The following is a 144,179-nucleotide window of genomic DNA, read 5'->3' on the forward strand; positions in this document are numbered from 1 at the left end:
AATCCCGCTTGATAGGTGCTTCAGCCCGTCTTATGTGCTAGCAGCCTCCACCTCATCTAAGCCCTACAAGAAACCTGCAAAGGAAGGAATTTAGTGGCCCTATTTTACAGGGGAGGGAGGTGAGGCTCAGAAAGGTCAAGTAGCTTGTCCAGGCCATGGGGCTACCCAGTGCTGGAGCTCTGTGTGCAAAGCCTCGTGCCCCTCCCTACAGCATGCTGCCCTGGCTACGGTCTTGTCGAAGCAAGGACTGACCAGAGAGAAAGTGTGTTTGGGTGCAAAGCTGGAAGCCAACTCAACTGGTAATGAAGAAAACTGTAAAGCTAAGATTTGAGTTTTTTGCTGCAGAGTTTCACGATATGATTCATGCTCATTTTGTGTGGCCAGGGTTAGCTCTGAATGATTAGGTCAGCTATAAAGTGTGGGTGCTTTCCTGAGTTCCTGCCGAAATAAATTAATAATAAAATGACCTATAAATATTTAACAGCCGATTAGAGGTTTTTCTCTTTTTTTTGGATGAGTATCAACATCCTTGGATAATTGCACTTGAAAGTTGCAAATAATCTCTGACCCTTGTATTTTTCAATATAACCTATGTAAATTACCTCTCCAGAAAAATCTGTTTGGAGTCTAACAGACCTTGCAGGAAACATGAATAGCAAAACCATTCAAACCTGGAGGTCACTTCACTCTGGGAGGTGAGGACAGAGTGCTGGACCAAGAAGAGGTGGCAGTGGGTGCTGATATTCCCTTAAATGACAGTTGATTCTGTGAAAGATACAGCTCCCCAGTGGCCCCAGCCCTCTTCCTTTACACCCAGAAGACCATCAGCCAAATTCGCCACTGACCTCAGATGACTCAGAACTTTCGCAGCCAGGCATGGTGGCTCATGCCTATAGTCCCAGAACTTTGGGAGGCCGAGGCAGGTGAATTGCTTGAGGCCAGGAGTTCAACACCAGTCTGGACAACATGGTGAAACCCTGTCTCCACCAAAAATACAAAGATTAGCTAGTCTCATAACCCACTCTCAAGAAAATAAATAAATAAAAATTAAAAATATTAAAATATTAACAAAGAAGAACCGACCTACCTTGTAGCTATGCTGGAGTCAAGACCACAAGGATTCCCTTCTAAGGCAGCTGCTCTCTCTTAGTGGTTGGATGAATGGTCCTGGAGCTTGCTAAAAATGCAGGTCAGTGGGGCTGGTCAAGACAGGGCTCAGGAATCTGTCGTATTAGTTAGTAGCCCAGACCCCTTGGGGTTGTGAATATAGACTTCGCATCACAGCCTCAGGACACCTCCGTGGTCATCTAGTCCAACCTCTTCCCTTTTGTCTGATCCCCAATCCCATCTCCGCCGTTGGAGTTCCTCTGGACTCTCAGGATCAACACTAGAGAAGGAGGTGGGATTGGGAGGGTGAGAAGTTGGGCTGTGATGCCCAGCGAAGGCCTCAGCCAACCCCGCAGGAAGCTCTGGAGCCGCGATGGTCCTTCAGAGGTGTCCACGCCAGCTCTGCCCCGAGAGCGGCTCACAAGTGTTAGACACATTCACTTTGAGAGCTGGGTCTTGGGTCCCACTTGTGAAAGGTAAACCAGGTGTAGTGAACTAAGGTCTTCTTTAGGAATGGGTGTTAGAAAAGCCCACTCCCCATGGCCAGGGCATCAGACAGCCCCGCTGGGATGCAGAACCCTTACTGCAGTCGTATATCAACTTTAGCACAAGGTCTTGACCAGTATCTCTCTAACATCCTTATATTCCAGGCTTTCCTAGGTAGAATAGTGTCCTCAAGGAATCCTCCAGTCATTATATCAGTAAGCCCAAATATCCCTGTAGAGTTCATCAGTTGATGAAGAAATTGAGGTCAGGGAAAAGAAGTTGCATGGTCAAGGTCATTTGACATGCTTGTTCTTGTTCAGGTCTTGGAAATATGACTCTTTTAAGGTGTATGTTTCAAAGCATCCCCAGATGTCTCAATAAAAATACGATGACATACCTCCCTGTATATATACACATCCTATTGACTCCCTTTGTTTCCCAGAAAGGCTTTTCTCTAACTGGAGTGTTTTAATAGAAGCAGGCAAGAAGCCCCAAGATCATAGAAAAACCAATTAGCAAGGGTGGAGGTGATCCTTCAATCCCATCTGGTGTCCTCAGTGCCGGAGTCCTAACCAGGGTGGGGCACCCCAGGTTTTGTGTCAGGGCTACAAGATACAGGAGGTGCAGATGCCAAATCTCATTGCTAATGCAACTGATTGAACAACATGCAGTTCCTGCCTCACAGCACCCCCAACTCAATGCACACCTCATCAGACTCAAGGCGGACCTGCTCCTGGTCCCCTCGCTAGTCAGAGGACAAGGACAGAGGGGTGACCAAGGCCTCCTGTGATCCGGGAGTACAGTTCATGTTTGCTCATGGGGGTTGAAGGTTCCTTTTCTATCAAAGTGCCCTGCCTTGGAGACCTCATGCTTGTCCTGCTTTACCTTCCAAGGTCTCTGATTCTCAGAGAGAAGATCTGAGGCTGGCATGCTCTTCCTTCCTCTCTTTTCCCATTCAACTCCACTGCATCCCACCTCCTGCATCAAAAACAGCCCCTTGCTCAGCAACCACAACCCTGTGTAACAGAAAGACGTACAATTCTGATTCTTTCAGCTTCAATATCAACTGAGCCCTTTGGTATGCAATGACCTACATAGTGTTTAATATGGAAATATAAGAATGTTTATCTTAAAAAAAAATCTCTGACCCACTTTCAGGCCACCAGCACAGGTACTCTTGGGTAAGGCAGATTCCTGTTGACTCTGAGCAGCACAAATGCTAATATCATTAGCATGTCTCCTAGGATTTAGAGTAATTCAATCAAACCCCTCCTCCCTCCAGCAAGGGCCAGTTCTGAAACTCTCCTTAATTCATTTGTCAGAACCCGACTGCTGCATCAAGGGCCTGAATTAAAACAGCAAATTCTCAAACGCAGGCTCATGGCATAGCAATTTACACATCCTCTATAGGGTGCAGTCTTTTGGGGCAAGAGATTAACTTAAGCTTTCCAATGATGACTGTATAAAAGGAGTGCTTCTCACTCTTCTTCTCCTAGTTTTCAGTTGATCTAAGGAACTCCTTGAAAATTATTTTTTAAAGAATTGTTGTCTCATATTAAAGGGTACCAGCTGTGATTTAAAACCTCTGTCTGGGGAAAAGTAGACAAACTCCTTCCACATCAGTGTAGTTGAAAGATTTGGAATTTAGAGACCTGGGCTTAGGTCCCAGCTCTACTGTTCAATAGCAGGGTGACCTTGGGTGATCATTATCTTTATATTCTACTTTCTTTCCCTGAAAATGGGAATCACATTCATGTTTACTTCACTGAGCTACTTACAAAGACCAAATGAGATCATGCACAGGCATTATCAATGGAAAAGCTTTATCCAAGGATAAGGGATCTTCCTTTATTTTTGATTGCCTATTAGAGGGGTCAAAGCCAACACTGAAAATCAAAAACGGTTCCTTTTCATCACCCTTTGCTTCCTAGATGATCTTTAGGTCCTCAGAGGTACCCAACCTCTCTCCATTTTTATCCATGTATAGCATGAAATGTGTGTAACTTTATTCATTACCAAAGTGTAAATGTCTCTCTTGGGGACATTTTCTTAGTTACGGGAAACAAAAACTGTGATCCGATCTGCTAAAGTTCTTTGAATGAGGGATTAGGGGACTCATTTGAGGTCAGGGAGGCATGTTGGTTTCCCAAAATTCAATTGATAGGTAGCTGTTTGCTTGTGGATATTTAAGGACAACCCTGTGGCGAAGGGATGTGGTCTGAAAGGAGCAGTTCTTCACAAGAACCCAGGGTAACTTGCATGGATCTGTGAACTTGCTGGGAGTAATCACATCGCTACCTTTAATGGGGCCACTTGTAGTTGTAATCTTGACCAGAGGCTCCTCCCCTTAAAGCGGATGGCCCTCCCCACTGTGCAGGGCCTCATCCAATCTGCTGAAGGCCTGGATAGAACAGAAGGCTAAGTAAAAGAGAATTCTCTTCTTCCTCTTCCTCTTCCTCTTCTTCTTCTTCGACAGAGTCTTGCTCTGTTGCACAGGCTGGAGTGGTGCAATCTCAGCTCACCGCAACCTCCACCTCCTGGGTTCAAGCAATTCTCGTGCCTCAGCCTCTTGAGTAGCTGACAGGCATGCACCACCATGCCCAGCTAATATTTGTATTTTCAGTAGAGACAGGGCTTCACCATGTTGGCCAAGCTGGTCTTGAACTCCTGGCCTCAAGTGACCCACCTGCCTCAGCCTCCCAAAGTGCTGGGATTACAGGTGTGAGGCACCACACCCAGCAGAGAATTCTCTCTTCTGCCTCACCGTCTTTGAGCTGAGACATCTGGACTAAGACTCAAATTGGATCTATCCCATTAGCTCTCCTGGGTCTGGGCTTCTCAGCCTCCAGAGCCATATGAGTCAATTCCCTATAATAAATGTCTTTTTACATATACATATAAATGTATATATATACATCCTATTGACTCTGTTTCTCTGGAGAACACTAATACAACACTACTTGATCATGGTTTGTAATCCTTTTCACATGTTGCTGGATTCAGTTTGCTAGTATTTTGCAGAAAATTTTTGCATCAATATTCATAAGAGATATTGGTCTGTGGCTTTTTTTTCTTGTGATGTCTTGGTCTGCCTTTAGTATTAGGGTTATACTAGCCTCATAGTATGAGTTGGGAAGTGGTCCCTCCTTTCCTGTCTTTTGGAAAAGCTGTTAAAGAATTGGCATTCATTTTTCTTCAAATGTTCAGTAGAATTCACCAGTAAGACTTTAGGACTTGGGTATTTCTTAGTGGGTAGCTTTTTGATTAATAACTCAATTTCTCTTCTTGTTAGTAGTCTATTTAGATTATTCTATTTCTTCTTGATTGGATGTTTGTGAAAAACTGCTCCTTTCAGACCACATCCCTTCGCCACAGAGTTGTCCTTAAATATCCACAAGATAGGCTCTTAAGAGAATCAAGTCACCTTTAAGAGTGAACACTATTGGAGGTAAAAGTCAAAAATTCTACTGAGTTGACACTTGCGGCTGAGTCTTTTCCTTCTTCTAAGCAACTAGATTGTGGTTGGGTCATCTAGAAACTTGTCTGGAGTGAACTGAACTCCCTGAAGCATTTGATCCAAAATATGAGCTTGTGAATGAGCAAAAGTGTGATGAAATTAAATTACCATCATTTTGCAGTCCAGCACAAAATGCAACAGGTGTTAATTCAGATGCCGGTGGCACTTCTCTGAAGATGGAGATGGCTAGGTGATATTATGTGGCTTCTTGGAGAGAGTCAGCTTCCAGGAAAAGCATTAAACAATGTCCTTGTTTTCTACCACTTTCGGATAGCTCAGAGGCCTCTAGAAAGTTGTCATCAACAATAAGCACCTCTCCCACCCCATTGCGCCAGAGCCTTCTAGAGTTGTCACCATGGTCCCAGTTCCCTGTGAGTTATTTTCCATTCCAGCCTGGCTGCAAAGAAAGTTTCCATCTGCTTGACTTCCCAATCTCTTCCTATCTCTGTGAGGCATTTCATTGTTATGGCTAATCACCACAAATGCACTAAGGGTGCCAAGCTAATAAATACGGGGAAGTTGCAAGAACCAAGAAATCCAACCAAGTTCTCCCATTCTTGGACTATGGTTATTGACTTCCTTCCTGCCTGGAACCCAGAAACTCTTTGTTGTTGTTGTTTTCTTGTTCTCCAAGTTAGTTCTCAGTGGAGACCTTGTCAAACTTCCTCAATTATTTAGACTTTCCTTGTCTCAAAGTCCTATAGGTCTCTTCTCTGAGGAGGTCTGCAAAGGTAGAATGAGAACTGAGAGTGAAGGGCCATGATGGCATCCCCCACTGGCCACGCCCCCATAGCCTCTCACTTGGGTGACTGCAGGGATCACCTTGCAGCTCTCTCTGCTCCTTCCCTCTCCTCCAACTTTATCCTTATCACACAGACCAGAGGAGAGCTCCACCTCTCCATTTGCTCCAGTTTCAGTGGTCTCCTTAAACACACCAGGGACACTCCTTCCTTTGCATTTGCTGTTCCTTCTGCCTGAAACACTCTTCCCTAGATATTCACAGGCTCGCCCCTTTAGTTCCTTCAGGTATTTATATAAGTGTCACTTTCAAAATTAGATTGTCTATGACTACTCTATTTACCGTGTAATCCCCAACCCCAACCCCTAAAACACTCTATCCTCTTAATTGCCTTGTATCTTACTTCTCAATTCTGTTATTGCCTCCTTCCCCACTAGACTGTAAGCTACATGAGGGCAGGAGCTTTGCTATTTGTTCACTGAACGGATTGGAGGTTGAGTAAGAATGTCATTTACACTGCCTGAGAGCTCATCACTCAAGCAGCTGCCAGTGGTACCTAAAAACCTTGTTAACTGCATAATAGAATTTCTCCTGGATCCAGTTAATGGGCTGAGTGAGGCCCAGGCCACCATGTTAGTTAGGCATCTTGAAGAGAAAATGTACCTTCTTCTTTCCCCAAGCCAGAGTTTTACTACCCTTCTTTTTAAATGCATTATCCCTAGAAGATGCCTTAGCAAAGTTCAGACTTTCCTGAATCAAGTTAGTAAGAAGTTAACTAGGAGCTAATTAGTAAGGCAGTTAACTTTTCAACTTATCTCTCTTAAGCTTTGAGCACTGTACATTTGTGCTTCTATAGGTATTGCTGTGACTCTTGTGTCTAAAGATGGGAATATGAAAGAAGCTATGTTCATGAAGAACATCGTAGTAGATCCTTTAACTTTTAGCCTCCTTTTTGTCCAGGATTAGATTCCAGTGGGATCATTCCTGTGCTTATCCCTTAGAATTTCTGGCCCTCTTGCCCTGTACTACACTTGCCGGCAAATTCCCAATCATGATGAAACCCAACCCTCTTCACACCTGCAACTGAGCAGTTGAATGGGGCTGACAATAACCACACAGCCAGCCAGCAGGTCTGAATGAAAAATCCCTCCCACTTGCTTCAAGTGGTGCCTGAGCACTCCTGAACTCCCCTCATCCACTCACGTGCCCACTCTGCTCTCTTTGACAGCTATTTTCGCCCTTCTTGCCTCCAACCATCCTCTCAGCCAATGAACTTGCTGCTTATTCCAATGAAAAGAGAGAAACAATCAGAAAAGAACTTCTGCAAGCTTCCCCCAACAAACCTAGGAACTCACCCGAATCTAGACCTAGGTACTCTGCCTGTTCCTGCTTACCATGGAGGAATTGATCATATGCCCACTGCAGCCCACACTTCCACTTGGACATTGCTCCTGTCCCCTCTTGCCTATTCAAGGGCTTCACACCAGCAATTGCCCCTCTTTTTCTCAAATCATAATTTCTCCCCTCTCTACATGAGCATACAGGCATGGTGAAATATCTCCCAGTTTACAAAAAAGGAAGATAAATCCTCTTGTTACTCATCCCCTGTGAACTACAGCCCCCATTTGTCAGCTCTTCTTTATGGTAAAACGCCTCGAAATGGTGGTCTGTTAGTCTCCATCTCCACTTTCTCTTCCAATCTCTTTTCAGTGTGCTCCAATCTGACCTTCATTTGCATCTACATCAGCTTCTCTCAAGGTCCCCATGCTTAGCCACATGCTTGGTTTCCAGCCCTCCTCCAATGCACCATCTCTTCCTTGAAACAGTTTTGTTCACCTGGCATCCTGGGCACCACGTCTCTTGGCTCTCCTTCTATCTCAGTGCTGCTTCCTAGACTGCTTCCTCTTCATCAGTCCTACCTGGAGATCGATGGAGTACCCAGGGCCTAATTCTCAGTTCTCAGCTCTTCCTCCCCTCCGAACCCGCTCCCTAGGAGGTACTATGACTTCCAGTTGCTCATGACCACTGGGTTTGGATTTGCAACCCAGGCCTCTTACAGGAGTGGCAGGCTCCCACCAGCTGCCCACTTCACATCTATCCTTGGCTCAAGGATCGTCTCAAACTTCCTATATCCAAAAATAGAGTTCTGGAGCCAATGTGCCATTTTCTACTTCCACATGAGTAGTACTTTAAGCCAAAAAAAATTTGAGTTGTCCTTGACTTCTCTTTTTCTCTCACATGTCACAATCAACCCACATCGGCCAATTCTTCAAACTACGTCTAGAGTCCAACCATTTTTCACCACCTCCAGCATAACTCACCAGGAATACTGCAGTGGCCTCAATGGGCTCTGCTTCCCCTGCACCCCTCTATCATCTTTCCCTACACAACAGCCAGAGGAGGCTTTTACAAAAAGCCACGTCACTGGTCATTGGCATCGACCACTTCCATGCCTCAAGCCCTGAGATGGCTTTCCATCTGTTTACAGTCAAATCAGTTCCTGGCCATGTCTCTCACCTCATCCTAACTCGCTGCTTACCAGCCTGTGGGCCTCCTGTCCTTTCTCTAATATCTGCCCCAGGGCCTTTGCATTGTCTGTATCCTCGGACTGGAGTACTTTCTCCCCAGATATCTGCTGGCTTGCTCCCCTATCTCTTTCTAGTCTCCTATAAATGAGAGCCTCTCTAAATACTCCCCATAAAATAGCTTGGACTCTGCCTCCCCACCACCCTTGATTCCCCTTAGCCTGTTTATTTTTCTTCACAGCAGTGCTAGGAGCTTCACAGCTCCTGCTGACATATCATGTGCTTCTCCGTTTAGGATCTGTTTCTTCTGCCTACAGGGGAGTGTGAACTCCTTGAGGGCAGTCCCTCTGTCTGATCAGTTTACTGCTATAGGAACAGTGACTGACACACAAAAGCCATCCTTTTAACATCCACTGTATGAATACAAGAGTCAATTGATAATAGTGGAATTCATAAACAACCCGTATCCAACAGCAGAAAAAGGATGAAGTAAATTACATTTTGGCTCCTCAATGGAATTTTAGAGTCAATAAAATAGATGAAATCATTCATAGGTATTACTTAAAGGACACGAACAATTTTCAAAAACGACTTTAAATTGTTAACAGATGCACAGGGCAAAAGTTTTACCCACCTAGCAAACAAGAAAAAGCAAATTAAAAGAACTGTGGGATATCACATTCCTGTTACTAAATTAGCACATGTTTCTCTTTAAGCATACACCACTACATTCTGGAAAGGCTTTCCTGGGGTAAACCCTCTCCTAAGGGATGTAAATTTACACAACACCTTTGGGAAAAAAATCTAGACAAAAATACATCATATTACATCAAGATGTTCATTCTTTCTCATCTGGTATTTCTCCTGGGACTATCACATAAGAACATAATAAACACCATGGATATAAAAAACAAAATAAGAAAGCCTACATGTTCTAATGGTTAAGAAGATAACGATGCATTTACTCCATTGAGCATTATAAAGGCACCAAATTATGTGTATTAAGAGTTTTGTTGACTTGGAGAAATGTTTATACCATAATCTGATACTAAGTTTTTTTTTGTTTTTTTTTTAAATCAGTCCTGGGAGGATGCCAGGTTATCTATATAGGAAGCAAAAGACATTCCCAGATTTCCTCTAGGAGCCTGGAGAATTTGGACTCCTGCTCATAATTACTGACTTGACGCTTTCTGTTATGTTTCCAATGGTCTAATTAAGTTTCTCTTCAGATAATGCTTTGGCCAAGCTCTTTTTTGTTACAAATACACAATATAAAGATTTCAGTCTGCATTCCCCGTTACCATCCATCTGCATCAGTACCACAAACAATTAAGTTGATCATGTTAGAGGTTTTGTGCTTAATTTTTACATGCTAAAGAATTATTCGCATTTTAGTAAGTCACAGCACTTAACATCTATTAACGAGTATTGAAACTTTATAAACTATTTAATTTTCTACCACAGCGGTAGAAAATTTCCCCATTTTTTCCCCACCATTTTCCCACCATTTTTCCCATTAAAAAGCAAACAAAGAACAACAGAAAAGTGTTAGTGACAAGGACAGCCTCACCTAGACCAATGTCTCTGTGTTTAGGATTGATGCAGACACCTGTGTGAAATGGTGGACTCAGTAGTATGTGGAAGGGCAGAAGTGACAAAGAGGAGCTCCTCTAACTGTCCTCATTCTCCAGAATCCAGGAAGGCTTGAGGCTGACAACTGAGTTGCCAGTTAACCCCATGGGACCCCAAAATCACAAATACTAAACCTGAGACTCTGTTCTGTATTGCATACATGCGCACCTGCACACACACACCCCAGCTTCAGTTCGCCCAAAGAAGTAAATTATCCACTGATTGTTTTTAAAGCAATTTAAAACGTTTGAAATAGTTACAGATTCAAGTTCAGAATAACACAGAGACACCTTTATCCAGTTTTCTCCTATGGTAATGTTTTGCAGTACTACAGCACAAAACCATATCCAGGATATTCACACTGATAAAAATCCACTGATTTTAGATTGCTCCAGTTTTACTGGTACTTGTGTGTGTGTGTGTGTGTGTGTGTATTCTATGCAATTTTATCACATATGTAAGGGTGTGTGTATGTATGCTCACCACCACACTTAAAATACAGAACAGTTCCCTCACCACTGGGATCCCTCTGTTGATGTTTTATAGCCACACACACTTCCTTCCCCAGACTCCTGTCTGTCCCTAGTCCCTGGCAACCACAAATCTGTTTTCTACTTCTATAATTTTTACTTCAATTAAATTACATACATGGAATTATGTAATATGTACCCTTGTGGAACATCTTTTCAAATGCTTATTTGCCATCTGAGTATTTCCTTTGGTTAGGTGTCTGTTCAGGCCTTTCCCCCATTTTTAAATTGGTTTGTGTGATTTTTTTGCTGTTGAGTTTTAGGAGTCCTTTGCATGTTTTTGATAACAGTCCTTTATCAGATGTGTCTCTTGCAAATGTTTTTCCCATTCTGTGGCTTGTCTTCTCATTCTCTTGATCCTACTGAGTTTTAAGATACTACCCCCTTCACTGGATATGTGGCTTGGAAATATTTCCTCCCTGTCTGTAGCTTACCTTTATATCTTCTTCATAGAATTTTTCATAGAGGAGTTTTTAATTTTGATGAGGACCAAATTATCCATTGAATTGTGCTTTTGGTGTCAAGCCTAAGAATTGTTTGCCTGGCCCTAAGTCCCAAGGAATTTCTCTTTATTGTAAGAGGTAACCAAAGGGGTGCTCTGAAAGGTGAAAAGAGGAAGGTGAACTGATTGGAAACTAAGAAGTGGAGGAACACCATGGCAGCATGGCTATGCTGTGTGTACAACCTTCCACCTACTCGAAGAAAGAGACTCACATCTGTGATTCCCAACATCAAATTTGCAATAGGAAGTGGCCCAGGAAGGCTCATGCCTCTGCTGGATGAAACAAGAGTTCCCCAGACAATGCCAAGAGGGATGGATCAGGAGATCCACTGACAAAAAGCCACAAGGGAAGTACTCTCCTTTCCTGCAGGCTTGAGACCTTCCTCCTCCACTGAGAAGCACCAGAAGCTGGGCAGTATTGGCAAGTGGGGTTTTGCCATAGGAAGCCCCGTCTTCTCTGTCTTTTAGTCTCCATGGATCTGAGATTCCTCTCTCCCACCCAGAGACACGGGTGGCAGGGTGGCCCCAGCAAGAGGGATCCTGCCCAGGAAGCGCTGTTTATTTCCAAGGCATAGAAGGGTCCCTTTCCACCTTTAGAGGAACCAGTCTAAGGAAATTCTTCATATCCCCTCAGGTAGCACCAGCAGGATCCAGTGGGAGCCTCAGCAGCTCCAGAAAAACCAGGAAGACCAAAGTAGCACCACAAAGGCTGTGAAAATGAAATTAGCATTGCACCCACAGCCCACAAAACCAGCACACACACAAAACCTAAAAAGATAATCTCCAAACATAACAGCCAGGCTGTTCAGGATATAATGTAAAAAGTTACCCATTGTACCAAGAACCAGGAAAATCACAACTTGAAAGAAAAGAGACAATCAACGGATGCCAATACTGACACAAATCAGATGTTGAAAGTATTTCACAAGTATTTAAAAGTAGTCGTTGTAAAACTGCTTTAACAATGAATTACAAATTCTGTTGACACAAATGGAAAAATTAAAATTTCAGAAAATAAATAGAAGTTATAAAAAAAGAAACAATCGGAAATTATAGAACTGAAAAACCCAGTAACTGAAAAATTTTCAAGGCATTACATGTTCTCAATAGTACAGTGGAGCTGAGTGAGGATAGAATTGATAAGCTTGAGGAAGGACCCAAAGACTTCACCCAGTCTGAACAACAGAGAGAAAATAAACGGAAAAACAAAAGAACAGAGCTTCAGGGACCTGTGTCAAAATAGCAACAAAAAAAATCCAGCATTTGTAACATCAGAGTCCCAGAGGATTCTGTGGCTGAAAGAGAATTCAAAGAAAGAATGGCTGAAAACATCTCAGATTTGGCAAAAAGACATAAACCTACACATTCAAGAAGTGAGCGAATCCCAAACAGGACACATCCAAAATAATCCATGCCAAGACATATCATACTTCAACTTCTGAAAACATTAAGACCAAAAAGAATTCTTAAACGCAGCCAGAGGATAATGACACATTACCTGTGGGGAAATACCAGTTTGCGTGACAGTAGATTTCTCTTCCTCTGAAACTCTGGAGACCAGAAGAAAGTGACACGTTTTTCAAAGCTCTGAAAGGAAAAAAAAAACCTGCCAACCACAAATTCTATATCTGGCAAAGCTGTCCTTCAGGAATAAATGGTAAGTAAACCTATTGTCAGATGACAAGACACCAAAAGATTGTGCAGATAACAGACCTAATTTTAGAGAATGGCTAGACAAGTTTTCAAGCAGAAGGGTAATGATGAAAGAAAGAATCTTGAGCATCAGGAAGCAAATACAATGGAAAGAGAACATATATGGGTACATACAATAGGCTATCCTATTCCTTAGGAGTGTCATCAATCACATTTGATTGAGGGAATGAAAAATTATAAGACCAGTTCTCACTTGAGTCAATGAGGGGAAGGTAAAGGGGCCTCAATAGCAGTAAGGTTTTCACATGCCACTTGCAGTGGTAAAATGTTGACAGCAGTAGACCGCGATAAGTCACGTATGTTCACTATAATACCCAGAGCAACCACTGAACAGGCTATTCAACGAGATACACTCAAACACATTATAAACACATCAAGATGGAATTCTAAACCTTGTGCAAGTAATCTATAGGAAATTACAAAAAAGAAACAGAAATGAGAATCATAGGAAAGTTACAAAAAACAGAAAATAAAATGGCAGGCTTAAGCTCTAACATATCAATAATTACCTTACATGTAAGTAGTCTAAATATACTAACTAAAAGACGGAGATTGGTTTAGAGATTTAAAAAGTGTCTCAACTATATGTTGCTTATAAGAAATTATTTCAAATTCAATGATAGGTACATTGAAAGCAAAAGTATAGAAAAAGATAGATGCAAGCAATAATACAAAAACAGAGGTAGCTGTATTAATATATGATTAAGTGGATCTCAAAGAAAATTACTTGGGACAAACAGGGATATTATATAATAATAAAAGAATCAATCCACTAGGAAAAATAACAATCCTAAATGTGTGCACACCAAGTAATGGAGCCTCAAAATCCATGAAGCAAAACTAATAAAACTGAAAGGAAAAATAAACAATTCCACAGTTGTAGTTGGATATTTCATCAGCTTCTTCTCAGCAACTGATAGAATTTCTAGAAAGAAAATTAGCTAGAAGAGAGAAGATCTAAACAATGCAATTAGCTAATAGGATCTAATAGGTACATATAGAACATTCCACCCCACAACAACAGAATATCAAATTTTTTCAAGGGGTTTTTGAAAACATACACTATCCTGGACCATAAAACAGACCTTAAAAAATTTAAAGAGATTTCAGCTGGGTGTGGTGGCTCACACCTGTAATCCCAGCACTTTGGGAGGCCAAGGTGGGTGGATCATGAGGTCAAGAGATCGAGACCATCCTGGCCAACATGGTGAAACTGTGTCTCTACTAAAAATACAAAAAATCAGCTGGGTGTGGTGGTAGTCCTGGCTACTCGGGAGGCTGAGGCAGGAGGATCACTTCAGCATGGGAGGCAGAGGTTGCAGTGAGCCAAGATTGTGCTACTGCACTCCAGCCTGGTGACAGAGCTAGACTCCATCTCAAAAAAAAAAAAAAAAAGAAAGAAAAAGTAAAATGATTCAAATCATACAGATTATGTTCTCTGACCATAATAAAATCAAACCAGAACTCAGTAAGGTAAGGAAGTCAGGAAAATCTCTAAACACATGTAAATTAAACAATGCATTTCTAAATAATCCATTGGTCAAGAAGTAAGTTCCAAAGGAAACTTTAAAATATACACAGAACTGTGTAAAAATGCCACCAAATTTTAAAAGCAGCCCTTGAAAATAGAAGTTTTTATAATATGGGCTTATAAAATAATTTAAACATATTTTATTATGTGATTTATTGGATGGTCAATACACAGCTTGTCATCTTTTAAATCAAAATTGTAGAATGCTGCTTTGAATTCCACAGTTTTAAGAGGTTATAGGATACTGCATATTCCTGCATAAAAATGGTCTAATTTATTGAGAAGAGCCTATCTCTTATTTCATATATCCCAGGGACCGTGATGGGGGGCAGGGAGCATGTGGTTGGGGTATAGGCCATGTTGCCCCTTTCCGTCTGCTCAGCTTTTAAAAGTCAGGGCCTTCCTCTTCTCCATTCACACTCTCTCCACAAGGTCTCCTCCAGTTTCACAGTTTTATATGCTGCCATGTGTCAACAAGTCTCCATTAGATGACTTTGGCTCTGGACTCCAGAGGCACTCATCCAACCACAAGCTTGACGTGTCCTCCTGGATGTCTAATGGGCATCTCGCCCACCCACAACAGGGCTCTCCATTTCACCTCAAACCTGTGTCTCCCTCATTCAGCCAGTCATTCAAGCTAGAATCCTGGCAGCCATCCTGGATTCCTCCTCTTTCCTCACATCCGTTTAATATTCATAACACGCATCAGCAAGCTCTGTGGACCCCACTGCTGTCCCTTCCTCTCCTTTCCACCTCCCTCCATCCCTTCCAGCAAAACTGCCTGATAGGGCTTGGCTCTGTGTCCCCACTCAAATCTCATCTTGAATTGTACTCCCATAATTTCCGTGTGTTGTGGGAGGGACCCGGTGGGAGACAATTGAATCATGGGGGTGGTTTTCCCCAAACTGTGCTTGTGGTAATAAGTCTCACACGATCTGATGCTTGGATAAGGGGAAACCCGTTTCTCCTGGCCCTCATTCTCTCTTTGCCTGCCCCCATCTGTGTAGGATGTGGCTTGCTCCTCCTTGCCTTCCGCCATAATTGTGAGGCCTCCCCAGCCACGTGGGACTGCGAGTCCAGTTAAACCTCTTTCTTTTGTAAATTGCCCAGTCTCGGGTATGTCTTTACCAGCAGCATGAAAACTAATACACCGCCATCTTTCTGGTCTCCAGGAACGCAGCCACCTCCCACCTGCCCTCTTTGCTGCTGCTCTCCTCTGCCTGCAATCCACCCTCCACAAGGAAGGAAACCTTTTAAAACAGATAAAGTAGATGACGCTACTCTCTGCCTACAAATTTCCAGTAGCTTCCTATCACACTTAACTCTTGTTTACTCATTTATCTCCTTCATCTAGAATGTGTATTCCATTAGAGCTGGTTCCTTTCTGTCTGATTCGCTCCAGTCTTCTCAGGACCTGGCCCTTAATGAGGGATTCCATAAGTATTTGTTGACTAAACAAATAAACAGGGCTTGAGGAGGGTAGCAGCAGCCAGGATCATGAAACAAACTGTCTTGGGAATCCGTATCAATGTACAATGACATGACTGTTATTCACATATATAATCTGATCACAACAATAAAATATGTTAGCAACATTTTCTTTAGGTGGTGAGCTTATAAGTGATTTTCCTTTGTCTTTCTTCTAAAATTGTATTCTCTAGGATTAGCATGAATATGTGGCCAGGTGTGGTGGCTCACATCTGTAAACCCAGGACTCTGGGAGGCTGAGAAAGGAGGATTGAGGCCAGGAGTTTGAGACCAGCCCATCCCTGTCTCTACAAAGAAAAAAAAAAAAAAGTAGCGTAACTAATTTTATGATGGAGAGAACTTAATGAGCTTTTTTTCCCCCCTAAGTTGCTTATTGGAGTTTTTCCCCAGGTTGAATTATTCCAGTGTCTTTTAACTATTCCATTTCCTTACTCCTTAATCATCTTCTGGGCCCTTTGCAACAGAATCTCTCCCACTCATCACAACCCTCAACAAGTTTTCATTCATACTTTAGTCCACAATATTCTGCAGGTTTGAATATCCAAGGAAAATAATTTTTCTTTTCAAAGACGGTATCATGGAGCAAATGTGCTCAAAAGTGGAAATAAAGTCCTGATTCTAGGAATGTCTCCTAAAGAGAGCTGGGACGGTTCTGATGGGATGTAAAAACATGGATAATTAATTTCTAAATGAATACCTAGGAAACCCTAATGAGTCTTGCATGTTTCCTCTTTTTATAAGTGGGGTTGAATGAGTTATGTTATTCACACTCTTCAAGTGTGAATCTTAAAGCAGGCTTAATTGTGTTTAGGCCCAGTACTATGAAAGCAACATGGTACTCAAAAACTAATCTAGAGAAATTAAAGAAACATATGTAGTGCTACAAATGTGAACATTTTTCTTAAAAAAAAAAAAAATCAGATATCGTTGCCAGGTACATGAGCATACATAGCCTTGCCCTGCATCAGGCAGTGACCCCAGTGAGGGTGGTGACATATTAATTTCAGAAATATGTGTCTGAGAGGAGAAACACAGAACATGTTTATGAGCAGTTCCACTCAGGGGCAGAGGTCCAAGCTGGCTTTGGGGGTGGTCTTGTGGCCACCTGGACAAGTCAGGTTTCTTGCCAGTTCTGGAACTGGCTCATTTCCAGGCATCATTAGATGAGGTTAAAATAGAGCAGGTGGGAGGAAGGGCAGGTCAAGTTGTCTGGGGAATCCAAACAGAGTGGACCCCCATGAACACCAGAGCCAATCAGATCTAGGGTAGAGTCAGAACCTATCAACCTAGCAACTTCCTTCTCATGGCCATCAGCACCCGCCATACATGAGGTCTATTGGGGACCAGCCAGCATATGCCCCATGCTGTGAGGGGAAATAGCTCAACAGGCCAGAGTGGAAGAGGATTAAAGACTGAGGTGGTGCAGGCAAGCAGGGCGAAGGTTCATTTCTCACTATTGGTCCTGCAAGTTTTACCTGATGTGAGGCATCACCCTCGGATTGTAGAGGTGGCTGCCTGATTGGTTGGAGAAGACACCTGCCTGTAAAACAGAATTGTTCTTCAGTGCTCTCATCCAGTTAGTGTCATCCCTGTTGTGTCAAGGCAGCTAGAAAATTTATTGGTTATGAGTTTTGAATATAGTTACAGACACGTAGCCGGGCTAATGGAGGCACGTGATGGTACTTGTCTGACAGTGACTTACTCTCCACTCTGAACTTTAGGGTGTGAATTTGCCATTTATTTGCCTTCTGGCTATGTTTTGCTAACTAAAACATCGACTAAAAATGTGTGGATACTTCCCATGTATATATGCATTAAGGGGTGAGAAGAGCCAAGAAACAGCGACTGGCCAGGAAGAGGAAACCAGGGCTAATCAAGATGTGCTCACTAAACTGCAATGACATATTGTTCCATTTATCAAATTGACCAGTGTAAAAATGAGCTGATGAAGTTCAGCACTGGTGAGGGTATAGGAAGTAAATGGGCACCCAGGTACATTGTTGGTGCAAGTGTAAATCAGTACACCTTCTTGGCTTGCAACCTAGCAATATCTACGGAAATGTTTAAAGTTCTAATCTTTTAACTCTGTATTTCTACTTCTAACATTTAAGCCTCTAAAGCCTCAAGAATGTTCCTTGGGGCTTTGTTTAAAGACTTTAAAGTATTAAAAACGTAAAAGTAACCCAAATGCACTCTGAAGAAGAAGATTAAATAAATGTTGGTACAGCCGAACGATGAAATATCGCACACGTCTTAAGAATGGGTTAGACCTTCAGGTCCCTACTGACATGTAAAGTGAAACACACAAGCTCCGAACAGCATTGGCAGTATGAGTCCACATCCAAAGTAATCAACAGCATCAGTAAGAGAGTTAGTAGCCGTGTAAAAAAAGAAGACAGAGAATTATGCACCAATTTTTGGCAGCATGCCCCTAGAAATGAGATTACGTACATTCTTGTAAGGTTTGGAATTTTATATAACTTTGCACCATGTCATCAGAATGAAAAGGCAAGGCCCATCTTAGTGTGGTGCTGAAACACACTTCCATTCAATGGCTATCTGGAGAGGTTATTCATGACATTTGTAAACGTGTGGGCATTCAAAGTGATATTTCACAGAGGCTCTAAGAGACAAATTTCCCATGTGAATAAACAAAGGAAGGTATGGGCAAGTCTATGTGGCATATTTGTTTAGATCCTTGAATCAAGAGTTGCAATTGGTTATGTGTCTTTGAACAACTAATTGGGAAGCTTCCCAGAGTCCTGGTTTTCTCATCTGCAATGTGTGGTTGGGCAAGGCAACCTTCTTAAGGACTTCTCCAGTTGAAATGGGCTCAGCCTGCAGGTAAGTGGAATTCAGGTAAATGATTACTTCTAGCAATGGAAGGTGCTGCTCGTGTCTGCTAGGACGAGTGACCGAGAGCTAGCAGACCTCAAAGTCAGCTAAACAGACTTTCCCAGCTTAATGTAGCTAGGTGGCCTTTTCCCCTTCAGCACTTTCTCTCCTTCATCCCAGGTGGTCTCCTTCCCCATCTCTAGCTGACTGAAGAAAATTAAAGAGAAAGAGAGAGAGAGAACAAGACTAAGACAGAGAGCATAAAGAAAAACAAATGTATTAGGAGGAAGAACAGATGAATGGTGAACGAACTGGGTCAGATAGGAGGCAGGGCAGTTAAAGATGAGTTACTGGAGGTGCAAGTTACACTAACAAAAGTTTGAAAAACAAACGAAGGCCTGGCGAGGCGATGACTAACACAGCTATAGATCCGGGCATTGCAGGCCGTCCCAGAGGGCCGGCTCTACAACGTGGCCATTGATCCAGCCCAGGTGTGCACAGCCTCGGCCACTCTCATTTCCCCTTCCTGCCCACAGCCTCCCCGCTGCTCAGGAAGCTGTGCAGCCCTGGCTGTGCATGCAGAACTCAACCACAGGTCAGGAGCCTGGGGAGCTGGGGGCTCCGGGCCCTGTTCTCACTGTAAGAGCAGCTTTTGTGGCAAAGGCAAGTTCACAGCCGCTGAGTCTTCTGAGGCATTGCAGAGCTTACACCTTTACTGCCAGCCGGGGCTGGGCCCAAGGAGAATGATGACGTCATCGAGGATATTAGAACCACCATAATGTATTTCCTGGGTATTTTATGCCATCCTTACCTGCAGGCAGGTATGATGAGAAGCACATCAAGCAGATGGGGAGGTCAGATGACTTGTCCAAGTCACCCAGCCAGAAGTAACAGAGTCAAGATTCAAACCCAGGTCCATTTGGTTCCTCTTGCTCTGATATCACTGCCTTTGATTTTTGCCTTTGGATCTTTCCAGACCTATTTCCCACTGCTTCCTCCATCCCACTGAGTGTGCCCCATGGGTTTCTTGTATGTCGCGAGCCTTCCAGTCAGAAAGCCGGACCTGACAGTGAAGGTGTGGGCAGACCTTAACTCGTGGAGGTTAAGAGCCACGACGGTCGGGAGCTTACCGGAAATGGCTTATCACTGCCTCTCCTGGGCATGACTGTGATCTGGGTGAGATTCCAGGAGACCAAGCCAACTTCAAGATGCCAAGGGGCAAGTCTCTAAGGGTTTTCAGACATCGGTGGGTGAAGGGTAGGGAAAGAGCTCGGAGGGGGAGGAGGAGAGGAGAGAGGGGAGAACGAGAGGCCTTCCTCAGTCTCTCAAATAATGTATCAGAGTCAGCTGTCGCCACAGCTGTTATGAGTTGAAGTGCGGCCTCCAAAATTCACAGGTTGAAGTCCTAACCCCTGTACCTCAGAATGTGACCACATTTGGAAATAGGCCTATTGAGATCACACTGGATTAGGATGGGCCCCTAATCCGTATGAGTTCATACAAAGGGGAAATTTGGACACAGACCCACACACAGAGGGAACGCCGTGTGAACATGAAGACGGCTACCTACAAGCCAAAGAGAAGGGCCTGGAGCAGATTCTCCATCACAGCCCTCAGAAGGACACCTGCTGATACCTTGGTCTCAGGCTTCCAGCCTGCAGAGCTGCAAGAGAACACCTCTCTGTAGTTTACGTTGCTCAGTTTGTGGTACTTTGTAAAGGCAGCCTTAGCAAACGAATGCAATCGCTCATTTCAAAGTCCTTCTAAGAGAAACCTATGCCGTGGACAACAGTTCTCAGGTGTAAGAGAACTGCTAGGGCAAGATTCTAGACAGCTTCAACATTTCTAGAATTACTTCTAATTATTACACCTTATAGTACAGCAAAGGCAGAGTTAGCGATTTCAGCTCAAAATCACCATGGGTTTTCCGTGACACTTCCCTCACTTCTCAGGAAACCTTCCAAGAACCATCCATGGAGAGGGGCGTTGTGTGTCCTGTACGAAATAGTTGTCTTTACTGACAGATTTCAAATAAGCACACGAACAAACACCTTAGGGAGATGAACCTCAAAGCACAACGTTCCAAACTATTAGATGATAATTAGACTGAATGCTTATTGATTACACTTAACCATGTTTTAGTCTTCTATATAATTGCCAATTGGAAAATCTACGCATCTGACAAAATGATCTAATTTTTCCACTTAGCATTCTTACATTTTTGTATCATACTGGGAAAGAATGTATCTGTAGAATGTGGGCTTCAAAACAAATGGAATCAAACAAAGATGTTCTTTGTTTAAGGAACATATTCTAAATTAGGGCCATGAGAACATGCACAATTTTGTGGCAATTTTGCAAAACATGGTTTACTTTGATGACTTGATAAAACCCCGCACTCTTTCTGTAATCAGATATGCATTTTGCTGGGTGGAAGTATAAACACGAATTCCTTTCTGTATGTTTTCTCATGTCACCCAGCAGCCAGCAGGCGGTGAGAAGGACGTGAGCTTACCAAAGGTGAGGCTTGTGTTTAATTTGCTTCGTGCAGCACTAACATGGTACAGTGCGTCACACACACAGACTCTGAATATTTCATTCATTCATTCAACAAACGCACACTGCCCTCCCGTTACTGTGTTCGGCACTCGATGGTGAGGAATCCCACCGGGTAGACAAGCAACTCCTAGGAGGAAAGGAACGCAGAGCTGTCTTCGCCCTCTAGGCAGACGTAGTCTAGATATGGGAACCTTCACAGCTTCACTTAAGATTATGGGAGGCAAAACTCATCAGGTCCGTTTTCTATTTGTTCTCTGGGGACCTGGAAGGTCTGGGTTGATGACAACAGTAAACATTCAGGTCTTGTTGGGCCTCTCCTAAAAACCTTAGCCCTGGGACAGAGAGGAAAGCTGTCATACAGACTGTCTTTTCTAGTTTACTGCTTTTGACTAAAATAACAACATTCATTCTGACATAATGACTGCACCAATTAGACTTAATTAGACTTAGGCCAACACCCCCCCCCCACCCCTTCCACACACACACACAAAACAAAAAACAAAAAACAAAAACTCTGATGGAATAAGAGTTCTTTAATGTAGCGGTGGGAAGGGAAACCTCCCCAGGAGTCCCTGCAGTCATTATCTACCGTCTCCCAGGGGCCGGGTGACAGGCGCAGCACAGGGCAGATGTCCACGGGGGCGTGAGTGTCACCGAGCCATGGGCCTCCCCTCCACCAACCTCTTCCCTAGATGTGTCACCTCCTTTCTTATGATGCACCCCAGCACTATCTGCTGGGGAAGGGGGTGGGTGTCCAACAGGGAGAGCTGACCAGCAAGGCCCCAGGCAGCAGGACAGGCTGAAGCCATCTAGAATCTCACTCTGAGTGGAAGCCCCTGAGGGCAGGGCCTCTTCCAGCCAGCTGTGCCCGTAGCACATATACATTCAATGAAAGAAGGGCTGCATCCAATTCCAAGGACATTAAAACCCTTCTTGTAACAGTCCTGGTCCTTTCTTGGGGTGTCCATATGGAAAAGGGGTTCCTCCAATGTGACCCCCGAGAGTGCGTATGGGAGACCTAGAGTGAGGTGTAGGGCTGTTGTCACAGTTTCTTGGGGCCCTGAGTTACACATCGATAGACCAGGGCAACTTTAAAGACCAACTAAAATGGAGGTTGCATAGAAAGTAATTTTGAGTAATCGTTGAAAAAATACAAATGTCACTGCAGTATGGCCAACAGACACAAGTATTTATTCTGTTTTGTTTTTTAATTGAAACTGTCAGAAAAGTTAAAAAATCCCTTTTTCTCCCTGGCCACTGCCTAAAGACTGAACGAGGCCCGCCCTGCATCCACTGCAGATGCTGGCAGAGCGGCAGCGGCTCCCTGGGGATGTGATTAGTGTTCCGGGTTCCTTAAAGAGAGGGAGATGTGAGGAGCTGATTAGGACTCAGATCAGCGGCCAGGCCCAGGCTGTCTGGAGCTGACTTCGCCAGGTAAATAAAAGGGCAGTCACTACAGCCCAGGCACATTCTCAGGTCCTGCGGTGGAAAAGTGCAGAGCTGCACCCACGGGATGCCTGGCCTCCTGTGGCGAATGTCTGCAGTCCCCAGACACACGGGATGCTTTGTGCACAAGATATTTCATTATTTCACGTCACTTAGCATCCCCTCCTAATTCTCACATCCTTAGCCCTCAGGCATTGGCCAGTGTGGACCTAGCGTTGGGTGGGGACGGATCACAGCCAGGGCCTGCTTCTCTGTTCCCCCATCATTTCCTGGGCGACACCCCTCTGTATGGGGACACTGTCCACTGGTCACTAGTGACCTGTATCAAACAACAGCAAAGCCATTGGCTCTGTGGCTTTAAATGAATAACCTAAATGACCTCTCAATAATGGCTAACAGTTATTGACTTCTTTCTCTGTGCCAGGGCTGTGCTTAATATTCATTACTTCACAGCAACCCTACGAGTTTGTTATCCTCCTTGTTATACAGGTAGGAAAACTGAGACATAGGATGTTAGTGCCAAAGGTCACACAAGGAGTATACAAGGTAGCCGGGCCTCAGATCTGTTTTTATCTTATCTCCGGAGCCTAAGCCTTGACTCCTTCACACTGTCACAGCTGACAAAGCCCCTCGTTTTCCTGCCTGCCCAGGGTCAGCACAGTCCATCGGGTTGTACAAAGTGTTCCTCAACCTCGTACAAATTCTCTTTTCCTTGGGTATCAACCCAACTGTATCTAAAAGCCCATCTTCCAGTTAGCTTGCAGGGACTGAGGGGCCGTGGTACAGGGGAGTTCGGGGCCTCTCCTGGGAATGTCTATCTGCGGTAAAGACTAAACCCTGCCACATAAATCTTGTCCGGGAAAAGAAAAGAACCTGGGTTGTGCAGGGGTCGAGTTACCCCAGCTGCCGGGACCTCCTGCTCACAGACTCCTGGAGATCAGAGGGGAGCCAGGCCAATCTGATTCTTGGCCCGGGGTGGTGGGGGGGGGGGGCCTGTTTGAAGTGCATCTTCTCAGGTTTCCAAGGAGGGCAGGTTGGCTGGGGAGCTGGGAGGACTGAGACCCAGGGATGAATTCTGCACTGTGTGACTCCTTAGAGAAGCTTCAGGCTCTGCAGGCTGGATAGCCAACCAGGCTCCTCTCTCCCACAGGTAAGAGAGAGGTCCTCTTTCTCCCCACGTGTTATTCATACTCTGCTCACACTGCCGCCTGCCTGCTCAGGTAGGAAGAGGGGCAAGCACAGTTCTTTTCCTGCAGAGTGAGAGCCAGAAAAGGCAAGGGATGCCCCCCATCCCAGGTTATCTGAGGGAGGCATTGACAGAGCTGAGAGCCCACAATGCAACGTCTGGGTCCTCATCCTGGTGTCAGGTAGGGGCGGGGGACTCAGCCCCAGCTCAGCCTGGAGGCTGCTGTCACTACTCTCTCTTTCCTGCAATGTAATCAGATTTAATAAAACATGAATATTGTATAATAAATACTGCCTTTTCATAAATCTGCCTGTGACATCAAGTGGCATGCTAGAAAATATTATGAAATATGTCTCAAAATCTATTACAGCCTCCTCTGAGCATTTTATATAAATCTTTACCTGCAAGAATAGTTCAGGGATAGAATCTGGACTCCACGGAAGACCAGAGCCTTTTCTCCGTTGCACTGACATATTATTAGCATAACATTTTAAAAAATGCAAACTAGCCACTAGAGTTCCCAAGCCCTGCACCACTTCCCTAAGAAACAACACGTTTTCCATTCACACGAACAATAACCGCCCTGGTCCTCGGCCCTGCACCATGCTAGCCCCATCATCGGCAGCAACCCAGCTCCTGGGGTCAACAGTGTCCCCTCCTACCAACTCCTAAGGGCTGGCTCCCTCCTCCCTCCGCCCATCCTTCTGAGAGGACCCAGTCTGTGCCATGCACTTCCCACCCTCTGCCATGGCCCTCTTGTCTTTAGAGACCAGTGAGTGATGTGCAGAGCTAGTTCATCGCATTGTGGGTATCCTCCTTCACACGTACCCATCTTTATTCTCTCATCTCTTCCTCCTTCTCATTCTCTTGCAACTCAAAGGAGTTTCTCCAGGAAAATCTCTATCCGTTTTCAATCCCTCTCTTCCTTCTGTTTGGGAGCTAAATGCTAACCAAAATTAGGAGCGAACAATGTGGATGTGGTGTTGGTGATCCAAGTGTATTGAGGAAAAGCACACGCCCGTGTTTGGCTGGGGAGGTCACTGCAATGATGCTCCTGGGCCTTCCATTTCTAAAGCTCTGAAAGAGACCCAGAAGCACCTTTCAGACTCACCGCTGTCTCTAATGACCTCATTCCATTTCTCCAAGGAAGCCTGCTTTCCTCAAGCACCAGCATCCACGATGAACATTAAACATACTCTTCTACTCTAGATGATTCCTTTTCTGTTGACTTTCAACGCAAGATCCTTGATGTTTTCCTCAGGGAAGTTTATTCAGAAGGGGGTTCAAGTTGTTTGTGGACTTGACCACAAGCTCTGCCAGTCATTGTTTATTCATAACACTTTTTTTTTTTTTTTTTTTTTTTGAGAGGGAGTCTCCCTCTGTCGCCCAGGCTGGAGTGCAGTGGCTGGATCTCAGCTCACTGCAAGCTCCGCCTCCCGGGTTCACGCCATTCTCCTGCCTCAGCCTCCCGAATAGCTGGGACTACAAGCAGCGCCACCTCGCCCGGCTAGTGTTTTTGTATTTTTTAGTAGAGACGGGGTTTCACTGTGTTAGCCAGGATGGTCTCGATCTCCTGACCTCGTGATCCACCCGTCTCAGCCTCCCAAAGTGCTGTGATTACAGGCTTGAGCCACCGCGCCCGGCCCATAACACTCTTTCTATGGAGAATTGTGGTCTAAACACTGACCTGTTCCCCATGGTGGTCCACATTTGTGTGGATAACATCTCTTGTAACTCAACCCAGCTCCTGCGGCCTCACCACTGCTGCAGGAACCAGGTCCCATCTGGTGACAACCAGCTTCACCCCGGAGTGAAGAACTGACAGGACCCTGCCTCAGGACCTCCCTGTGATGCCCACGTGTGGGGCACCTGAAACCATTTCACATCCCCGTCACCTGGGAGTGCAGCAGAGTTCATACCCTGGGAGGAGCCGCTTGACCTGTGAGGCATGAGCGGGGAGTCCATGTGCTCCCTGGCTTCTCATTTGGGTTCAGAAGATTCTTGAAGCATCTATGACCCATTGTGGTGCCCAATTCCGTAATGCCTCTCCTCCCTGCCGTCTCTCCTGCCCCTCACTCCTACTGTTGGGGATTGCATCCCTGAATAAACCTCAATCCCATCACCCTTGTCTTGGGATGTACTTTAGGGGAAATCAGGCTGAGACTGGCTGTTTCTATGTGTTTTCTGCTATATGCTCGTAGCCCATGGAGAACCAGGCAGGAACGTGGCTCCTCAGAGCAGCTCTCCGTAAGTGCGGCAGTCGCTTCATTTGGCTCCTCTGGGCGCCCAGACTAGAACTCTACTCATGACGAAGCCCAAAAGAGTTTTAATTAACGTGAGTGTCCCTAAAGACAATGAAAGGAATAGCTAGTCTTTGCTCTAGAGTGAAGACAAAAGACAGTTTGTCATCCAGTTGACTTACATAACATAAAGCCAGCTGTAGGTAATGCAGAATGATTCTGATATTAATGTTCAATTCCTCACACCAGCAAACATGAGAACATCATTCACTGCACCTGGAACAGGTGCTGTGTCTGTTCTGAGCTGGTCCAGACCACCTGTATTTCTCATTGCCTGGGTCTGCCTTTTCTCCTCTCTAGATTTTACTTATCCTGCAAAGCTTGGGCTGGGATGTCATTTCTAGGATCGTGTTTAGGCTGAGCCCCAGGGGTCTTATTGGCGGGACTGTGGAGAAGGCTTGATCCCCTGCAGTACTCTCTGGAAAGTGCCTTCGTCCGTCCGGAATCCCTGAGCTGGTGCCCCCTGCAGCCTGCACAGCTCTGGCCTCTCGCCGTGGGTCTCACGGCCTCTGCTGCCAAAACTAGAGAGGAAGTTCATCCCCTGCCTCTGTGTAGAGAAGAGTCACTTGCTGACTGGGTGTGAGCCAAAAAGGGACTCCCCACAGAGCAGGAACAGCTGTCCCCTTGCTTCTTGCACTCAAATTCCCTCCATCGGCCGCACTGGGGATGCGCTGTCGGCCACCTCCTGCCTGATGTGGCGTGGGCTGCCCAGGAGATGAGGCAGCTGTCCGAGGTGGGTGTTGTGTGCTCAGACCTCCAGGAACCGGCGAATGAGGCCTGATGGAAAGAACGTGAGGTGGCAGTGGAAGGGAACAAGAGTGGGGAAATCTGTCCAGGCAGCCTCCTGCACCCCCGGGCTCTGGAGACAGCCTTCATCAGATGCTGGAATGTCAGGTGGGGTGAAGAGAGAAAACGCAGTGCTGGCCTGGCCCTCTCACAAACACTCCAGTTTCGCAGGCTGAAGAGGGTAGCTTGTGAATTGTTTCTTCAGGAATAGAGAAACCCAGACACCAAGACCCGGAGGAGGCAGGAGGCTATGCTGCTGTCTCCCCCACTTCTGGAAAACACTGTGTGGGGTTCCCTCACCCCATAGACCAGGCCTGGCTTGGGCTCTCTGAGAGACACTGACTGAAGGCCGGAGCGGGTGGCCTGGCTCTTTCAAAGCAGGAGAAACAGGATGTGGCCTCAGAGTGCCACCTGGAGGCAGAGGCGGTCTAAACACGCAGAGATGCAGGCACGGGTGCCCCAGGGACAGAACTATCTGGACAGGGTCTACCCTGCCCTCTGTCCCCACCTTCATTCCAACCTCACACCTTCAGTCCTGAACAGGCTCCAGCGGGGCCAGGGCCCTTCAACCACGAGGGCCCAGGGACCATCTGGACGCAAGGAGAGCCCAGCAGGCCCTGCGCTCTGTCAGCTCTTTCAGGACTTTTGTTTTTGGTTATTCACATTCTTAACAAATGTTTCCCAGTCCCACACATTATTAGATCTTAAGGAGGAAATGCTTATTTTTATGAACTAAATCAGCATAGAATAAGTAGGAAATCTCTATTTCTTAACTCAAATCTTATGACCTCCCTTGGTTCTTCTTTTGAGGAATCTACACTGTATCCAGCTAGGTGCATGTGTTGCTACTTCCCCAGCATAATCACGGCCAACTCGGAAAACACGATTATGAATCCCTGGTTCCTAAAGTGTTCTCAGGTGCTTTCTAAATCTGATAGGTCCTCTCCCCAGGAGAAATTTAATGCACCCGTCTCCAAACTAACTTAAATACAGTTTCAAAACATTGATGAATCATTCCTCTCCCCGGTTCATCTGTGGATGGATTAAAAGTCTATCTCTGGGCTGGGCATGGTGGTTCATGCCTGTAATCCCACCATACTGGGAGGCCGAGGCAGCCAGATCATTTGAAGTTAGGAGTTCGAAACCAGCCTGGCCGACATCTGACTGTAACTGTGTAAGAAGCCCTGAGTGGGAACCACCTATGTAAGCCCAGTCAGCCAACAGAATTATGGGAAATAATAATAAGTTATTGCTTTAAACCACTGAGTTTTAGAATGATTTGTTACACCACTATAGAAAACTGGATAACGGTGGTTCCCACTTCAGGGCTTCTCACACAGTTACAGTCAGAGGGTGTCTGGGGCTGGAACCATCAAAAGCTCTTTACTCACTTACCTGGGCTCTGCTGGGGTGGCAGGAACAGCAGGGGACTGGCTGGGTATCCCACTCTGCACGCTGCCTTTCCATGAGGCTAGCTTGAACTGAATTGCTATTGGGTTTTCAGTTAACCGAGGGAAGGAACCAAGAAGAATTTGCAGGGGGGTCAAAACTAATTTAGGTTGTATCCCGGGGTGGCTCCCTCGTCACAGCCTTGGTGGTCATTTCTCTGGTCATATCCTTCCTTGAGCTCTCTAAAAGAAAGGACTTCATGTTTTAGGAAGGGTGAAATCCTGTCTCTACTAAAAATACAAAAAAAAAAAAAAAAAAAAAATTAGCAGGGCATGATGGCATGCACCTGTAGTCCCAGCGACTTGGGAGGCTGAAGCAGGAGAATTGCTTGAACCTGGGAGGCAGAGGTTGCAGTGGGCCAAGATTGCATCACTGTACTCCAGCTTGGGTGACAGAGTGAGACTCCATCTCAAAAAAAAAAAAAAAAAAAAAAAACTGTCTGTCCTATGCCTGAGGGTGAGGTATTGCAGCTGATCCCGAGGAGCTGGTTCTAAGATGGTTTAAAAGCTGTATTCTCTGAAGGAGGTCTGAGGGTGCAGTCTAGGCCTTTGCACATGCTGTTCCTCCACTTGGAATTCTTTTCCACTCCTTTATGCAGTTATCTATAGTGGTAGAACAAATTATTCTAAAACTCAGTGGTGTAAAGCGTAACTTACTATTATTTCTCACAATTCTGTTGGTTGACTGGGCTTGTATAGGTGGTTCCCACTGGGGGTTTCTCCCGCAGTTATAGTCAGAGGGTGGCTGGGGTTGGGACCATCAAAGGCTTCCTTACTCACTTGCCTGGGCTCTGCTGGGGTGGCAGGAACAGCAGGGGACTGGTTGGGTATCCCTCTCTGCGCACTGCCTTTCCATGAGGCTAACTTGGGCTTCCTCACAGCATGGTGGTCTCGGATAGCTGTACTCCTTACACAGCCTCTGGCTTCCCCTGGGCATGTTTTCTGAAAGGTATGGGCAGAAGCTCAAGGCTTCTCATGACTCAGCCTCAGAAGACCCGGAAAGTCACTTTTACCACATTCTACAGGCAAGGCTAGAGCCAGCCCAGAGTCCAGGGGACTAGGAATTCAACTCTTTCAGAGAAAGGAGGAGCAAAGAATGTGTGACCTTTAATGTGTGTCTTTAATCTTGTGACCATCTTTAAGTCCTTTGATCTTGTGACCATCTTTAAGCCACACACCCTGTTTCTCTGGCCAAGCACTGTTACGTACTTTGAGTTCCATATTAAATGCCATTTTCCTAGGAGGCTCTTTCCTGAGCCACTAGACTAGGATAATTTCTCCATTTTGTATGTGCTTCTGTAGAGCTCTAATACACTCACCCACATACACATAGGTTTTTCATACTTTCACACTTGTTTAATATCCATCCCACAGGGGAAAGGCCATGTTTTTTAGTCTGTCACTCACTGCTGGTCCCAGGCATTTACACAGTGCCTGGCTCAGTGTTTGGCTTCTGAATTGGACTGAACTGCTATTGGGTTTTCAGTTAACTGAGGGAAGGAACAAGGAACAAGGAAGGATTTGCAGGGCGGTCAAACCTAATTTAGGCTGTATCCCAGTGTGGCTCCCTCATCTCAGCCTTGCTGCTCATTTCTCTGGTCATATCCTTCACTGAGCTCTCTAAATGAAAGGCCTTCATGTTTTAGGAGCCTGCTGGTCATGTGGGCTGACCCCTGTAGACTGGGAGGACTCCATCTTTGGGGTGGGACAGATCCTAGGGGTAGCGCCCTCTGCCAGGGCTAGAAGGAACTCCAGTCCCCCAGGCAGAACATGGCAGTAGAGGTGCTGGCACAGTCAAGAGGTGGCCAGTCATCCAGCCCCGCTGTCAAGCCAAGAGGTTCCACAGAGGCTACGGGTGTTCCAACAGCTGGGAAGAGCATGGAGACAGGGAGTTCCTAGCAGACCCTCTTCAGAAATTGAGTCTCAAGGGGTCTTGGGGAACTTGGTCAGCAGATGGCATGGCTTCATCTGTCAGCTGGTGGTCAGCTCAGCAGGATTCCTGTCTTTGGAAGGGAGGCTCAAGTCTTTACTCTGTACCAACACAGAGACGGGGGCCAGGAAACAAGACTTGCAACCATTTTCCATCATCAAGGGATGAGGTGGTGCTTGGCATGAGGCAGAACTGGGCTCTGTCAATGCCACGCATCAGGAGACACCCCTTTTCTGTTTCGATCCCTCCTGTTCATGTGTGGTGCCCATTAGAGCTGGCGTATACTTTTGTTCTCCAGCATCTGAGGACATGGAGGACCTACTTCCTCATTTTCCCTCTTGTGGTTGGATGGGATCATGCACCCAGTTCTCGTTGAGACCAAGATGCTGAGGTTACCGTTTTCTTTGTGGGACCAAGAAAAGAGCTCTAATTTGGCTTGAAGTGTGTGTGTTTGTGCGTGTGTGTGAGAGAGGGCAGGTGTGTAATGGAGTGTGTGTTGGTGTGTCCATGTGTGAGAGTGTGTATGTGAGTGATTTGTGTGTGTGTGAAGAGATGTGTGTGATAGTGGTGTGTGAATGTGGGAGTGTGTCTGTGGTGCATAACCGTGTGTATGTGGATGTGCAGATGTGAGTGTGTATGTGTGTTAATGTGTGTATGCGTGACTAAGCTGTGTGAGTGTGGTGTGTGAGCTTGGGCATGCAAGTGTGTATGCAAGTGTGGAAATGTGTGTGAGTGTGTACAAGTGTGTAAGCACGACAGTGTGTGTGAGTTTGGGGTGGGCAGAGGCCACAGCCAGTCCCTCTTGGTGCATTAGATCTCTGCAGCCCAAGCACCCCAAGTCGCTCTCCTTCCTCACTCCATCCTGAGCTTCCCAGCTGACTGCCTCTGCTCCAAACTCCCATGGGGAAAGCAGCGTCTCGAGGACCAGGGGCTCCGAGCGTGGCACGGCGCCAAGTCTCGTCTCTCGCCGCCTCCTGAGAACCTGGGTACGGCACAAAACAGTCAAATATTTTCCTCTTCTGTCATTACTAACTAGAGCTCCACAAGTTCCCAGTTCACCATGTTAGCTCTTCGCCATAATTAGCAATTTTCTGATATCGTACTAACACGCCTTAATTATTCCCTCAGAGACAAAGCAAATCCGTGGGATGCTGAGGGCACGCAGGTAACTTCTGCTCAGGAGAGAAGCCCAAACTCCGCATCCCAGAGACCTGGAGTGTGGCCGCCAGCTGAGGGACAAGCAGGTGGGCCTGAGTGGTGGCTGCGGGGTCCCCAGACACTGCCCACCACTGGCCTCCAGAAGCACCAGAAGCTTTGGGGATCTTCTGGTCCTCCGGCCCTAAATGCGGCCCTGGCGTGATGAGGGCGAGTTTGCCATCTCCATCCTCCTCAAGCTGCCTGTGCACCCCGGTAGCACCCACCCTCTCTGTGCTCCTGTCTGCACCCCATGTCCTGGGGTCTGCTTTGTGCTGCACCAGATGACAGGAACCGGTGCCCTGACTGTGACTTGCTTCTCCCCTCAGGGACACAAAAGCACTTTCACAGCAAGGCTACTTTTCAGCCCTTCTGCAGACAGGGCCTCCTGCAGGGATCCTGGATGCAGAGGCAGGACGAGGACACAGGGCCTGGGTCCAGGTATAGCTCCTCTCACACCTGGTGCAGGTGGCCACTTTCCCCGCAGGGCACCTCAGCTCCCTGGGGAGAATGAGAAAGGGGAACTGAGAGTTCATTGTTACGTGGGACATGCCACAAACCCCCAAAGACTCATTGGGTGAAAAGAAGAAAAACAACCGCAAAGCTATTTTCGCCCGAGGTAGTCTCACGGCTGAAGCGGACGCCTGGATTACTCAATCCAGGCAGGGTCTCCTGCCTGGATTACTCAGATAATGACCCGGTGTGTCCTCCTTCCGCCAGTGAGAAAGTCCCTTCTCAGTGAAACGTTATGGGTCGAGGTATTTTACCTGGGGCCTCTTCTTTTTGTTTAAGACGGTAGTTTAAAAAAAAAATAGTCTTTTTTTTTTTTAGAGAAGTGTTAGTTTCCAGTGAAATTGAGAGGAAAGTACAGAGGTTTCCCACGTCCCCCCTGCCCAAGCACACGCACAGCCTCCCCCATCGATTGTCCATTTGTGACGACGGATGAACCCCCCTGGGTACATCATCACCACCAAAGCCCAGTGTTAGCATTAGGGTTCATTCTTGGTGTTGTACATTCTATGGGTGTGGACAGCATGTAATAACATGTGTCCACCATTTTAACAGAGTAGTTTCACTGCCCTAAAATCCCCCATGCTCCTGTTCTTTCCTCCAATCCCAGGCAACCACTGATCTTTTTACTGTCTGCGTTGTTCTGCCCTTCCCATAATGCCACATAATCAGAAGCATTTATGTTTCCTCCACTTCACTTCGAAGCTTGGTACCTCAGTTGTTTTTAGTGCTGAATAATATTGCATTGTCTGGATGTATCTGTATTTACTTATTTAGAGATGCAGTCTCAGTCTGTTGCCCAGGCTGGAGTGCAGTGGAAGGATCTCGGTTCACTGCAACCACCACCTCCCAGGCTCAAGCTATTCTCCTGCCTCAGCCTCCTGAGTAGCTGGGACTATAGGCGCCTGCCAACACGCCTGGCTAATTTTTGTATTTTTAGTAGAGATGGGATTTCACCATGTTGGCCAGGCTGGTCTCGAACTCCTGACCTCAAGTGATTCGCCTACCTCGGCCTCCCAAAGGGCTGGGATTACAGGCATGAACCACCGTGCCCGGCCGGGATGTATCCGTTTATTTATCCCTTCACCTACTGAAGGACATCTTGGCTACTTCCAAGTTTTGGCAATGATAAACACAGCTGCTATAAACATCTGTGCCCAGGTTTCTGTGTGGACCTTAGTTTTTGGTTCATCGGCACAAATACCAAGGAGCGTGATTGCTGGATTGTGCGGTAAGGGGATGTTTAGTTTTGAAGGAAACCACCGTTTTTCACAGAGTTTACACATTTTGCTTCCCACCAGCAATGAATGAGAGTTCCTGTTGCTCCACGTCCTCACTGTAGTTGGTGCTATCAGTCACCAAGGTCCTGAAGCCTTCCTGAATTTCTTCCTGTATTTCTCCAACCAGAGCAATTATCTTTCTTTGAGCCCTCAAGTCTACACTGAGCTTCTTTCTCCTCCCTTAGCACCTTCCTTCTCCAAAGAGACAGCCTAGAGGCTCAGGGATATGTCCACCTCAGCTCAAACCCCAGCTCTAACATGCAGCAGCTCTGTGAGCTTGGGCCTCAGTTTCCCCATCTGCAAAATGAGGATGCTCATAGTGCCTGTCTCATAGAGTCATGTAGAGGATAAAGTGAATGAATACATGTAATGTGGTGGGAACAGCTTCGGACACATGGAAATGTTGGCTATTATTTTAAACACTGAATCTTATCTTCCCTCCAGATTGTAAGCATCTTTCCTTTAAAAGAACAAAGTTCAAAGTTATTTCTTGAGTAATGACCACATGCCAGGTGCTTTCCCACCCAAGTCAGTGCTCCTGACTCCAAAAGCTGGGAGTCATTGGCTCCAGTTCACAGGGTGGAGAAGAGGAGGTTCAGAGAGGTGAAGAAACGGGCCCAGGTCACACAGCAGAACAGTGAAAAGATCATGGAGGGCTTAAAATAATGGCCCTTTCTTCAGCTCTTCAGCCTGTCTCTCTCTCTCTCTCACGCACACACACGCACACACACACACACTCCCTTCATAAAAGTCTCACAATGGCAAGTGTCTTATACAAGACACCCAGAGGAGAAGGTCCTGTGAAGAGGGAGGCAGAGGTCGGAGCATCACAGACACAAGCCAAGGAAGGCCGACAGCCACCAGAAGCTGGAAAGCGTAAAAGCAGCTTCCCCGCACTGCTTCTAGAGGGCACGCAGCCCTGCCAGTCACTTGATTTTGGACTTCTGGCTTCCACAGTTGTGAGAGAATACACTTTTGTTGTTCTATGTCACCGTTTTGTGTAATTTGTCATGGCTGTCACAGAAAGTGAATAGAAATAGTTTTCCATCAGCACAATCTGGCGATGCACACGTTGTGTGAACACACACGTGAAAACACGTGTCATTTTCAACTGCAAAGGTTTTAGGTTCCTAGAAGGGACTGTGCAGAGGGATCGCTGCAGCTGAAGTCAACACTGGCCCCATTCTGTTAGAACACCTGCAAGAGATGGCTCAGGTGCCGACTGACCAAATCCTCTGGCTCTTGGGGTGATCCATTCCTTTACTGAATGCCTCCTTGTTGGGGTCATTCTGCTGGGAAGACATTCCCATTGGAAGATACTGGACCTTTCCTTTACCATGTCAGGCATGGCACTCCTATGTTAAAAAACTGTCCATACCAAGGGCATGACAGACAATTCGTAGAAGAAGAAAGCAGGATGATCAATGGCTTATGAAAGGATCCTCAGCTGTGGCTGGGCACAGTGGCTCACCTCAGTAATGCTAGCACTTTGGGAGGCTGAGGCAGGAGGATCACTTGAGCCCAGGAGTTTAAGACTGGCATGGGAAACATGGCAAAACCCCATCTCTGTAAAAACTTAGCCAGGTGTGGTGGCATGTGCCTGGAGTGCCAGCTACTCAGGAGGCAGAGGTGGGAAGATCATCTAAGCCCAGAAGGTTGAGGCTGCAGTGAACCACCATTGCACCACTGCACTCCAGCCTGGGTGACAGAGTGAGACCCTGTCAAAAAAAAAAAAAAATCCTCAGCTGTGCTAGAATCAGAAGAATGCAAATAAAAACCACAGCTAGACACCTTTCAGTCACATCACATCACCTGAAATCAAAAGTGTTTCCCACCAGCACTGGTAAACAATGTTTTCTGTTTGTTTTTTGAAGTCTTGCTCTGTTGCCCAGGCTGGAGTACAGTGGCACCATCTTGGCTCACTGCAACCTCTGCCTCCTGGGTTCAAGCAATTCTCCTGCCGCAGCCTCCAGAGTAGCTGGGATTACAGGTGCACACCACCACACCTGGCTAATTTTTGTGTTTTCAATAGAGACAGGGTCATATCTACATGTTGGTCAAGCTGGTCTTGAATTCCTGATCTCAAGTGATCCACCTGCCTCGGCCTCCCAAAGTGTTGGGATTACAGGCATGAGCCAGGGCACTTGGCCATAAACAATGTTAATAATTGTAGCTTTGTTTCATTCAGGGAAAGGAAAAAAATGTTCACTGGAAAGGGGATAGAGCTGTAAATTGAGGCACAGTTATACAGTGTTAATTACCAATAAAGCTGGGTCTAACCACAAGTTGCAGGAGATATGTGTATATATATAGCACTGCGGAAGGTTGGTTGGTGTTTGAGGACTGGAGGAGTAAGAACACACACTTGGTTAAGGTGATTTTCACTTTTTTATTGAGGAACAGCAGACAAACAGCACAAAGTATGTAGCCAAGTTTAGGGATAAAGTGAACGGCTTAGATTCCTTTTTTTTTTTTTTTCCTGAGACTGAGTCTCTGTTACCCAGGCTGGAGTGCCGTGGTGCTATCTCGGCTCACTGCAACCTCTGCCTCCCGGGTTCAAGTGATTCTCCTGTCTCAGCCTCCTGAGTAGCTGGGATTACAGGGGTGCACCACCATGCCCAGCTAATTTTTTGTATTTTAGTAGAGACAGGGTTTCACCATGTTGCCCAGGCTGATCTCGAACTTCTGAGCTCAGGCAATCCACCCACTTTGGTCTCCCAAACTGCTGGGATTACAGACATGAGCCACCGCACCCTGCTGGCTTATATTCCTTTTAACGTCTTTAGTTCCTCAAACAAGCTCCATGGTTGGTGGTCTCTAAGCCTGTACAGAATGAGGAGTTTCCCAGGCTAGAGGCCGGATCTGAGGGCTCACTCACTGTGCGTGTGTGTGGGTGTTTGTGTGTGTGTTTGTGTGTGTGTGTGTGTGCATGAATGCATGTGGCTGTGTGTGCGTGTGTGCACACACACAGACATTAGGGGAAGGATACACCAGTACTAACAAGCCTATTATTTTTATTATACTTTATTATATCATACTACCTATAATTGTTCACATCTTAAAAAATAAATACGAATCAAATCCATAAACATGTTAGGATTTGATAGAGTCAACGATGGGGCCAAAGGTGGGATTATATTCACTGGTCTTTTCTGTAGTACACAACATTTCATTTCAAAAATCCGTCCCTGGATCCTGTCAAGTTGCCATCTGCCATCCCAGGTAGAAGTCAAGAACCAGAAGAACTTGCCAAGATTTGGGAACCTTTGCAAATGGACCACTTTTGAGCTTTCTGTAACCCGGTCTCTCCTTGCAGGGATTATCAAAGCAGTTCTAAAAGCAGTAGAATCCTGTGTATATATGTTTTGGGGGTCAGAAGAAAGAACCGAGTGGCCAGGAGGCAGTGTGGCGTTTTCATGGATGACCCCCCGGCTCGTCTCCTCCTGAGCCAGAGCGGGCTGCCAGATGGGTGCTCCAGCCCAGGGGAGTACTGTGCTCAGCAGAGCCCCAGCTCTGAAGAATGTGAGTCCCTGGGCCAGGGTGCAGGGGCCCGTGTGGTGAGACCTTGCTTCTGGCCCTAAAGAAGGCTTGGCAGGCTTTCCCACCCAGTGGCTTAGGTGGCTTCTGAGGCATCTTAGGAAAAAGCTGCTCAGTTCTTTAGAACCTGAGATCTGGAGGATCTACTAACATGCTTTTCCCTGGACTCACCTTAGGACCAGATCCTTTACCGACATGATGCAGCACGGCTTTAAAAATGAACAGTGGAGCCAAAGAGAACAGGAAAGCAGAGAGACCCGTGTCCACACTGAACGGTGGGCGCAGAGGTCCCAGCTGATCACTCCCGGTCTTGACCACTTCCCTCTCCTCCCTTCAGCTGCAGTCTCTCGTGCCTTTTGATGATGGTGCTGGTGAAAGCGGAGGAAGCAGCTCTTCTCTCAGCATCAGCTACTCCACCTTTGCAAGGTCTGCGTTTGGGTTGTGCTTTTCAAGTAAGGAGATGTTGCTACCGTCGGAATCACGTCAATGTGTTCTTAATATTTAGGGCTCAATGGCACATGCCTGCTGACTCGGTGAAGGTCCTACTGGATGACAAAAACAAGCAGACCAAAAACTCAAAGTGACTGACGTGGTCTGAGTGGCCACAGCTTGATCTGGGCTCATTTTAGAGGCGCCGGGCTGTGCTGTCCTGTCCCAGGCCACTTGCTGCACACAGCTGTTGGGCGCTGGAAGGGTGGAGAGTCGAGAGCGGAAATGGGTGCCGAGTTGAAACACCAGATTTCACAGACAAAACAAAGGAAAATAGCTTGTGAATAGTTTTTCTATGGATTACATGTTGAAATGCTAGTTTTTAGATATTTAATACATTAAGTGAAATAAAGTAATATGAAAATGGTTTCCTCTGTTTCTCTTCACTTTAAAAAAATATGGCTACTAGATTACCCACGTGGCTTGCATGTGTGGCTGACATTGTATTTGAGTTGTCTTAAGGGAATGTTACCCTATAAATACTGAGGAATCCAGGATTAAATGAACAAAAAACGAACACCCCCCAAAAAATACAAAACAGTGACCAAACCACTCTGCCCGGATGACCTGGCTGTTCCAAAGGTTATTCTTCTTCTTTTATCTTTTAACCAATGGTGGTGGCAGTGGCTGGCCTGAGCACAGGAAGCAGGAGGTGCATCGTCTATGGAGAATTTAAAATGAGAAGAAAACTGATTCAAGGGTAGCCCTCTTTTCATCACCACCGCAAGCCCTGTTGTGAACAATGTCACTCCTGAATGGCAGCTCCCTGCCCAGATGAGCGGCTCCTGCAGCCCCCGCCCGGCCAGGTGTGCCATGTCAGGTGGCTGTGCGTTACCTTGGTGTGGCTCTTGGCCTTTTCTACCCTCTGTAGAGGGGCCCTCTGCATGCAAGTGGCCATTGCTAGCTTCCTACAACCCAGCCTTCCTGACTTCTCCCAACTTCCCCTCGGCCTCCTGGCCTTGGGCTCGCTCACCAACGTGAAGTTCTTGCCTCTGCCTTGATTCAGGACTCTGTGGCCACCACCACCTGCTGGCAAGCTCCTGCCCTTGCCTCAGGACGCTGCCTGGCCTCTCCCCTTCAGCGAAGCGCTTAGTGTCTTGGTCAGCTGGGGCTGCAGGAACAAATTACCATGGACTAAGAGGCCTCAACACAAACACGCTTGCAGTTCTGGAGGCCGGAAGTCTCAGGTCAGGGGCCACATGGTCAGGCTCTGGCGAGGACCGTCTGTCAGCTTCTTCTGTGTCCTCACCTGGTGGAAAGAGGGCTAGAGAGCTCTCGGGGGTCACTTTTACAACTCCAATGTCATTTATGGGGGCTCCGTCCTCACGCCTCAATTACCTCCCAAAGACCCACCTCCCAACACAAAGCCATTACACTGCGGGGTTAGGACTTCAACATGGGACTCCAGGGGGCACAAACGTTCGGTCCATAACCGCTCATCCCTGCGGAACGCCCCATCTGTTCATCCACTGAGCCTGCTGGACACCTTAGGGTTGCACTTTAGTATTGCATTATAATGTTTTATCATTAAGTAGAACCAGACTACTTGGGTTCACACCTTGGCTCTGGCCCTTGAGAGCTGTGTGACCTTAGGCCAATCACTTAACCTCTCTGTGCCTCAGTTTCCTCCTATATAAAATGGGGTAATAGTACCTCCTCCACGGGGCTGCTGGGAAGATGAAATGAATTAATATGATACGGTAGCCTCCCTTGTCCATGGCTTCACTTTCCACAGTGTCGGTTAGCAGTCATGAGTGGTGGCTCGAAAATATGAAACGGAAATTTTCAGAAACAAGCAATTCCTAAGTTTTTCATTGCTGCCGTTCCGAGCAGCATGTTAGACTCTTGTTCTGTCCCACTCCCTCCATTTGTCTCATCCTGCCTGCGTTTCACCATCTCGCTTCATCACAAGAAGGGGGAGTGCAGTGTAATCAGATATTCTGAGAGAGAAAGAGGCTGTGTTCACATAACTGTATTACAGTGTATCGTTAGAATTGTTCTATTAGTATTCGTTGTTGTTAATATCTTACTCTGCCTAATTTACAAATTGAACTCTCTCCTAGGTATGTACGTTTAGGAAAAAGCAGTATTACAGAGCCTGGTACTACCTCAGTTTCAGACATCCAGTGGGGGTCTTGGAACTTTTCTCCCATGGATAAGGGGGAGACCGTACGTGCAGCTAGAACAATACCAGGAACAGTGCGTGGCATGCTGACCACCATGGAAGGTGCTAATATTAATATTGGGGGCAACGCTGTGTCTGTCTTCCCTTGAGGGCAGGCCTGGGCTTTGCTCACTTTCCTGTACCCGGGGCCCAGCACAGAGCCTGGGCAAGGGAGGTGCTTCATTGTTATTTTCTGAGTTAATATGTTGTTTTCTGACTAGGTGATAAGATACGGATGTCGCAGCAGTCTGCTATGCCCTGGGCCCCTCTTGGGACACTAGGGTTGGCTGCGACCCCTGGCCCCCCAACTGATCTCTGCTGGCGGCCCCAGTGTCAGGGGTGGCGTTTGATGGGGAGGCTGCATTCTGACTGCTGCTTGGGGACCACAGGCTGACATCCCCTCTGCTCCCACCAGTCCGTCACCAGCCACCCGTTGCTGCTGACCTCCATTCCTGACGCCCCTCACCCACCACCCTACCCACCTCCTGGGCCTGCGCTTCCTCCCACAGCCCTTCCTGGAGGGCAGGGAGGAGGAAATGCTCTTCTCAGGATGAGGGTCCGCTGGGCAGGGGTCCTCTGGGTTCAAAAGGCCTTTGTTGTCCCCACCATGGCTTTGGTGCTTCACTAAGTGTCCTGGGGCTGCAAAAAGCATAGCATTGAAAAGCTCCTAGATGAGGGTTCCCTGGAAAAACAGAACCAATAAAGTGTATATCTATAGTCACAGAAAGAGAGTTATTCTAGGGAATTGGCTCTCACAGTTGTGGAGGCTGGCAAGGCCCAAATCCACAGGCTTGATGTCCCAGCTAGAGTCCAGAGATGGAAAGTTATTGGAGAACCAGGAAAAGCTAATGTCCCCATTCAAATGAAGGCAGTCAGGTAGGAGAGGCACCCTCTTCCTCAGCCTTTTCGTTCTCTCTGGACCCTCAGTTGATTGGAACCCCCTCACCTCACATTAGGGAGGACCATCTGCTTTACTCTGTCTGTTGATTTAAATGTAAATCTCATGCAAAAGCAACCTCATAGAAACACCTGGAATCATGTCTGCCTAAACATCTGGGCACCCTGTGGCCCAGTCAAGTTGACACATAAGATTGGTCATCACAGCTCCTCCTAGGTAGGTGCCAGGGAGTGATGAGGAAAGGAAGGGCCCCTGCCAATGAGAGAGACCAGTAAGTGGCACTGATTTTCCGGCTCAGATCCTTAGCTGTGCCACTGTCCCCTGTACAACCCTGGGCAGGCCAAGTTGCCTCTTTGTGCCTGTGTCTCTGTCTATGCAGTGGGGCCAGGCCAGTGCCCACCTTGGAGGCAGCACAGGCAAAGGGCCCAGGGCTGTACCTGGCACCCTGGGTGGTGTCACTGGTGGTTTTATAGTGTGGTTGGGACCCTGGCCAGAGAAGCTGGGGAAATTTGGAGCAAGGAGAATGAGGAGTGAGCCAGGAAGGCTCCCAATTAAACTAAAAAAATCACTCTCGTGGCTTTGCATCTTATTTTCTTTTATTGCATTTTAGCTTTTGGATTTAGGGCCTTTTGAAAGTAGAATTTCATCAGACCGAAGAACTGTGTGAAAATCTGCTCTTTCTGGACTAAATACACACAGGAGGGTCGGATACCCAGGAGGCCCAGAGCCCTCCCTCTACAAGGCATGGGCATCCTCCCGCCCTGTACCTTCCAGAGGCCAGGGCCTTCAAGGTCCTGCATTCGTGCAGGGACGCTCCGTCCAATTCAACTCCCTGCTCTTTAATCCGAGCTGTTTCTAGCGGGGCATTTTAGGCGATTCGTGCTGCAGCTTGCACGAATCAAAGCTGAAAATAGGCACATTTTCATGGCAAGAGAAAACAGAGTCCTTAGAAAACACGACTCCCAGAAAAACCAAACCAGTAATCCGACCCGGCGGCCCTGGGCAGAAGAGCAGTCGTGGGCCCAGTTTGTGTTTCCTGAGCACCTACTGTATACAGGGTGCTGGGAATGGGACTCTTTTCTCTCTTCTCATGGATCAGAAGGAAGGAATTTCCCCTCCTCTGTCACCCCAGCAGACGGCGCCTTCTCAGCTGAAGTTCAAGCTTGACATTCACCGTCCATCCTTCAGCTGTGGGCACAGCGCTCCTGCCCCTCCCACTCCTGGCTCCATGCTCATGATCCTGGCGGCATCCTCCTGGAGGATACTCATTCCACAGATGTGCCCAGATAATTTAAGGTGCACAGACTTGGTTGGCCTAAAGAAAATATCTTCCAAATAAGCTGTCTTCCTCCTAGCAAGTCTCTTCAGAGACGCCCCGCGGGGCCTGGGGGGCAGAGAGCTGGAGACGGCATTGGTGTAGGGCAGGGGTAACTCTGGCTGGGGTGGAAAGCCTGCTCCCCCAGTCCTCAGATGTGTGAATGGCAGCAGGTCCCCTAAGCTCCCCGAGTCTGCCTTCCCTCCTCTGTAAAATGGGATAATAGTTGTGGATCCCCATGGGCTTGTGGTGAGGAGCCCACAGATGTCAGATGCTGTGGCTGGCCTCGCCATCATTATTATTAGGACTGCTATTATGATGGCTCCAGCAATGGCCGTCTGGGCATTAGCCATCTGAGGGGTGTCCAAAGGCCACAGATTATCCCCACATCTACATCCATCCTTGTGGTACTTTCTCTTCTTTAAGGTTCTTTTTTTTTTTTTTTTTTTTGCAGGTGAATCTGGGATGGGACCTTTTTACTCCCCTTACACCACCAGTAAAAATTGGTGCACCTGGTGACCTCATCACACCTGGTGCCCACTGCTAGATGCCAGAGCAGTGGATGGAGGAATGAGCAAGTAGCACCTGGAGTCTGATGAGGCGCAGCAGGAAAGGTAGGGTCGGGAACTCCCAAGAGGGAAGTGTCACTTTAAGGAAGCTGGCGCTGGAGGCAGACTCCACCAACAGGAGAAAGGCTGGGGCATGACCAGAAGCCACCCTTCCTCTAGACCAGTGCTTTTCTGACTCTCAAGCACATGCGTGGATGCTGCGGGTTTGTTATAACCCAGCTGGCTGGGTCCCCACCCCAGAGCTTCTCATTTGGTGGATCTGGGATGGGGCCCAAGACCACGTGTCTGGCAAGTTCCCAGGCGATGCAAACGTGGCTGGTCTCAGGAATGAGCTTTAAGAATCATTGTTTAAACCCATAAACTTCAAGTGTTTCAAAGCCAGGGATTGGTCAAATGAAATATTTTGGAGGCAAAAATAAAGCAATGAGTCTGGGCACGGTGGCTCACACCTGTAATCCCAGCACTTTGGGAGACCGAGGCAGGTGGATCACTTGGGGTCAGGAGTTGGGGACAAGAACGGGCAACATGGTGAAACCCCATCTCTACTAAAAATAGAAAAATTAGCTTGGCATGGTGGTGCATGCCTGTAGTCCCAGCCACTTGGTAGGCTGAGGAAGGAGAATCGTTTGAACCCGGGAGGCAGAGGTTGCAGTGAGCTGAGATCGTGCCTCTGCACTCCACCCTGGGCGACAGAGCAAGACTCCATCTCAAAAAAACAAACAAAACAAACAAAAGCAAACCAAACAACAATAAAGCAACAAACAAGGTGATGGCATAGGGCCAGGGGTGCCTTGCCAGACACTTCCTAAGGCACAGTTCCAAACAGAATGGAAATTCTGAAGTGCCCCCTTGGCTTTAGACCAGGCATCAGAGAGCAGTGAGTCCAGGCCTTGTGTTGTGCATCTTAAAAGAACTGGTTACAACCACATAGCATTCAGGATTGGGTGTCCTACAATCTGTATTTCAATGAACCCAGATGCTTCTGAGCATGTGAAGGCTTGAGAGGCGCTGGTGTATATCACTTATAGTGGCTCCAGTTACCTGCTGATACCCACACCTGCACCTGTCTCTCACCCTAGGTGGCAGCCTCAGGTCTCCTGAGCTCATGGCCGGCTCCATCTGCACCTGCCTTTCCCAGGCTACTGAGAACTTACATCTAAATATATAGCTGAACTCAGCATCTTCTCCCCAGCCTTTCCTCTTCCTGGGCTCCTTAACCTGAGAAAAGCATGGTCATTTACTAATTGCTCACCATGTGCCTGGCACTGATAGGTGCTCCATATACATTAACTCCAAACCAAGGTAGATACTAGAATTCCCATCCTATAAATAAGGCTTTCAAGGCTCCAAGAAGTGAAGCACCTTGCCCAAGGTCACCTAGCCAGCAAGGATTTTAACCCAGGCCTGGGGCCTGCAGGACAGTCCTTTGTCTCTACCACACTACCTGGCATCACGCACCCAGCAGACGGAGCCAGAAACTCACTCACAATCCAGGACCTGGATTTATTGCATTTAATATTCCCACCTTTTTACAGAGAAGATCTATAGATTTCATCAGCTGTGAACAACAACAAAAAGAGTATGTAGGAGTTCCAAAATGCTATAATAACAATGAAAATCATGGTAAGAGTAATATTTTGGAAGACTGTTCTCTGAGTCAAGGCCATACACTAAGCGCCTTCCCTTCTGGCTGTGGGGAGGGACTTAGCACGTCCCAGGCAGCTCAACTTTGCAGAAAAGGAGCATCTCCCATCCTTTCCACAGGCAGCAGCTTTCTCCAGTCCATACTTCAGAGACAGAAGCACCCCACGGATGTCCCTCCATTCCTGAGGGTGCAGTGACCCCATGTGGCCAATTCCAAATGTAGCCACTTGATGGCCGTTGGGTTGTGACTGCTATTTCTTCGTCATTTAAACAATTCTCCTATTGCTGTCTTTTGCTGGAAGTTTTGCTTTCATTCCACTGAGGAGGAGAGGCAACAGTGGCAGCTCGAACCGGGAAGGGCGGGGCTGAGTGTGCAGGGACAATGTCCTCCTAGCCTGCTGGCCACAAGGACCCCCCAGCTCTGAATGCGGGCTGAGAGTGTCCCCTTCGGGCTACTTTGGAGGGGCAGCAACCTGTGATCCGGACAGCTGGCCTAAAGCCTTCTAGGCCCCAACCAGGCTGCTGCATCACAGGGAAAGGAGAGAGGGAGAGAGAGAGAGAGATGAGACCAAGGAAACCCTGCACTGAGTCACCCCCAGACTCAAGAGGTGGAAATGGGGGGCTGTCATGTGAGAGCTGGGAGGGCCCATGGGGTTATCAAAGTCATGCCCACATTTTATAAAGACAGCAAGCGCCAGAGTGTGACAAGGTCTCTCCTTAGCCAGCCACTAACATGTGTGAGCCGGCGAGGAACTGCACATGGCTGCTACCAACGTATGCCGAGTCACGGGGGCTTCAGCTAAGTAGGGGGTGTCTTTCTCTTACGTAATCTGAAATTTCTCAGAAGCAGGTGGTCCAGAGCTGCTAGGGAGACCCCACGATGTCATGAGAGACCCCAACTCTGTCTTCTGCTTCACCAGTCCTAAAACATGGCATTTCTCCACAAGCCTACATCATGGTCATGGCATCGGCTTCAGCTCCCCTCTCACTCCTGAGTTCCAGGCGGGGAAAAGGAAGAAGAGGGAAAGCCCAGAGGCCAATTGTCAGAAGCATAAACTTCCCCTTCAATAGCATTTCCTGAGGTTTCACCCAATAACTTCCTTTTATCGTATTGGCCATTGGAACTGTAGTTTGTAAGCTGAGCGTATTCCTAGAAAGAAGGGGAGAATGAAGATATAGATTACTAGAGGCCTCACTTATCTCTACTCAGGATAATAACAGCTACCATTTCTTCGGACCTTACTATGTTTACATGAATTTATCTATCCTCACAAAAACCCTGGCAGATAGAGTTTGTGATCCCATTTCACTGGTGAGGAAAGTGAAGTTTAGTGAGCTGAGGTTAACTGAACCACACCCAGTGAGGGCTGGGGACAAAATCTGAAACTAGATATGACTCAAATCCTATGGTCTTCACCTTATAGCACCTAACAAAGGGGCAGAGAAACAGGACTCAGGCTTCAAAAGCTATGTCACAAAGCCTCTCTCCCTTGGCGTGGTAACCACTGATACTTCCTTGTAAATGGAGAAAGCAGCATGAAAACATGCTTTCTGAGGAAGGAGCTGCGGCTGTTGTCACCACTGTTGGGAAGGACAGAGCACTATTCTGGGTTTGTATCTAGTAAGCAAGTTTGCCCAAGAGTTCATTTCCCCAGACCCTTAATCCGTTCTTTGACTTGCTGTCACTCTTACAGAGTCAAGGAGAACCCTTCCACATGACCGTGAAACTCAGTGATTTCGGTTTCACCATGATCAGTCAAAGATCATCAGTTCATCCTCTTTCAGTATTTGTACGGCTGTGTCCAGGATTTTGTGAAAAGTCTTTTAAATGTACAATCAAGATAAATCTTTTGGCTTTGTGAAAAGATCCTTGGCTTCATAAAAGGACTCATTCCGGGGCTCCTTTAAGTGAAGGTCTCCAGTATCTTCAAATATAATTTTTTTTTGAGACGGAGTCTCGCTCTGTCGCCCAGGCTGGAGTGCAGTGGCACAATCTCGGCTCACTGCAAGCTCCGCCTCCCGGGTCCACGCCATTCTCCTGGCTCAGCCTCCCGAGTAGCTGGGACTACAGGCGCCGTCACCTCGCCCAGCTAATTTTTTTGTATTTTTAGTAGAGACGGGGTTTCACCGTGTTAGCCAGGATGGTCTCGATCTCCTGACCTCATGATCCGCCCGCCTCGGCCTCCCAAAGTGCTGGGATTACAGGCGTGAGCCACCGCGCCGGCCCAAAGAGAAAATATTTTAAAGTTTTAGCCACTCAAGAAAGAGGCCTGAGCACAGAGAAACTCAAAGCTTGAGTGTGTGACAAGCGCCGCCTGGGGATCAGCCGGTCGCTGTGCAGGTCCGCGGGGAGATGGAGCCGGCTGCCAACCGGATCTTCCAATGGCCTCTTTCACAGAGGGACGACCAACTCTGCCCGGGGCATGTGAGAGTGGAGAGACATCTAGGGTGGTCCTGCTTCACCATGACTTGACCTATGCTTTGTTGTCTTGAGGCCGTTCGTCCTGGGATCTCAGCCAAGCCTTGTCAACTTGGCTGATGTATCCCCCAAATCTTTGGAAAGCAGGGAAATCCCGGGCACTCCAGTCCTCTGCAGTACTGCAGGACGTCCAGCAGGTGGCGCAAAAGACAAGTGCGCGCCTTCCCCATCTCCTTAAGAAGGAAATTTGACCAAAATGACAGCTCCCTCCTTCCTTCCCTCCCTCCTTTCCTTCCTTCCATCCTCTCCTTCTCTTCTGTCCCTCTCTTTCTTCTTTATTCATTGAATCATCAAGTATCCATGAATGACTACAAGCAGAGCTCTGTGCAAGATACTGGGGGGATGAATTATAACGGGGTCCCTTGCCTTTGAGGAACCTGGAGTATAATAAAAAAGTAAAATAACAACCAACTGAAATACAGGAGGTGGCACAGGTTTCTGAGGGAGCAGTGTCACTCTTGAGCAGTATCATCGCAGCCTGCAGGTGCTGGAGTCAGACCAACCTGTCTTGTCTGTCTTCTGGTCCCGATTCCACACTTGCTGCAACCTTGTGCAAGCGCCTTAATGCCTCAAAGCCTGGATTTCCTTATCTGTAAAATGAGGATAACAATAGATTGTCCTATGACATGTTCATAAGGTTGGCATAAGGAGTTAACATACCTAAAACATTTAGCACAGTTTTTGAAAAAAACAAAACGTTATTTAAAACATATAACTCATTCATTCTTACATGCATACATTTATTCTATAGACATTTGTATGACAACCTTGTGAAGAAGATTGTCCTTATTATTATAGGAGGTACAAAGTAAGTAGAAGGAATACCCCTGTGTGTGGGGATTTGTAGTCAGGGTGAATATTTCTTCAACATCTTCTTGGACACTTTTCTCTGTGATGGTCAAAATCAGCCTGGACTGAAAAAAGAAGAAAGCAGCCCAATTGTTAATCCTGCTGGGAGGACAGACTCTGATAAAGCCAGCTTCAGCATCCACAGAAAATGCCACTTCTCCCGAGGTCAACCTGCAGCTGGAAAATGCCAGGATGATCTCCCTTGATTCCTGCCAATCACCATTCCTCACCATGATTGGTGAGGAATCTCCCATGATTCTTCCCCAGACTCACTTTGCTGCACCCCTCTTTTCCTAGGAATCCCCAAGTGCTGAGCCCTCCTTGCTCTTACTGGCGCCCAAACTGTACGTAGTCCATCCTGCTGCTCCTGAGACTGTCGTGGAAACAGCAGCCAGCACAGGATGGACCCCACTTCCTCAGACCCTCATCAGAGTCTCCAGGGGGAGCCCAGACCTTCTAGAAGGGGCTTCCCTCCCCTCCCCTACCAAGTGTGCAGCACCCCCAGGCTCTAGAGTCATGTCAGTCAGCCACGGTTTTTGGACCGAGGGGTGCATGGTGGTCCTCGACAGATGGAAACTCACTTTTGTGGGCTCCCTGAAGTGGGGTGCAGGCCTCCACCTCCTCAGAGGCCCCCACGGGAAACCTTGGCGGGGAGGGAGGCAAGGGAGGAACGGGACCCAGCTGGAATTCTGACTTCAGCAAAGGTGTTGGAGGAAGGTTAAGGGCATTGGCTGCAGTTATGTGAATCAGACGCAGCCCTGGCAGAGCTTCTGGTGCCCAGGCTGGAGCACCCCAAGTGCCCCTTGAGCTATGAGCATCCAGCGAGACACTGGGCGTGCACAGCCTTATGGTGGGCTGTGGCATCGAACCACTGAATGAGAGAAGGTCTCTACTAGAATCCGCCGTTTCTTCCTTTCTCCTTCTTGCCTCCCTCTTTCCCTCCCTTCCTCCTCCTTCCTTCCTTCCACAAGCATCTTTGTGCAGGAACTGTGTTGAGTGTTGGGGGCGCAGATGCCTCTGGCCAGTCCCTATATCCCCAGGTTTCTGAAGATTTCGTCATGACACAGTGACAGTGGAGGGACAATCTCCCAGGTGGGGCGGCCTCTGGGGGCAGGTGGCACCTGCGCAGCCTTGAGCATGGGTTTGAGGGCACCGTAGCATTCCATTTTGGGGGCCTGGGCCGACACGCAGATCTGAGCCTCTGCAGGCCGGTGAGGCTGGCTCTGCTCAGCTGGCACCTTGGTTATCTGCTGGGCAGTGGCGACTGCTCTTTCAGGCCACAGTGCGTGCCACCAGGCCCATGTCAGGGATCGTAGGTCTCAGGGGTCTGTGGGATACCACGCCCCTCAGTCTCCCTGGGTATGGAGGGGTGCGAGACACAGCACACGCTCCTCCCTAGCCAGACTGTGGGAATCTCCACCTCCTCCCCTAGAAATAAGGGCACAGTATGCGTAGTGCTAGGAATCAGAGCCCCCACCTCAGGACTTAGAGGAGGAAGAAAAAGGGCCCTGGGGCATGGAGAAAAGCTTGACTCTCACCTCCTAACACACACTCCCCACCCTTCTCCTTCTGCCCAGGCCTGAGCCCTCCCTCCGAGCAGGGAGTGTCAGCTGGGTGCAGGTGCTGGCCTCACGCATGCTGTGCTGAATCTTCTGGACGCTCCCGCACTGCCTGGCCTGACTCCACCCTTCGGAGGCCACGGGCTCTGTGAAAGGGCGTTGGCAGCAGTTGTGTGAATCAGAAGCAGTGGTCCTGCCTGAGACCGTGGTCAGGCCAGAGGCAGGGATCCAGGAGGCCTGGGGCCTAACATAGGCCCAGGTTGGTCTGTGACCTTGGCAGTTCACTCCCTTACTTTGAGAGAGGGGTTGGGTTGCTGTGTCCTCAGGGAAAAATGTCCCTTTGGAAACCCAGACATTTCAACCTGCAGAACTCAGAATTCAGGGCACGGGAAGCACAGATGCTCCGAGTGGGCTCCTGGGAGCTGGAGTCAGCACGTCTTGGTTTCCGGACCTGGGCTTTCTGGGGACAAAGTGTCATGTAAAAGTGCTTGATCCCAAGTGCCTCCTGTATCCTGGAGGACAGCATCTCATTCTTGTCAAGTAGTGCCTGTGGGCTGGCACGAGGCCTTTAACAGCCACGCCAATTTCCTGTAAGACCAGAAGCTCCTGTCTAGTTCGGTAGGTGACGTGCGTCCACCATCACGGCCCATGCTGCGCCCTTCACGGTGGAGATGCTGTCCACTGCTGACGAAGCCAACACTCCATGAGCCCTGTCATGGTGCTTCTGATGGAGGCCCCGTGGTTGGGAGAGAGAAATCTCTACTCACAGTAGCAGTCTATTTATATTTCAGAATGAATCAGTGGCCCTTCAGCTTTCTACCAAGTTCAGCATTTGTCCCCATTACTGGCAGATTGGACACGTGGTGGAAGCAGTAGCTACATTATCTTTGGTAAGTAGAAGCCCATGCCGTTGGGCTCACTCATAGCCTCCATCCCTGCCACCACTGTGCCAGCACTGGGGGGCCAATGACACAGGCTGGCCCGTGGTACCTGGCCGAGTCATTTGGCCTACTTGGCTGCTAGGAGCCTCCTCTATGGTGGATGATCTCCAGGGAGCACTACCACGTAGTAAGACGTTCATCACGTTCTCCACCCGCCACTCCCGTTTGCCCACTCGCGTGCCTCTACCAGACCTCCCTGCCCCAGATCTTGCAACCTTTGTCTTTCCAGGCTCCCGAAGCCAGACAAGCCATTTGGCACTGCCCACAAGTCCTTGTATATTCTAACTCTGGACTCGCCTTCCTTCCACACGAAGTGGATGACCAGGTACTCTGCCCCAAATTCTGTCCATTAGGAGGTTTCTCCATCACTCCTGTCTTTCGAGGCCACCCTTGATGGAGGCTGGATGCAGCTGCCGTCCATGTGCAGCTCACACAAACATGTCACGCCGACGCGAGCATGATAAGCTTGGATGTTTCCTTCCTCCTTTGGTTATGGAGAATTCCCCACACAGCCATGCGTATGAACTGGTAAGATGCAGTGGTGCACACATGGCGATGACAGAGGCCTGGGCTATGTTTGTGTCGTGTGCTGTGCCCTGGTCCTGCTCCCATGTGGCTGTAGGGATACCACTTTAATCCTAAGATGGATTTCTGCTGGCCCACCCCATCTTATGACATGATGGTTCTGCCCAAACCTAACTCATCGGGGTTTGGGCTCATGGAGTGTTGGCTTCGTCAGCAGTGGACAGCATCTCCATCGTGAAGGACGCAGCATGGGCTGTGATGGTGGATGCACGTCACCTACCGAACTAGACAGGAGCTTCTGATCTTATAGGAAATTGGCATGGCTGTTAAAGGCCTAGCGCCAGCCCACAGGCTGTGGCTGCATGTCCGCTTTATGCCATGGTCAAGGGCTCTGTCTCCACCAGGGCCCAGCAGCACGCTGGCAGTCTTGTGATTCTCCTATTATAACTTGCCATAAATTCCACACAGCTCCTCTTTTTTCTGTTGTATTATTTTGCTAGAGTTGCTGTAACAAAGTGCCATGATTGAAAGGCTTAAACAACTGCAATTTATTTTCTTGCAGTGGTGAAGGCTGGAAGTCAGGATCTAGGTGTCAGCAGGGTTCATCCCCTCTAAGGGCTGAGAGGGAAGGGTGTGCTCCAGGCCTCTCTCCTGGGCTTGCAGATGGCTTTCTTTCCCCTGCGTCTTCACATGAGCTTCCGCCCTGGATGTAGCTGTGTCCAAATTTTCTCTTATATGGACACCAGTCATACTGGATTAGGGCCTACCCTGATGACCTCATTTTACCTTTATTAGCTCTTCTGCAATGACCCTGTTTGGGTCACATTCTAAGGTACTGGGATTTAGGACTTTGACATACGAAATCCTGCGGGGGTGGGGGGATGTTAGCTGACACAATTCGGCCCATAATACCCCCCAGTGATCCTCTTAATGTCTCAGTCGGCCAGCTGATGTGCCCAAATGTCAGCACTCCATGGACCACAGCCTGGGTCCGGTGCAGGGCTCTTTCCTGCTCTTGGCCCTCCCCAAAGCAGGCAGCTTTTTATTGTACCCAGGACACAGGTCTGAGCAGCACTCCCAGATGTGTCATACGCTGCCTCCAAACCCAAAGAAGTTTACAAGGTACTGTGCTTCTTTCTTCACGGTAGGAGGTGCAAGATGCAGTGATTTCTCCTGAATGCCCCTCATCCCTGCCTCCCTAGAAATTTCGTTGATGTGGCAAAGCCCTGAATCATTGTAAGGTTTATCTCCCATCCTCTGGAGTGCATGTGTTTTACCCAGGCCTCTGATGTGCTAGCCACTTCTTGCTCATCCAGTTTGATTAGAGTGGCATCAGTGATGTAATTGATTGACATGATGCTCTACAAATCTTCTGGGTGGTCCAGATCTCTTCCTTGTTTAATTATGACAGAGGGCAGGTGGGTCAACATTAGCCCCGGGGCAAAACTATACACGTACACATGGTTTCATGTGAAAGTAAAGTGCCTCTTTCCTGACAGAAAATGCACTTGCAAAATCAATGTCTGTACACGATTTGCTTCAGTCTAAGTGACAATGCTGCAACAAAGATACAAAAATCTATCTGGCACGGCAGATGGCAATCAGTGCTAATCCTCAGCTGAGTTTAGAAGAGTCTACTCTCATTTTCTAGGATCGGCCAGGAGTTTTCAATGGCAAGACTTGTAAGTTACATAGATAAATGATGGGCTACAACCTCTGCATTCTCTAGATATTTAACAGTGATGCTAAATTCTGCCACCCCTCCTGGGACATGATACTGTTGTTATTTACTAGAGTGGCTGAGGGGAACAGGAAATAGTTTTGGAGGCTTCCACTTCCCCTCTTCACTGTAACAGCTCTTACCTCTCAGGCCAAGAATACTCTAAAACGTGTCCATTCTGATACCATATTTAGGTACCAGAAAAATGACCCACTGTGACCCAAATCCTGACTGGGGCTGCATTTATTACCTGGTCCTCATGTACCCGACTCTAATAGGGGTGCCACGATGATGTTTCATGTCCCTGGAACAATGGGGACTTGGACCCCCAGAGACCTTGAAATCCACCATGTCCCCTTCCCCCGGTGTACTGTTATCTGAGTGAATGGGTGATGGCACCTTTGGAGGAGGACTGGGGAATGCGGCCATGGTATCGCAGGCCCTTCCTCCTGGAGAGCGGTTCTCTTCTTCAGTCAATGGGCTCTGGGTCTGAAACCAGCTCAGACATGGAAACCAGACCAAAGGAATGTGAACTTGGATTAGGACCATGCCCCTTTGCCTCCTGACCATCACTCCTGATTGCCTTTAGTAGGGCCGAGTGGCTCCCTGCTGGCCGTCTCTTTTGCCCGGAGGGATGCACTGCTTTAATAACCCGCTCTGTGCCGATGAGCCAGCAGCAGCCCTCCCTCCACTCCCCAGACACGGTGCCCCATCACAGTCATTGTGCTCACCTGGCTTCTTGTGTTTCCACGTGGCCTCTGTTGTTTTGGAATTGCACCATCCCGACTGCCATGAGGGAGACGAGTTCTGTAGCAGCCTCTCCTAGCATCAGCTCTGGCTTGGACTTCAGTGTGGCTGGTGTCCCTTTCACCAGGATCATCTCCCATTTCCTGGGCTCCATGTTAGTGTGCTAAATCCTGAATCCTAGAAAAGCACTCCCAAATTGGCCAGCTCTCCTTTATTCAACGCTGTATGCCAGTCCCCTGGATAGAACACCCTCAGGCTCCCACCCGCACACAGTTTCCCGGCTTCTGCTGGTCCATGCTGGTCTTACAGCTCCTGGGGGGTATAGGGCTTCCCTCCCCCCACATCGGGCTCAGAACATCCCAGTGGGTTTTGCTGATATTTCACCCTAGTTACAGGCTAAGTGACCAGGAGAGAAGGTGAGGGTAGATTCCAAGAGGCACGTGGCATCGGCCCCTGCAAGAAGAAGCTTTTGTACCATCATCTTCAAGCTACTTCTATATGTTCAGGGGAATCCTGATATTCAGATTTTTCCACTGGTTTCAGCTGGTGATTAACTATTCATATATTTTATCTTTTTCCAGAGCATTGACCAATTTTAGCGACAGCTACCCAATTCCATTGTCCTTATAGTTATGATTTACTCTGTATTTCTCAAAGGACTGATAGGTTGCAGGAGCTAGTACACCATCCCAGTACATGACCAGTGAACGTTTTAAAAATCGGACTGTCACTTCATGACAGGGCTGTGTTCCACCTACCAGCAGTGATAGGGGTTCTTACTGCTAGAAAAGTTGTGAGTGATCCATGTCCAACTCTCACTCCTGGTACTAACTAACCACTGCAGGCTGGTTCTAGGGAAGCAGATCTGAGACAAGGACTTAGCAGGCAAGATACTTATTAAGGAGTATTCTTGGGACTCACGCCTAAGGAAGGAAGTGGCTGTGGGCAAAGGGAGAAGTCCAGCTGTCCTGCACGTGCAGTGACAGTATCTGTTGGGCTCAGAGCTCAGAGCAACCTGGCCCTTCAGAGTTGTCCCATGTGTGGCTGAGATGGCCAGGCCTTTATGTGATGACTTTGATCAATCACAGAATGTGAACTTTCCCAAAAAGGGAGAGCCTTTGGGTGAGGTAGTCCTGTGAAGGGGCAGGCAGCCAAAAGCCACCACCAGCAGAGCTCCCTGCAGCAGCAGCAACTAGTCTCTCACCGAAGGGGAGGTAGGCCACGGACCATGGGTGCCCACCACAGAGAAATATGTTGTATCAGTAAAAAATAAGCCTTTGCCAGCACTTAGGGAGGCCGAGGTGGGCGGATCACAAGGTCAGGAGATTGAGACCATCCTGGCTAACATGGTGAAACCCCATTTCTACTAAAACAAAACATCAGCCAGCTGTGGTGGTGGGCGCCTGTAGTCCCAGCTACTCGGGAGGCTGAGGCAGGAGAATGGTGTGAACCCGGGAGGCGGAGCTTGCAGTGAGCCGAGATCGCGCCACTGCACTCCAGCCTGGGCGACAGAGGGAGACTCCGTCTCAAAAAATAAAAATAAACCTTTGCCACGGAGAACACTGAGATGTGGGGGATGCTTCTTACCACAGCATCATGTAGCCCACCCTGACTGACACACCTGACTTCAGGTGGGAAGGAAGGAAAAGATTTCAAGAACATAAAGAGGAGCCTGTCCAGAGGCACACGCCTGTTCACTTTTAAACACGTTGATTCAATAGTCATTCCGAGAATATTCAGGTGGGTGAGTGAGGTGGACAATTTTGTTCATAATAAACCTTGGTTAGTTTTCACCAAATCCACTGGCTCAGGCCCCAGTCTGTGGACACAGTCACCGGGCCTGGAGGGAGGCCCAGCTGGGGACATCAAGGTGGGCCATGGGGCTGGGAGGGGGCAGCTTTCTGGAGGAAAAGCCAAATGTTAAAATCAAATTAAATAAAAAATTTAGTTTCTCAGCCACACGAACCACATCATCAGTGGTCAACAGTGACGTGTGGCTGGTGGCTACCATACTGTACAGCACAAATACAGAGCATGTCTAAATACTCATTTTCCTTATGATTCTGAGCTTTATTTCCAACAATGTCCATCATCGCAGAAAGTTTCATCGAACAGTGTTGAAGGATTTAAGATTAGTCACTGCATGAGGAAGCGGGAAAATGCCTGATCCTTACAGCTCATATATAAAAGACTTAATCAGAGGATTTCCCAGATTTGACAACAATCCTGTTTAAATGACATTGCCAATAATGACTTGTGAAAACTGAAACTTTTGGTCTATGATTTTTGTCCCATATCCATGTTAGAGGAAGAACTTGAATATCAGTTTCTCTTTAGTAACCAACCCAAAGTCGTCTTAAGAAGGAAGAGATGATCAAAGAGTATGCAGGGTCGGGTGCAGTGGCTCACGCCTGTAATCTCAACACTTTGGGAGGCCAAGGTGGGAGAACCACTGGAGCCCAGGAATTTGAGACCAGCCTGGGCAACACAGCAAGACCTCGTCTCCAAAGAAAGTAAAAAAATTAGCTGGTGTAGTGGCATGCACCTGTGGTCCCAGCTACTCAGAAGGCTGAGGCAGGAGAATCCTTTGAGCCCAAGAGGTTGAGGCTGCAGTGAGCTATGTTTGCACCACTGCACTCCAGCCTGGACAACAGAGCAAGACCCTGTCTCTAAAAAAACCAAAAGAAAAAAAAAACAAGGTAGGTAGGTTAAAAAAATATTAAAAGGAGGATGGAAAAGGTATCATAGAGGTGCCAGGAAGTTAATAAAAATACTTTTCAGTATTTTGTAGAGTGTGTTATGCCAAGTTTAAAATATTTTAATTTATGCCTTTAAAAATTCCAAATAAATATATGCTTTCATAGTTAATTCAGTATTTGCAATTCATATTCCTATTCTTAAGAAGCACTACCCCCTTCCTCCCAAATAAATAACTACACAAGCTTCATTTCTTATTAAATCTTATCTGCCTCGTATAGAAATGATTTTTAAAAGTAATTATGGTTTTAAGCGAAAGCCACTGGCAGTCCTCTCTCCTTTTTTTTCCTACTAAAATTAAATTGGAATCGTTCCACATCTGCACGGTTCCTCTAAAGTTCATCTCCACTAGAACCTGTGGATGTAACTTTATGTGGAAATAGGGTCTTTGCAGATGTAATCTAGTTAAGATGAGGTCATCCTGGATTGGGGTGGGCGTTAAATCTAATAACTGGTGTCCTTATATAAGGAAAGGGACATGTGGACACAGACACACAGAGGGAAGAAGGCCGTGTGACGACGGACATGGAAACTGGAGTGATGCAGCCGCCGGCCGAGGAAGGCTGAGGTTGGCCAGCAACCACACCAGCTGGAGGACGTGAAGGAGGAGTCTTCCTGGGGCCTTCAGAGAAAGCCCGGCCCTACTGGCACCTTGGCTTTGGATTTCTAATGTCCAGAAATGTGAGCGAAGAAAACTGTGTGATTTAGTATGAAAAGCCGCCAGTCTGTGGTGATGTGTTAGTACATCCCTATGACACTAACACAAAGGCCTAGGCACTGATTTGATCTACTCATCAGTCTAGTCTATTACTTAGGTGTGATTATTTATTAAAGAACATTTATAACACTGTAAGTTTTATTCAGTTCAAATATCACATATTAGATATACAATACCAATTAATTGAAATGAACAGTACAAGAATACATGAAGTAAATACTGTAACATTTAAGTTTCTTCTCACTTAGGCAACAAGAAATGCTGAGTATTATTATTACATCTTCAAAACAGACTTCAACTTTGGAAACATAAGGCCAGATGAGTGACCTGTATCACATGATATGACAACACATCACTTATTTCCAAACAAGAAAAAGTATGATTATCAAGTTTATCTACACCAGCTTATTTATTCAAATTTGCTCTTCTTATTAAATAGAAAAAAACCACACATTCAATTCCTAATTGGTAAAATCATCTCACAACTCTAAAATTAAGATGCTAATGACACCACTCTCCACTAGCATGAAAGAACAATATATGAATAGAGTACCCAGCTTTCCAACCTATTAACAGGTTTTTATTTCCAGAATTGAGTGGAAAATTGTATGTGGGGTAAACAGCATGAGAGAGAAGTCACTCACTGGTTGAACTGTTCATAGTACAAAAGGTGACAAAACTATGAAAGTTAAAATATGATGGTAAATAATGACGGCTCCAATGCAATTTTAAAAAATGATGCCTGGAAAACAAAAGGTTAGAGATACTCATGTTGCAAACTCCATCTTCATCCTTCAAAGGTCACATGTGTCAACCAACCAAGATTCATGCCAGTAAACTTCCACAGGGTTCTCTATTATGATCAGGGCCAATCCTTCACCTTGGGGACTGTCATAGTACCCAGGGAGCCTCACATGCCTCTCCCAGCCCCTCCCTGCTCTGAGTGACTGAGAAAAGCTTCCTTTGTTGCAGGACTGCAGGCAGGTGCTTCTGTTCCTGAGCTCCTAAACACACCAAGGGGTGCCTGAAGGTCCAGGTCTGCCCCTCTCTAGAGGAAAAACCTACTCATTTGGAGACTACAAACCTCTTCTAGAAGCTGTAACCCGAAATGCTAGAATGAGCTTCTATTAATCATGCTTTTTAATAATGTACAATGTTTTGACATCTCGGGGACCTCACTGACTGGGGGAGACTGCCTTTCCCACGGCAAGCCAGTTCTTAGAGAGCGCGAAGGGGTCCCTTGGGAGTGCACCTTTGCACACTAACCAATTCAGAGTCCATCTCCTCGATCTGACTCTTCCACCGCAGGAGGCAGTATCCCCTGGCCCTCATCACCCAGGTCCAGGCACCAGGCAGCTGGAGGACACCCTGTAGCACCGCCCAAGACATTCAAACCTGCCAATCCTACACTCTGCCCCCGCCCATCTTCGCCTTTGCCATGAAGACACAAAGGAAAGCTGCTTGCCCGTGCTTGCGCCTAGTTCTGCATCCTGACCACTCCGGCTCCTCCTCCTCCTGTGGCCCTGCATGGCCTGGTGCGCTCCTTTTCTCCAGAAATGCAACTAACAAAACTTTTCTTTCAGACATCAGCCTCTCCTTTATGAACTAAACATGCAGGTACATTTTGATACCACGGGCACAGTGAGCGGGGTAAGTCTGTGTGTGGCGGAGGGCATGCCTCGCCTCTTGGCTGCGCGCGGCTTACTAACTGGACCCCCACCCTGGGGAGCATGGCTGCTGCTGGCATGTTTGCACTCTGGCTGCACCACGTATGCTGTGTCTGCCAGTGTCTGTGACAGTCCAGCCTAAATTATAAGAGGACTGAGCTCATTCAGTCCTTGGTGCTGTAGACTAGGGTGATGTCAATCGTAGTCCCCTACGCAGGACCTTCTGGGTATAACTGTATAATTGGATGCACTGGGTCCCTCTGAATTCCCTTCCTGGACATACCCACTTTCTTGGCTGATGGTCTCAGGGCAGTGAGGGTGACTCCCTCCACAAGGAGCAAGGAATGGCTTTCCCTGAGAGCTTGTGCTGGATGAGAGTCTGATAACCGAGCCAGCAATGCTGAAGTCAGCAGTGAGCTGCTCACCTGAGGGGCCCTCCCCAGCATCCAGTGAGGAATGAATCGCACTCCTGGGCAAAGGATCTGGGTATTGGTCTCCGAAGTGCTGCAGGGATCCTCCGGCCCTGTGGCTGTTGAGAGGCGCCCTCCTCACAGAAATGACAGCCGCCAAAAGGTTTAAATGTTGCTTTGAGAGCCTCGCAGCTGTTGTGACTCATTCCTCAATCCAGTGGGACGCAAAGGATCTGTCCATACAGACCAGTGGCTCCAGGTTAAGGAAAAGGGGAAGGGGTGGGACACTTTGTTCCCACTTCCCTGAGACCTGAGCTACGTGAGCCTGTACCACCCCGGCCAATGTGCTTGGCCACTCCTGAACAGCCTGCCTCTCAACATGCCGGGACCGCCTCCTTCCAACTAAATTGCCACAAAATGAGAAAAAAAGGAAAAAGCGAGAAAAAGCCTAGGTACAAGGGGAAAAAAATTAAAGGTCACTAAATAGACTGTGTGTATTTACGTGTGTGTGTGCATATACATACACCTACACACATATATACACATGCAGATAGAATATTTTAATGCAAATATATAATAAATCATACATGTATATGTACATATACAGCTACACTGATGGTCCCTAATCTGATCCAATTAGAAATCCAACACTTATACACTAAAAATGTATACAACAAATTATATAGTAATATTACATATAAATAAGATTTATATACTAAAACACTTAACCAAAAGATAAAACAGCGCCTATTGGCTTTTGTGTCTCCATAACTTAGTTTAGTTTCTTTTGTGACATTTGCTAAAATGTACCCATTGACAAAGCTTCATAATCTTTTTTTTTTTGAGAGGGAGTCCCAGGCTGGAGTGCAGTGGCCAGATCTCAGCTCACTGCAAGCTCCGCCTCCCGGGTTTACGCCATTCTCCGGCCTCAGCCTCCCGAGTAGCTGGGACTACAGGCACCCGCCACCTCGCCTGGCTAGTTTTTTGTATTTCTTAGTAGAGACGGGGTTTCACCGTGTTAGTCAGGATGGTCTCGATCTCCTGACCTCATGATCCGCCCGTCTCGGCCTCCCAAAGTGCTGGGATTACAGGCTTGAGCCACCGCGCCCGGCCACTTCATAATCTTAAGACTGGGGCTCAAATTAAGAGTTATACCTGGAGATCTCACTAAATCTAAACATTGTACCCCTATAATCTTTCTAAAAAGGCAACTAAATATAAAATGGCGGGAGGAAGTTATGCTTTACTTTAACTGTAGCCTGTCTAAATTTTCCGTGGTCATAGTACCCAATGCCCTAATATCCCATATTGGACACAGACACTCTAATATAACAAATAACAAATTAAAATTAAAGTCAATCTTTGGCACTTACAAACTAGCTTGATAAAACGATGCCCCATGAACCTCCAGTTAAAACAGTTAATATGAGGCCTTCAAGGATTAAAATTTACTAATTAATAAAGGGGTGATTATATCCATTGTTTCTACATTGAACAGCCCAATTTTTCCTATCCTTAAACCTAGAAAAAAAGAAAAAAAAAAGGTGCCTCATGGTGGATTACTACAACCTTATTGCTGCGGTCCCATCCATTATCCAATTTCCATTATTATTAAAATTACTAATTCTACACAACAAATAACTGGCCAATATTTGGCTCTTACAGATTTGGCTAACATGTCCCGTTAAGTGTCGGCTTGCACAGCTTCTCGGCTGCAGTGTGCCTCCTGCCCTGAAGGGGCACACACACCTGTGCAGGCCCCACAGGGAGCTCCACAGCTCTGCCACGGCACACCGTCTCTGCAGACAGGGTCTTCACCACATCCACGTTCTCCAGGGGCACAAATGAGGAGACTCGTCGTCACTCTCATTAAGGACACACAAGTCCAACCTCTTTCAATACGTCTGAGGTTCTGATGGCAAGGTAGTCCTCATTTATACACTCTACTTACTTTTCTTGCTGCTGCTTACAAATCAGCTTGCTTTAAATCGGGCACCCTCCAAAAACAACCTCTAAAATCAAACCTTAAAATCCATGGGCACTCCTGTTGGTGCCCTCAGAGACCCCTTCATTATAGAAGCTTTGGCCAGCCCTGTGCAGGCCTGGAGTCTCTGGCCCACTTAGGATGGACATAAGGTGCCCAAGGGCTTCGGATGCAAGAAACTGCCCCTCTCAGCCTCATGTAATAGCCCATTAAAGCAGTAAGTGGCTGGATGCCTAGTGGGCTCTCCTGGACACAGAGGCTCTCAAAGACCTGAGCCTAGGACCCCAATCTCCAGCTGCCCATTACAAACACCTGACAAGCTCAGCAAAACTACCACTGCCTCCTTAACACAGGACAGAGTCAAGCCTGGCCCCTCTGGTGTATTCTACCTGCAGGAGGGTGGTCTCCCATGCCCTCAGTCCCTTGTGACATCATCCTCCTGCAGACCCCTTGGCGTCCCTTAGATTAACTGAGTGAACAGCAGTGGGAGTTCACAGAGGGTACAGATGGCACTGCCAACCCTCATATAAATGACAGAGCCCAACAGCATGGTGCTGCTTCCCATCCTTTAGCCAGCATGCCCTGATACAAAATGGAACCCCAAAAACAGTGCACGTGGCCAAAGTTAGGCAGTCGTCTTAACGCCAGATGCCCTGGTCAGCACAGGGCCCCAGCTTCACATTCATGGCCAACTGTTGGACTACTGCCCGAGAGTTGACCCCTTCAGGATGAAAAGCTCTGGGACTCTTCCTCACAGATACCCCAAATCCAACTCTAAATCACACCTCTCCATAGGTGCTACAGCTGGGATTCGAGGTCCTGCCGGGGCACTGCTTCACCTCTTCAGAGAGGCAGGCATCACTGGAAGTCACCGAGACACACATGTCAGTTCTCAGAATCCACAATGCTGGGCTCTGGGAAAAGACCTTCGCTACAGCTTCCGCAACCCTGACAGGTTCCATACAATTGGTTTCGTGAAGACACACCATGGGCTCCTCAAACAACTCCATTTCAAACTCTGGTCTCTAAACAGACCCCAAAATGGGCCTCTATCTTACCCCACAAAGCTGAATCTCTTAATTGAGGACCTCTCGGCTGACTCACACCTCACACAAACTTTAAAAAACATGACCATAGTCCCCTTTAAACATAAAAAGACGGCTATGTCTTGTGTTCTTGTACATAAAAGCTCATTACATATTAGGGCCTTCCATAATGTTCCCCCCTATTCCTATAAATCTCAGATCTTGTCCCCACCCCATCAGGGCTGGAGACCAGAGAAAGAACACATTCTCTCCTGGACCCACTAACCCCAGGGCTCCCACAGGCCAGCCAGCTGCTCCTCTGATATGGGATCCATTTGAACCTAAACTTCCACCAAAAAGCAAGAACCAGAACCCTGCCAAGCACGGCTGCACACATTCTGGTGTCTATTGATCTTGTCACCACTGATCTGGGGGCTTTTGCTGGTTTCTGATCCAGAGGCCCAGACCCTCCAGCTAAGCCACTATTTCAACCAAGTACGGCGAATGCTGGGACCCACATCAGCATGAGTGGGGATCCACTTAGAAAGGAGACCCCAAGTCTCACATCCCAGAAGACACTGCCTAGCCCAGCAGCTCATGGCTGAAGATGATATGGCCCCGGCCACAACCTCGCCGTGGGAGATAACCTGTCCCAGATATTAAAATCTCTGCCCTGGTGATGCCCACGGGCTGCCTCTCCTGAGGCACAAAGCGGGCACATGACATTTTTGCTGTTCTTCCTTTAAATGTTGAGGAGTCCGCTAATGCTGATACACGCCCTGCTTTCGGCCCCTACACTCCCACGTCCAAATGGAGACTCTGGTAGAAGGCTACTCTCTGTGCCATTCTAAAACTTAAGGGAGCGCCTTGCTTTCCCAGCAGGTAACTGCCCCCTATCAGTCAACTCCTCAACCCCTGGGGGAGGAGCACCCACCCCCAGTGCCTTCTCCTACCACCCCAGCCCGCTTTCCACCTCGACTTCCTGCCCTGCGTCTCCACAGCCACTCCCTCCCTGGGGTGACACACGAACATCACGAGTCTCTATTTATCCTTTACTGAACTATCAGTGCACACCCCCAGCCACACAACTGCCAGACTAGCCACCACGAGCCGAGACACACCACGATATCATCATTAGACTCTTATGTTTAACACATGTGAACAATTGCACCAGGAAATTGTTCAAGGCCCCCCCAAAACTGCAGAACTACGTTCTTGACTAATGCCACATACATCAAAGACCCAGCTATGGGCCAGCCTAAGGGACTCCTGTATCTCCACATCTTCCTCCTTTCCACTCTCAGAATAAAACGTTTTCTATGCTCTTCAGGGCAACGTATGCCCTACTCTTTAAAAGGTTTTGCTATCAAAAGTGACCTTAGTATGTCAACACAGCAGAGGACCAATTGCATTAATCATGATTTCTATATGTTATGATATTTTGACATCTCAGGGGCCTCGCTGACCCGGGAGAAACTGTCCGTCCCAGGGTGAGCCAATTCTTAGACATAGCAAAGGGCTACCCCGGGAGCAAAGTGACCAATCCAGGGGCCATCCTCCTCTCTCTGGCTCTTACAACCTAGAAGGCAATATCTCCCGGCCTAATCACCCAGGGCCAGGTTACAGACAGCTAGAGACCATCCATACAGCCTAGCGTCTGAGCTGTTATTCACATCACCCAGTCTAAGCTGTTTCCCTGCCTTCCCTGCAGAACACACAGTAGAGGGTCTGAGCCACGTTCCCCCTCACTCCTGCTTCTGCCTGTCTCCCGTGCTTCCCCTCATGGCCCGGTGGGATCTGCTGTGCCTCTGGTTCTTTCATTTCTACAGGAATTGCGAGGAACAGTAAACGCTGTCAACAGCATCCACCTCTCTGTGTCCTCAATCAGTCACCTTTATCAGACCTGGGTGCAAATTCAAGTTTATGTCCCCAGCTTGGGGGAGTGCAATGGTGGCACTTCAATTCCTGCATTATTTGTGCTCACCTAAAAGCTGAGCCACTGCTAAAAGGCTCTTGGATAGAATTCAGCAGTTGAGAAATGAAAGTCAAGGTGAGGCTGAGGTGAGGAGTCGTAAAGGGAAAAAGACTTTCCCCTGGGAGGCAGAGCCAGTGCTCCGAAGGAAGTGTCTCACCCCAGTAGAGAGGGGGTGACGCTGGCAAAGGGGTTCAGTTATCTCCCTGTGTGGGCGATGGCTCACGCAGCTCATCTTTCCCATCCACAGTGGGCTTCCCTGGGAATTAGGTTTCGGTGAACAATAGAAACAGAATGTGGCCTTCCGGAAGGATGATGTTGAAGAGGAAGAATTCCTTCCACTGGCTGCCACTGCTGTCTGTGCTAAAAAATGGGGAGATGGGCTGGTCGTGGTGACTCAGGCCTGCAATCCCAGCACTTTGGGAGGCCAAGGCGGGCGGATCATGAGGTCAGGAGTTCGAGACCAGCCTGACCAACATGGTGAAACCCTGTCTCTACCAAGAAACACACAAAAATTAGCTGGGCGTGGTGGTGCGTGCCTGTAGTCCCAGCTACTCAGGAGGCTGAGGCAGGAGAATCTTTTGAACCCGGGAGGTGGAGGTTGCAGTGAGACGAGATTACGCCATTGCACTCCAGGCTGGGCGACAGAGCGAGACTCCATCTCAAAAAAAAAAAAAAGAGAAAAAAAATGGGGAGAGGGGGACCCCCCTACCCTACTTGATAGCTATACTGGGGAAAAATAAAACTTTGTGCTTTCAACTAAAAGAAATCAGCCACACTTATTTTCTTCTAATTTGCTATCACCTTTCTTCTCTGTATCTTTCACACTTCTTCTTATTTGATAGACAGTATTTAAATTTTGAAGGGTGGTATTTACTCAAGTAATTTAAGTGGTGGGGCACAAAAGAAAACAAGGAGAAGAAACAGATGGGTATTTTTAAACAGCACTTAAAAATTATAACAAATCTGATGTAATACAGGCAATGGAGTATTTTGATGGTAACAACTGTCAATTTTCCAAAAAGTTTATAATAAAGTGATAATATCATAGTTTATTGTAATTCTACCATCCATAAACTTCAATTGTTCCTTGATGATTCAAAAGTCCTGTGGTAAGACTTAATATATATTAAGTTGAGATACAATTTGTTAAACAGTCTTGGTGTGTTTTTTTGTTTTGTTTGTTTGCTTTGTTTTTGTTTTTGTTTTGTTTTGAGAGAGGGAGGAGGTTTAAGTGCAAAAAAATTTGTGACCCTAAAAATGAGATAATACTGTTGAATTTGGTACACGAATTGGTTAAGAATTATTGTGTTTCTATGGATAAACCTTGACATTTTAAATTATTTTCTTTTGAAACTTTAAAAAGTATCCTTTCGATTCTGAAGATGAGGACACACATGGGGGGATGGGAGATGCTAAAAATGCCACAGGCTTTCAGAATGCTGCCTTTGGGATCCTACTTGCATTTCAAAGACACCGGCAGGTTTGGGCAATGAATGGAAAAATACCGAACAGCATGTATTGTTCCTCAAGAAGAAAAATGACTCCCCCACGCTGCCATTACTCTTTTCGGCTTTTATTCCAATGTAACGAGAGCATGACTGCTGGAGCACTTTCAGTACAATTAAGCTGGAATGTCCTGATATTGAATGAGAGATTACATTATTTTCTGAGAAATCCTTAGAATTGGCATCTCCCCAACAGAAAAGAGGCAGAAGGGGGCAGGCGGAGGAGGAAGCAGACCGTTCTGCTTTAGCTTGATTGGTAGCAAACTGAAGCTGGGGGGTTGTTTTTTTTAGGTTTGTAAAAGGAGGCTTCCTTCATGACATGACCGTAGGATGCTGTCACCCTGACCGGGTTACTGATGCGTGATGTTTCTAAATGCTCGGTAAGTACCAATCTGCTCCCACGCTGCAGTATGCGGGGGTGTGATGCTGAACAGAGAGAGCACGACGTGATCATAGTTAATTCCCTCTGGTATCAAAAAAATAAAAACCTCTCTACCAAAAAATAAAAATGTGTGTTGCTCTCGTCTGCGTCATCATTGTTGTTCAGGCTTTTACATAACACGCAGAATGAGAAGGCTCAGAAAGCCAGGCAGAATGGTGAAGAAATAACGGAATAGTTCTGATTCCAAGAACTGTGTGACCTTATGACATTTAAAGAGTGAGGAAGAGAAAGCAACAGGTTCCAAATGGTGTAGCAAGCTTACCAACTACACTTCAGGAAGGCTCGTGGAGAAGCTGTGATCACATTGTGGTTATTTAGACACCTCCAAATGGAAACAGCAATGACAACTATTCAGCTGTGATATGAAGGTACAAAAAAATTTTCCAAAAGGGAAAGGCCGAGAATGGTCAATGCACATCGATTTTCATGAACCACTTCTGGTAAAGGTCTTCGGGCATGTGAGATGCATTTTGTTTTCTTTATTTTATTCCAAGTAATGACTGATTCAGTTATTCCAGTCAAATGATCAGGTTAGGTTATAATGCCTAAGAAAGCTGAATACTATCGTTAATGCATAAATTCATACAATCTCTTAGAAATCACTTGGCCAAACTGCCATTAAACCATCTCAAGATGATATCTGAGATTCACAATAAGTGAGGCACTTGAAACACTGGATTGGAAAATACTTTCACATTTTCTCCTTATAATTAAGTGATGCTGGTATTTTCTAACTTCCATGATGAGACTGAGTTTTATCTACTGAAAACTAAAAGAAAAATTAATAATATTATAAAATCTTTCTAACAAAATGCTTGATGGATTGATATACCATCAATATTGTATATTATGAGATATGTATATTTTAAAACTGAAACATCACATACGCCTTCAATGAACAAAGCAAAACTGGCAGCTGTGATGTGTTCTTTAGTGGCTGTGACCCTCTGGTTAAGAACACCCACCTCACAGAGGAAGCCAACCAAATGTACCAGCTGGTTGGGCCAGAAAGAACATATAAGTATCTCAGATTCAGTTATTCCAATCAATATCGCCAACGTGCATCACACGATGGAAATTACACTACTGTCCATTAACAGATAACACCTGGTCTGATCACCGTAAAACTTTCTTTCAAAAACATAAAGATAATTTTAGGTTAGTGTTGGAGAAAAACTTACTGAATATTTACATCCCACACCGGCCATCCTCCCTTCGTATATTCTGATCTATTTTCCTGGAACAGACAGATTACCGTGGCATGGCAGATTTTTAATGTTCTTGTATATTAATAAATGGATAGTAAACTGAAATTTATGGGTGGGGCTAATTTCTAATGCAAATCCCAACAGAAAAAGATGACTGTTTCCTAAATGCTTAGTAACCATTGAGCAATGAGACAAGGTTCTACTTTCAAGGCATTCTTTGCACTTGGTGGTTTTATGTTTGACATCCCAATACATATACAATTTTAACTCACTTTTGCTCACTTTATTGTGTGTAAATATATATATATATATATATATCCTCCAGTGAACTATACTGTTCTCAGGTTTTTCTATATCCAAGGTACACTTTCTTATGTTTTGACATTCATTTGATTACAACATGCAATTTACAACACCTGGGACTACAACAGGACATTAAACACAGTTCTATCCGGTGGCTACTACTTCTTGGGTAAGGACTAGTTTGGGCTCCTGCACTGAACAATGGTGTGATTATTCAATTTCACAGACAACTTCACAGCAACACGCAAAGCCTAAGCATAGTTTTGGTTAGCCTGTGTTCTAAGAAATCCACTTCCAGATAAAAACGTGGTTCCCCATATTGTCTACACACTAAAGCATGCCTTTACCATCTGGCAGAGCAAGATACTGACTGGGAAGGGAATCCTTCTTTCTCGTGAAACCTAAACCACATATAAACCATCTGTAGGGTCCTGTGCTGTCAGTGAACTGTATTTCCCAAGCACCTGCTTCCAAGAGATTTTCTTAGGTTTTTTTTCCAACTATGGGCTCCATTCAGACTTCAGGCTAACCTTGTACAAGATCAGATCCCACCAGACACAGAATTGTCATTTTTGAGGACTCAATATTTGGCAAGCGTCCCATTTTGGAACCTTATCCACAAGCACTTGACAAAGCACAATGAATGGACGGCTATTCGTCCATGCCTGACATTTATAAAAGTACAAGGGCTTCCAGAAACCTTGACAGAGAGAAAAATCAATTATTTCTCTCCCTGGCATTAGCCAGCTCTTGCCGACTATTCATCTTACGCGTGATGATGACTAATATCCGTCGGATGGCAAGGAGCCGCTCTTTGAGTGAGGTCATGCCGAGGATGGCCAGCTGAGCCTTGCGCTCCAGGGGCAGCACGGCCAGGATCCACCAGGACCAGGCAGGGCCACTGGGATTACTCTGCAAAAGAGATGAGAGGAAAGCAAAATTAACACTGAAAATGCCAGCCTGTTCCCCAACACAGTCTTTTGCTCTGCCAACAGACACGTGAGCAAGAATTAAAGGCCACCTTGTATTTTAGAGCTACTTCACAATTCATTCAGCTCTCAAAATACATCGTTTACTTTTACGGTACACATTTAAAGGTGGGGGAACCACAAAAGGAAGAACCTGCAAAAAGAAGCATCTTCCACGGGGAGATTCTATGAATCAGTTGCTTCTGTTCTCTCAAGCTTTCAGTTAAGAGTATATACTGGTCAGAGGAGAAGACCATCACTTTAACCTTCACTTTCCAATGTTCTGTGCTATTATTTTTTACATCTTAAGCATGCCATATAAAGCATAATACTGTAAGGGCTAAAAGTATGTGTACAAGTTTGAGTGACATACTCAATGTGGCACATAAGTGTATGAAACATATATATGTATGCATGTCATATGTAAGAGTTATCACAAATTATATACATAAGAATTATTATGCCACCAAATAACCTTTATTTCACATAATCAAACAGAGCACTTCTGGGCTAAGTGCTAGGCAAAAGCCAATCATAAACTTGTTCTCAATATTCTTGGTATTGGAACCAAGATATCCAGGCCTTTTTGTTTCCAGGGTCTAGGATTCTTAACTCTATTCCTCCTCCAAAAATGTGCAGGATGCCAATAAGAGCTGAGAGGGTGGACTCTGGAGTCGCCTTAGGTTAGGGTGAGGTAGATTATACTGGAGGATTAGGAATAGCACTGTGGCCAAAGCTCACTGGGGGTAGCCCAAGTCACTGTGAGGAAGACATCAACCTGCCCTTCAGAGGGAGAAAGGCACAGATGGAGAAAACAATCTTTTATACAGATCACACTCTTTTCCCTGCCTCATCTTGCAGAGAAAGAAAAAAACTGAGTAGCATGCTTAATGGGAAGGACCTCATATAAAAATCGATATATTACCTAAAATCCCTCTGTAGTCATCAGAAAAATGGTTCCCCCAAAGTCTCTAATTCCTGAAACCTGGGAATATGGTACCTTATATGGCAGAGCGAATTGGAGGATGTGATTCAGTTAAGGACTTTGGGATGGGGGGATTATCCTGATGGGCCCAATGTGTTCATATAGGGTCCTTTCTGGGCTATGGTCAGAGGGACACGTGGCTTTGGAAGGACCGTTGGAGAGAAGCAACATTGCTGGCTCTGATGGAGGAAGGAAGCCGAGGATTGCCACCAGCCTCTACAAGCTGCAAAGGCAAGGAAACAGACTCTCCCTCACGACCTCCACAGAGGAGCGCATGCTGCCATCACCCGGATCATAGTCTGGCCTGCAGAACCAGGACTGGAAGATAATACATATGTGTTGCTTTAAGCCACCACATTCGTGAAATTTCTTAACAGCAGTAGTAGGAAGCTAATATACCTGCCAAGTAGAGATGGATTAATTTGGTTACTAAACAAAAACTCCTAGAAAAAGAATGACTCATATCCTAATGCAAGTCAGTCTAACCACCATGTTTTCTGAATCTGAGTTCCAGGACATTGTAGAACAAAGGCTTATGCAAAAAGGGCAAGCCAGAAAGGACTTAATCGCTATTTCTGGCAGTTAAAGCATTTTTCTGTGTTTGGAAAAGAAAGAATTCAGGGGGTAAAAGATAGAAGCTCCAAGAGATAGAAAAAAAAAAAGTTAAAGTGGATGGGGAAAGACACAAAAGATATTTCACATCACCCTAAACCAGCTGAGAGCCACAATCTCCCTCCCATACTGTCTCTGACAGCTGGGCATCCGGGTACAGGTGGGAGGTATATGCTCTCAGGCACAATCTTAAACCAGCCCAGCCTGGCTCTCCCATCTAATGCAGAGGAGAGGGCCACCTGAGCTTAGAAATACTCCACAAACCTGAAGTTCATTCATTGCTTAAAGAACCAGGGTCACCAAGAGTACGCGTAGGGAGCATCGGAGAAAGCCCATGACAGCTGGGCAGCAGCGTCCTTACAGGACAGGGAAGTCATGCTTCTAACGTCACAAGAAGGATGGGATTTTTCTCTTCACTTATTCAACATCCGTATACCAGGTGCAAGGCAATGCTATGTGCCGAACGTGGAGTGTTCGTGCCAATACAATAAAGTTACTACTTAAATTTTAAGATGTGAGTGAAAGAAGCAAAGGGCTGCAAACTGACAGTCAAGCAGAATAAAATGTTGTTAGAAAAGAAACTGTTCTGTTAGAAAGCCTTTGTTGTTTTGCTTCGCAAGTCCTGTGCTACCACAGTAGGTGCTCCTTTGGGCTGTTAGTAGAAGAACTGGCTCATAAGCAACCACACTGGGGTACCCAGCATCGTACTGCTAGGCTCTCCACCAGAACGATGGCTCAGCACACGACAGCAGGAAATAACAGAATTATAAAGGAAAAAGGAGAGCATACCTGAGGCTCCGGTTCTCTGTCTGGCATTACCCCAAAATGACTTAAAATTTGTTCTTTCATGCGATCCTGGAGAGACGCGAACCAGGAAACAGACTGTTGATGCACGGAATCGTGGAGAGCGGCAAGTTCTTCATACTCTGGACCCTCCACCTGATCAGGGAAAAAGGCAGGGCCGTATGAACCATTCATGGTAATGCACGTAATACAGTTAGCGACCTCTACACTGCCACTGAGTGGATTTGTGGCATTTAGCACTTTAATAATTCATCAATTTCACAAAAATGGTACATGCCCAATACAGAAATCTGCATTTTTTTGCATAGTTGAAATCTATCAATTGTATCTTGATTTTTCTCTTAATACCATAATACCATAATACAAGCACGTTTCATGTAATTTTGAATAATTTTCAATGACTGCATGCAATTTTATATTTGAGATACATGCCAATTTACTTAACTAGTCACATAAGTTATTTAGAATAGCCTAGCTTTTCATTTTTAAAAATAACACAGTAATATAAACACTTATGCAAAAGTTGTTTTGTTTTCTTTTGTTTGTTGACAAGGGAGGGAGGTATGGTTTCCTCAGGATAGTTTCCTAGAGACCTTGACAGAATTACCAAGCCAAAGGGTGACATTTTAAAAACTGTATTCCATATCACCAAACTATATTCCTAAAGGCATGATAGGGCAAGACTATCCTCATTACATTGGCCTGGGCTGATGGACTCCAGCTTGTCATCGGCCACAGCACCTTAGACTGACCAAGCTTGGCCTCTGGTCCCTATGTCACTGTCACGTCTGTCATTAAATTATGCCTCGGTCCTGTTCAGGAACACCTGGCAGAGGAGGAGGAGCATGGAACTGGGAATCACGGGACCAGGGTTTGTTCTGCCTTCATTACCAACTCTCCTGTGTGAATCCAGCCAGTCTCACAGCTTCGTGAGGTCAGAGTTTTCTCATCTGTATAACAGGAATAAACCATGAAGCTCCTTTCCTGTCATAAAATTCCAGTACCTACAAAAACTATGGTGTGCTGAGAAATTATAATATAATGCATACACCACCCTCAGTTTGATTTATACAAATCAAATATTCATATGTGATAGAGGATTTTCTTGTAAAAGCAAGCTAAAATTGTTTCATGTTGTAGCTATTTAAGCCCCCATTTTAAAATAAATACATACACTATGAAAAGCTGTCATCTACAACAACGGTCAATAAACCCTGCTGTCAGGTCTATACACCCCGCAGAGAGACCCTGAAGATTATCACTTTCAGCCGTAGCTTTGAAACCCAGCTTTCTGGTCCAGTCTAGGGGTTGGGCTCTGCTCCTCTGCACTGGGATGACCAGAAACCGCAGCTGGAGGAGGCAGAGAGGTAGCGTCCTGGGTGTGACTCCATTCACAAATCCTAAGTGTACACGACTGCCCCAAAAATGACTCCTAGTGTGATGTGGGGTGGCTGTGTACCCTCACTTCCACATTTCCAAATGTCAGCCAAAGAATTCAAAAGAGGAATACGATAATTCCAAGGATTTCCTCCTTTTAAGTATTTTAAAATTTCTTGCTGCAGTATAATTTACAGACCAAAAAGTGCATAGATTTTGTTTAGCTCAAAGAGTTTTCTCAAAGAGTATACACCATTTCTCAACTATATACACCAGTCTGACCATCACCCAAAACCAGATAGACATTTCCACTACCTAGAAAGATTCTTCACCGCCCCCTCCAGTCAATTACAAAGCCAACCCCACAAGCCTTTTCTGACTTCTGTCCCCAGAGTCTAGTTTTGCCTGTTCCTGGAAGTATACAGATGAAGCCACGCAGTATGTGTTCGTCCTGCGTCTGGCATCTCTCACTTAGCATGTCTATGAGAGTCATCCATACCGTTTCGTGCACTAGTGGTTCATTTCTTTTTATTGACAGGTAGTATTGCATTGCATGGATGGACCACAATGTGTTCACTGACTCAAGTGTGATCAGCACCTGGGCTGTTCCTGGTTTGGGGCTATAATAGAGTAAGACTGTTATGGACATCCTTGTGTCAGTCTGTTGGAGAATCTCTCAAAACGTTTTGCTAATTTGTCAAATCATAGGTCCTGATATTTCTACAAGACACATGAAAAAATTCTTAAGGGGTAATAAATTCAAGTCCTTTCTATTTAGCTTTGGGAGGTATTTTTAAGTTGTAGATTTTGTCACGTTCTGAATTAATACCAATCTAGAGAACAGAGACTGACAGACTGCTGTTCCTGAGTCAAACCATGCTCACCACCATGTTTCCGGAAATCACATTTAATGGAAAACCGTCATGCTCATGCCTTCACACATTGTCTATGGCCGCTTTTGCACTGCAAGGGCAGAACTGAGTAGTTTTGACAGAGACCATATGGCCTGTGGAGTCTAAAGTACTTATTATCCGGCCCTTTACAGAAAAAGTTTGCCATCTCCAGGGCTAGAGCATCCAATAGCAAATCACAAGCCTATTTTGCAATGTGCAGGTTTACATGTTGCCTAAGTACAGTAAGGTCTTTTTTTTTTTTTTTTTTTTTTTTGAGATGGAGTCTTGTTTTGTCGCCCAGGCTGGAGTGCAGTGGTGCCATCTCAGTTCACCACAACCTTTGGCCCCCGGGTTCAAGCAATTCTCCTGCCTCAGCCTCCCAAGTAGCTGGGACTACAGGCGCCCGCCACCATGCATGCCTAATTTTTTATATTTTTAGTAGAACCAGGGTTTCACCGTGTTAGCCAGGATGGTCTCAATCTCCTGATCTCGTGATCTGCCCGCCTCGGCCTCCCAAAGTGCTGGGATTACAGGCGTGAGCCACCATGCCCGGCCAGATCATTTTTTTAAAAGGAGATTTCTGTACCAGCTCCCAACTCAGGTAAAAATCCACTGAGAAAATAAATAACTGCCGAAGGCAATGGCTCGTGCCTGTAGTCCCAGCGCTTTGGGACTACTACGCTTTGGCCGAGGAGGGAGGACTGCTTGAGCCCAGGAGTTTGAAACCAGCTTGGGAAACACAGGGAGACTCTGTTTCAACAAAAAAAAAATTTTTTAATTAGCCATGTATGGTGGTGTGCACCTATGGTCCCAGCTACTCGGGAGGCTAACGCAGGAGGATCGTTTGAGCCTGGGAGGTCAAGGCTGCAGTGAGCCGAGATCATGCTGCTGCACTCTGGCCTGCACAACAGAACGAGACCTTGACTCAAAAACAAACAAACAAACAAACAAATTTAAGTGATGAATTAAGGACTTAAGTAATATTGTCAGTACAAGTTTGACAAAGCTTTTCCACAATGCAAGAGGGAAACAAGAGGACAGACCTCTACAAAATACACCAGTACAATAAGCCTTACCTTTTCATCTTCAAGATACTCAATGTCCGCTGTGTTATAGCCGTCTCTGTGACGGTGGCTAAGCACTCGGAACCGACTGATGCCAATCGCGTCTACAACAGAACTTCCATCAGGAAACGTTCTCACGTCCTTAATCTCCAGCATGCATCCATATTCTGAAAGCCTGAAGAGACGGTTGGGAGAAATGACTGTGATTTTGAAAAGGTAGGGGGCCTTTATTTTTCCCTGGATGAGGGTTTGCTTTTAAAAGGAATACAAAGCCACACAAAACAGTCTCTCCACATCAGACCAGCAAGGTTATTGTCACTAAGAGACATGTGCACATGGTCGCTTCTGTTAGATGCTAAATACAGTGGTGATGGTGGCTGCAGGGGAAGGGCTCAGGGTGAGACAGGACTTGTGCCTTAGCAGTTCCAATGGGCTAGTGTTTTGGGAAGGACTCAAGAGATGGGAAGAGATGAAATCTCAAATGTGGCTCCTCAGCCACCTTGGCGGGGCAACATCAGGACTGCCCAGCTGGTGCCATGTACACACTCAGCTTTCCAAAGCTCTCCCCAGCTCTTACCCACACTCTGTAACTATCACCCTTATCCTAGTGATATTCTCATGCTACCACGTGCCAAGTACCGCATGGAACAGTTTATAATACATATGCATTCAAGCCCACACTTAAAATTTGATTCATCAAAAGTCAACAAAGTGAAAAAACAAGCTATAGGAGTTCCACGTGCACTGAGAATACAGAACACTAAAAAGAATGTGAAAAACAACAAGAAAAACCAGATAAACCACAAAACATATGTCTCTTGAACCCATCAGAGAGTGGAGATGGCTCAGGGTAACCAAACAAAGATCCCACAGGGAAAGAGTAGGCAGAGTCCAGGAAGAGACACAAAAGCGTGTAGGAAGAATTCAGCTATTTTTTTTTTTTTTAAACAAGTTGCCAATGACCTTGTGTGGGCTGGCATCAGAGTGCAGGTCTGGAGAGCTGCACTCACAAAGGGAGTTTGCATCACACACAGGCTCTTAATCACAGATAAGAGGCTCCTTGGTGAGTCATGCCCTGCAGTGAGGCAGGCGTGGATGAGCTGACGTTTATTTGGAAGCCTCTGCTGGTGCTGGTTGCTGGGGCAGCAAGTCCTCCACCTTCAAAGGCACTCAGTTCCTCCTCCCTCCTGCCTTTGCCCACAAGGTCTTCACCTCATTCCAATTCTGCCAGCTCTGCCCTCCCCAACCAAAGTGCTGTGGAAAGCAGTCCCCGGCCACTGCCTTCATCTCCTTGCCTCCCCTTCACTCCTCCATATCCTGCCGTTCCATTAAAATGCCTCCAAAAGAAGTCAGAGATGCCTTCTGAATTGCTCAGATCACTGGACAGGCTGCTGTCTGACCTCCCTAAGGCACGGCCCTGCAGACTGTTGCTGAGCCAATGCCTCTGCTCTCCTGCACCCTCTCTAACCAGCCCAGCGCTTCACAGCCCCTACCTCTGCATGTCCCTGCTGCTCCATACTACCCAGGATGGTGCTCTAGGATATGGCTATTCTCATTCCAAAGCTCTCCCCAGCTCTTACCCACACTCTGATTGTAACTATCACCCGTAACCCAGTGATATTCTCACGCTACCACGTGCCAAGCACCACACACAGCAGTTTGTAATATATACGAATTCAAGCCCACACAACACAGAGGCTCAGAGGAATTAACTTCTCTAAGGCCACAGGGAGATTCAAAGCCGAAATGAGAACTCATGGCAGTGTGATTCTGAAGTCCTCATGGTGAGCAGCTTTACTACACATCCCTCAAACTGAAGAGCAGCGATGATTCAAACTGCCACCTGGATGCCTCTACTTACACACTTAATAAAACTCTGTCTTCTTGGTATCTAACAGGATGATCTCATTCACAGCATGGGGAACCCGGAGGCGCCCTGAAGATTCCTCTTCAAGGGAGGACTGAATGCCCCCAGCAACCAGCAGAGGCCTCCAAATAAATGTCAGCTCCTCCACGCCTGCCTCGCTGCAGGGCATGACTCACCAAGGAGCCTCTTATCTGTGGTTAAGAGCCTGTGTGTGATGCAAACTCCCTTTGTGAGTGCAGCTCTCCAGACCTGCACTCTGATGCCAGCCCACACAAGGTCATTGGCAATTTGTTTAAAAAAAAAAAAAATAGCTGAATTCTTCCTACACGCTTTTATGTCTCTTCCTGGGCTCTGCCTACTCTCTCCCTGTAGGATCTTGTTTGGTTACCCTGAGCAACCTCCACTCTCCGATGGTTTCAGGGAGTATATGTTCTGTGGTTTATCTGCTTTTTCTTGTTTTTCTTGTTGTTTGGATGGGAATAACATTCTTTTCAGTGTTCTATATTCTCAGTGCACGTGGAACTCTTATAGCTTATTTTTTCACTGTGCTGACTTTAGATGAATCAAATTTTAATATATTCTAATTTACTAATCTCTCCCTCTTTTATGTATTCTCAGTACCTTGTATAAAAAATCTTTCTCCATTCCTAATTATAAAGGCGGTCCCCAATATTTCCTCTTAAATGTCTTTATATTTTGTTTTTCACATTTCACATTAGGAATACAAATGTGTTATTTTTTATTTAGGGCATAAAGTAAAGTTTTCTTCTCCCCTCTCATTTGGACTATCCACTAATTTTCTGGGCACCCTTTATTGAGTAGTTTGTCTTTTCTCATACAATTGTCTATAAATTTGGTGTCCATATATGAGTGGACCTGTTTCGGATCTCTACCTTATTGTTTCATTGGTCTACTTACTAAGGCTTGTAAACTTGGTATTATAGGAATGTTCTCCTGTTTGTTCAGCCGGATCTGGGCTTGGCCTTTTGCTTTTCCACACGGATTCTAAAATCAGCTTGAGCGAGTCCATGAAGAAGCCTCCTGGAGATGTTGACAGAAATTACTCTAGATTTGGGAAACTGGGTAGAGATGGAATCTCTACGACATCGAGTCTGTGCACACCAACAGACATGGCATTTCTCTCCATTGATTCAGAACTTCTTGAATATCTTTCAAGTTTCAGAATTTTCTCCATAAAGGTCCTATACATATTTTAAAAAGCTCTGTCCCCCTAGGTATTTATGGTAGAAAATTCTGAGTGGCCCTAAAAATGCAGGCTCCTCTTCTTCCTGGGCACGTGGGTGGACTATATTTGCCAGGCTCCTCTGCAGCAGGTGTGACAGGAGGCAGCCCCCTTTCTCCAGAGTCCTTTAAGAGCACGTGCGCCTCCTCCACAGTTAGCACTTGGATGCAGTGACCTCATCATGACCATGTAGGGTTGACAAGGCCCTAAGGGATGGGAGGGTCCTGAGTCCCCAAATCAGTCTACAGAGGGGAACAACCTGCTGGCCTGCAACACCCTCTCTGGACAAAGACGTGAAACGAGGGGAGGGGAAAACCAAGCACAGTGTGTTTTTGTGAGACTGAAAATGATTTGGCTGTAGAGATAGAGAAAAAGCTTTGTGCAGGATACAGAAATTTTTCTTTTTAAAATTTTTTTGTAGAGATGGGGTCTCCCTATGCTCCCTAAGTTGGTCTCCAATTCCTGGGCTCAAGCAATTCTCCCACCTCAGCCTCCCAAAATGCTGGGATTACAAGCGTGAGCCACGAAACCCAGATGCAATTTTTCTAGACCTCAAAAGTTGGACTAGATTTGTTTGTATATAAATGAGGATAAAGAAAATCGCAGGCAGAGGGAAGCACGGCGGTGTGGAAGCATGAGCTGTCACAAGAGAAGGGCAAGTAGCACGGCAGTGGACTAGCTTGAAAGGAAGAGGCGGGCAGTGAGGCTAGAAAGAAGGGATGGGACCACACTGTGGGCAGCCTTGAACTTGGACTTTGCTATGTAATGGGAGTCACTGGAGGTTTTCAAGCATCAGCCTAAATCATTCTGCAAGAAAAACATCAAACGTTGCCCTTCATTAGGACCTTTTGAATGCTGACAGTTCTTACCCTGCGTGCTCAGCAGACAGACACATGCCAAACCGCTTGGTGCCAGTTTCCATGCATCTTCTTATCATAAGCCGATAGCGGGGCTCAAAGACGTGGAGTGGACATGGGACCGTGGGGAAGGCCATGGCACACACAAAGATGGGGACGTCTCTGGTCAGACTGCAGAAGTAAGGGGACATGTTATCTCAGAAACACGAGCTATTAGATCAGAGGGTAGTACTGGCCACCAAAACAGCCAAAGCCAGCCAACCTCAGTTCTCCCCTCTACAAAACAAAACCCTCAGGCTAAGAGGGACAAGAAAGCCAAGGACCACAGCATGTGAAAATTCTCTGCTCACCCAGGTTTCCTGACAAATCTGTCTTATTTAACTTGACAAAGGAGAAGATGCTGAATTATATTACTTTGCTTGGAAAAGTTACACCTTTTAAGCACTCTAAAAAAATTCTAATAAAAGCAAAAACTACATAGTACTCAAAGGCAATGAGTTTTAAATAGAAGAGTGGAAGAGTGATAAGATCGCTATTAAAATACAAAACTTTTACCATTTTAAAAGATGAAACCTGTCAAGCCTGTCGTGATTCGCAATCCTGGGTATTAGTTACTTCTCATTCTCTCTACTTTTTAAAACTGTGCTTCACTTTACTCCATTTTGCAGATATTACATTAAAACCATTTTTGAGGTAAAATATATAATTTACTATTCTTAAGTGTACAGTTCATTAGTAACAAATACATTTATATTATTTGCCTTTTATTTATTTTTAAATAATTTTTTAAATACAGAGATGGGGTCTTGCTATGTTGGCCAGGTTGGTCTTGAACTTCTGAGCTCAGGCAATCCTCCTGCCTTGGCCTCCCAAAATGCTAGTATTATAGGCATGAGCCACTGTGCCCAGCCTTCTTTGCTTTTTAAATCCTGAAAAATTCAGTATCACTTATTGACATACAAAAAGCAACTATATAATTTTGTTAAAACACTGTAAAAATACCTTATTATAAAAGAAAAAAATTCTTAAAACTTCTTGCAATTATATTTCCAAAAATACTTTACAACTAACATTTGTTTCCATTTACACGCCAAGAGATTTCTCTGCCATGAAAAGAAAATCTGAGGTGAAGCTGAAGTTGACTAAGTTCAATCTGAACTTAACACCAAGGACACACACAACATGAGCACTTACTTTGATAGTTCTGACATTTCTTCATCATAAATTCTCTTCCTATCAGACAATTCATCCGGCAAATATCGAAATATTAATTCTTCGGCCAGAACAGTTATGTTAAAGTTCCTGCTTGCCAATAACTTCAACAAAAACAAACAAACAAAAATAGTCAAATGATACTGTATGGTAATTGACTCTAAAGGATGAAGCTTCCGTGAGTCAAAAGGTGAACAAAGAGGTGGCGGGTAGGATCTCTGAGCAGGTAAGAAGGAACAGGGATGGAGAGGGAGGCGGGCCAGTCTGTGCCAGGAGCCCGGACAGCCCCTCCGCCGTGAGAAAAGGCCAGGAGGAGGCATTCACCTGGGCAAAAGATGAGGCAACTCAATCTTGACAGCATCTACATTTTCAACCAAGTGCCCTGATGTTGGTGAGAGGGGAGGGAGGGAAGTAGGGCATGTTGGGAGTGGAGAGACTTTTGCAATGATTAGCTTGGAGAGTGAAGAACTGGAACTACTAGAGAAAGAATGTAAGAATGATTACTCATGTTTTGAGTCTAAGACTTAAAATTGTTAATTTAAACTGACACTCATCTTCCCAACGTTGTGTTTTTTTCTAGCTTTGTTGTGTTACTCAGGATGCATGCAAAAGGCAAAAGTTGACTTTTTTTGGATTGAGAAAGAGAGTGAGGGACCATAGATTAAAGCTGAATGTGAGGGAAGGTGGAAGGAGACTGAACAAGAAAGTGCTGGGATCAGTGGGTGGAAGGGTCACAATGTGGCTGAACTACTACTCTGTGTGTGCGTGTATGTGTGTGTGCGTGTGTGCACACAGAGTAGTAGTTCGGTAGGTTGCACTGTTTTATTGCAGGCATGTATACTAACATATAGTAGCTCTTTTCACTGACATTCTGATGCACATCAGGACCATTGCAGGTGCTTTATCGGTCCTGAAAACAGTATAATACTATAGTTGTTCTCTCTACTGTGCTCATAAAGCTGTGATTCAGAAAGGGTAAGGGGTCAGTGCTGAGCCACCATGGCATACAAGGACCCCAGGCCTGATGCGCTTCAGGGCTCTGCTCTTTCTTTGGTGGCCTGCTGTATTTCTGGGCTTGGGATGGCTCCACGTATTTCCAACACACGATGGCTGGGTTAGTCCTTTGCATACTACCAGGTTTCCCTGTAGCTGGTGTGAAACAAGCTAAATGTATTGCTGTGATTGAGAACCAGGAGTTCAAACTTTGGAAACGCCTACGTTTGAGAACCACCATCACAGGGTAACTGGTAGAGAAACACGCTATCACCTCATTCACAAAACTGCTTTATAACTGTCATTATTATATGACACAGGTATTTAATAAATGGTTTATGATGTCCTTTTATTGAAGAGTAATATAATAAAATGTGTTCTACTCGGCATGATGCTAACCAAGGGTTCTCTAGATTCATATAAAATTGATGATTCAGGTCCCTGGTAGTGTGTGCAAAGTCGTCTATGCACATGATGTGACTTCTGCATTGAAAAAGACGAAACTATAATTTTGGATTTTATTTTATTTCATTTTATAGTATTCTAATTTCTAATTCCTGGAACAATAGTAATCCACATATAGTTTACATGTAATCATTCATTCATTCATTCATTCATTCAACAAAGACTTCTAGAGTCTCTGGTGAATGTGCTGGTCCCTGGAAATACAGGGAAAACAGGTCACAGGAAGCCTCAGTACTTAAGCAGCTTCTATTCTAGCGCCAACCTCCAGCTATCACTTCTTCACTCGGCCCCCTACAAGGCAGCATTGAAACGGAAGTGAGTAAGGTCTGTGTTGTAAACAGGGCTCACACATACATGCATTTTATTCTTGTAAGAACAGATGACCTGTTCTGGCCCAGGCAGGCACCAGAACAAGAGGCAATGGGTTCAATGCATCTACTAGCAAGAAGAGACAGCAAATGCCTGGAGGAAAACTGCACAGGGGCCACCAAGGAAACAGCTCTGCAGACTCAGAACACAGCCACCACTGTGACACACAGTGCACAGCACAATAACTGATGTTTATGAGAACTCTGAAGACTTTAAAAAGATTCAGTATGCATGCAATTTAATAAAGCAAGTATGTACATATAATGTTTTAGAAAATGGTTTCAATTGTAACTAGTTATTTTAACAATGTTTTGGCAGTAAATTTTCAAGGTTATAATTATTTAAAACTTCACTTAAATATAATATCTCCTCTTATCACATCAGATTTAAAAAATAAATTTTACTATACATTTGTCAAAAGAAAAAAAAACTTTATCCTACTTAAAATGCATTCAATAAATTTAATCTCCGGAAAGTAATTAAGGCAAATATTATCAGTCTCATTTAATGAATGCAAAACAAAGGAAGATGCTCCCCATCTCCTTAAGATGTTATATGACTTGCTCCATAGAAAGTTAATGGTGCTAATGGGACCACAGCCCAATACAGCTGACATGGATTCACTATTTCAGAAATTGATCAGAAGGTCTTCAGCTTTTAAATATTCTTCATTGTATTTACCAGACCTAAAGTAAATGGATTTAATCATTTATATTGGGGCTAAATATCATTTAATAGCTTCCCCATGGAACCCGACTTTTACTGGTTTTGATTTCAGACCAAAGACAATAATAACTGACAACTGGTAAAAGCCCTGAAGGGACTCACCAGTGGTCAGAAATGATCAAGTCTTCAATCCTACGAAAAACTCTCAAGATGAAAAAGAGAATTCCTGGAGCACATTAAGTGCACCATGACAACGTCTCAACCATTTGCAATGAACGTAACGTAAGGGCTCATAATGTGAGCTATTTTCAATCTATCTCAACTAAAATTTCTACCTAAAAATTTCCTTAACATTTAGCAATTTCTGCATGTAAACCTTCCTTGTGTACTTCTTGATCCATCAAAGAGACAAGAAAAGACCTATCTTTGATTGGAGAAATCTCACTTTGTTTAACAACTGGGCGGGGGAAGCAATGCAAGACAGGGAATAAGCATCCACCGAGGGATGAGAGGAGGAGCTGTCCCGTCATTTCCCAAAATGTACTTACTTCCGAAAGTTTGTCTTTGCACAAAGGACAGTGTGGGGCATGGTCAAGGCAGCGCTCAAGGCATTTTAGGCAAAATGTGTGTCCACAGGGCGTAGTGACAGGTTCAAAGAGCAACCTGGAAGAAAATATCCGTTTTCAGCCAGAAATGTCCAGGACAGACTTTCAAATCACGGATTGGTTTTCGAAGGATTCCTTATGCAATCCCCTTACTGTTCTAGAAAACCCTTGCATGCACTGCCATTTTATATCCTCTCAAATCTTTAGAAGATAAATGAACTATTACTGAGCTCTCCATAGTTTCCCTGATAATAAAAAGCCCATTACACTTTGGTACACATTTCAGAAAGGCTGAAGTTTTAAAACAGTTGCATGGATTCTGTACCATCCTACCTCATGCAGAGGGCACACTCAAAGTCAGTTACATCAAGCGAGAGCCCCTGACTTTCTTCTGTCTCAGAGTTTGGGCTCCTTTGAGGTGAGAGATCTGAATGTGAAAAAATTTAAAACGTTGTCATTAACACCTAAGGACCTGAACAACACCACGCAAGAAATGTATTTCCTCTGGACCAAACGTGCTGTATCAATGTAACAAATCACACTGGGCAGAAATAGTTCCTGTTCAGTTAATAGCACATAGCAATAATTTATCTGGATGGTAAGCATGAATAAAATTTAAAATTTTGGCTAAATTTTCTCTGCTATTTTTGACTATGAAGTCTTTGCAGTATAAAACATCTAAAATGCTCTATAATCTTACAGCTGATATAATCATTTCATTATTAATATTAAATGGTGTAAAAATTTTTTAAATATATTGAATACTAGCTAGCATTCTATCACTTTGGAGTCACAGAACTGCCTGATGAAAATAGTTCACTGACCTTTCTTGGGAATTTTTCCAGGGGCGTTCAGGTCAGGTGCATCCTCCACGTCATCTGGAAACTGCCTCTTTAAGCCAGCGCTGGGTGCTGTTGGAAGGATGCTTTCTAACGCCTTTTTATCCTCTTCAAAGTGTAGACCCAGTATAAAATACAAAACTGAAGAATTGGTATTTCCAAGCATATCAGATTTCTCAGATGAATTCTGGTTAAGTAGGAAAAAAAGGAATCCTGAATATTAAAGAAATCATAGCATAAGACAAAAAGAATGCAGTAGCCTGTACTAGAAATCTTTGTAAAAAAAAGAAAGGAGGCTTATACTCTTCCTTCATAATTGGTTTCATCTATGAATTTCTAAGATGAGCTTCATTCTTTTCACAGTAAAATACAGGATAATTTCTTCCTGAGCTGGGAAAGTGAAAAGTTATCTTCATATGCAATCTGTCTGTCTATCTGTCTATCTACACACACACGCACACACACACGCACGTACACACATAAAATCATATATCATATTCAAATCATCCCTTTGCTTTATTTTCTCCAAGCCAAAATAACTTCAAGCCTCCTGCCATTTTGCGTGATTTGGTGGTGTTCCCAAGCTTCTTTCGATCTTTAATCGTTTTCATTACTTCCACAGACTTCATGTAAAAGTTCCAACTCCCAGGTTAAGGAGCTACAACTGGTCTTGAGAAATATGTCTAACTAACGTGATGCCATAATGTGTGAATAATCTGTAACTGTTTAAAAGGAAGCAACTACATAAAGCTTAATCAAGAGAATCCTGACAAACACATGCACGTCATACCTCCGAGCTCCCTGCATCCCCTTTTTCCAGCAGAGCCTGGGCATTCATGTGGCTGTGACCCTGGGCCTTTAATCTGCTTTGGATGGAAGATGTTAAATTTTCATGCACATTTTCTGTAGCTGAAAACAGCACTTCACACATTACCTATAAAATTGCCAAGAAAAGAAAAAAATATATATTTTAAAACACTTTTGTGAAAATATAGTATGTCTTATAGATTCAGAGGAAACTAAGAGGCCAAATAAGCCTAAAACGTGAAAAGAATAATTTTAACTGCCAACCTTGTAAAATCTAAACATTTTTGAAACCAGAGTCAATGTATTGTTATTTTAGCTTCCAATTCCTTTCCGTCTTACACTTCCCAATGACAAAAGCATTACCACTTCCTTCTACCTGGTCCTTACACACTACATAAAATCTCCCCTAAAAGCCACACAGATAAGAGAGAAAGGTAGTGTAAAGGTTGCTGGGGGCCTTGAATTAAATCTAAGCTGTGAACACCCACAGGGCTGAGGTCACTATACAGAACTGCTTTATTTATGAGAACCAAAAGAGCCACCAGGTAAAGAACTTTAAAGGAAGAGAGAGGGAAAGGCCATAATTGTGGTTCAAGAACCAGGGAGTGGCATTGGTGGGGGCAGGGGAAGGGTGGACAGCAATGGCCAGTTAGGCATTGTAGCTGACACCCAGTTCTAGCAGACACTCGAATGGTCCTGTGGTCCTCATGGCCTCAGCTGCATCCAAGGTTTGAGGAAAGCAGAAAGGAGTGACTGAAACCTAAACAAAGACTCCTCCCACTGTCCACTGTTCCTCGTGGTTCAAGGTGGATGCACTAGAATCCATGGCCCTGTAGCAACGCACACCACCACCCTCAGCAGGGTCATCAATGTCCTCAGGCCCAGCTCTGAGTAGCCTCAGCAGAGCTGCTGGAGATGGAGTCACATTTCATGTGAACAGGCTAACATTGTTTTCGGTACCTTCTGTGATACAAGATATCTTTCAGTCATAGAATGCCCAGGGGAAAACACCATGTCTGAAAAAGCTCCAGGTAGACAACAACCCACAAGACCTAAACCCTGGTCCAGGAACCTTGGTGAATGTGCTTCACCTCTTTGACCTTGGGCTGACTTTCTCAGAAAAGTGTTATGAGAATCAGTTGAGATATGTTTTAAGATTCTCAGGAAGTTTTCACACAGGACAAAGCAGGCAGGGATAGCTGAACAGCAGGCTGAAGATGCAATATTATTTAGATAAGTTGAAATGATGGCCAAAAACCAATGAGTGACACTGGTCAACTGAACAACTGTCAGGACAACTGAACAGGACTAACACCATTCAACTGCACAAGAGAAGATAAAAAACAACGTTGCTATAAAGTTCCTATTTTAAAAAAAGATGAGCTGGGTACTTAAAAATAAACATGCCCCTAATGTGAACACAAGTGGAGGTAAAATTTCACCAACCGTGGCTGTCAAATGTAGATGCTAAAATACAGGGTACATTAGAATACATACAGAAGAGGAAATCTTAGAAACGCCACTCTGTGAGAAAAGAATGTTTGGCCCACAAGGTGACATTAAGGCAAAGATAATAGCTGTTCTCAAACATCTTATGTGGTTTGAATTGTACAAGGAAGAACTGATTCATTTTTTGTTGCTCCAGAAAATAGAACTAGACAGGTAAGTAAAAATTACAGAGTAAATACATGGTAGAAGTTGACAATAACTAGCGTTAAAACAGGGAAGCACAAACATAAAAACATAACAACTCCTGGTCATTGGAAGTGCTAAGTAAATATCAGGTAACTATTGTACAAGCTTTTTAACAGGATAGATTTCCACATTCTGTGTGACCGGATGATGGGTAAACGAGCAGATATTTCGGCACTATGCTGGTGAAGCTTTGGTGAAAATCACAGGTCAGCCTATAGAGCCGAACTGATATATTTTAGATATATCATAATGTCTTTTATAAAGCTTCTACACGAACTATAATAACCTTGCCTTGCCTCACATGTGTCTTTATGTCAACAGAATCGAGACATGTTTATGTTGTCTCACGAAACACTCCGCTTTACCCAGGGACAAAATATAATGTTTCCCTAGAAGTTATCCAATGCATGAACCTTATAATTACTGCCGTGGGCTTTTTATCACATCATCATGCACATTCAGAGTTATATTTCTTGTTTATTTCACAGGCAAGGGTTACTCAGCAAGAACATGAAGGCTATAAACAAGACCTGAAGGAGAAAGTCCTTTAACAGAACTCTTACCTTCTGTGCTTCTTTCTTCATAGAGTTACACTCAGGATTTAGAGCGAGGCAGTAGAGAAACTGCTTTAACACTTCCTTACTTCTTCCCAATCCAGAAAGAGCCTGAGCTTTTACTTGATGTCCCTAGATTCACCGAAGACAAAGTATACATGTTTAAAACCCAGCATGATTACATACTTGAATACAAACTTCCCTGAAAAAATTTATTAAAACAATTTGTTTTAATTTCACATTACATAGAATAAACAAAACCCACCAAGGATGACTCTATCGCTCCTATCTCTCTCCACCCTGGAAACTTAGCAAACTTCAACAGCTCATAAATACAATCTACAGTCAGAACACAGGAGCTACCATACCGGAAATATACTGTACAAAGGAGTTCTAAGGGATATGCTAAGAGAAAACTGGCTATCCACTTTAAATTCATTCAGCAATTACAGGTCACTACCATCTTCCCGCCTTCCAGGAGTTTACAGTCTCATGAGCTCAGACAGACATGACTAAAAACAATTACATAATATACTAAGCGCCACAATAAAAGTAAACAAAATACAATACAGATCAGTAATTTCCCAGGGCATTTTCTTTTCATCTTATGAATACCATATTTTCTCAAATCTGTAAAAAGACTATTTTTGTTTCTTTTTTTACTGGTTTACATATAGTTGAAAGACTTTCTCTCAGCACTTGGAATATGTTGTTCCAATGTCAACCAGCTTCCACAGTTTCAGATGAGATGACAACCATAAATATTATCTCCCTGTATGTCATTTTTCTCATTCTCATTTCATGTCATTTTTCTTACTGCTTCCAAGACTTTCCTTTTATCTTTGGCTTACAGCCTAGCCATTTGATTATGATTTGAGTTTATCATTGCTTATAACTTGAATTAACCTTCTCGGGTCTAACATTAATGTTTCCCACTAAATTTGGAAACTTTTCACCCATTATTTCTTCTTTTTTTTCTTGCCAAACATTTTCTGTCTTCTTCTGGGATTCCAATTGCACATATATTGCACCACTTCATATTGTCCCACAAGTTTCCAAGATTCTTTTCATTTTTCTTTAATCTTTTTTCTTTCTGTTCTTTGCATTGAATAATTTCTGTTTCTATAGATCTATCTTCAATTTCACTGATTATTTTGCCATGTATAATGTGTTATTAAGCCTACCTAGAAATTTTAAATTTCAGCATTGATAATTTTTATTTCTAGAATTTCCCTTTTTTTTTTTTTTTTTTTTCTTTTTTAGAGAAAAGGTCTCACTCTGCTGCCCAGGCTGGAATGCAGTGGCAAGATCACATCTCACTGTGACCTTTAAATCCCGGGTTCAAACAATCTACCTTAGCCTCCTGAGTAGCTCAGACTATAGGCACATGCCACCCTGCCTAGCTAATTTTTAAATTTTTTGTAGAGATGGGGTCTTGCAACGTTTCCCAGGCTGGTCTTGAACTCCTGGCCTCAAGTGATCCTCCTGCCTCAGCCTCCCAAAGCATTGGGCATAGATGCATGAACCATGACATCCAGCCAGAATTTCCATTTTTTTACAGTTTCCATCTCTCTGGTGAGATTGCTCTTGAGTCAAAGGTACCATACTTTCCTTCAATTCTTTGCAATTTAACTCTTTGAACTTATTCACAATAGCTTCTTCAAAGACTCTTTGTGGAAAATATAATATCTGGGCCCTCTCAGAGACAATTTTAATTGACTGTTCTTTTTTTTTTTTTTTTGTGAGAGTCTTGTTCTCTCACTGGAGTGCAGTGATACAATCTCGGCTCATTGCAATCCCCGCCTCTCAGGTTCAAGGGATTCTCCTGCCTCAGCCTCCTGAGTAGCTGGTACTACAGGTGCATGCCACCATGCGTGGCTAATTTTATTTATTTATTTATTTATTTATTTATTTACTTACTTACTTATTTTAGTAAAGATGGGGTTTTACCATATTGGCCAGGCTAGTCTCTAACTCCTGACCTTGTGATCTGCCTGCCTCGGCCTCCCAAAGTGCTGGGATTATAGGCATGAGCCACCACACCCAGCCTCCACAGCTCCTTTTTAAGCCTTGTGGTTCTCCCTGATGCCTATGAAATTTGGAAGTCAGGATTTGGCCAGAGTTGGGAATCATCCACTCTGGGATTTCTCTGCTTTTAGGGATTTCCCCTAATTGTCAGCTGTTCTGTTAGAACTCTGAACTCCTGGCCCTTTTAGGTGGGGATGCTGAGTGCTTGTCCCAGTACTGTTTTTTTGCAGCTGTAGCTGTGGAGATAGAGAGAACTCAGGGACCAAAAAAACAAAACCAAAAACAAACCAACAAAAAACCCACACACAATTCTCATCCCTTTCATGCGCAGGTTTTTTAGAAACTCTCCTCCAGCTTCTGTTTTTGGAGGCTTTATAGTGTCTTTATTTTTTTCATCCAGTTTTTATAACTGTCTTCCCCTCTGGATTCACACGACAACTTCACTCCTTCACTGTTACCAGAAGTAAACTACTACCCCTGTTACTGTCATTTTTATTATTTCTGTACTAAAATTTCTCCAGAACACTGCTAGCCACTAACGGGTAAATGTGAAGGTCTATTTTCAGGTCCTATCTTACTGCACTTGTCTCTCCACTGTTTTAAATACCATGACTCTTTTGATGGTGCCCAGGTTCCATCTCCAGCACCAGCATGTCTCCTGATGTTTGCTAACTGTCTATTCACCACATCGCTTACCTTGCAGCTCTCGGGAAGAGCAGCCATTTCGAAAGACATGAGTATTTTACACAACAAATCAGCAGTTTCATCCCTGAGCTCCCTGAAGTCTCAAATACACTTCAGACAATCAGGATTCATCTATGGGACCTTACGTTGACAATAAATGTGGTTTGACTCATGTTCTTATTCTCCTTTCACAAAAGCGGAATCACAAAAGATTCCGCTTTGGTGGAGCATGAATCTTACATCATTTGAAAAGTTGTTTAAGGAAAAGTACAAAATTGTTATTATTATTATTATTATTTGAGATGGAGTCTCACTCTCTCGCCCAGGCTGGAGTGAAGTGGCACCATCTCGACTCACTGCAACCTCCACCTCGCAGGTTCAAGTGATTCTCCTGCCTCAGCCTCCAGAGTAGCTGGGATTGCAGGTGTGCACCACGATGCTTCGCTAATTTTTTCCTGGCTATTTTGTTTTTGTGTGTGTGTGTGTGTATGTATTTTTAGTAGAGGCGGGGTTTCACCATGTTGGCCAGGCTGGTCTTGAACTCCTGACCTCAAGTGATCCTTCCGCCTCAGTCTCCCAAAGTGCTGGGATTACAGGTGTGAGCCACTGCACCTGGTCAGGAAAAGTACAAAAGTAAGAATACAAAGTTGCTAGGGCCCCTTTCAGGCCTTGTGAAAGTCCCCAACTTTCATGTTTCAGTAGTGTCTAAATTTGCTTCGATTATCAAAAGTTCTGAGAAAATAATACTGTCTTCTATGCACAAAGAACTTCACGTAAAGTTTCAAGTGTTTCATACATGTGCTCAGAATCCCAATCAAGATTTGCAGTTTTGATACCACAGTGTGTCAATAAATACTTATTAACTGAATAAATTAACTGGCTTTTAAGTAATTTTAAGTCTTACAGGTTTGCTGTGTGGATAAGATCAAACTGATCATGTGCCTGTATCTATTTCTGCAAACGGGCAAATATTTTGCTGGCAATGGCTTATCTCCAGTTGCTCCAAAAGTTCTGAATCATTAGCCATGATGAATATTAGCCATGACTGCATGCTTGAAAGGGCAGTTTTGCTTGAATAAGACACACTGCTGTAACCCAACTCCCCCGAGAGTCTAGAAGTGCTTCTCAAAGTGCTTGGTTCTAAACCAGCTTCCATCTCAGCTTGATCACACTCAGCCACCTTAGTCTTCTCCTCAGTGAACTTACTGCCCATCCCCTTGCCTTACCTTCCAGTAGCACTTCTTCCCCAGTCCTTACTTATAATAATAAACTTAGAATATATCTTTTACTATCTTCAACTTACTTATTACACTATGTTTTGGCTGAAGCTTCTCTTCACTGGGCATCTGTCAAGAACTGAGGTCCACAGGTTTGCAACAGACCCTGCAGATACGGCCATCATCTCATATCACCTCATACACTAAATATTTATTTGCTGCCTCCCTTGAAAAGTTACAATTAGCCACGTACCTCTGTAAAGTCTATCTTTCGTCAGAGACACACTGTCAAGTTTTTAGCTCAAAGAATAACACTATGGAGAGGAATCTAGCGTCAGAGGGCAATGCAGGGCTGCTGTCATTCAGAAATAATAGTTATAATTCATAAGAACTAAGGCTTGATCATTACTGATAGAAATTAACTCAGAAGAAGAGTGGCAGGGGAGAGGAATTGTGGAGATGTCGGTCAAAAGATACAGAATTTCAGTCAAAGAGAAGAAATAAGTTCAAGAGATCTATTACAATACCATATGTTGACTATGGTCGATAATAATGTATTGCCTTCTTGAAAACTGCTAAGAGAATAGATTTTAAGTGTTCTCACCACAAAAATGGTATGTGAGGTAATGCATACATTAATTAACTTGAATTTGCCATTTCTCAGTGTATACATGTTTCAAATCAACATATTGCACCTGATAAATTATACACATTTTTGTTTGTCAATTGAAAACATAATTTTAAAGAAGAATGGATGAAGGCATAGGAGCAAAGGCATTCGAAATTGGAGTCTAAACTTCTTTTATAGGGAAGCAAACAAGCAACAAAATAGATTTCTGAGCTTAGTCCAACAAACATCTGCTTCCATCCTTGGGCTTATTCCTAGGTTGAACTTGACACTCAAGCTAACCTGAAAATATTCATTTTAAAAGATGGGAGGGAGGCTGGGTGCAGTGGCTCATGCCTGTAATCCCAGCACTTTGGGAGGCTGAGGCAGGCAGATCACGAGGTCAGGAGATTGAGACCATCCTGGCTAACACAGTGAAACTCTGTCTCTACTAAAAAATACAAAAAATTAGCTGGGTGTGGTGGCGGGTGCCTGTAGTCCCAGCTACGCGGGAGGCTGAGGCAGGAGAATTGCCTAGCCTAGGTGACAGAGAGACACTCCACCTCAAAAAAAAAAAAGGCGGGAGGGAAAAGGGCAGGCTTCCCAGAGCTTGTCTACTAACCTGGCTTTATGTCTCTTTAATGTTTCTAAAACAAAGATGATATAAAGTAATAGAGCAGAATAAATATTTTTAATTATTCACTGACTAATAGAGCATGCTATAGCTGGTAATTTCATCACAAGCTCTTCAAAACTTTAACATTCAAAGATTCATGAAAAAGCTTTTATTCTTTGGCTTCTTAAACTTCTTTAAATACTACTTAAGCTATCATTATTAGATCAGCAAAGTTCTTTTTTTGTCATGAGAGAAATATTAAACCTTTCCAATCAAAACACAGAGACTAAAATTAGTGTAAAATGTGCACAAAATGTTACCTCTTTCACCAATAGCATTGATTTGTTCATATGCATATTAGGATCCAACAGCTAACCAGGATCATTATGTGATCTTCCTATTTACGCTGCAATTTTAAATATTTTTTTCTTCACTTACAACTTTATAAAATTTGATTTTATTTATATATTTTTTCAATGCAGCCAGCATATTATTCAGCTAAATTTCTATTAAGTGTAACCAAAATTCGTGTTTCTCAGCTAAATTCAGTTGGAGATTTAGTCTTTTAAATCAGGCTGCTTTAGTATGAGGTAAGGATTGCTAAACGTAGGCTACAGTAATTTGAGGGAAACATACTTTGTCTGCAGGTACCTGATCACAATAATCTTACTTTTATTTTTAAGAAAATGGTATAAACTTCACACTGATTATCTCCAAAGCGAACAAATACAAATACCTTAATCAAGAGAGGTTCATTCTGACAGACTGCACTGGCATCCTGGAGCGCTTGCTCATAGTTCTTCATGGTCAAATATAACTCTGCCCGCAGCAGCAATAACGAATTATCATCAGGAGCTGAAAGACAGGAGGAATACAAACCAATAAAAATTACCGCATTTAAAAACAAGTAATCTTAATGTCATTACATATATTAAAGTGTATATATACATATGTATAAAGTATAAAGACAAAATAAGAAAGAATTGCTCCCACCAATCACATTTAGAGTTTAGTTATTTGGGAAGTATATTTTTGACAGCTCCTCTCAGGAAAACAGGAAGAAGATTAACAAGACTTGAAAAAGCACCAAGAAAAACAGACTACCACTGAGTATTCCTACACACACACACAAGCTACATCATCTCCAATAATAAATCCAGCAACGGCTGAATCCTCTTACTGCTACAGCTAGGTATTTTTAGAAGAGATTTAAAATAATTTTTTATGAAAGTATGCAAGGAAATTCATGTTTAAGAAACAGAAAAGTAAAACATTTTCTTTTTTCTCAGACATCGAGTCTCGCTCAGTCGCCCAGGCTGAAGTGCAATGGCGTGATCTCGGCCCACTGCAACCTCTGCCTCCTGGGTTCAAGCAATTCTCCTGCCTCAGCCTCCCCAGTAGCTGCGATTACAGGTATGTGCCACCATGCCCGGCTAATTTTTGTATTTTTAGTAGAGATGGGGTTTCGCCATGTTGGCCAGGCTGGTCTCAAACTCCTGACCTCAGGTGATCCACCCGCCTCAGCCTCCCAAAGTGCTGGGATGACAGGCATGAGCCACCGCACCTGGCCCATAATTTGTTTTTCTACACAACTTGGTAGATGCTGATTTGTCCCCATAATTGTACCTAGAGTACATTCTCTTAAGGGAAGAAAGAAAAAAAAACTCCTTTCTCTGCATTCCTCAACAGCAGAGGTCCTGATAATGACTCACACGCTGTCACAGACTTAAGTCCAGCTACACAGAAGCCAAAACTGGCTCTCTCTTTGAACTGACTTGCAGTCTACAAAGTATTGACTTGGCAGAGTCCCATGGCAAAGGCAGGAAGCCAGACCTCAGATAGGCAGAACCATCACAGCCTTTTTCCTTACTGTGGGGCCTGGCTCACTCTACCTACGCCCACCTACGATCCTTGTAGGAGGGCTACAGCTATGCATTTTAGTTCAACCACACATTTTCTGAGCTCCTAAGACGTGTTCTCATCCCTCTACCTAATGTACGTTTTCAGTTTCCTCCAAAATCTCAACCTTGATTCTTTTCAAACTACCCCCTTGGTCCTTTCCAAATGCTACTAGCCTCCTTTTAGTTGATGTAGGTAACTGAGCAAGCGTGCACCAGAGAACTGACGCATCAAGATATTACACCAAGACATGGTGAAAAGTAACTACTTATAAATGTGTCATCACCACATATACGTCACATAGAGAAGGTATAACAAGAAAAAAGTAAAAGTGGAAAGAAATAGCAAGGTTAAAGAATACAATTCGAATTATTAAAAGAGACATTGCTGGGTACGGATAACTGGCTAGAGCAGGTGGTACAAACTTGTTTTCTGTAACAGCCCAGATAGTAAATATTTTAGGCTTTGCAGGCAAAGAGGCAAATGGAAAGATGTTATGTAGATACTTGTTTAACAAGAAGGAAAACAAATTTTCACAGATTTCTTATTGATGCAATTTAAAATATGGTAAGGATAATAATTTAAGTACTTTTATGGAATACAGATAAACTAATGAAAGAATGGAATTCTGGTTTGGGGAATAACATTTTTCTTAATTAAGTTCCCAAGTTAGTGTTTTCTATCATCAAAACAACTGAAAATATTGATCTGTTAATTATGATCGAACATGAGATTTTATATATTTCATCTTTGAAAATGTGCATAGTAACTCTGAAATGTTGGCATCAATTCATATGATTTTAAATTGAGCATTTTAATTGCTGAGAAGACATTATAGAATTCTATTAGATTCTCCTCACAATATCTGCCTTTTTAGCATGTCATTAAATTATTTCCAACTAAAAGATTGGTGAAAGTGCCTCATACGCACAGTTAAATGCATTTTGAAATATACAATTCTCCTTTGGAGATTTTTGGAAATCTACAAAAAAAAAATGTGCTCCTAGAAGTATAGTTTTTTAGGCTTGGGTTATATCTACTGCAAATCTGTGTAAGAATGGAGATCTCGTATCCTGTTTCCACTCAGCTAAAGTTTCTTATTAGTCCAATCTGCCAATGGATTCTCTTGAATGTTTTAAACAAGAATGTCATGTGCAATTCGCTCTGACTTTTTCATTCTAGTATTTATACATTGTACCTCCTATTTCCTCATACTCTCATATTGCAATAATAGTGACAGCATTTTCTCTTATTCTTGAATTTAAAACGTGTGTCTAATGTTTTAACATAAAATATGTTTGTTGTAAGTTTCTGAGAGAAAATATTTATCCAGTTAGGTGATTTCTCTCCTATTCCTAGTTTTCTGTAAGGACTTTATAACAAGTAGGTGTTAATTTTATAGACTGCTTTCAGCATCTGAGAGATTACATATCGTCTATCTCCTTCAACCTGTTGTGGTGAATTACTCTGAAAGATTTGTCTAGTACTGAATTATCCTTATGGCCCTAATATAAGCTCTTCTTGGTCTTAACTCTTATTACACTGCTGGACTCAAAATACTAAGAAATTTAATTAGGATTTTGACATCTATATACATATGTAAGACTAGCCTATACATTTTTTTTTTTCTTGTGTAAGCTTTACCTGATTGTGGTGTTAAGATTATACTAACCTTATTAAATGAGATGAAAATCTTCCCACATTTTTCTATGATCTGAAATAAGATGGAAATCAGTCATTGAAAGCCGTAAGGACTTGCTTGACCTTAGCACCTTTTCAGCAGAAGAGAATCCCTGAGGAGCATTACCATTTTTTTATAGGCTCATGTCAGCCTTTTACTTCTTCAGGGATAAATTTTGATAATTTGTATTTTACTTAAAATTGTCCTTTTTATATAAGTTTTAAAATCTTCTATAAATATCCTTTTACATCCGCGATTATGCTTCTTTATTCCTGATGGTATTTATGCCTTGCTTTTTCTTCAACACATTTGTCAAATATTCGTCCCTTAATGGTCTTTGTAACGAACCAGTTTCTGACCTGTTAACTAACTCAGTTTTTTTCTGTTTTACTAATATCTTGTTCATTATTCCTCTGCTTATACTATCTTTGTGTTAGCTTAATTAATCTTGATAAAGCTTCCAGTGTTAAAAATACATTTCATTTACATTTATTTTTAATCATTCTTTTTCTATTTAAGTTTCTACTCACATTCTAAAGGGTGCTTTAACTGAAGTCCAAATTTCATAAAATTCACACCTCCCATTTACACTTGATCTTAGCCAAAAGGCCAAAAAACAAACACTTCTCATCTAGACACTGAATGAATCAAACTGTTTTCTCTGTTGACTTCCACCATTTGGTGATACATTTGTGAGGACAGCACTTCACAATTTAGTCTTTTGAAACACATAAAATAAATGCCTACACATTTTCTAGGGATTAAACCTTAGGCTTAACAAAAGTAAAGGAATTCTCCAAGGATCACTCAAAAATAAGTAGAAGAGGAAGTGCACATTTAAAGTCTTTGTGTAGACAAAACATATGGAAGCAAAATGTACATATGTACTTCCCAAGGAATTGATGCAAAATTTCAGTAGGTTCACCAATTAACCCCTCTATGGGGAAAAGTCGTAAGAGGGCAGCCTAAGTCCCAGGCTTTGAGAGGAAAAGAAGAGATGTCTACTACATCTGTGTTTAGGTTTCACCAAAGGCTGTCTTCCAATTGCAACCCAGAGCCACCGTTGTACTAGGAGCTAGGGTTACTGCTATAAAATTTGTCAAATGTGTGCAGTGGTGAGAAATGGAGAATTACATGTTATTTTAAACGAGTTAAATGAACCAGGCATGGTGGCTCATGCCTGTAATCCCAACACTTTGGGAGGCCGAGGTGGGCAGATCACTTGAGGTCAGAAGTTTGAGACCAGCCTGGCCAACGTGGCGAGACCCCATCTCTACTAAAAGTAAAAAATTAGTCAGTCGTGGTGGCACGTGGCTGTAATTCCAGCTAGTTGGGAGGCTGAAGCACAAGAATCACTTAAACCTGAGAGGTGGAGGTTGCAGTGAGCCAAGACTGTGACACTGCACTCTAGCCTGGGTGACAGAGTGAGACTCAGTTTCAGATAAACAAAGAAACAAACAAACAAACACATAAAACAATAATAACTGGGTAGTGTTCCCTGTGAAAAGAAAGAATAAATGGCAATACTCCTCAAAGCCTATTTATTCAAATCGATGGGAGACTGTAATTACAGAGTCAAGCCCACAAATCTTAGGTGTGTCTCTTGAACTCTTACATATGCACCCGTGCCATCATCACACCAATCATCCCCAGGGCCTAAGCAGGTTCCCTTGTGCACAATCCCACTTAGTGTGCCCCTGCTAAAGGTAACCACCATTCTCACCTCTGTCACTTTGGATTACTTTTTCCAGTTTTCTAACTTCTCTAAATGGATAATTATAAATGGAATGTACTTTTTTGTATCTGACTTCTCACTAAATTATCATTCTGTGAGATTCCTTCATATTGTTATATGTCTCAGTAATATTTTTAAATTAACTTCAATAAAATTTAAAAATCGCTGTGTAATATTACACTGTAGGATTGATTTATTTACTCATTCTACTAGTGACGAACAATTGAACTGCTCCCCAAATGTTTCTGGCATATATAAATAAAGCTGTAATGAATATTCCTGTACATATATTTTGATGGACATAAGCATTCATTTTTATCTAGGAATATACTCAAAAGTATAAATGCCACATCAGAGGTTGTATGAGTTTTGCTCTAGCAGGTGCTACCAAACATATTTCTTAAGTTGTCACACAAACTTATGCTTCCACCATAATTTAAGAGTTCCAATTGCTGCAAATAAAAACGAATTATTGCCAGTTCTTTTCATTTCAGCTACTCTGGTGGGGATGTACTAACTTATTTTCATTTTAATTTGCATTTGAGCACTAATTATGTTGTGCAGTCTTTTAGATGTTAATTGCTCAGTTGGAGATCTAGTTTTAAAAAGCACCTGTTTAACTCTTTGCGTATTACATAGTTTCAGCTAAAGTTGTTTCTATCAATGGTGTTAAGTGAGTACTTACTGTGTTTAGACAGATCGGCTTTTTCTTTTTGAATCATAGGCATTATTTATTCTGCATTAGAGGTCTCAGTAAGATATTTGTATACTCATTCCCTTCTCACTCTTTTGGGGGCCTCTGAGGAACAGAAGTTTTATGGTTATGCTTTTTGTGTCTTATTTAAGAAACAACTGCCTACCCCAAGTCCTTGAAAATGGTCTCCTATGACTCTTAGATACTTAATTGTAATTTTGTTATATGATGTGAGATAAGTATTCAAGTTTTTTTTTTCCATATGGAAAAGCAACTGACTCTTTTCTTCCCATTGAATTCCATTAGTATCTTTGTAGTAAATCAAGAAACTGTATATGTGAGAGTCGGTTTCAATGTGTCTATTTTTTAAGCCAATACAATGCTGTCCTAATTACTGCAGCATTATAGTAAGCATTGGTATCTGCTGGTGTAAATCCTCCAGCGTGGCTTTTATTCTTCATTGTTGCCTTGGCCATTCATCAATTTCCACCAAAAACATTGGCTAGGATTTTCTCTGAGATTGCACTGAGTTTACCATTCAATCAGCAGAGAACTCACGTCTTGCCAATACTGAGTTTTGCAATCCATGAAAAAAATGATATATCCACCCATTTAAGTCTGCTTTAATTTCTCTCAGAAATGTTTCATGTTTTCAGTGTATTGAAATGAAATTTTCAGTGTAGAGGTATTAAATATCTTTCAGACATTTCAGGATTTATTCCAAGGAATCTGTTTATATAAATTGTTTAAAAAATTTTTTCCTATTTGCTTTTTTCTAAGTATATAGTTAACTTTGATACCGCTATATTGACCTTGTAGGCAGCAATCCGGATAAATCATTTATAATTTGTAATAGTTCATACATTCTTCTGCAGTTTCTACGTATGCCAGGTCATCTACAAATAATGACAGTTTTTTGTTTATCTTTTATTTTTCCAATCTTAATACATAGCTATCTAGAATCTCCAGTGAAATGCTGAGTGGCAGTGAGAATAGAATATTGTTACCTTCTCATTCAATGGGAAAACATTATTTCATCATTAATTATGATAGCTGCTATCTCATTTTTGTAGACTTTTAACAAATTAAGAAAGTTCCCTTTTATTCGTAGTTTCCTGAGAGATGCTAACACGCATCATATCATTTTTCTTTTTTCTGTAAAGATGGTGAATTACATTGCTTGATTTTCCAGGATTAAACAAAACTTAACCTGCTTGATAGTGATGTGATACTCTTCAAGGATATCAATGGATTCAGTTTGCTAATATTTTGTTTAGGATTTTTGCAACTATATTCATAAGAAATATTGGGCTGTGTTTTTCCTGTCTTGTTACTGATTTTGGCTCCTTTATTTCCTTCTCTGTACTCTCTTTGGATTCTATTTGATTTCCTTTTTCTAGCGTCTTGAAATTGAAGCCTAGAGATCACTGACTATTAGCTGTTCTTTTGTAGTATGGGCACTTAAAACAGGAAGTTTCCCTCTAAGCACTGTTGCACTGCATCCCATAGGGTTTGATATTTGTATTTTCATTATCATTCAGGTAAATTAGAAAAATTTTCTGGCCAGGCGCGGTGGCTCACACCTGTAATCCCAGCACTTTGGGAGGCTGAGGCAGGTGGATCACAAGGTCAGGAGATCGAGACCATCCTGGCTAACATGGTGAAATCCCATCTCTACTAAAAATACAAACAATTAGCTGGGCATGGTGGTGGGTACCTATAGTCCCAGCTACTGGGGAGGCTGAGGCAAGAGAATGGCATGAACCTGGGAGGCAGAGCTTGCAGTGAGCTGAGATTGTGCCACTGCACTCCAGCCTAGGCAACAGAGCAAGACTCCATCTCAAAAGAAAAAAAAAAAGAAAAATTTCTAATAATTATTAGAAATTCTAATAATTCTAATAATTACTAGAAAATTAGAAAATTTTCTGCTTTACATTGTGATTCATTTTACCCATCATTATATAAAAATATATTGCTTAGGCCGGGCGCGGTGGCTCAAGCCTGTAATCCCAGCACTTTGGGAGGCCGAGACGGGCGGATCATGAGGTCAGGAGATCGAGACCATCCTGGCTAACACGGTGAAACCCCGTTTCTACTAAAAAATACAAAAAACTAGCCGGGCGAGGTGGCGGGCGCCTGTAGTCCCAGCTACTCCGGAGGCTGAGGCAGGAGAATGGCATAAACCCGGGAGGCGGAGCTTGCAGTGAGCTGAGATCCGGCCACTGCACTCCAGTCCGGGCTACAGAGCAAGACTCCGTCTCAAAAAAAAAAAAAAAAAAAAAAAAAAAAATATATATATATATATATATATATTGCTTAATTTCAAAATATTTGAAAATATTCTATTTACCTGCTATTTAATTTTAGTTTAAGTCCACGGTGTTTAAAGAAGATATACAGTCTGATTTCAATCTTTTAATATTTATTATGACTTCATGGCCTAATCCAGGAGTTGGCAAATGCAACCACAGGCCAACTCCAATGCTCTGCCTATGGTCATGGGAGCCTAAATGGCTGTGTTTTTGCAGTAGTTGTAGACACATATTAATTAAATCAAAGTGCTGCAGTATGTTGTACCTATATCCTTACCTATTTTTCAATCCTTACTTTATCAGTTACTAAAAGTTTTGTTCAAAATCTCCAGTGATTTCCCCTTTCACTTTTGTCTCCTTTTGTTCTCTCTGCGTGTGTATGTATACACTTGTTGTTAGGTGCATAAAAATTTAGGAATATTATGATACATTATTTTTTCTGTTGAACTGACTCATTCATCATAAATGTCTTTATTTCTTCTGATATTCCTTGCCTTAAAGAATACTTTATCTCGTAGTCATTTTGCCATATCAGGCCTTTTTTTTTTTTTTTTTTTTTTTTTTTTGTCCATCTCTGTTGCCATCCTACTAATTTTAACCTTTTTTGTGTTCTTACACCTAAAGTTTACCTTGTGTGTAAACAGCATGTAACTATAATTCACTTAATCCAGTCTGCCAACATTTAGTTTTTAAATGGAAAATTCAGGTCTTCACATTTAATGTAAATTAAATCCCCATTTTTCTATTTCTTTTCTAGTTATCCCACTTATTCTCTGCTGCTCTATTCTTCCCTCCCATTTTCTTTCGGATTAATCAAGTATTACTTTACTATTTCACTGCAGCTTTTTAATTTTACCTTCCTATTGGTGGTTACTCAAGAGAGCAGAACATGCAAACCTGATTTAGCAGTCTACTTTAAATTAGTACTTTTACTACCTCCAAAACAGTGTATAAACCATAGAACAATTTAACTGTATTTACCCATTCTGGCTTTGTACTATTGCCATATCCTTCACTTTTATGTATGTTACAAATACCACAAGACATTATTATTGTTATTTGAAATAGTCAATATTGTCTTACATTGTTACACCTTCTAGCACTCTTTACTCTGTGCATTAGTTCCATGCATCCATATGGATACTTTTCCTTTAGCCGGAAGACTTCCCCTCAGTATATCATGAAATGTAATTCTGATGGCAATAAAATACTTTAGCTTGAGTTACTTCTTTGGTTTAAAGAACCTTGATTTTGTCTTCATTTGTGAAAAATATTTTCAGCTGGGTAATGAATTCCAGCTAGGTTTTGTTTTTTGTTTCAGCAATTTAAAGACATTATTCCATTATCTTCTAGCTTTAATAATTTTGTCTAAAAGTCAACTGTCAGTCTTCCATGATTCCTTCGAAGGAACTATGTCCTGTCTTCTCTAACTGCATTTAAATTCTCTTTATCTTTGGTTTTCAGGAACTTGACTATAATGCACTTGATGGGTTTTGTGTGTATGTTTGTGTGTGCACTTGTGTCCACCCTGTTGGGCTTAGTGAACTTTTTGATTCAGTGATTTAAAGTTTCTCATCAGATTTGGAAAATTCTCAATTACTTTTTTCTTTAAATATTTCTCTTGCCTTTCCCCTCTCTCTTCTTCCAGGATTCCAATTTCATAGATGTTAGAACTTCTGTCTGTGTCTCACATAACTCTCATGCTCTCTTTTATTCTTCTTCTGTGATTCAGTTTGGATATTTTCTGTTGACTTGCTTCTGAGTTTTCTCATTCAGACTTCTGATGTGTGCTATCTGGTTTGTAACAAATCTAATTAATTCTCAACTTCAGATATTGTATTTTGAATTTCCAGAATACTCACTTGGCTCTTTTTTATAGGCAACTGTCTTCTGAATGCTTTATATTTTCATACATTTATTTACCTCTTACATACGTACTAGTTATTTTAAATTCTACTCATAACTTATTGGCCAAAAGTAGTCACATGGCTCCACCTAATCACAAGTGGACCAGGAAGTGCAATCCTACCTTGTGTGGGAAAGGTATAGAGATAGACCAGTACTAACGACTACCACACTTAGCTAAGGTCACATAATAAATAACTGTCAGAAGTCAGGTGTGGTGGCTTATGCCTATAATCCTGGCACTTTGGGAGGCTGAGGTGGGCAGATCACTTGAGGACAGGAGTTGGAGATCAGCCTGGACAACATAGTGAAACACGTCTCTACTAAAAACACACAAAAAAATACGATGCGTGGTGGTGCATGCCTGTAATCCCAGTTACCTGAGAGGCTGAGGCACGAGAATCACTCTTGACCCCAGGAGGCAGAGATTGCAGTGAGCCGAGATCATATCACTGCAGTCCAGCCTGGGTGACAGAGCGAGACCTTACCTCAAAGAAAAAGAAAAAGCCAGGCGTGGTGGCTCATGCCTGATATCCCAGCACTGTGGGAGGCTGAGGAGGGCGGATCACAAGGTCAGGAGATCGAGACCATCATAGCCAACATGGTGAAACCCCATCTTTACTAAAAATACAAAAATTAGCTGGGTGTGGTGGTGTATGCCTGTAATCCCAGCTGCTAGGGAGGCTGAGGCAGGAGAATTGCTTGAACCAGGGAGGTGGAGGTTGTACAGCCATGCCACTACACTCCAGCCTGGTGACAGGGCAAGACTCCATCTAAAAAAAAAAAAAGTCAGAGCTTGGATCTAAACACAGGTATTTCTGATTCCAAACATCTGTGGACATTTTGTTTGTTTGTTTTTGTTTTTTACTATATCACAACCTCTTTAAAAGGGCTAATTTATTTGGAAATTAAATGTTTTCATAAAATTTTAAGCTCATCTTTGAATAGAAAAATGAATACATTCTATATAAGTTCTCATATGAATTTACTGAAATAATCTAAAAACCTTTAAACTAGGTCTAATATATACATAGAAAAGCAAAAAAATATAAGTATATAGTGCAATGAACTGTTGCAAAGTGAACACACTTGTGTATCCATCCCCTAAATCAAGAAACAGAACATCACCACTACCCCACAGATCCCTCTCATACTTCCTCACAATCACTATTCCCTTTTCATCCACCCAAGGTAAACACTGTCCTTACTTCTAACATCCTACAGTAATTTTGTCTGTTTGGACAGATACATAGGATCATATAGTGAAAATGCTTGAGTCTGATTTCTTCCACTTAACATTATGTTTGTGAGATTTGTCCACGCTGTAGTTTGTAACTGTAATTGATTTATTCTCTTTCTGTATAGTATGCTATGAAAACATAATCATATATTCACCCCTTCTGCTCTTACTGGACATTTGGGTTGTGTGCACTTTTGGGGTGTCTCTAACAATGAGATACATTCTTGTACCTACTTGCACATTCTTTTGGGGGCACATATGCATATACCCCTTTGAAACTATTTGGCCAACGACAGGCTTAGCATCTGTAGACACTACCAAATATTTTTCAGGGGTATAATTTGCAGTCCCTTCAGCAGCATATAAGCATCGCAGCTTTTCATTTTTCTACATCTTCTCCAACATCTAAATATAGATGAAGTATTTCCAGTGAAAATTTGGTGTTGGAATTGGGTAGTGCAGTAAATGCAAAATATATAATGAATTTCAAAGACTTAGTTTAAAAAAGTAAAATCTCAATTATTTTTTAAAATTGAAGGCATGTTGAAATAATATTTTGAATGCATAGGGTTAAAAATTGCTAAAATAAATTTCACCTGCTTTTTTCACCCTTTCAATGTAGCTACAAGAAAATTCCAAATATGTGTGGCTTACACGGCAATTCTATTGGATAGTGCTGCTCTAACACCAACAATACCTAAATTAGTAGAAAACTAAAAAATATGCCTGTTAAAGTATAGATATGTTGGTTGCAAAAACTACAGAATACTTGTCAGAAAAGCTGAGTTAAGTGCTCTATTCCAGCAGAGAATATCCCAATTTAGATACAGATATTGAGCACTTGTTCGATTATTGGATTTTTTTTTTTTTTTTGCAAGACAAAATTGGATGCTAGTCACTTTATAATTTGTGCTTTCTAAAAGGGAAAACCTTAATCCTAGGTTTAAAATAACATGCGAACTGACTGTAGCATGCTAGAAGATTCTTTTAGTAACAAGAGATTCAACAAGTCTTCTCGGCTAGTGCTTTAAATCACATACACCCTATTATAAAACCGGTGAAACCAGAAAGCAAACCGTCCTCACACTGCCCCAAACAACTGCCAATAGAGCGCATACTCATATGTCAAAGCCAAAACGATGACAGAAGTTTGGTCTTCCTTTCAGCTAAGTAGTGTTAACAGGTGGTGGTTGGGTGGAGGCAGGAGAGTGCCTGTTGCTGGTCTCAGGCCTCAGATAAATCAGGGAATGACTGAATGAATAATTAAAAACTACACACACTAGTCAGTGTAACTATCTTGTAAGTTAAATACGCCATGACATCTAATGATGGCCTCTGAGACAGACAGCAGGCTAGAGCCGGAGCGCGTGACGTGATGACAGCAGAGTGGAGGGGGTTCCTTTCTGGCTATATTAGCTGAAACCCAAAGCAAATCCTGCCCCAGTACAAGGCACCCCGTTCCGCGCCTCTAGTGTGTCAGTTATGTGCATCTTCCCTCAGGATGGGCAAAAATATTTCGTCATCCTCCCCACTCCTCAACAGCGCAGAAGGTGCCAAAAGGCAATTACAGGACCTTACAGAGCTGCTCCCGGGGCCGCGGGAAACTTACCAGCATCCTGGAAAAGACAAAACCAGTGGGGTGCAGGTGGCCTCTCCTGGCTACAGGGTGTGGCCGCCCCCACCTTTCACCTTCCCATGGTTAGGAAGCAAAGTGACCCCTAAGCCTGGACAATGCACTCGAAAGCCCAAAACCTGTCCGGCCCACCGGTCAGCTCCCCACCCCGCTGCTGGGCCTGACAGGTGTAGGGGAGGCGGACCCTCCCCGCAGCCCACTCACCGAGATCCAGCGCCTGGTCGCACCTGAGCAGCGCGGCCTCGGGCTGCTGCTGCCGCTGCAGGCTACGCGCCTGGCCCGCCAACCTGCGCAGCCGGCACTCGGCCGGGAAGCACTTCTCCAGCAGGCCGCTCAGCACCACGTTCACGCGCCGCGCCTGCGGCCGCGCGGGCCCCGGCTCCACGCAGCGCTTGCAGACTGTGAGCCCGCAGGGCAGCGTCACCGGCTTGTGCAGCAACCGCCGGCAGCGCGGGCAGCCGAGCAGTTCGCGGGGTGCGCGGGGCGCCGAGGCTGGCCCTTCCTCGCCCGGCGCCTCGGGCTCGCCGCCCGGGTTCTCCGCGGACAGCGGCCGCTCGCGCAGGCCCACGGCGCGCACCAGGCCGCCCGCCAGCTCCTCCAGCTCCTCCGGCCGCAGCGCCCCGAGCCGCGCGGCGCCGCGGAACGCGCCCAGGGCCTCCGGGAGGCGGCCGGCGCGGGCCAGCGCGTCCCCCAGCCTCAGGCACAGGCCGCGGTCCGGCTGCGCCAGCCCGGCTAGCATGGAGCGGAAGAGCTCGGCTGCCATCTCGTACTCGCCCGCGCGGAAGGCCTCGTCGCCCTCCTCTAAGCGCTGGGCGATCGGCTCCGCGCGATCGCAGCCGGGACACTGGGGCGGCGGCGGCGGCGGGACCGGCTCGGGGCTCATCACCGCGGGGCTGCGACGACGCGGGTCCGGAGCGAAGGCGCGGAGCAGGGAGGATGCGCTGCTGCTGGGAACTGGTCTGCCGGAGCGCGGTCTCAGCCTTCGCCAGCAGCCACGCGCGGCTGGGGGCGGCGCGCTGCGAGCTGCTGAGACCGCGGGCGGGGGCGGGCGCCTGGCTCGGGCAGCGTCCTCAGCGCGGCGTGGGCGGCGAGCCCCGCAGGGCTGCAACCGTTCCGGGGCGGGGGCCGCGACAGGCACCCGGGCGCAACCTGAGCCCCTGCCCACGCGAGGCGGCCTCCCAGTCCCGCGGGCTTCGGTAACTCAGGTCACTGCGGGAACGCGGTGACCGCGCTCCAGGTCCGCGTCTTCTGCGCTGCTTCCCCCACACCCTCGCCTGGGGGCCCCTGCGCGACTGCGCGCGCGTCCCCTGCCCGCCGCCTCCCTACAGAGGTGCCGGGGCCCTGAGAGCAGGTGGCCTTGGCCGAGGGCTGCTGGCGCGCCCGCTCCGCGGCACCTGCTCTTCCGCAGAGGCCTGGTCGCCCCCACAACCTGTGGCTCTGCTTAAGCGCGAACCCAGGAAAAGTCACCAAACGCATCACGCATCTCTAGCTTCGACTTAGGAAATTGTCCTAAATGACTGGGGAGGCTGAAGTGGGCACCCCGAGGCCCCGCCTCAGCGAGCTTCTGTTAACGAAACTCCAGGCTGAGGCCTTTGAGAACTCATTTTAACAGAGAACGTGGAGGGCCAAGAAAACCAGATGCCAGGAGGAGGGAGGGATTTGAGAAATGGATAATTGTATTGTGCCCTTGATTAGGAAGCAGAAATAGAATTAGAAATAGAATTCTAATTAATAGAATTAGAATAGAAATAGAAAGTGCACCCTAACATGGATTACTGCAGACGTTAAGTTGCTGGGGAGAGGGAGTTAAACACTCCGTTGGTGTACAAGCAAGGATTAAATTAAAATCCTCTGTGCGCATTAACTGGGTTCAGAATTTCTCCTATATAGCCTATATATTTCTCCTTATAGTTCTCCTGTATAGCCTGCTCCCTTCTTCCTGTTGTCACAGTATCTGTTTTATCCTGTGTATTTGAATACAATAAAATGCATTACGATATTCTAGAATTCATACTACTGTTCATATTTCAAGAAGAAATTTTTTTAAAGATTGGAGAGGTTTTTCTACATCTAAAACTGCTGGCTAAAGAATATATAAAATACCTTTACCACATCTGGCTTTGCGAAAGGAGAAATGCCTCATTGAGAGAACATTTTAGACCAGTTCCTAAAAGGGAAAAAGAGGCAACTTTTGGCCAGCCCTCTAGTTCTACAACAAACAAATGCAGAGTACCCCCCTCCCTTTCCATGAAGCATTTCCCCCAGCTGTCTACTTAGTTGATAACAGTCTACTGTTTGGGTCTCTTTTTCATTACTGAATTATTTCAAATTCACTTTTTCAATCACCGTTTAGATTTTTTATCTGCTTGCTTTATAAAATAACAATTCACTTATATTTGAAGGTGATTTATCCATCAAATTCACACCAATCAGGAAGCAATGGGGAAAAAGCTTCAGAGCACAGACCATACAGTAAAGATTATGAAACCTTATGATCTCAGATCCTATTGTTCTTATTTTAGACAAATTTCTAGCAAGAGAACAGAAAGAAGCTGCCGGAGGTATGCCTGCTGAGAGCAAGTAATGTTTAAAGCAAAAATATTAGTGTGTTGTGAAGTTTATAACATGTAGAAATAAAATTGTATCACAAAAATAACACAAAGGCAGGTAGAGGAGAAATGGCAGGATACTGTTGTAAGGTTCTAATGCTATGCGTGAAATGGTATAATGTCACCTTAAGAAAGACTGTAGTGAGCTAAGGATGTGTACTCTAAACCCTAAAGCAACCTCCTAAATAACACAAAGAGCTATAGTTTAAAAACTTATAGAGATGAAATGAAATTGTTAAAAAAAAAAAAAAAACTCTATTAATCCAAAAGAAGGCATAAAAAGAGAGGAAGGAAACAGATAGAACAAATAGTAAGATGGCAGGTTTAAACTCAACTATATCGGTTAATGTTCACTAAATATTGTCTAAATACCATAATTAAAAGGCAGATTGTCAAAAGGAAGGCCCAGATATATGCTGCCTACTTGGGGGGGGGGGGGGTGGGGGGAACCCTTTATACAAATAAGGTAAAGGTAAAAGGATGGAAAAAGATGTTCTAGTTAACTCTAACCAAAATAAATCTAGAGTGACTATATTGATATCTGACAAAGTCGATTACATACTCAAGAACATTGCTAGGAGAAAGGATGGTCATTTCATAATGATAAAGGTGTTAGTTGGTTAGGAGGACAACAGTCCTAACCATGTGTGTTCCCAATAACAGAGCTTTAAAATATTTGAAGCAAAAACTGATAGAACTGTAAGGTGAAATAGGTAAATTAATTATAGTTGGATATTAAATATCCCTTTTTCACCATTAAAAAGAACAAGATCATGTCCTTTGTAAGGACATGGATGGAGCTGGAAGCCATTATCCTCAGCAAACTAACACAGGAACAGAAAACCAGACACCACATGTTCTCACAAGTAGGAACTGAACAATGAGAACACATGGACACAGGGAGGAGAACAACACACACTGGGGCCTGTCAGGGTGGGATCGGGGGAGGGAGAGCATGAAGAAAAATAGCTAATTCATTCTGGGCTTAAAACCTAGGTGATGGTTTGATAGGTGCAGTAAACCACCGTGGCACACGTTTACCTATGTGAAAACCTGCACATCCTGCACAGGTACCCCAGAACTTAAAAATAAAACACCCCTCTTTCAACAATTAATACAAGTATACTGAAAATCAGTAAGGATATGGAAGACGAGCAATTCTACAAACCAACGGAATCTGATTGATATTTATAGAACACTCCTCCAACAATAGCAGAATACACATTCTTTTCAAGTGCACATGGGACATTTACCAATATAGAACATCTTAGAGCCATAAAACAAATCTCAACTTAAAAGTATTCCTTCTAGGACACTGATAAATCGATACATTGGATCAAATTGAGAACTTCTGCTGTTTAAAAGACACTGCTAAGACATGCTGCACACTAGGAGAAAGTATTTTCAGATCACATAGCTGATAAAATACGAACCAAAAATATATAAAGAACTCTAAGAACTCAATAAGAAAATGCAGAACTGGATTGAAAGGTGAGTGGAAGATTTGAACAGTTATTTCATTACAGAAGACATATTGATGGCAAAGAAGCACATGAAAATATGCTCAGCATTGAGTCACTGGAGAAATGCAAATGAAACCCCAGGCAGCTAGTACTGCGCACCTAGTAGAATGTCTGTGATTAAAAAGGCTGACCATGCTGAGTGCTGGCAAACACAGGGGGCATTCAGAACTCTCACACACCGCCAGTGGGAGTGTACCATGGTGCAGCCACTTTGGACTACAGTTTGGCAGTTTCTTACAATGTTAACGGTATACTTATCATAGTAACCACCCATTCCACTTCTAGGTATTTATCCAAAAGAAATAAAAGCATGTGTCCATTCAAACACTTCTACATGAATCTTCCTAGCAGCTTTATTTGTAACACCCCCAAGCTAGAAATAATTCAGATGTCTATCATCAGGCGAATGAACAAATTATGATTTATCTACACAATTGAAAACTATTCAGAAATAAAAAGGAATGAACTATTAATGTATCAAATAACATGTATGAAATCCAAAATAATTATGCTGAGCGAAACAATATAGCAAGGTAGAGCGCATATGTATAAATCATTCCATTTATACAAAAATCTTAGTCTGGGTGCGCTGGCGTACACCTGTAATCCCAGCACTTTGAGAGGCCAAAGCAGGCAGATTGCTTGAGCCCAGGAGTTCGAGACCAGCCTGGGCAACATGGTGAAACCCCTTCTCTACTAAAAATACAAAAAATTAGCCAGGCATGATGGCGCATGCCTGTAGTCTCAGCTACTCAGGAGGCTGAGGTGGGAGGATCGCCTGAACCCAGGAGGTCAAGGCTGCAATGAGCCGTGATTGCACCACTGCAGCCTGGGTGACAGGAGTGAGACCCCGTCTCAAAAAATATATATATTATATATATATATATATATATATATATATATCTTGAAAGTATGAGTGAATCTACACTAATAGAATCTACACTACAGTTGAGTGGTCATGTGGGGATGGGAAGAGGGATTACAAAGATCCATTAGGAAACTTTTAGGGGTGATGCACACATTTGTTACCTTGATTGTGGCGATGTTCTCGTGGGTGTATTTATGTGTCAGAACTTATCACAATATGTACTTTTTTATTACAAAAACCATTTTTTATAGAGATGGGGTCTCACTGTGTTGCCCAGGCTGATCTCGAATTCCTGAGTTCAAGCGATCCATCTGCCTCAGCCTCCCAAAGTGCTGGTACAGACATGAACCACTGCACCCAGCCTATATACTTTAAATATATGCATCTTATTATATTGCAATTATACCTCATTAGAGCTTCTTTTAAATATGTGTCAATTTAAAGAGAGGTACTTAAAAATTAAAATTTTAAAAAATATATAGGATGTAAAATAAAGCTATATTTTACAGAAAATTATAGCCTTAAATGCTTATATTAAAAAATAATAAAAACTCAAAAGCAATGTGTTGAACATCTAACTCAAAAAGTTGGGGATAAAAACCAACAGAATAAACCCCAAAAGTAGTAAGAAGACAAAGAGAAGAAACTAGTGAACAGTTCTTATCTTGGTAAGTAGAAGATAACAGATATCAACTCAAAAGGTGAGAAAAAAGGAGCAAAGAGGCAACAATATGAAACATATAATTAAGAGGACAGACATAAGTTCAAATGTATCAGAAATTTTAATAAATGTAAGAAGACAAAACTTACCAGTTAATCACTGAATATATCAGTTTGTAAAATAATCCAGTCCAACTATATGTTATTTTAAAGAGGTACACCTCAATTACGACAACAGATATAAGTTAACAATAAAAAGATGAAAAAAGATATATCAGGTAAATACTAACAAAAATAAAGCTAGGATGGTTGTATTAACAGCAGATAAAATAGATTTTAAGGCAAAAACATCATTAGTCACACCTAATGATGCAAGGTTCAACTCACCATGAATATACTAAATTCTAAGTGGGTATGAAATTAATAAAAGATTCTCAAAATGTATAAAAGAAAAGAAACTGACACAACTACTTGGGTAGACCAGAAGTGGTGAGTGAAAGTGAAATTTTACTCTTTTTATTAAAAGGATTTTTTGTTGTTTTTATAAAACCCTTTAGTATACGAGATTTCAAGCAGGCATAGACAAAGCAGAGAGGAGAGTAATAACAAAACACCATGTATCCATCTCCCAGCTTCAACTCACAGCCTATCTTGTTTCTCACTTTTCCCTCCCCTGCCCTTTTCAACAGACATGTCAGATATCAAATCATTTCATCTGTGAATAACTCAACATGTATCCCCAAAAGGTAAGGAATCCTTTAAAAAGAAAACACCACATCTTCATCACATTTTTTAAAAAGTCATATGATGTCATCAGATTATCCAGTCAGTTCATAATTCTCTGTCTTGTCACTTTTTAAGTTTGTTTGCTTGAGTCAGAATCAGAATTCAAATAAGGTCCATATATTCTTATTGGTTTATATCTCTCATCAGTGTCTTTCAACATAAGTTCTCCTTTATCTTTTTAACCTTTATGTATGTATGTATGTATGTATTTATTGAGACAGTCTTGTTCTGTCACCCAGGCTGGAGTGAAGTCATGTGATCATGGCTCACTGCAGCCTGGAACTCAAGCCATCCTCCCACCTCAACCTCCCAAAATGCTAGAATTACAGGTGTGAGCCATGGCCTCGGCTTCCCTTTTCAGTTTTTTTGAGGAAGAAACCAGATCATATGTTTGTAGATCAAAATGTCAGGTTGTCTCCTTGTGCTGTTAGCAGCCATTGATGATCATTGCCCAGATCCAGTTTAATTCATCAGAAGTTGCCAAAAGGTGATGTTTTAATCACTGTTCAGTTCTTCTTAATTTCTTTGCTGCAATACTTCTATAAAGAGAAACTCCCTCTTGTTATCTGTTTAACCCAACAATTTGGGAATTTTAAAAAAATATCAGTTTAGAAAAACAAGTTAGTTTCCTAACATCCTCCAAAGGTAAATGGTGTTTCATTATTCACCGTTATGAACACATAGATCTAAACATATTTGATATACTTTAATCCACTGCTGTTATAATTGTTATTGATGTTCCCATCATTCCAGTAAAAGCCTCTGAAATTTGGGTGCTGAGATTTTTTTGACATGACCCTGGAAGTCTTTGAGAGCCTCCTTGCATTCTGGAATGATAAGATATTATAAGCTCCTTTGGTACATTTTCTGTGCTGGGTTTGGAACCAGCTGTTTCTCCAAGGAGCCCTGGTTTCTTTAGTGGGAAATAGTAATCAGAAAATAATCTGGGTCAAATGGTATTTTTAGTTCTAGATCCTTGAGGAATCGCCACACTGTCTTCCACAATGGTTGAACTAGTTTACAGTCCCACCAACAGTGTAAAAGTGTTCCTATTTCTCCACATCCTCTCCAGCACCTGTTGTTTCCTGACTTTTTAATGACCACCATTCTAACTGGTGTGAGATGTTATCTCATTGTGGTTTTGATTTGCATTTCTCTGATGGCCAGTGATGATGAGCATTTTTTTCATGTGTCTGTTGGCTGTATGAATGTCTTCTTTGGAGAAGTGTCTGTTCATATCCTTTGCCCACTTTTTGATGGAGTTGTTTGTTTTTTTTCTTGTAAATTTGTTTGAGTTCTTTGTAGATTCTGGATATTAGCCCTTTGTCAGATGAGTAGATTGCAAAAATTTTCTCCCATTCTGTAGGTTGCCTGTTCACTCTGATGGTAGTTTCTTTTGCTGTGCAGAAGCTCTTTAGTTTAATTAGATCCCATTTGTGAATTCTGGCTTTTGTTGCCATTGCTTTTGGTGTTTTAGACATGAAGTTCTTGCCCATGCCTATGTCCTGAATGGTATTGCCTAGGTTTTCTTCTAGGGTTTTTATGGTTTTAGGTCTAACATTTAAGTCTTTATTGTGGCACTGTTCGCAATAGCAAAGACTTGGAATCAGCCCAAATGTCCATCAATGATAGACTGGATTAAGAAAATGTGGCACATATACACCATGGAATACTATGCAGCCATAAAAAAGGATGAGTTCATGTCCTTTGCAGGGACATGGATGAAGCTGGAAACCATCATTCTCAGCAAACTATCGCAAGGACAAAAAACCAGACACTGCATGTTCTCACTCATAGGTGGGAATTGAACAATGAGAACACTTGGATACAGGAAGGGGAACATCACACACCGGGACCTGTTGTGGGGTAGAGGGAGTGGGGAGGGATAGCATTAGGAGAAATACCTAATGTAAATGATGAGTTAATGGGTGCAGCACACCAACATGGCACATGGATACATATGTAACAAACCTGCACATTGTGCACATGTACCCTAGAACTTAAAGTATAATAATAATTAAAAAAAGAAAATAATCTGGCCTTTGGGGTGCTTTTTTCATTGTTTCTTCTGGGTGGGTCATTGTTTCTAGACTTCTTCAATGGAAAGTGGTTTTCATTTTATCTTTATGCACCATGTTTTTGAAAAATATGCATATATGTATTTATTTCAAAAATTTTTAGGAGTTATCTAGATTTTAGGGCTATGTATTTTACATTAAAATATAACATGTTTAAAACATATATGGTATTCAACTTTATGCTTTTTATATTAAAAATATAATAAATGTTAAAAATATATGTGGTACCCAACGTCATCCTAGTTCTCTAAAACTAAAAAATAATAGTAATAATCTTGCATTTCAAGATTGGTCTGAGAGTGGTCTGGTATTTCAAACAAAGCATTAACTATCTACTATTCATCTAGCAATAAATATCTTTAAGGACACCAATAAAATAAGCACATGAGAATTCCTGGCACTCTGTGATTTAATTTAGAGATTTGTAAAGGAACTGATAGTTATGAAATACTTCCTATGAGGAAAACCATTTGCCTTTGTAATTAATTCCAGATAATTTGATAAGCAGCACTATTTTTTCAATTACAAATAACAATATCGTAGAGGTTGAGATGTGTCACTTCTTACAGCACTGGAATGAAAGATGTAAGTTATAAAGATACAAGTTATAAAAAAAAAAGTTACAATAGCATGTTACAGACACTTCTCAGCAACATGTTCCAAGAAACATTCAAGTATGGTAACATTTATGTGGATGGCTACCTGTAAAATAAGTTAAAACACTTTTTAATAATTTTGTTATGAAGGACAGCAGAGTTTTTTTCCTCCAACCTGACTTGTAGATTGTTTCTAAACATTTATATCACCACGGGCTCATAATCTTACTTCTCTGTGTCTTATTCCCTCTTGTATAAAAGGAAATTAATACACATTCCTTATACTACCATATATTCACTGCACTGTTTTTGGAAAAAATCACATAGAATTTCAAATTCTATGTGAAATGCGTTTGAAATGACATCTTTGGAAAAGTATACTTTTTTGCTTTTTTCTGCACATTCTAAAGGCTGTCATAGTATTTCTATCTTGGAACATGTTCGGGGGTAGCAGGGAGGGAGTCCTGCCTTGGAAAGGACCCGATACTTGGCTAGAGTGGAAAAAGAGGATGTCGCAGGGCTCTGATCCTTCCTGCAGAAGGGGAGACCCACCTTGACAAATCTATTCTTTACATTGCAAGATCCTCTATGACAAAGTTTCTCAATCTTGTTTTACTAGTGAACACTTTTCATGGAAATATGTAATTACAGAATCCCTCCTGATCATAAGTTTTGTAAGATATATGAAAAAAGGTGACTTTCAGTTAAAATCTTTTAAGAACAGGATGTTATTTTTATTAAAAAAAAAAAAAAAAAAAAGTCACCCAGGCTGGAGTGCAATGGCATGATTTAGGCTCACTGCAACCTCTGCCTCCTGGGTTCAAGTGATTCTTCTGCCTCAGCCTCCTGAGTAGCTGAGATTACAGGCACCTGCCACCATGCCCAGCTAATTTTTGTATTTTTTAGTAAATACAGGGTTTCACCATGTTGACCACGCTGGTCTCAAACTCCTGACCTCAGGTGAGCCACCTGCCTTGGCCTCCCTATGTGCTGGGATTACAGGCGTGAGCCACTATGCCTGGCCAAAATTTTTTTATTTTGTTTTAAGACAGAGTCTCGTTCTGTTGCCCAAGATAGAGTCCAGTGCCACAGAGTTCACTGCAGCCTTGACCTTCCTTGACTCAGGTGATCCTCCCACCTCAGTCTCCCTGTAGCTGGGGCTACAGGTGCACACCGCTATGGCCAGCTAATTTTTAAATTTTTTGTCTTGACATGTTCTCCGTATGGTGCCCAGGCTGGTCTTGAACTCCTGGGTTCAAGCGGCCCTCCCACATTAGCCTCCCAAAGTGCTGGGATTGTAGGCATGAGCCACCACACCCGGCCAGGAAATTATTTTAAAATTATATTTAAAGTAATTATAATTACTTTATAAAGTACTATGTAAAGAAAAATACTGTTTTCCCCATATTAAAGACACGTCACTCAATTTAATTATGTAAGAAAAGAATGATTTGTTGACAAATGTGAAATTGTTCACTGTTCTTGTTCTCAGAAATGAATGTGCACTGAAGTGTAGACTGAAATCTAATTAAGGTTTAGGCCTAAAAATACACAAAACCGCTGTTACGTCTTAATATTTGGAATTACTGAATTTTGGCTTCACAAAAAGCAACAGGTTTCTACTTAGAAGTGATGTTTTGTTACTAAACAACCCGATGACAGAATTTCAGACTGCTTTTTCTTAGACATTTTATCGGAAGAATAATGTGTTATAGATGTGGATAGTTCCTCCCTCTCTTGATAAATGAAAAGCAAATTAGAAATAATTGTCACTGTATTTTGTCTTTCAAAATGTTGACTTTTTAAATACTAGAGACAGCTGGATGTTCTGTATGAGAATTTTGGTGAGAAGGAAGCCAGACCATCAGTTCATTGGTCTAATGAAGGTCCTTAAATTTTTAATTTTCAAATTTTTAAGTTCCTTATTAATTTTGTGTGTTTCCATAGCACTACTTATTTTTTTCAAACCAACAGTCCGTTTTGGGGATGAATTAAACAATTATTTCACGAGAATGAAGACAATTTAAAAGTGTCTAGCAGTCAGCCCCCAGCCCTGGAAGAGAGGGATGCTCAGTGGGCACACTGAGTCGGGGGTCGCCTGTGTGAGCTCCTCTCTGCTAAGCCTCTCACCACGTCCACACTCAGAGACTCTGAGGCTGCCCTGTTTTTAAAGGTAAAACCTATTAAACTGTTATTTTATTTATTAATTATTAAAACAAGAAATGGCAGCAGATGCTATTGCTACCTTTAAAACATCGCCTAAGAGAATCAGATGTATTCACCCATATACTTATGACATTATTGTACACTGTTCGTTGACCCTAACCTCTCATTTTTCATCTAAGGTCTTTTGGTGGCTGAATTACAGAATTACAGAGCTGGACAGAAACATGAGCAACATGTAATTTGCCCTGTTTATTTGTTTATTTAATGATTTATTTATGTAATTACAAATGCCCCTAACATTCGAGAGGTTAAGTTATTTTAGTTCAAAGTGAAGTCACACATCTATTCAATAGATAGAAATATATCTAGACCCCAATTCACTTTTCTCAGATCCAGTATCCTTCAGAGAGGAGTATTTCCTGGGACTACTGGCAACTATTTATTGGATAAATTCAAGATCACCTTTCAGAATTATAATGGCATTTCCCCCTTTACCTAATTTCCATTATGGCAGGTGTGTTGGCATTAATGGCAGACAAATTACTGCTAAGGACTTAACAAGAACAATTGAATACATGTCATCCATCTTTTTACTAGAAGCGTAAAGTATGCTGTGATCTCATTTACCAAATCTTATGGTCAAAACAGACATACAACTGAAATTTGTAAATTATTTTAAAAACTCAGTTTTGCCTTATATCAGACAGAACAACGGAGCAGAACTCACATTCAGGGATATGTGCTTTGACATTTTCTTCTACTTGTTCACACACAGTTGAAGACAGAACAGGATTGAAGCCTGGAGAAATCTTGAAATGGGTGAATTAGTTTTTGGAATCTGTCACTCCCTTTTCCTGGGGCCTTTCCTTCCCTTGTATTTCAGCTGGAATTGGTGACGAGGCTGGTCAAATAGTTACCAATCTGTAGTAGGCGAAACATAAAAAGGTCAACACACAGCATTCCAGCTCCCAAGCAAAAGATATTTGTACATCAATTAAGAGGAAGGTGAAAGAAACAAAACCAACCTGTTCTCTTGACTATAGCAAATAGGTGGTGAATAAAGCTGATCTAATCTGGTTTTCTCCATCTCCACTCCAGGCAGCTGAGCCAAAGTGATACAGGAGTGGGGCAGGGAAGTGCTGGAAAGGGTGGGGTCCCTGGCAGGGGCTCCACCCTAGAGTCTGCCCATGGACCTAAGTGAGGACAGGCACTCCTGTTTTTGTGCCTAAATGTTTCATTTTCCAAGACCACTCTGGCCTGCCACATGCCCCATCCTGTGCCCATAAAAACCCTGAGACCCTAGTGGGCACAGACACAAGTGGCTGGACATTGAGAGAAGCAGAGGGGGAGAAGAGCACACTGATAGACAGCAGGCACCAGCAGGCCACGACAGCAGGACAATGTGGAATTTGGTCAGGGGCAGTCAGAGTAGAGTCCGGCCACTGGATGGCCTGACTCCAGGGGAAGACCACCTTCCCACTCCATCCCCCTTCTTGCTCCCCATCTACCTCGCTGAGAGCAACTTCCAACATTCAATGAAACCGTTCACCCATCCTCCAAGCACACGTGTGATCCGATTTTTCTGGTATACTAGGGGCAAGAACCCGGGATACAGAAAGCCCTGTGTCTTTGTAATAAGACAGAGGATCTAATTGAGCTGATTAACACAAGCCACCTGCAGAAGGCAAAACTGAAATCGCACACTGTAACACATGCCCACTGGGGCTTCGGGAGCCGTAAACACTGAACCCTAGAGGCTGCCATGGAGTCGGACCCCAAAAACGCTCCCCACGAGCTGCCTGTTTGCTCCCGCCAGGGGGTTGAGCAGTGGGGCCCCGAAGAAATGAGCCACACCCCTGCCACACGCCCTGTGAGGAGGATAAGGGAACTTTACCCCTTTCAAAAGCGAGCTGGGAGAAAAGGAACCAGGACTACACTTCCTTTTTCATTTTTTAAGATATAATTATGCTAAATGAGCAACAAAACAAAGACTGAGTATATATATATGAAAGAATTTAGTGCTATAATCAAATCAAATTTATAGCAAAGTTAATGTGATAGCTATTTAACAATTACAAATCAGCATAGTTATCCCCAAATGCTAGAAAAATGGGTGTAATGTACAATAATTAGGATGGATAGTGAGAATTCATACTAATAGAGTCAATATAACTAATATATATATAAAATATATGTATAACTAATATATATATATAACACTATAACTAACTAATTAATAGAAATTTGCATTTCCTAGGTCAATTGAGGAAAAGTGGAGTGGGCAGAGGCAGAAGCCACTCTGAGTCTCTTCTGAAAATCTCTGGAGCCGTAATCCTGGGGATCCTACGGTGCTCTGCTTTGCTGGTAGGTTATCTTCATCCTGTGTTTTCTGGAGACCAAGGGCCATGAACCCTCCTGTCCATTCCCCCTCCCTGGGGCCTGGCTTTATCATATGGAAGAGTAGAGTGACTGGCAGCATTGCTACTGAAGTGAGGTAGTACTCCAGTCTATGAGGAGTATGTAAACAGAGAGTAAGCACTTAGAAACCTCTGCAGCAATGTGACATGGTAACATTGCTGGGCTGTCCAGGCCCTGGGTTTCTCAGGGAGCAGGGTATCAACAAGTTTAGTGTTGTCAAGCCCTCAGGGTAAGCCTCCTGCACAGCAGGACCACAACACAACATGTGATATTCGCCAAATGTATCCTACAACTATAAAATGCTGAGAAAATGGAAACATTGATTTTATTTTATAATCGTTATTTATTATAATTATTATAATTTTCACAAAGTCATTTAAAAAATTTCTGGTTTACTGTTATAAGCTAAAACAGGGAAGTAAAATCTGTATTTTTTATTTGAAACTGATTTACGGACTGATAAACAAGCTTCTCTGGACTACTTTGTCAAGAGAAGATACAGGGTTTCTGCATGCACTTGTAGACATGAAACAGTAAAGCTCATGATGATGACATAAACGATACGAAGAAGTAAAGACTAAAAACATTAGCTTCGGTTTTCCTCAGAGGTGTGATTTCTCCCATATTGAGACTGGGTCTGTGGCTGTGATTGATGAAAGGCTCAAACCACAGTGTGTTATTTGCAGAGAGGTCCTGGCTAGTGAAACAATGAAGTCATCAAAGCCTAATGGCATTTACAATTAACCATAAGGAATTAAGAGTCAAAACTGAAATAACTCTTTAAGAGAAGGATTATTCTGAGGCAGGCAGATCACTCGAGGTCAGGAGTTTGAGACCAGCCTGGCCAACATATAGTGAAACCCCGTCTCTACTAAAAAATACAAAGATTAGCTGGATGCGGTGGTGCACGCCTATAGTCCCAGCTACTCGGGAAGTTGGGGCAGGAGAATCACTTGAATCTGGGAGATGGATGTTTCAGTGAGCCAAGATTGCACCACTGCACTCCAGCCTGGGCAACAGAGTGAGACTCCGTTTCTCAAAAAACAAACAAACAAAAACAGAGAGAGAGAGAAGGAATATTGAGTAGTATAAAAGCTGACAGAAGAAACATTTAATATTTTACATATGACATGAGTGTCTCAAGCACATCTTACAAAGTAATACTTTGAAACACTGATCAAAAGGATACATATACACACACACACGTAGGTATATGTTAAGTGGAAAACTGCATCAAAGATGTTTGTTTAAAATGTTGAGTGAATCTGAGGCAAAGAGAATAAATAGCTCAAGAACCACTTCCCAGTGACATGTAGCTCAAAGGATTCAAGAACTGGCTGTTATGAAAAACCACCTTACAGAACAAGTGAAACTAGCAAAGCATTGTTTATTGCAACTTGATGAATGCACAGATATTATTAACATGGCAATTCTTTCACTATAATTTGAACACTGTGTTGATGTGGAGAATCCCTTATTGCCAACAAACACAACGAGTTCTGAATAGTATACAGGTAGGAAGAACCGCATGAAAAGAATTACAGCAAAGGGTTTGGATTTTAGGTTTTGTGTAGACATGTGTTCTGATGGTGAAGTTGCAATGACAGGAAAACATTCTGGAGTTGTCAGATTAAGCAGTTGTACCAGAATGTAAAATAATGCACCACTGCTTTCACGGAGAAACGCTTGCTATGAAAACAAGTCAGCTCAACTGAAGTGACATAGTACAAATAGTAAAATGTGTTAAATTCAAGATTATTCTTTTTATTGTGTGAAACCATGACAGCTGATCACAAATAACTATTATTATTGGCTGTTGAGATATTTCAAAGAACAAAGTTCTGTTGAGAATGTCAGAACTTCAGAATGAATGCTTAGAGCTCCTCCTGCAACATAAGAAACAAGTTCAATCCCACTTTTAAAATATGTAAATTGGACCTTCAGACTTGTTCATTTGTCTGATATTATTTTTAATTGTCTTAATAATACAGGAGCTATTAAGAAATTATTTTTAGGCAGTTAGAAAGGGTACAAGAGTTCTTGGTGGACCTACAAAGAACTCAAACAAATTTACAAGAAAAAAACAACCCCACCAAAAAGTGGACAAAAGATATGAACAGACATTTCTCAAAAGAAGACATTCATACAGCCAACAGACACGTGAAAAAATGCTCATCATCACTGGCCATCAGAGAAATGCAAATCAAAACCACAATGAGATACCATCTCACACCAGTTAGAATGGCAATCATTAAAAAGTCAGGAAACAACAGGTGCTGGAGAGGATGTGGAGAAATAGGAACACTTTTACACTGTTGGTGGGATTGTAAACTAGTTCAACCATTGTGGAAAACAGTATGGCAATTCCTTAAGGATCTAGAACTAGAAATACCATATGACCCAGTCATCCCATTACTGGGTATATACCCAAAGGATTATAAGTCATGCTGCTATAAAGACACATGCACATACATGTATGTTCATTGCAGCACTATTCACAATAACAAAGACTTGGAACCAACCCAAATGCCCATCAGTGACAGACTGGATTAAGAAAATGTGGCACATGTACACCATGGAATACTATGCAGCCATAAAAAAGGATGAGTTTGTGTCCTTTGTAGGGACATGGATGCAGCTGGAGACCCTCATTCTCAGCAAACTATTGCAAGAACAGAAAACCAAACACCACATGTTCTCACTCATAGGTGGGAACTGAACAATGAGATCACTTGGACTCGGGAAGGGGAACATCACACACCAGGGCCTATCATGGGGAGGGGGGAGGGGGGAGGGATTGCATTGGGAGTTATACCTGATGTAAATGACGAGTTGATGGGTGCTGACGAGTTGATGGGTGCAGCACAGCAACATGGCACAAGTGTACATATGTAACAAACCTGCACGTTATGCACATGTACCCTAGAACTTAAAGTATAATAATAATAAATAAAAAAAAAGAAAATGTGGCACATGTACAACATGGAATACTATGCATCCATAAAAAAGGATGAGTTTGTGTCCTTTGTAGGGACATGGATGCAGCTGGAAACCATCATTCTCAGCAAACTATCACAAGAACAGAAAACCAAACACTGCATGTTCTCACTCATAGATGGGAATTGAACAATGAGATCACTTGGATTCGGGAAGGGGAACATCACACACTGGGGCCTATTGTGGGGAGGGGGGAGGGGGGAGGGATTGCATTGGGAGTTATACCTGATGTAAATGACGAGTTGATGGGTGCTGACGAGTTGATGGGTGCAGCACAGCAACATGGCACACGTATACATATGTAACAAACCTGCACGTTGTGCACATGTACCCTAGAACTTAAAGTATAATAATAATAATAATAATAATAAAAGAGTTCTTGGTGGAATATTCCTTTAATAAAAAGCAGCTCCCAAACCATTTCTTCTCTAACAGAAAGCAGCCTGACCTTTCAGGCGGCAAGCATAGATATACAAACCAGGAGCTTTCATATGTCAATGCTGGCAGCTGTACCTGCATCCAGGTACATTCAATATGGCATTTTCCACTCTCTTTTCCTTGTCACCATGTGTGCGAGTGTCATGGAACTGTCCAGGTAAAACCTGTGGGTGTCATGGCAACCGCCAGGTAGAAGCCACATTTGCATAATAAAGATTAGGGTGGGAGGACCAGTCTTTTCTCGGGCTATGTAAAGGGCACACCTGGTCAAACCAATCTCCTGGGCTCTGTGTAAATCTATCACTGCCTCCTTAAGCCTCTGTATAAAATCGATTGTGTTCCGCCCCAAACCATAGACTTTATCTTGGACGACCCGCTTTCTCAGCCTGAGGAAGCTTTCTTTTTCTTCTTTTTTGTATATTAAACTTTCCACCCCTAAACCCACTCCTCGTGTGTCCGTGTCCTGAATTCTTTCTCCGTGTGAGACAAAGAACCATGGGTAATTCCCCAGACAATGGAGCCATTTCATTAATACATCCACTCAAGGAAGGAGTGCAACATGCTTCTCAATTTCAGATAGGATAGAGGGCAAAAGAGAAAGTTGGAAGCGCGGAGGAGCAGAGCTTCTACAGATTGTTAGAACGGGCATGAGCTAACCTCAATGATAATTTATGTAGGTGATGCTCTTGATATTGCATAGTTGTAAAAAGTTATCATCACACTTTTTACACATTCGATATAATGCATCGAATTATTTTTTTGAGACAAAGTCTCGCTCTGTTCCTTAGGCTGGAAGGCTGAAACACAGTGGCATGATCATAGCTCACTGCAGCCTTGAACTCTTGGGCTCAAGCAATCCTCCTGCCTTAGCCTTCTGAGTAGCTGGGACTATAGGCCTGTACCACCACACCCTGGTAATTTTTTATTTTTGTAGAGATGGGGAGTCTCACTATGCTGCCCAGACTGATCTTGAACTCCTGGCTTTAAGTGATCCTCCTGCCTCGGCCTCCCAAAGCGTTGGTATCATAGGCATAAGCCATTGTGCCCAGCCCTGAATTTAATTTTTCATCGAAAGAACTTCTCAGAAGAAAGTCATAGATCAGGAATAATTTCTTTCATCAAAAGATAATTTAAATTCAATTCTAACTTTACAGGACAAATTTGTTGGAACTGGCTACTGATGAAGGATTGAAGATTAATTTTGAAAATACAATATAGTATCACTTGCTTCATTTTGGAAAGAATTCAAAATAAATATCCTGAATTCACTGAAATTCCTTTAAAATTTAAACATTTTAAATTGAAATTTTGGTCAACATTCCTCTGTGACATGCTTTCTCTACTGCTAATGTTATTAAAACAAAATATGGAGCGAAACAGAAATCTTGTCTTTTACAAATGGCGCTGTTAGTAATCTAATTCAGGTGAGACTAACACACAAGAAGTAAGCTCATCTGTCACTCTAAAGACTTCATGTATTAACGTACATGGTGTTTATTCAGAGGGTGCATGCGGACATTTCATACGGAGAATCATCTTTCACTCATTACATTTTATCTAGCTACATTGGTGACACAACCAAAAGTTACGAGTATATAGACTAATTACCCGTAAAAATGCATGCTTTCAATACATGTGTATAATTTTTGTAATTCTTCCTTTTTTCTAATGTTATGTCTGTGCTGATTATATTTATTGAAGCATAATTTTATGTTGAACTTATTACTAAGTAGATTCTACTGAGTCTATTAATAAAAATCTGGGCTTGTATTTTGTGTATCTTTATTTTCTTTTGTTTTTCCTAGGAATTTGGTTTTTTGTGTTTTACAAAAGTATTTATTTGCAGTGACTTGGAAATTAAAGATAGTTTGACAAAGATTGACTTGCTGAAATCCCAACTTTTTCCCTCATCCAACACTTCCTTTTTCTTTATGCAGATTAATCAGATTGAAATGATTAATGCTCACTCCTTTCTCTTCCTTCTGAACTCTTCCTAGGATGTGTGTTTGGGTGATTTAGCCAATCCTATCCTTCCCTTACTGCTCCCTAAAATTCATTGGTGTAATTTTAGGGAGTGCTAAGGGAAGGACAGGATTGGCTAAATCACCCAAGTTGGCTGTGTGAGAGAGGAGGGAACAAAGCTAGCATTACTGTTGTAAATGGTTTGGTGAATCTCTACCCCAGCTTTTTATGACTTCCTCTATCTGGAATATATTTTCAATATATTTCACTGCTGAACTACTGGCCATCTCATCTCCCAATGCCTCTACTTCAAATCTCCAAATCTCGAAGTCTGTGTATGCACTCTCTGAGAGGAGCTAATGATGACTTACTGGCAGTGACTTACTATTATGAATAGGGCTTAATCCTTTAAAAGAATATTCGTACTTTAAAAATGAAATGAGTTGACCCAAATTGATGAGGGCTGCTCCTGTATTTAGAAACCCATTTGTGACCATGCTGCTGTAATCCATCCTCTTTCCTTACCTGGTCAGGCAGCAAAACATAAAACCATGGAGCCACCACCCATATCCACCCTTGTACCATTTACAAACAAAGCTCAACTGAAACAAGGCCAAATAGTTTAATCCTAGAACCAGCAGGTACTGGTAGAGGTTGAACACCCAATAATGGAAGCTGGACCCAGCTTACTTTGGGAGATAAAATTTGAACACATCAATATCCTAAAACTGCTTAAATAATTCAAAAAGGTAAATAAGATGAACCTGGCACCATCTGCACAGGTGCTGACAACTGACAGCTGGAGGACAACTCTGATGGCGCCATACTCCCTCACCATCTGCCACGTGTGCAGGCTTTTTTGGTGCCTGTCTCCCTCACGAAACTGTGAGTTCATGTAAGGGGATGATACATGTCCCCAACAATTCCTAGCATGGGGTCTAGCCCATGGTTTATGCCTAATAAACCTCTGTAGGATGAATGCCATCTCACCTCTTCCAAATCCACAGAGCCCGGTGACCCTGGAGCCATATGGCTGGCTCCATTTATAGAAAACGGGAGCCAATGAAAGAGTAACTCAGATGCTTGCCTTTTAAGAGTGGCCATCCTGGAAATTTTCCTTATCAACCTACCATGTCACCTCAGCTTACACACCAGAATGTGCTTTGCTTTTGACTTCAGAGCCTCATAGAGCAGAGAGGAGACTGTTTTGTCATCCAGGTGCATTGTGTCTAGTGATCCAGACAGAAGCATGAGCTCTCAATGATCTTAAATGTTGAACAGCACAAACAAGCCATCTGGAGCAACAGGTTCACCACGCTCAGGCACCGAGTGGCCAGGGAGGAGCTGCTTCCACCACAGCAGCCACACTGCTCCACTATCCCTCCCTTGACAGATCTCAAGAGGAGGCACCAGATGTCTGGGGAACTAGACCAGAGCCCAGCTGCCAGCTTGGCCTGTTGGTCCCAGCACGCTGGCCCATCAGCACACCAGCTCTGCCAGCAGCTGCACACCAAGGATCAGGGTGAGCCAGTTCCACAGCTGGGACCTCAGAAAGGAACGTTCACATGCTGTGGTGAGCACATGGGATGTTGCAGCCTCTGTGTCGGCTTCCTGACTATTTCCAAAGCTCCTACCCCAAACAGGAGAAGTTTGCAGACACACCTGTGCTCATCAGGTGCTGGGATACTTCCTTTCCTAATGAAAGACAAGGTCAAGAGCACTCCCCTGACGTCTCCCACAAAAAGACACCAACACCCCAACTTCCCTCCATACTGCTCTGATTTTATGGTTAAAAATAAAAATGAGGAAACTGAGCACAAGGAGTTTTTGTACCTCACCTGAGAGGCTCCGGTAAGGCCTGTGCTGATATTTGAATCCAGGCAAACAGGTTTCAGGTTCTCTGCTTTTGACCACTGTGTCCCCTATGCCCACTGGCCAGTCATGCTCATTTCTGGAATTTAGACATCTACAGCCCCATTTGTAGTCGGGGCCGTGTGATGATCCAGTTCTCTGACCCTGACCTTCCTCCATTCAGCTTTGGCATAAATGTACTTCCTATGAAAATATTTTTACAGTTGCTTTCTTTTTATATATTATCAGAGTGCCTTAACCTAACCTCAAGATTATCTACAAAATAACCCACTTACCTTTGGCAATATTTAGAAAATGTCTTCTCTGTAATAGTCATTTTCACAGGGGTGACAACTTGATTAGTGTAAATGAAAAATTATACATCTTAATTCCTGAATTCAGGTGGGACAATAAGAGCGAAATGTCAATCCAACGCATTTAATAAAAGAGTAGTATTTCAGGTCCAGCTAGAAATAAAATTGGAATTTGTAAAAAATATTATGTTGGAAGTTTTTTTGTTTTTTTTTTTTTTTTGAGACGGAGTCTCGCTCTGTCGCCCAGGCTGGAGTGCAGTGGCCGGATCTCAGCTCACTTCAAGCTCTGCCTCCTGGGCTTACGCCATTCTCCTGCCTCAGCCTCCCAAGTAGCTGGGACTATAAGCGCCCGTCACCAAGCCCGGCTAGTTTTTTTGTATTTTGTTAGTAGAGACGGGGTTTCACTGTGTTAGCCAGGATGGTCTCGATCTCCTGACCTCGTGATCCACCCATCTCGGCCTCCCAAAGTGCTGGGATTACAGGCTTGAGCCACCGCGCCCAGCCTATGTTGGAATATTTTTAAATAACACATGTTACTTACATTAGGTGCTGTGAAATTTAGCTACTTTCTTTTTTTATTTTTATCTGTTTTGTTTTGAGACAGCATCTTGCTCTGTCATCCAGGCTGGAGAGCAATAGTGTGATCACAGCTCACTGCAGCTTCGACCTCCTGGGCTCAATCAATTCTCCCACCTCAGTCTCCCTGGTAGCTGGGACTCCAGGCATGTGCCACCACCCCGGCTAATTAACTACTTTCTTTACTATTCAGCTGTGTATTCCAGATATGTGCTTAAATATAAAGTTAGACAGAAAGCAGATTGAACAATGTGTATGCATTTGTATAGGAGCAAAGGATGACTGTGAAACAATTACTAAAACCAGTGAGGGCACCCCCTGAAGACTAATAGAAATGTTTAGTTTGCTACATTACTGCTCTTACTCAGAGATTCCAGAAGGCTTTAATTAAATTCATGCTTTATAATTTGTCAAAAATAAAACAGACATGCATAACGGAGTTATTAGATGGTTGTCACTGAACCAAAACAGGAATTAAAAGAGAAAGAGAAAAGAGGGCTCAAGAGGAAAGAAAAAAACCTCAGACTATTTGGAAAGAGTGAGTGTTGTTTTTGTTTGTGTGTAAATTTACAAGCTGGCCAAAAGGCTGCTCTGCCCGGCATTCCCTTGAGCAAACTGACTTGAGGAATCAAAGTGAACCAGTTCAGTTATGTGCAGAGGATCTGAGAAACTTTGAAAGTGTCGGTGATAGGCCAGGCGCAGTGGCTCACATCTGTAATCCCAGCACTTTGGGAGGCCGAGGTGGGTGAATCATGAGGTCAGGAGATCGAGACCATCCTGGCTAACATGGTGAAACCCTGTCTTTACTAAAAATACAAAAAAAAAAAAAAAATAAGCTGGGCGTGGTGGCGGGCGTCTGTAGTCCCAGCTACTCGGGAGGCTGAGGCAGGAGAATGGTGTGAACCTGGGAGGTGGAGCTTGCAGTGAGCCAAGATGGCGCCACTGCACTCCAGCCTGGGGGACAGAGCGAGACTCCATCTCAAAAAAAAAAAAAAAGAAAGAAAGTGTCAGTGATAACTGTGACAAGTGATCTTTGTCCTTCTATGAGCTCCTCCACCTTAGACAGGCCAATGTGGGCTTTATTCAAATGGATTTATTTTCAACTATTTTCTGGAAAAATTGAGATACATTTTTTCCATCTTAGAGAAAATATAAGAATCTCTAAAGTCAAACTCTCTCTATATATTTTTTTAGTTTTCAGAAAAGTTAACTCTGAAATTCCAATAGAATTGATAATATCCATAAGAAATCTGGAAAATGCTCAGGAAAAACTCTAAAAGAAATACTGCCTGAGCATCAAGCATGGTAGTAAAATAGTAATACGGAACTATAGTTTGAAATGTAATTGGATTTAACTGTATTCTGACTCTAAACATAATCAGTGGTTACATTAGCTATTGAACAAGGGGAAGGATGAACCCCAACTGTGCCCTTCTATGGCCGAAGCCAGGACAGTTCCCTGGTTTGCAGAGGAATTAGCTTATCTCTGTTCTGTCTTCCCCATAGGAAAAGCTGGGAACTTGTTGGGAGGTATTTGAATATCAGCCTCTCATGCAAGGCTCCCTCTACTCCCTCCTTCACCCTCTTCCTGCCTAATCTTGCACATTATTCTCTTCCTACGAGGTAAATTTTCAAATCTCCCCCAACCCAGTCTCCCTATTTGACTGGTGCTAACCCTTGTCCTACTACTGTATTTGCAATCCAGTAATGCTACTAATAAGGTTTGGCTGTGTCCCCACACAAATCTCATCTTGAATTGTAGCTCCCACAATCCCCACGTGTCATAGGAGGGACACAGTAGTAGGTAATTGAATCATGGGGGTGGGATTTTTCCCATGCTCTTCTCATAATAGTGAATAAGTCTCATGACATCTGATGGTTTTATAAAGGGCAGTTCCCCTGCACGTGTGCTCTTGCCTGCCACCATGTAAAATGTGCCTTTGTTCCTCCTTTGCCTTCCACCATAATTGTGAGGCCTCCTCAGCCACGTGGAACTGTGAGTCCATGAAACTTTTTTTCTTTATAAATTATCCAACCTTGGATATTTCTTCATAGCAGTATGAAAATGGACTAATACAGTAAATTGGTACAGGTAGAGTGGGGTACTGCTATTGGGATACCTGAAAATGTGGAAGCAACCCTAGAACTGGGTAACAGGCAGAGGTTGGAACAATTTGGAGGGCTCAGAAGAAGATAGGAAAATGTGAGAAAGTTTGGAACTTCCTAGAGAAAATGCTGATAGTGATATGGACAATGAAATCCAGGCTTAAGTGGTCACAGATGGAGATGATGAACTTGTTGGGAACTGAAATAAAGGTGACTCTTGCTATGCTTTCACAAAGAGACTGGTGGCATTTTGCCCCCGCCCTAAAGATCTGTGGAACTTTGAACTTGAGAGAGATGATTTAGGGTATCTGGCAGAAGAAGTTTCTAAGCAGCAAAGCATTTCAGAGGTCACCTGGGTGCTGTTAAAAGCATTCAGTTTTATGTATTCACAAAAATATGGTTTGGAATTAGCACTTATATTTAAAAGGGAAGCAGAGCACAAAAGTTTGGAAAATTTGCAGCCTGATGATGCAATAGAAAAGAAAAACCCATTTTTTGAAGTGAAATTCAAGCTGGCTACAAAAATTTGCATAAGTAATGAGAAGCCAAATGTTAATCACAAAGACAATGGAGAAAATCTCTCCAGGGTATGTCAGAAGTCTTCACAGCAGCACCTCCCATCACAAGCGAGGAGGCCTAGGCAAAAAAAATGTTTTTGTGGACTGGACCAGGGTCTTGTTGCTTTGTGCAGTCTCAGGACTTGATGCCCTGCATCCCAGCCATGGCTAAAAGGGGCCAACATAGAGCTCAGGCTATTGCTTCAGAGGGCGCAAACCCCAGACCTTGGCAGCTTACACATGGTGTTAGGCCTTCAGGTGCACAGAAGTCAAGAATTGAGGTTTGGGAACTTCTGCCTCAATTTCAGAGGATGTATGGAAATACCTGGATGTCCAGGTAGAGGTGTGCTGCAGGGGTGGAGCTCTCATGGAGAACCTCTGCTAGGGCAGTGTGAAAGGGAAATGTGGGGTGGGAGCCCCTACACAGAGTCCCCACTGGGGCACTGCCTAGTGGAGCTGTGAGAAGATGACCACCATGTTTAGACCCAGAATGATAGATCTGTTCCCGGACTGAACCAGGTCCAGCTGCATGTTCTCAGGACCCAATAATGAGATGCATATGAATTGGGAAAGAAGAGAGTTTGCTTCTGTAACTGGATACAGGGAGAAGCTCAGAGATAATTTGTTAGACCAACTGAGGATTGTAAAGTTTTTCCAGTGCTTACACATGTTTAGATTGTATGCCTGTGTGCAGTACCATATTCGCCTAAGTTTATAGGTGATTAATTTTGTTTTAACTACAAGGTCAGAGACCAGAAATGTCCTCTAAATCTACTTAATCCATGAGGTCCCTGGTATCATGGTGATTAAGAAATGTCTCCTAAGTCTGCTTAATGAGGGCCCTGATACTGGAGTGATTACTTCTGTCTTAATCTTACCTACGATTTGTGTCTAGAGAGTTGCTTCAGACCCCCAGTAAATTTATTTGACCCAAGATGGGTCTTGGTATGAGGAATGTAGGGCTGTCTTTGTTATCTTGACTCACCCCAAGATGGGTCCTGGTACAGGGAATGTAAGGCTATTTCCATTATCTTTACTCGTTCCAGGCTTCAGGAGAAGCGGGAGCAAGGCTCTCCTGAAACATATGTTTCATTTCTGGCTTTGATGTCCGGGCATCAGTTTCCCTAGGTTTAATTATTAACTTACCGTTAAGGCAGATGCTGTGGAAGTTTGCCTGTATAACTGGAGTGCTATGGAACCCTGTCTGTGTGACTGGCAGGGAGAATTGGCCTGCCACAGATCACCAACAGCTTGCACTGTGTGCCTGGAAAAGCTGCAGCCCATGAAATCAGCAGAGAGGGAGGCAAAAAGCCACAAGGGCAGAGCTGCCCAAGACCATGGAAACCCAGCTCTGGCATCAGCATGACCTGGATGTGAGACATAGAGTCAAAGGAGATCGTTTTGGAGCTTTAGGATTTGACTGCCCTGCTGTATTCTGCACTTGTGTGGGGTCTGTATCCCCTTTGTTTTGGCCAGTTTCTCCCATTTGGAACAGATATATTTACCCAATGCCTGTACCCCCATTATATCTAGGAAGTAACTAACTTGCTTTTGATTTCACAGGCTCATAGGTAGAAGGGACTTGTCTTGTCTCAGATAAGACTTTGGACTGTGGACTTCTGAGTTAATGCTGAGAAGAGTTAGGACTTTGGGGGACTATTGGGAAGGCATGATTGGTTTTGAAATGTGAGGACATGAGATTTGGGAGGGGACAGAGGTGGAATGATATGGTCATCTTGAATTGTAGCTCCCATAATCCCCACATGTCATGGGAGGAACTTGGTGGGAGATAATTAAATCATGGGAGCAGGTCTTTCCTGTGCTGTTCTTGTGATAGCGAATAAGTCTCACAAGATCTGATGGTTTTATAAAGGGCAGTTTCCCGGCACACCCTCTCTTGCCTGCCACCATGTAAAACATGCCTTTGCTCCTCCTTTGCCTTCCTTCATTATTGTGAGGCCTCCCAGCTAGGTGGAATTGTGAGTCCATTAAATCTCTTTTTCTTTATAAGTTACCCAGTCTCAGGTATGTCTTCATGGAAGTATGAAAATGGACTAATACAGCTACTTCTTCCCCACTGTCCCAATTTGTTAAACTACCCTTAAATATACTCCAACAACTACATGGGAAGTCAATCCTGCTGAATAATTTTTAGCAGTTCATACATTAATTTGTTATTTATTAATAGCTGAAGGAGGACAAGGAGCCAGCAAATCTCCTAGAATGTTACAGGCATTTCTTTATCATGCCTGCACAGTTGATACTAACTTGGGAGTTACTGAGTAAATATAGGTTAAAAAAGAGGTTGGGATGGAAGATAAGCCCTAGTCTTATGGAAACTTGTGATTAACTCTCGTCAAACCTTGGCATATTTACACTTCAACATTAAATATTTTTCTATTTTTCTTCTGTAGAAATGATAGTTGCCTATTATAAATTGTAAATTTGGGACAAGTTAAGATCACCCCAGGCAGCTGCTGGAAGTCTGCTCAAGCACAGTGTGGCTGGTTTTTCTTACTTACCCTCATAGATATCCATGGCTGAAAATAGGTTGTATGGCTTTCAACTACAGAAATATGGTTCTTTAGGTGGTGGGTCTTTACAGGATAAAAATAACCCTGGCTGCAGGGAAATCATGAGCAGAGGTGTGGATGAGGACTGGTAGGCTTTGCCCAAGGCTTAGTCACTAGGTCCATTTAGCTGATATGCAAGGAAAGGGAGGCAAGGCTTGGAAAATAAGTTGGTGAGGGGAAAAGGGCCCTAGTGACAAGCTGAAGAGTCCCTGGTCTGAAACCTAATACAGCGGAGGAAATGGAACAGTGGAGAATGCAGTGACTCAGAAGAAGAAGAGTAAGGATTTTATTCATCCATTAGAAACAGTTAAAGCTCCAGTGTAACCCATATGCTCCCCTTGGTCAAAAGCCCTTAGCACAGATTGTGGTTCATGAAAGGCTATTTAGCTACCATTTTTTAAATCATTCTGAAATTAAGGCAACATGAGCAGGAACTTCTGCTCTGGGCTCAATTGTAATATTGGAGAAAGGACTACACGGCCAAGGCAGAAATGATGGGAACTTGAGAGAAATTCCCTGCCATGCTGGAGTGAATTCTAGACAAGGGAGATGATGGCATTGACTTATGGGCCTTACATTTTAAGAAGACGTATTTCATAATTTCCAGAGAAAAAATAACCAAAAATTCTTGGTGAAATTTTATTTTTAAAAGATATAAACATGTATTTTTGCTAATCTATTCATAATTGAGGTCACAGTGGTGGTGAGAATTTGAGAGGGGAGGGTCAGATTGTGCCCAACCTCACAGGCTACGGTAGGGACTTTAGCGTTTACTGTGAGGTGGAACACTGTTGGAGGGCTTTGAGCATAGGATTGATGTGAGGTGACTGACATCTGAAAATGTTCACACTGGCTGCTCTGTTTACCTAGAACCTCCTCAATAATGATGCAAAAAGTTTACAACAATATGTAGGAGTTTACTTCCACTCCCTACATATGTTTTGTGCTATTATGTCATACGAACTTTTTTCTGACAAAAGATTTTTCTTTGCCTTTATTTTTGCAAGCTATTTTTGATGAGCAATTTGAAGTTCACAGTTACTTTCTTTCAGCATGTTAAAGATGTCATTTCATTGTTCTGGCTTTCATAGTTTCTAGTGAGAAATCTGTGACTGATTTATATTTGTTCCCCTGAGTAATATGCTGTTTTTTCTTCTGATTGCTCCTAAGATTTTTTTCCTTTATCACTGGTTTTCAGGAATTTGATGTGGTTTTCTTTGTATTTAACCCTTTTGGGGTTCGCTGAGCTTGTTAAACTTATGGGTATATAGATTTAATCAGATTTGGAAATTTTGGAGGCCATTATTTCTTCAAATATATTTTTCTGTTCCCCATTTTCTCCTTCTGGTACTCCCATCACATGTGTGCTAGACTACTTGACATTATCCCACAGGTCACTAAGAACCTGTTGATTTATTTTCAGTTGTCTTTTTTTTATTTTGCATAGTTCTGTGCTGTCTATTGCTATGCATTCTAGTTCACTAACCTTTTTTTCTGCATGGTCTAGTATGTGAATTTTTTTTCCCACACAGTGAATGTTTTTTCAGATATTGTATTTTTAATCTCTAGGACCTTCCATGTGGTTCCTTTGTATATCTCCCACTCCTCTCCTTACTACACTCATGTTTTCCTTTAAGCATTTAAGCATAATTATAATAACTGTCTTTACATCTTCTGCTGCCACTTTCATTATTTCTATTATTTCTAGGTCTGTTTATATTGACTGATTTTTCTCCTAAATTGTGAGTCAATTTTTCTATTTCTTGGCAAGTCTAATAATACTGAATTGGATGCTGCAAATTGTACTTTTATTTAGTGAGTATCTGGATTTTGTTTCTTTTTAGTACAGGGCAAGCCTGGCCGTGGTGGCTCACAACTGTAATCCCAGCATTTTGAGAGGCTAAGGAGGGAGGATCGCTTGAGTCCAGGAGTTTGAGGTCAACCTGGGCAACAAAGTGAGACCCCATCTCTCCAAAACAACAACAAACCAATTAGCTGAGCATGGTAGCATGTGCCTGTGGTCCCAGCTACTTTGGAGGCTGAGACAGGAGGATCACTCGAGCCCAGGAGGTTGAGGCTGCAGTGAGTCATGACTGTGCCACTACACTCCAGCTTGGGTGACAGAGCAAGACTCCCTCAGCCCCCCAAAAGGTATAGGGCATTGTTCTAATAAAGTTACTTTCTGTTCCTTTCGAGGCTTCTTTTGAAGTTTTGTTATGGTGGATCTAGAGTTGCCTTTATATCAAGGATAGTGTAGCCCTACTTCTAAGATGTGACCCACCTGGGGGTTTCTACTGGGTTCCCTGAGTGGTGAAGCAGGACTCTTTACTCTGGCTAATGGTGACTTTGCATAATTTCTAGGAGTGTGTGAACCCTGAGAACCATTCAGCTCATAACTCTGACCTCTCTTTGCTCTACCTCATGGAGCTTCATCCTACACGTGCACACTTTATAATTCAAGAAAGTCTCAAGGCAACAGCCAGGTAAGTTTCTGTAGCTCTTTCTTTCTGCTTTTTATTTTATCTTTCCATTCTTGTACTCTGCCCCCACAACTTTCAGTTGCCTGAACTCCAACCTCTGTCTCCTAAGCCCAGGGAGAATTCTATTCACCCTTGGGATCCCCTCCCTACTCCATGGTCCAGAATGAGCCTCCAGACAGAACGTTGGAGTATATATAGATGTTTTTTGAATGCATGGAATGATAGAGAGTTTACTATCCCATATGCATCATATTTATTACTGAAGTAAAAACAATCCTTCCACTATCTTAGGATCAATTTAAACTTAATATGGTTAATACAAAACTGAATACATGGAAGAAAATTACTAAAGCAAATAGGTATTTTTCCCCCTAGGCATTCCAAAAGAAAAGAAGCTGGTATTTTCAGTTTCCTGCAGGATCTTTACTCAGAAAGATTAATTTCAATCAAATCCAGTGCACTGCAGTGGAGCAATGGACAGCCCACACGATACGATGGAAAGGTGACTGGCCTGTGAACAGGGAGCCATGGATTCCAGTCTTGATGATGTCACTGTGTGGTTTCAGGCTAATTCCCTCAACTATAAACGAGGCAAGGATGACTGCTCTATCCAAACCCCAGAGTTGTTTTCAGGATCAAAAGAGCTAGTGGAGGCCAGGTGCCATGGCTCACACCTGTAATCCCAGCACTTTGGGAAGCTTAGGCAGGTGGATCACTGGAGGTCAGAAGTTCAAGACCAGCCTGGCCAACATGACAAAACCTCGTATCTGCCAAAAATACAAAAATTAGCTGGGCGTGGTGGCAGGTGCCTGTAGTTCCAGCTACTCGGAAAGCTGAGGCAGGAGAATGGCTTGAACTCAGGAGGCAGATGTTGCAGTGAGCTGAGATGGCACCATTGCCCTCCAGCCTGGGGACAAAAGCAAAACTCCATCTCCAAAGAAAAAAAAAAGCTAGTGGACATGGAAGTGCTACATAAGGAATAAAGGGCTGGATAGAAGGATTATCATTATTAGACTCATGACAAGTATATTATGTTTGAGAGTAACTTAAGGCCTCTGTAGTAGACGTTCTCAATTCGGAGAGGCAAGTCAGATTGCACATCAAGAACACAGCAGGAGTGAGTGGGCTTGATGTCTCCACACACTCTCCAGGCAGAGTTGTGGAGGAGCACAACAGAGCAGTTTGCAGGAGTCCACATTTTGTCATGATAGGGCCCTGAGAAGTCCACCTTCAGGGATCACTGATATGGTTTGGATTTGTGTCCCCACCCAAACCTCATGTCAAATTGTAATTCTCAATGTAGGAGGAGGGCCCTGGTAGGAGGTGATTGGATCATGGGAGCGGATTTCCCCCTTGCTGTTTTTGTGATAGTGAGTGAGTTCTCATGAGATCTGGTGTTTAAAGTGTATAGCACCTCCCCCTTCTCTCTCTTCTTCCTTCTCTGGCCATGTAAGATGTGCCTGCTTCCCCTTCACCTTCCACCATGATTGTAAGTTTCCTGAGGCCTCTCCAGCCATGCTTCCTGTACAGACTATGGAACCTTGAATCAATTAAACCTCTTTTCTTTATAAATTACCTAGTCCCAGGTAGTTCTTTATAGTGATGCAAGAACGGACTAATACAATAACTCTACTGAATGCTATCACCTCTGTGCCACTGGAGTCCCACGGTGCAGATTATTGTTGAGACTTGGCAGGACCTGGCGAGCTCTGTCCTTCCTGGCTCATGCTCATGGCCAGTCCCAGCCCCCTCCAGAGCAGCCTGGATGAGCTGGGCCTCAGGACCCCCTTTGTCCCCACTATCCTCCAGAGAAGTGCCATTCACTGGGCCTCCCACCCAGCCAGCTGGCTTCTGTCTTCTGTACTGACAGTCAGAAATCCATTCTCATTAACTGCTGCCTAATTATCAGCTTAATTAAGGGCACCTGCTGGTGAGATCGGCCCCTCCGTTCCAGGTTCCTGCCATACCTATCACGGTTAATTTGTTCCTGGAGAATCAGGACTGAAGTCTTGTGTTAGCTAGATGTTTGGTTATCTATATAGTCGGCTCCCACTCAGCACCCCTGGATAATTGGGAATAGCCTGTGCCGCAGGGCAGGCCAAGGCACAGGAAGAAATTCTCCCTGAACCCAGCTGTTAAGGGTATCTGCCAACCAGTAGCATTGGTATCACCTGGAGCTGCTTCGGAATGATCCATCTCAGGGCCTGCCACAAAACTACTGAAGCAGAACGTGCATTTTAACCAGAGCCACAGGTGATTTGGGGTTGAGAAGCACTGCCCCAGACTGAGGTATGACGTGGACAGCAGTGGAGCATTATTGCCAGAGGCACCAGGGAGCATCCAAAGACAGCGTTTATGCTGCTGTATAGAGGAAACCGAAGGAGCAGTGAGCCAATTGGAGGAATAAAGGGAACATAGTTACCACCGACATGGAGGGAAAGGAGCTGGGTGGCTCTGAGGGTTATGAGGTCTGAGGGTTACGACTCCCTGCTGGGCAGATCTCTCTTATCAACAGTGGGAAGGGGCAATTTGAGAGGCACCATTCCGTTAACGCAGTTCACCTAACCCAAGAAAACTGTCAAAATATATCAAACAGGCATAAGCCCAGTCTCTGGATAATTTTAATTTCAAAACGACAACATTCCTCTGAGCCTACCTAAACAAGGTCAAACTGAACAGTGTCAGAATGAACCGAGGATTTATACAAAAACTGACAAACAAAAAACAAAACACCCAGCCAAAATCTGGCTGCAAACCCTTTACGCAAATTAAAATAAATGACACATACACTATGTGATTAAGAGTATGACCTCTTGTTATCAGTGAGACAGGGCAAGAAGATGCCATCACAGACGAATCAGCAATAGTTTGAGATAAGAAATTGGAGGGCCTAAGTTTGAATCTTGGTTCCACTTCTGTGACAGTTTCAAACTTTCACCTTGTTGACAATCTTTGATAAAATAAAGCTCACAAGGCGGGGCATGCTGGCTCATGCCTGTAATCCCAGCACTTTGGGAAGCCAAGGCAGGCGGATCATGTGAGGTCGGGAGTTCAAAACCAGCCTGGCCAATGTGGCAAAATGCTGTCTCTAATAAAAATACAAAAATTAGCTGGGCATGGTGGTGTGCACCTGTAATCCCAGCTACTCGGGAGGCTAAGGCACAAGAATCGCTTGAACCCAGGAGGCAGAGGTTGCGGTGAGCTGAGATCCTACCACTATATCCAGCCTGGATGACTGAGCAAGGCTCTGCTTCAAAAATAATAAGTAAAAGTAAATAAATAAAGTTCATAATATGTTTCAAGGGAGTGTCATGGGAATCAGCCAGGATGGCTGGAACACACCTACCTGCCTGGCACCTGAGTCAGCTTACGGTGTATTCTTCACTCTTCATTCCTCAGCCCAAGGTGATGTTGGGCTTAGCAGGGCTGGGACTGGGCTGCACCTGGGAATAAGGGGAATCCCGGAGGAAAGAAGGTGAGAGGACAAAGTGCCCTCTCTGCTGGAATCAAACATTGTCTTCCAGAGGGGAGTCATTCTGGGGTCTGGGTAAAATTCTGGTGCATGGGCCCAAGACTCGGAACCCATCCCAGCCCTGCCCTGTTACCAGCCAAAAAGATGCAAGGCAAAAATGATAATCCTCTCTCCTAGTTAATTTTAAAAGACATGAAATGTCCTCAGTTTTCTCCATGTATTTATATGTTTTATGCAATTTTGCTTAATATGCAGATCTTTCTTTTGCCTAGCCCAGCAAGGTCAAGAGATTCTCCTCTCAATTATATTTTATAGCTAATCTGCTCCTATACAAGGAAGTCAGGGTATCGGGAAATGTATAGCAAGCTCCAGCAGAAAATCAGAGAAGAAAAGAAAAAAAAAAATCAGGGATATGAGGTGGATAGGAAATTTATGATTTTCAGTGTTGAGTGAGTGGAAAGGAGAAGAAACTGGAAGCAAAGAGGTGAAGAAAATGATTGAGAGGGGTTTTGATGACAAAAGAAGCCTTTTAAATAGCAGAATCTATAAACCTGCAGGCTGAGCCAAATGAATATTCAGTGACGAAATATAACGTACCAGCAGTGAGAGTAAGGAAGGCACAGGCCACAGATGAATGAGGCATTAATAAAGCACTAAACCTGTCCCTCGCTGGAGCGCAGGTACGAGAGGTGCTAAAGCATAATGATGCGCAAGTTAGTAAATACCACGGCCAAACAAGCGGGTGGCAAAGGCACTCGAAGCCATTGAAATCACACTGAAGGTACTGATAAAAGATGTCATGAAACACCTGGGAAATACCACACTGATCTACTTACAGTTGACGGGGGTGGGTGGGGGGAGGGGGGCAATTTTGTACTCATTTGTAATTTTAAATTCCTTTTCCTCCTCCAAATCCTTCACTTTATTTTTTTAAAATATTGTGGGCTGGGCCTAGTTGCTCACATCTGTAATCCTAGAACTTTGGGAGGCCAAGGCAAGTGGATCACCTGAGGTCAGGAGTTCGAGACCAGCCTGGCCAACATGGTGAAACCCCATCTCTACTAAAAATACAAAAATTAGCCAGGCGTGGTGGTGGGCATCCATAATCCCAGCTACCTGGGAGGCCGAGGCAGGAGAATTGCTGGAACTCAGGAGGCAGAGGCTGCACTGAGCCGAGATAGTACCACTGCACTTCAGCCTGGTGGCAAAGCGAGACTCCATCTCAAAAATTAAATAAATAATAAATGTGGAAGAAGTGCTCAGAAAAAAAGTAACAAGTATTTGGAAACAAAGCAAAGCATAGCACAGAAAAAAGGAGGAGAAGGGCGAAGAGGAGAAATTGTAGAATACAACTGGGACTGTCCTTCTATTTGTGACAAGAGAAAAAGGGTCCAGGGATCATAGTGAACCACAGACAAAACTCAAGTCAGCATTGTGGTGTACTTAGATAAAAAGGTAAATATACTTGTTGCCATGATGAGGAGCAGAAATAGAGTGTGTTTTAGAAAGAGCTCTGGACTGGGGCGAGAAACTGCTAGAAGTGACTGCTATGCACTTTGTGTTCATGAGGATCCTGCAGCTCTGTTGAGGCTCGGTGGGGAACAGTGCAGCACTGTTCTCTGCCAGAGGCTCCTGGTCTATTAGATAAACCTGTAAGTTATTGTGTTTATGTTGCTATGAAAAAACTGTATGTGTGACTCTGGCTGTTTTCCCCAATTTACTTAAGCCTAAGTTTCCCCATCTATAAAACAAGGAAGATGGACAAAATGATCTCTAAGGGTTGAATTCTCTTCAGCTGGCTGGAGGGTGGCTGGAGGGAGGCTGGAAGTGTACTGCACTAGGATAAGATGGTCACTGTCACAGCTGGGTTCCAGGAGTAAGTGAGGTTCCCAGAACAAGGGGGAAATCAAACCAATCCACGTGGAGAAGGCCACCATCAGGCACTAGAAAGGCCAATAAGAACATGGACCTGGAAGACCAAACCTAGGGTCAAGATCTGAATCTTAGAGTCAAGAACTCCAACTCAAGGCTGAATTCAGAAGAACAGTCTGGGAAAAAGCACAAGGCAGAATGTCCAGTAGGGGCAAAATCATGTTGTTATCAAAGTTTTCTAACTCTCCCTTAAATCCCCCTAATATCCCCTCCTACAATTCCTTAAATCTCCTCCCAAAATGAATGAGGGCTGGGTGCGGTGGTTCATGCCTGTAATCCCAGCACTTTGGGAGGCTGAGGTGGGTGGAGCACCTGAGATCAGGGGTTCGAGACCAGCCTGGCCAACACGGTGAAACCCTGTCTCTACTAAAAAAACAAACAAAAAAAACATTAGCCAGGTGTGGTAGTGGGCGCCTGTAATTCCAGCTACTTGGGAGGCTGAGGCATGAGAATCACTTGAACTGGGAAGGCAGAGAGAGGTTGCAGTGAGCCGAGATCGCGCCACTGCACTCCAGCCTGGGGGATAGAACAAAACTCTTAAAATAAAGAACGAGGACAGAAAAACTTGTGGACCACATCTTCAATGAAATTAAGTGACAAGATATCCCGGAAGTCATGAAATACGGATAAGTCGGCCAAACCATCTGACAACAGTTAGACCTTCTAAGTCCCACGTGAGATCTGCAGCTCTGGGCAGGGGAGAGTTGGGCCCAGTAGCAGACCCCAACTTGTGTGGAAACCTCTGTAAGTAGATCTGAGAACCACTGGCAGCATGGGGACGTCTCCACAGGTTCCTTTGTGAGTACAAATGCAGAAAGACCACAGGGACCTACTGAGGGGCAGCAGGGAGATCAGAGGGGGGCCAACCCTTTAACACAACCTCCCTTCCGGAAGAATTAAGATGCACCATGAGGAAAACCTGCTACTTGTAAACCTGAATGGAGCTGAGTAAGAACTGGGACATCAGTTCTGAAACATGGGAGGATCAGAGGAGCCCAACTGCAGAGAGAGGCCATTTTCTATCACCTCCTAGTAACAACAGAGTAAGAAGCCTTTGAGTTGGGCAGCTAGGAAAACGACCCGGGCCCATCCACACCCTGAACTTCGGAATTTGTTCCTCAATACACAGGAAAACGCTTATTTAAACACGAACAACATGAGTAATTATTGAATCCTATATAAAAATTTGTGAATAAAAATAGAACCTAAAACAATATGACAGACCTAAAATTTAAAAATGTATACTTTAAAATACATGTCTAATTAAAATACATGACAACAGGCTGGGCATGGTGGCTCACACCTGTCATCCCAGCACGTGGGGAGGCCGAGGTGGGTGGATCACCTGAGGTCAGGAGTTTGAGACCAGCCTGGCCAACATGGTGAAACCCCATCTCTACTAAAAATACAAAAATTAGCCAGGCATGGTGGCGTGCACCTGTGATCCCAGCTACTTGGGAGGCTGAGACAGGAGAATCACTTGAACCCAGGAGGCAGAGGTTGCAGTGAACTGAGATTGTGCCACTGTACTCCAGCCTGGGTGACAAGAGTGAAAGTTCATCTCAAAAAAAAAAAAAAAAAGAAAAAAGAAAAACACGACAACAATAATATAAAAGGAGGGAGAGTAGTAAATAAAACTAAAATAGCATAACATTGTTTCATCGCGTGGGAAGGGATTAAAGTTGGAACTGCAAATATGCTACTTCCTGGCAGTCCAGACAAGATAGTTTGGGTTCATCTCTCCCTGCTCCTGTCCACTAAGGACAACTGGATAAACGCTGGATATTTTTGTTGGTTGCCAACTGGGTATCTCCTTTGGAGATGTCAAATGTGGTAGGAAGATGATACACTGGTTTGGAAACCCAAGACTGGAGAAATGGCATTGTGGCAGGTGTCCTATGTGTTCCTGCCCCCTTCCCCCTCCCCATCAGAAGATGACTCAAACCTGGAGTTTTCTGACCCTTGACGCAGCAACAGAAAGCAGCCCAGGTAAGCTTATCTTCCCCTGTCTCTAACAGAAGTACATCTGATGGCATCAGGTAAGCCTGACACCATGAGCAAGGAGATCGCTGGGGATCAGCCAACAATAAAAAACTAACTACTATTAACACTTCCCTGCTAGGTTGGAGACTCGCCTATTCCACCAGAGAGATCCCAGGAGGGTGGGACTGAGGAACCCCTTCTCTGATACGGTTTGACTGTGTCCCCACCCAAATCTCATCTTGCGTTGTATCTCCCATAATTCCCTTGTGTTGTGGGAGGGACCCAGTGGAAGATAACTGAATCATGGGGGTGGTTTCCCTACACTGTTCTCGTGGTAGTAAATAAGTCTCACGGGAGCTGATGGTTTTATAAGGGGAAACCCCTTTTGCTTGGCTCTCATTCTGTCTTTGCTGCCACCATGCAAGATGTTCCTTTAGCCTTCTGCCATGATTGTGAAGCCTCCCCAGCCATGTGGAGCTGTGAGTCCATTGAACCTCTTTTTCTTTACAAATTACCTAGTGTCGGGTATGTCTTTATCAGCAGCATGAGAACAGACTAATACATGTCCCCTTAGGCAGTGATATCACCAGATACTAGGATCAATGAAAACAGCACCACAAAGGTTCTGAATACTAAGTTGTAGGCCATGAAAGTAGGACAGAATCTGCATGATAATTAAACACGGTGACTTCTCATTAAAATAAAGGATTTTATAAGACCCAGAGTCTCTTAACATAACAGATAAAATGCTAAGGATATAATTTTAAAAATCACCTGTGGGAAAGAACAAAGACAATCTGAATTTGAAAAATCAAACAACGGACATCAACACAGAGATGATTTTTAAGGTGAAATTATCTGACAAGTACTTTAAAGCAGCCTTCAGAGGTCTTAAAAAATCAATGACAAATTATCTTAAGTGAAACGAATAGAAAATCTCAGCCAAAAAATAAAAGTTACAAAAAAGAGCTAAACAAACATTATTGAACTGAAAAATACAATAGATACTTCAGAAACTTCCAAAGGATAGAATCAGTGAATTTGAGGACAAATTGATAAGCTCTTCCAATCTGAATAACAGAGAGGAAAAAGACTCAAAAAAAAAAAAAAAAAAAAAAAGAAAGAAAGAAAGAAAGAAAGGAAAAGAAAAGAAATAACAGAGCTTCACAGAATTGTGATAAATAACAAAAGATCAAAGATTCATGTCAAAGGGAATTCCAAAAAGAGACAGGAAAGAATGCGAACCTGACAAAATATTCAAAGTTATAATGGCTGAAAACTTGCAAATTTGATTAAAAACACAAACTACAGATTTAAGAAATCGAACGGACCCCAAACAGAATAAACCCAAAGAAAATGACATCAAGACACATTGTCTTTGTTTTCTATTGCTGTCATAACAAATTGCCACAAACTTAAAACAACACAAATTTCTTACCTCTGGTTCTGTAAGTCAGAAGTCCAATACAGAGCTCACCGCATTCCTGTCTGGAGGCTCTGGGGAGAATCTGTTTTCTTAGCTTTTCCAGAGTCTAGAGGCAGCCCCTGCTTCTTGGTTCATGGGCCCCCCCTCCATCTTCGAAGCCAGCCATGTTACATTTCTCTGGCCTCTCTTCAGTCGTCATGTCTCTCTCTGACCACAACGGTTAAAAAATTAGGTGGATGTGGCCATCCAGATAAACCAGGAAAATCTTTCCATCTCAGAATGTTTAACCGAATCCCATCTACAAAGTCCTTTTGCAATGCAAACTAATATATTCACAGGTACTGGGGATTAGGGTGTGGACATCTTTGGGGGCCATGATTCTGCCTATCACACACATCATAATTAAGCTTCTGGAAACTAAAGGCAATAATAATCATAATAATCTTGGCCAGGCGCTGTGGCTTACACCTGTAATCCCAGCACTTTGGGAGGCCAAGGCAGGCAGATCACTTGAGGTCAGGAGTTCGAGACCAGCCTGGCCAACATGGTAAAACCCCGTCTCTACTAAAAATACAAAAAAAAAAAAAAAAAAATTAGCTGGGTGTTGTTGTGGCGCATGCCTGTGATCCCAGTTACTCAGGAGGCTGAGGCAGGAAAATCGCTTGAACCTGGGAGGCAGAAGTTGCTGTGAGCAGAGATGGCACCATGCACTCCAGCCTGGGTGACAGAGCAAGACTCCGTCTCGGAAAAAAAAAAAATATGGCTGGGCGTGGTGGCTCATGCCTGTAATCCCAGCACTTTGGGAGGCTGAGGAGGGCAGATCATGAGGTCAAGAGATCGAGACCATCCTGGCCGACATGGTGAAACCCCTTCTCTACAAAAAAAAAAAAGGCAAAATTAGCTGGGCGTGGTGGCACACACCTGCAGTCCCAGCTACTCGGGAGGCTGAGGCAGGAGACTCACTTAAACCCAGGAGGTGGAGGTTGCAGTGAGCCGAGATCACGCCACTGCACTCCAGCCTGGTGACAGAGCGAGACTCCATCTCAAAAAAAAAAAAAAAAAAAAATTAAAATTAAAATATTAAAAAATAACTGATAAATAAAAACAATCTTGAACGAAGTCTATCATAATATAGGAAAAATCGGTCTTTTTCCTACTCTCCACTCTGATACAGTCACTTGTAAAAGTTCTCAGAACCAAAATGGTATCACTTGTGTTAAAAATAAATAAATAAATAAATAAAAATAAAAACAAGACCTAACAAATAGATCCCAGAAAGGCCATAATGGGAGAGTTCTTATGCATAAATAGCTGATAAAAACTATCACAAAAAATTCTGCAAAAACTGCAACCTTGCACAAAGGCTATGACTACACAAAAAATATACAGGACATTGCGAGGACATCTGCCCAGCAACTGCCTGTCCAACCCCAGACTGGCGCCATTCTTGATCCTTGTAGCCAAGGATAATTAAGTCAAAAAATATATAATCCTACCGATTTTTCCTTTAAATACCTTGTTTTCCTTTGCCTCCCAAAATACACACAGAGTTTACTATGGCATGCATATTCCCATTACAATGCCGTATTCCCAAATAAATGTCATTTTCTTTTAAAGAGTCTTTCTGTTTTTTATTTAGTTCTGTCAACACTTTTGACACTAGATATGGGGTAGGGGGATTCCAACACAACTTTCTGGAAGATTCTTCAGAGGCTAGAAGCTGCATATCCTCTAATTTAACTCGATTCTAACACTACATATCTGGAGGCAGCATGAGGTCCCATGGCAAGCGTCAGTTCCACAAACTTGCCCCACTTCAGATGCCACTGAAGCCACTGACTGGCTACAAATCCAGGTTCCCTTAATGTCTCCTTGAGTTTGATTAATTGCTAGAGTGGCTCTCAGAACTCAGGCAAACACTTTACTTATATTCACCAGTTTATTAACAAAGGCTATAGTAGAAGAAACAGATGAGTCGCTGGATGGAGAGATGTGTAAGTAAGGCACG

At 43.8% G+C, this 144,179-nt stretch overlaps 1 protein-coding gene across 2 annotated transcripts; it reads right to left on the reverse strand.

The window, feature by feature from the left end:
- Window positions 1-47,033: 47,033 nt before the first annotated feature.
- LONRF2 (LON peptidase N-terminal domain and ring finger 2) lies at window positions 47,034-105,216 on the reverse strand. Of its 2 annotated transcripts, none has more exons than XM_008008179.3 (12): window positions 104,005-105,216; window positions 91,438-91,556; window positions 85,559-85,681; window positions 83,284-83,427; window positions 82,479-82,680; window positions 81,988-82,081; window positions 81,598-81,712; window positions 78,539-78,660; window positions 77,357-77,515; window positions 73,390-73,552; window positions 70,029-70,178; window positions 47,034-67,586 (listed from the first exon to the last, which is right to left on the reverse strand). In XM_008008179.3, exons 1-12 carry the CDS (start codon window positions 104,681-104,683, stop codon window positions 67,392-67,394), a joined length of 2,265 nt encoding a protein of 754 aa, XP_008006370.3. In that variant the 5' UTR covers window positions 104,684-105,216; the 3' UTR covers window positions 47,034-67,391. The 2 variants fall into 2 exon arrangements, with proteins under 2 accessions (XP_008006370.3, XP_072879346.1); XM_073023245.1 differs by lacking the exon at window positions 104,005-105,216 and adding an exon at window positions 94,273-94,295.
- Window positions 105,217-144,179: the final 38,963 nt, after the last annotated feature.

This window comes from Chlorocebus sabaeus, chromosome 14 (assembly GCF_047675955.1).
Source record: "Chlorocebus sabaeus isolate Y175 chromosome 14, mChlSab1.0.hap1, whole genome shotgun sequence".
Lineage (NCBI taxonomy): Eukaryota > Metazoa > Chordata > Mammalia > Primates > Cercopithecidae > Chlorocebus > Chlorocebus sabaeus.

Coding starts and splice junctions, on each gene's coding strand:
- LONRF2 (XM_008008179.3), bottom strand. CDS start 104,683: ATGAGCCCCGAGCCGGTCCCGCCGCCGCCGCCGCCCCAGTGTCCCGGC. Junction 83,428..85,558: donor TGAAGAAAGAAGCACAGAAG/GTAAGAGTTCTG, acceptor GCAATTTTATAG/GTAATGTGTGAAGTGCTGTT. Junction 70,179..73,389: donor AGTATCTTGAAGATGAAAAG/GTAAGGCTTATT, acceptor TTCCCTGATCAG/GTGGAGGGTCCAGAGTATGA.